This window comes from Carcharhinus amblyrhynchos, chromosome 12, assembly GCF_965287045.1.
Source record: "Carcharhinus amblyrhynchos chromosome 12, sCarAmb.v2.hapA, whole genome shotgun sequence".
NCBI classification, from domain to species: domain Eukaryota; kingdom Metazoa; phylum Chordata; class Chondrichthyes; order Carcharhiniformes; family Carcharhinidae; genus Carcharhinus; species Carcharhinus amblyrhynchos.
The window spans coordinates 79,001,519-79,145,697 of record NC_137335.1 but is presented as its reverse complement, the minus strand read 5'-3'; the positions used below and the strand labels follow the sequence as shown (position 1 = coordinate 79,145,697).

Here is a 144,179-nt window from a genome sequence, read left to right as displayed (position 1 = left end):
AGTCCTGTAAAAGTTACCAAGTCTTTATTAACATTATTTAACTATGTACATATTTACAGTAAAAGGGTGCAGATATGGAGAGGACGCCATGGCATATCCTTACATGTTGCTACCTAGCTTTACATTGCTGACCTAAGCTCGAGGTCAAGTTAATCCATCAGGCAAACCAGCCTCCCATCCACTGACTCTGTCTACACTTCTGACTGCCTCAGCAAAACAGCCAGCATAATTAAGGACCCCACGTACCCCAGACTATTCTCTCTTCCACCTTCGGTGATAGTGACCACAATTCGGTTACGTTCACCTTAGTGATGGAAAGGGATAGGCATGAACCTCGGGTCAGTAGTTTTAGCTGGGGGAAGGGTAATTATGAGGCTATTAGGAGAGAATTAGGAAGCATAGGTTGGACTAGGGGATTACAGGGACTGGGAACGTCCGAAATGTGGAATTTTTTCAAGGAGCAGCTACTGCGGGTCTGTGATAGGTATGTCCCTGTCAGGCAAGGAGGATTTGGTAGGGCTAGGGAACCGTGGTGTACTAAAAAAGTTGATTCGTTGGTTAGGAAGAAAAAGGAGGCTTATGTTCGGATGAGGCTTGAGGGCTCAGGTAGTGCATTAGAAAGCTTTAGATTGGCTAGGAGGGAGTTGAAGAGGGAGTTAAGAAGGGCTAAAAGAGGACATGAGATGACTTTGGCTGATAGGATTAAGGAGAATCCTAAGGCGTTCTATAGGTATGTCAAGAACAGAAGGTTGGTTAGGGCAAGATTAGGGCCAGTTACAGACAGTAGAGGGAAGTTGTGTGTGGAACCAGAAGAGATTGGAGAGGCATTGAACCAATATTTCTCTTCGGTGTTCACGCAGGGGGACATGAGTGTAGCTGAGGAGGACACTGGGGTGCAGGGGTGTAAAATAGAAAGTATTGCAGTTGATACCGGGGATGTGCTGGATATTCTAGAGGGCTTGAAAATAGATAAGTCCCCTGGTCCGGACGGGATTTACCCTAGGATTCTCTGGGAGGCTAGAGAGGTGATTGCAGAGCCTCTGGCTCTGATCTTCAGGTCATCGTTGGTCTCTGGTATAGTACCGGAAGATTGGAGGACAGCGAATGTTGTCCCATTGTTTAAGAAGGGGAACAGAGACTTCCCTGGGAATTATAGACCGGTGAGTCTTACTTCTGTTGTGGGCAAGGTTTTAGAAAGAATTATTAGGGATAGGATTTATAGTTATTTGGAGAGTAATGAATTGATTAGACAGTCAGCATGGTTTTGTAGCAGGTAGGTCGTGCCTTACTAACCTTATTGAGTCCTTTGAGAAAGTGACCAAAGAGGTGGATAGGGGTAAGGCAGTTGACGTGGTATATATGGATTTTAGTAAGGCATTTGATAAGGTTCACCATGGTAGGCTTCTGCAGAAAATGCAGATGTATAGGATTGGGGGTAATCTAGGTACTTGGATCAGGAATTGGCTAGCAGATAGGAGACAGAGGGTGGTGGTTGATGGTAAATATTCGTCATGGAGTTCGGTTACGAGTGGTGTGCCTCAGGGATCTGTTTTGGGGCCACTGCTGTTTGTAATTTTTATTAATGATCTGGATGAGGGTATAGTTGGGTGGATTAGTAAGTTTGCTGATGACACCAAAGTCGGAGGTGTGGTAGATTGTGAGGAAGGGTGTCATAGTTTGCAGGGTGACTTAGACAGGTTGCAGAGCTGGGCCGCGAGGTGGCGGATGGAGTTTAATGCGGAGAAGTGTGAGGTAATTCATTTTGGTAGGAGTAACAGATGTGTTGAGTATAGGGCTAACGGGAGGACTTTGAATAGTGTGGAGGAGCAGAGGGATCTAGGTGTATGTGTACATAGATCCCTGAAAGTTGGGAATCAAGTAGATAAGGTTGTTAAGAAGGCATACGGTGTCTTGGCGTTCATTGGTAGGGGGATTGAATTTAGGAGTCGCAGCGTCATGTTGCAACTGTACACAACTCTGGTGCGGCCGCACTTGGAGTACTGTGTGCAGTTCTGGTCCCCACATTACAGGAAGGACGTGGAGGCTTTGGAGAGGGTGCAGAGGAGGTTTACCAGGATGTTGCCTGGTATGGAGGGGAGGTCCTATGAGGAGAGACTGAGGGATTTGGGGTTGTTTTCGCTGGAAAGAAGGAGGCTAAGAGGGGATCTTATTGAAACATATAAGATGATTAGAGGTTTAGATAGGGTGGATAGTGATAGCCTTTTTCCTCGGATGGAGAAAGCTAGCACGAGGGGGCATGGCTTTAAATTAAGGGGGGGTAGTTATAGGACGGATGTCAGGGGTAGGTTCTTTACCCAGAGGGTGGTGAGGGATTGGAATGCCCTGCCTGCTGCGGTTGTAAATGCGCCTAGTTTGGGGGTGTTTAAGAGATCTGTGGATAGGTTTATGGACGAAAAGGGATTGGTTTAGATTAGTGGGTCAGTGTTTTTTTTTAAAAAACTGGTCGGCGCAACATCATGGGCCGAAGGGCCTGTTCTGCGCTGTAATGTTCTATGTTCTTTCTTCGAGAAAAAGATACAAAGATCTGAGGTCATGTACCAACCAACTCAAGAACAGCTTTTCCCCTGCTGCTGTCAGACTTTTGAATGGACGTACTTTGCATTAAGTTGATCTTTTTCTACACCTTAGCTACAACTGTAACATTACATTCTACATTCTCTCCTTTCCTTGTCTATGAACGGTATATTTTGTCTGTATAGCACGCAAGAAACAATACTTTTCAATGTATGTTAATACATGTGACAATATTAAATCAAATCAAAGGTTCCTTCTTATCTCACTTGTTGGTGCTGCTGAAAACAGTCCCAGGTTAACCCTTATGTACTAGATTCTTCTACTACACCTCCCCCTAAGTCTTTATGCCTTGGATATATACTGACGAGTTATTTACAGTTTGATTCAAGTCTTATGATGTCATAAGGCATGTGTACTTTAAAGTTATTAGTCTAACTATTAGCCTATTATTAGTCTAACTCTAAACTACTTTGTGATTAACATTACAACATAAACAGCATATATAACAGTTCACACTATCCCATCTTAAGTCTTAAATATTTGAGATCAGGGTTTGAGAGAGTCTAAAGTTCTTGTACCCCTGACATGACTAAGTTGCTATGTGATCAGGATTTTCATTCGGTAGGATTTAGGATTTGTGGATCATGGTGATGGACCACTGGTTGGATCAGGGTGCAGGCATGGTTTCATGTGCTTTTTCCATTGACAAATGTTGCACCATACCTGGGTCAGTTGGGTTGCTGCAGCTTTGGCTGGGTACCATGATGGTGGTTGTTTCTTTCTGGGACGATGGGAGTGTTATCTGCCCAACTGTCAGGTTGTGTCCTTTCTTCTTCCACCTTTCCTAGTACCAGGAGCCTTCTGGGGTTCAGAGGGAGCAACCTCCGAAAAGTAATTGTTGAGCAGTGTTTGCGTCAGCCTCCTATCCTGGTTCCAATGGACTCTGCAGTTTTATCACACTGATTGGTAGTTGCTGGGGTTGTGTGTAGGTTGTCACTGGCCACTGGTGAGCGCAGAGGCTCTTCTGAAATTCATTCTGGCTCTGGCATTACCTCCATTGGGAGAGCTGTGGCAATCTCCTGCATTGCAGATTGGTTTGGCCGTTGGTTCATTTCAGGGAACCTGAAAAAGAGAACTGACCTGCTCCGTGAACAGGGAAAAGAGGTCACAAAGTCAACATTTGACTATAGTTTTGAGGTGGAGCTATCAGGAAGATGTGTTCTGGCTGGACTATGACTGAGGGCTTGTTTCTGCCCCATGAATGGTTCTCTCTTGGCACAGTATAATTCCTCCATACAATCTTTCAGTGATACATTCTGTGCTTGTTTCTCTACTAATTGTTTTTGCAAGAACTCATTAATTCGTGAGAAGTTCAACTTTCACTTGTCATTCTATGCTCTTGGGGCAAGATTCTCCTGGTGATGGAAGAAAGTGTGTTGTTCACTAGTGACAGGATTCTCTGGTCCTGCCACTGTCAATGGGATTTCCCACTGATGTCACCCCACGCCGCTACAAAACCCATGGGTGGGGGTATGCTGCTGGTGGAACCAGAGAATCCCATTGGTGTGAGCGGCCAGAGAATTCCAGCCATGATCTTAAGCTGTTTGTAGACCTCTGCAGGAATATAATGTTGTTCCAATGTTCCTTGCAGTCATGCAACTCTTTCCTTCGGTACTGCAGTCTAATTCTTGAACCTCTTGGCTTCTTCCTGGAATAGTGAATGTTATTGAGTTTATCATGAAAATTTGGCTGTCAGTTCATTCAGAGTGACAGTAAATTCATTTTCTCTTGCTTCATGTTTTCAAGGGACAGACTCAGATTTGCGAGATCTATGTAGCATGTGAAGGAATTCCAATAGATTTTCCTTTTTGTTGTGGAGCCCAAATACTTTTGAGTCTTCTGATAATTTAGCAGAGTCTCATTCTGCTGTGCTACTGTTCTATTGCTCAAGTTGTTCTGTATTTTGTTGTGTTATCCAAGGGTGATGGGCTTTGTTTGAATCTGCTCTTGAAGGACAAGTAGCTGCTCTTTCAAATGTTTATTTTTTAGTTACACTCCTGCCTTCTTGAGCTATGCTTCAGTGAATACATTTGTCATTGCTGACAGATCTAACACAGCTTTCTTTGAACTAGCCTTCAAAGTTTTTGCCACCTCATGTTTTTCAAAGGATACATATCAGTTGGCCAAAGAGTTTTTCTGATGAGTGCAGTGAGGGTCTTTCTTGTCTGTAGCTGTGCCTGACTGTACGTCATGTTGAGATCTTCCAGTTTGGTTTTGAGCCAAACATTTTTGGCGTGTATCTTTTTCTTGGTCTATCTGGCGTAGGACATTTCCGTTGTTGTCCACTGCCAGCCATTAGTCTAGATCAAGAAATATGTTAGGTCATCGAGGGAGAAATTATTTGAGCCTTTTAGCCAAAGGTCCCCATAAGGATAACTTTACTGGAGTTCTGGCCAATGGTGTGTCTCTTTGACACCTTTGTGTGGTTTGTTTCAGTTTTAGCTTTTGCCTTTCTTTCATTTCAATGGTTTTTTTTTGGCTTTTTCAAGCTCTGCACTCACCGCAGCTTGAAGATCATAAAATTTAAGGATATTAACAGTTCCCTGAGAGTAACATTGGATTTATCAATTCATTGATCAACAAGGTAATCTATGTGCGGATCCACAAGAAGTGGGTGAGATCCTAAATGAATATGTCTCATCAGTATTTACCGTTGAGAAAAGCATAGGATGTTAGGGTACTTGTGGAATTAAATATTGATGTTTTGAGGACTGTACATATTACAGAGGTGGGTGGTGCTGGAAGTCTTAAAGCACATCAAAGTAGATAAATCTGCAAGACCTGATGAGGTATATCCCAGGACGTTGTGGGAGGCTAGAGAGGAAAGCGTGTCCCCTAGCCGAGATATTTGAATCATCAATAATCATGGAGAATAGCAAATGTTGTGTCTTTGTTTAAAAAGGGCTGTAGGGAACAGCCTGGGAACTACACGCCAGTTAGCCTTACATCTGTGGTGGGTAAATTGTTGGAAGGTATTTTGAGAGACAGGATCTACAGGCATTTAGAGACGCAAGGACTGATTACGGACAGTCGGCATGGCTTTGTGAGTGGAAAATCATGTCTCACAAAATTAACTGAGTTTTTTGAAGGGATAACGAAGAAAGTAGATGAGGACAGTGCAGTTGGTGTTGTCTATATCAACTTTAGCAAGACCTTTGACAAGGTACTGCATGGTAGGTTGTTACATAATGTTAAATCTCACGGGATCCAGGGTGAAATATCTAAATGGATACAAAATTGGCTTCTTCACAGAAGCCAGAGGGTGGTTATACAGAGTTGTTTTTCAAACTGGAGGCCTGTGACCAGCAGTGGCCTCAGGGATCAGTGCTGCGCCCACTGTTATTTGTCATTTATATTAATGATTTGGATGAGAATATAGGGGGCATGGTTAGTAATTTTGCAAATGACACCAAGATTGGTGGCAAGGTGGACAGTGAGGAAGGTTATCTGCAACTGCAGCTGGATCTTGATCAATTCGGTCAATGGGCTGACGAACGGCAGATGGAGTTCAATTTAGACAAATGCGAGGTAATGCATTTTGGTAGACTGAACCAGGGCAAGACTAACTCAGTTAATGGTAGGGTGTTGGGGAGAGTTAGAGAACAAAGAGATCTAAGGGCACATGTTCATAGATCCTTGAAGATGGACAGAGTGGTGAAGAAGGCATTTGGCACGCTTGGTTTCATCGGTCAGAACATTAAAGACAGGAGTTGGGACGTCTTGTTGAAGTTGTACAAGGCATTGGTAAGGCCACACTTGGAATACTGTGTGCAATTCTGGTCACCCTATTATAGAAAGGATATTATTAAACTAGAAAGACTGCAGAAAAAAATTACTAGGATGCTACTGGGACTTGATAGATTGAGTTATAAGCAGAGGCTGAATAGACTGGGACTTTTTTTCTCTGAAGTGTAGGAGGCTGAGGGGTGACCTTATAGAGGTCTATAAAATAATGAGGAGCATAGACAAGGTAGATAGTCAATATCTTTTCCCAAAGGTAGAGGAGTCTAAAACTAGAGGGCACAAGTTTAAGGTGAGGGGAGAAATACAAAAGTGTCCAGAGGGGCAATTTTTTCACACAGAGGGTGGTGTCTGAAACAAGCTGCCAGAGATAGTAGTAGAGGTGGGTACAATTTTATCTTTTAAAAAGCATTTAGATGGTTACGTGGGTATGATGGGTATAAAGGGATACGGGCTAAATGTAGGCAATTGGGATTAGTTTAGGGGTTTAAAAAAGCAAGGGCTGCATGGACAAGTTGGGCCAAAGGGCCTGTTTTCATGCTGCAAACCTCTACGACTGCATCAGGACAACGTAATTTGCATGATCATCAAACCAGCAAATAAAAGCAGTGTTGTTCTGAACTTTTGCTGAATCTGGCACAATCAAGTATTGTGAAAAATCACTTCTCAAGCGTGTCAAATAGAACATAGAACATAACAGTGCAGTACAGGCCCTTCGGCCCTCGATGTCGCACCGACCAGTGGAACCAATCTAATGACCCGCTAACCTAAACTATTCCAATGTTATCTATATGCCTATCCACTGACCATCTGAACGCCCTTAAAGTTGGTGAGTCCACAACTGCTGCAGGCAGGGCATTCCATGCCCTTACTACCCTGTTGTCCTGTTGGATTTGGTTGTGGAATTGTGATGCATGTTTAAAATAATGTGCTGTTGTCCCTTTAAGAGATTGGAGGATTTCAAAATGATTATTACTGGAGAGATGCTTTATGTGCACTTTGGACTTCTGGAGCAACTTTTAAAGTGACAGAGATAAATCGGGGGAGGAAGCTGCAAAATGCCCCAGTAGAACAGTCCATTGTCTGTACTGCTGAGACACAATTAAGCAGTCATGTAGAAATAACAACGAAGCCGTCATCTTATTGATGAATGTACACATTCACAGTGAAGGGTAAAGGTACAATGCGTATTGCTACCTAGTTCTACATGGCTGACTGAAACTCTGGGTCAGGTCCGTACTAATCTCACTTGTAGACAGTACTGTACCTAGTCACGGGTTAGCCCCTAACAGACCATCTATTACACAGATCTTGTGGCCTTTATTTTAGTAATAGAGTCCAGTCTCTCTGGTATTCCCTCTTTAAGTTCCATAGAATCTTATTGGAAGAGCAAGGAGGCAACCTATTCCCTGGTGTTCTTGAAATGCCATTTTGAAGCTTTCCATTAAAAAAAACTGTGTAATTCACTCACTATTTATCTGCTTTCATGGCAAGGGGAAGCACTCACAAATGGCTACTGCCTGGCAGCTTTACTAAGATCAACAACTTGTGACGCAGATACGATCATGTGTCAAGGGCTAACTTTCAAGTATGATCTTTTTTCAGGAAAACAAGTTCATGTAAAAACTGAACAATTGATAATATATTATTATGCACTTACTGGAGAAGGTTTTTCAGCTTTTTTATTCAGCTCTGCAGAAACTGCTTTTTCAGGGTCAACGACCCAAATCCTGAGTTCCTAAACAATAAACAATTGCCAAATGACTGCCAATAAATCAGGTTAGAACTTAAAAATCCTTGAAGAATTATAGTGGGAAAAAACACCAAAAACTTTAATCTCTTTTCTATGAAGTTACTTACATCCCTCGGGACAAATTTGTCAAACGTCTCAATCTTCTCTTCATCTTCATAGTTGTGTGATGAACTGCTAATCAAACAAATAAAGTTGCCAAGATCATATTTTGTTCATTACATCTGGTAAAATAAACATTCAAAAAAGACATGCCATAGAAGCCACAAATGCAAAATGACTATTGTCAGTGCAACTAATTATATTTTGCTTTCTCAGATGCATACACAATACAACATGCATACGTTTAAGCCGCAGATTGATTAGCATAATTGAAGTCCACTTGCGACATTATGACAATGCGCAATGATGTTGACAGAATACTCATTTTAGCCATGCAGTGTTTGCTTAGGAGAGAGCTAATAGATTTTTGTTTATAGGTGAAGATTGTCCCTGGGGATTTTGATTAGATTGATTGACAGGGTCATGTGATAATATGAATCATCATAGAAACCCTACAGTGCAGAAAGAGGCCCTTTGGCCCATCGAGTCTGCATTGACCACAATCCCACCCAGGCCCTACCCCCACATCCCTACATACTTAAATGCTAATCTCTCTAACCTACACGTCTCAAGGCACCAAGAAGCAATTTTAGCATGGCCAATTAACCTAACCCACACATCTTTGGACTGTGGGAGGAAACCGGAGCACCTGGAGGAAACCCACGCAGACACGAGGAGAACATGCAAACTCCACACAGACAGTGACCCGAGCCAGGAATCTAACCCAGGACCCTGGAGCTGTGAAGCAGCAATGCTTACCACTATGCTACCGTGCCGCCCCATATGGTTACTGAAAAGAGTTAGGTTTGTAGCACTGAAGAAACAGCTTTCAGTTCTGGCTGGGGTTGAAAGCTATTTCTTCTCTGCTACAAACCTACCTCTTCTCATTAACAAATTATCACATGATCCTGTCAATCAACCTAATCAAAATTCCCAGGGACAATCTTCATCTATAAACAAAAATCTATTAGCTCTTGCCTAAGTAAACACTGCAAGGCTAAAATGAGTATCCTGCTCTGCCAGCACCTGGGCAGTATTCCCTCCAAAGACACTGATTACCTATAAAAAAAAGCTGAATTTTAAAACATTCCCTTAATCATAAAATACATAATAGCACACTATCACCACAATAGAACAAAATATCAGCAAAACACTATGCAGTAGAAAAGAGAACTTTTTTAATTTTATGCTCAAATGTTAAAAGACCGATAATGATAAGGGGAATGAAACATGCCAATCACTTGTACACTTACAAATCAATTAAAATGAGATCCATTACGTAATATCTCCAAACTTTTATGCACTCATCCCATTTTCTGCTGTATTTTCCTTCAGTACTCCTGCACTTCTTTGAGCAAGTGCATGCTGATGATACAGTAATGATGATGTGGGTATGCCGGCGCTGGACTGGTGTAAACACAGTAAAAAGTCTGACAACACCAGGTTTTAGTCCAACCTATTTATTTGATAATATACTCGCAAGCTTTCGGGTTAGCCCCTTCGTCAGGTGAATGGAGAGTTCTGGCCTCAGACAGAGCATATAAAGCACAGACAGTTTAGAGATTACTGATTAGAATGCGAATCCTTACACCTAACCTGCTGTTCAAGACCTGAAGTGGCTGATAATGTGAGTGGAAGGAGCACTGATCACAGTTTAAAGAGATGCGTATTGTCTCCAGACAGTACAGTAAGTGAGGTTTTGCAAACCCAGGCAAGTCACGGTGGTTACAGATAGTGCGACATGAACCCAAGATCCCTGTTGAGACCGTCCTCATGTGTGCGGAACTTGGCTATCAGTCTCTGTTCAGCGACTCTGCACTGTCGTGTGTCGTGAAGGCCGCCTTGGAGAATGCTTACCCGAAGGTCAGAGGCTGAATGCCCGTGACCACTGAAGTGTTCGCCAACAGGAAGGGAACAGTCTTGCCTGGTGACTGTCGAGCGATGTTCATTCATCCGTTGTCGTAGCGTCTGCATGGTCTCCCCAATGTACCATGCTTCGGGACATCCTTTCTTGCAACGTATCAGGTAGACAATGTTGGCCGAGTTGCAAGAGTATTTACCATGTACCTGGTGGACGGTATTCTCACGTGTGATGATGGTATCCATGTCGATGATCCGGCATGTCTTGCAGAGGTTGCTGTGGCAGGGTTGTGTGGTATTGTGGCCACTGTTCTCCTGAAGGCTGGGTAGTTTGCTGCGAACAATGGTCTGTTTGAGGTTGTGTGGTTGTCTGAAAGCAAGAAGTGGGGGTGTGGGGATAGCCCTGGCGAGATGTTCGTCTTCATCAATGATATGTTGAAGACTCCGGAGAAGATGTCGTAGCTTCTCCGCTCCGGGGAAGTACTGGACGACGAAGGGTACTCTGTCCACTGTGTCCTGTGTTTGCCTTCTGAGGAGATCGGTGCGGTTTTTCGCTGTGGCGCATCGGAACTGCCGATCTATGAGTCGAGCACCATATCCTGTTCTTATGAGGGCATCTTTCAGGGTCTGGAGGTGTCTGTCACGATCCTCCTCATCTGAGCAAATCCTGTGTATACGGAGGGCTTGTCCATAGGGAATGGCTTCTTTAACATGTTTAGGGTGGAAACTGGAGAAGTGGAGCATTGTGAGATTGTCTGTGGGCTTGCGGTACAGTGAGGTGCTGAGGTGACCGTCCTTAATGGAGATGCGTGTGTCCAAGAATGCAACTGATTCTGGGGAATAGTCCATGGTGAGTCTGATGGTGGGGTGGAATTTGTTGATATCATCATATAGTTGTTTCAGTGATTGTTCACCATGAGGCCAAAGGAAGAAAATCGATGCTGTACACTAGATACATCGATGACATTTTCTTCCTTTGGCCTCATGGTGAACAATCACTGAAACAACTATATGATGATATCAACAAATTCCACCCCACCATCAGACTCACCATGGACTATTCCCCAGAATCAGTTGCATTCTTGGACACACGCATCTCCATTAAGGACGGTCACCTCAGCACCTCACTGTACCGCAAGCCCACAGACAATCTCACAATGCTCCACTTCTCCAGTTTCCACCCTAAACATGTTAAAGAAGCCATTCCCTATGGACAAGCCCTCCGTATACACAGGATTTGCTCAGATGAGGAGGATCGTGACAGACACCTCCAGACCCTGAAAGATGCCCTCATAAGAACAGGATATGGTGCTCGACTCATAGATCGGCAGTTCCGATGCGCCACAGCGAAAAACCGCACCGATCTCCTCAGAAGGCAAACACAGGACACAGTGGACAGAGTACCCTTCGTCGTCCAGTACTTCCCCGGAGCGGAGAAGCTACGACATCTTCTCCGGAGTCTTCAACATATCATTGATGAAGACGAACATCTCGCCAGGGCTATCCCCACACCCCCACTTCTTGCTTTCAGACAACCACACAACCTCAAACAGACCATTGTTCGCAGCAAACTACCCAGCCTTCAGGAGAACAGTGACCACAATACCAAACAACCCTGCCACAGCAACCTCTGCAAGACATGCCGGATCATCGACATGGATACCATCATCACACGTGAGAATACCGTCCACCAGGTACATGGTAAATACTCTTGCAACTCGGCCAACATTGTCTACCTGATACGTTGCAAGAAAGGATGTCCCGAAGCATGGTACATTGGGGAGACCATGCAGACGCTACGACAACGGATGAATGAACATCGCTCGACAGTCACCAGGCAAGACTGTTCCCTTCCTGTTGGCGAACACTTCAGTGGTCACGGGCATTCAGCCTCTGACCTTCGGGTAAGCATTCTCCAAGGCGGCCTTCACGACACACGACAGCGCAGAGTCGCTGAACAGAGACTGATAGCCAAGTTCCGCACACATGAGGACGGTCTCAACAGGGATCTTGGGTTCATGTCGCACTATCTGTAACCCCCGTGACTTGCCTGGGTTTGCAAAACCTCACTTACTGTACTGTCTGGAGACAATACGCATCTCTTTAAACTGTGATCAGTGCTCCTTCCACTCACATTATCAGCCACTTCAGGTCTTGAACAGCAGGTTAGGTGTAAGGATTCGCATTCTAATCAGTAATCTCTAAACTGTCTGTGCTTTATATGCTCTGTCTGAGGCCAGAACTCTCCATTCACCTGACGAAGGGGCTAACCCGAAAGCTTGCGAGTATATTATCAAATAAATAGGTTGGACTAAAACCTGGTGTTGTCAGACTTGATACAGTAATGACACAGGAATGTAATATCTGTATGTCCAAATTTCCATAACATCTATCATTTGTTTGGAATAACGCCAGTGTAAAACTGGTGAGTAGAGCTGCTTGGCAACATAAGGAGGTGGAAAAATTGAATCAGAAACTTCCTGACTTGGTGAACCTCCCCTTCAAAAGGCCCATGTCCACGATATATATGTGTTGGGGAGGCAAGGGTCAAATGGAGTTGGGTGCATGACCTCTTGAAGCAGACCAAAGACAGCAGCACAAGCAAGTTAAAGGCCAAGCTGGGAGGTTAGAACAGTAGGCTCCATTTACTGGAACATCTGCTGAGTTTTATGTTGACTGTCACCTGTCATTCCCCACCCACCCCCCACATGCCAGCACGTTCATCATGTCCCCTCATTTCATCATACATAATCACAGAATACTGTAGTGCAGAAAGGGCCCTTTGGCCCACTGAATCTGTACTGTCCTAACCTACTCACCTAATTGCATTTGCCAGCACTTGGCCCATAGCCATGACTGTTATGGCATGCCAAGTATGCATCCAGGTACTTTTTAAAGGATGTGAAGCATCCCGCCTCCGCCCCGGGTAGTGCATTCCAGACTGTCACTACCCTCTGGGTAAAAATGTTTTTCCTCAAATCCCCCCGTAAACCTCCTGCCCCTCAGTTTCAACTTGTGTCCCCTCATAACTGACCCTTCAATTAAAGGGAACAACTGCTCCCTATCCACCTGCCCATGCTCCTCAATCTTGAACACCTCAATCAGGTCGCCCTTCAGTTTTCTCTATTCCACAGAAAACAACCTAAGCCTATCTAACCTCTCCTTGCAACTTAAATGTCCCATCCCAGGCAACATCCTGGTGAATCTCTACTGCACCTTTTCCAATGTGATCACATCCTTCCTTTAACGTGGTGTCCAGAACTGCACACAGTTCTCCAGCTATGGCCTCACCAAAGTTCTATACAACCTCATCATGACCTCTCTGCTTTTGTAATCTATACTCTGATTGATAATGGCGAATGTGCCATATGCTTTTCATCCCCTTTTAACCTACCTTTCCACCCGCCAGAGATCTATGGACAAACACGCCAGAGTCCTTTGTTCTTCAGAACTTCCCAGAGTCAGACCTTTCATACTATACTTCCTTGACAAATGGTTCCTTCCAATGTGCATCACCTCACTTTAAGGTTGAATTCCATCTGTCACTTATCTGCCCATATGATCATCTCATCTATGTCTTCCTGTAATCCAAGACACTCAACCTCACTGTTAACGACCTGGCCAATTTGTGTGTCACCAGCAAACTTGCCAATCCTACTCCCCACAAAGTCATCAATGTCATTTATATAAATGATGATCAATAGAGGGCCCAGCACAGATCCCTGTGGTATGTCACTGCCTCCAGTCACCAAAGCAGCCGTCTGTCACCAACCTCTGTCTCCTACTGCTATGCCAATTATGAATCCATCTTATCAGATTATCATGTGTTCCATGCACATTTGCCTTCTTAATAAGTCTCCCATATGGGACTTTGTCAAAAGCTTTGCTGAAATCCACATAAACTACATCAACCACACTACCCTCAACTACACACTTCGTTACATACCTCCCTCTAACAAAACCATGCTGACTATCCTGATCAAACTTTGCCTCACCAAATGGAGATAGATGCTGTCCTTCAGAATCTTCCCTAATAGCTTCCCAAATATAGACGTGAGACACACTGGTTTGTAGTTCCCTGACTTGTCTCTACAACCTTTCTTAAATAGTGGGATTGCATTAGCTGCTCTCCAGTCCTCCCACACTTCTCCAGTGGCCAGACGTGGCCAAATTAAAAATTTGGTTCAGAGCCCCTGCAATTTCCTCCCTCACCTCCACAGCCTGGGACACAATTCATCTGGACCTGGAGATTTTAAGCCTGTCAATACCTCCAATACCTTGTCACTCCGTATGATAATTTGCTGTAAGACCTTAGTTTCTCTCCCCGAGTTCCATTACTAACTGCTCACTCTCCTGGGTGAAGACAGATGTGAAATATTCAGTTAACACCCTACCAATATCCTCTGCCTCAACCCACACATTTCCCTCTTAGTCCTTAATGGGCCCTACTTTTCCCTGGTAATCCTTTTCCATTGATATGCTTACATAATATCCTAGGATTTTCCCTTCTTCTACCTCTACCAGCTAGAGCTTTCTCATATTCCCTCTTTGCTCTCCTACTTGATTTCTTAAGCTCCATCCTGAACTTTCTGTACTCCACTAATGCCTCTGCAGATTTACTCCCCATATACTTGTTAAAAGCCTCCTAATATTTTCCATGCCCCATAATATTCTCATTCCCCATGCCCAGTCAAACTCCTGATGCCCCCACATATTCCCCATGCCCCCTCATAATTACATATCCCGTTCACACCCCTTTATATTTCCTAGGCTCTGAGATGCACCCTCCAAATCCATTCACCCAGTATCTATAATGGGCAAACCTCAGGAGACATGTTTTAGAAATGGAAATGAAAAAAAAACTGCTAACAGTTTGATAGAGTTCTCACTTAAACATATTTCCTACTAAAAAACCTCTCATTTGTAATTGCAAATCCTTTCAAGCAGTCAATATTTTGTAAAAACAAAAGGTTACATGAACTACTTCAAAGATAGATAAGCATCTTATAAAATCTTAAAACTATTAACCAAAATGTGAACAAAGCCCCTGCTGAAACAAATGATTCTGAAAAATTTGAAACTCAGCCAAGTATTCATAATAGGCCCACATATAATTACAAACCCTGGGAATTGTAAATAATGAAGTCTATTGAAACTGAAAAAAAAAATGGCCCTTTTCTCTTAGATGCCCTGACAATCAAAGCACTCCAGCATCAGGTGGGGGCTTTCTTTTCTCTAAGCCTAAGCTGCTGAAGGCTTTTTTTTAATTTAATAGAGTTCTGTGCATTTAAGTCACTTCTAATTATTATACTAGAAATCCAAAGCAGTGTTTTTTTTTTCAAATTTGAATGCATAACAACACTTATCCCCCTGGAAAAAGACTCTAATGCATCTTAACACTTACACATTACTGATGAACATAATGGTCGACTTACCTTTGCAGGACAAAATCCTAAAATCAATCACTGTAGCAAAACATGTCTAACTTACAATACAGCATCTAACTATTGAAACGGAAAGGACATTTTTTTGTATTTCAAAGCCTGTCAATGAAAGAATGCCAGGAACAGCTGTTTTTAGTGGTTCCCCAATATCTCCATCTCAGAGTAAGAGGAATATCAAGAGGTGTGAAGGGGATATGTGGCTATGAGGGGCATGGGGAATATGTGGGGGCAACAAGAGTTTGACTGGGCATGGAGAAGGAGGAGTATGCTACAGCATAGAAATCAGCAGATGAATTGAAAACGGGATTGTCTTGTGGTGGTTCATGCCTCCAATCAGAGACGGTAAACCTACATCTGAAGCCCAACTCCACTAAAATTGCAGGACACATGGGACAATGTGTGGTGGTGGTAAACTGCCCATCCACACTTTGGAACATACAATGGTGGAGTGCTGCATGTGGATAGTCTACTTGCACCATTATCCCATGCCATCAAACATCACCAGAAATGGGAACAGGAGTAAGAATTCCAGAATCGGATCACATCTGACATTTTGAAATTATCTGGACTATCGAGTTAGATCACAGGTTACCTATAAACTCATCGAATAACAGAATAGACTTGACAGCATAATTCTGGTTTCAAAGCTAACCCCAGCTGCTCATTATTTTCAGTCCCTGGACATGTTTCTGCCCAGGAATTTGGGATGCAAAGGAATGTTTTAAGTCAGTGACATCAGAATAAAGGGTAAAACAGTAAATTTAACCTCATGTTTACATCAGCAGCAAGAAAATCTGATGTTTCAATGCTCTCACTTCACTCCCTCTGTGATTGACTCTTCATCACTCAATCCTGCCCACAGGCCTAGCCATCTTTAACTGCTGAAGGAGAAGTCAAGAATTATGATCATATAATGTCAACCTCTCAAAACTAGCCCATACTTGTGTATCTCCATAGTGTATCTTCAGCAAGTAACAAACATATTTCCTTGTGGAAACTTTTAAATCTTAGCAATACAAGTTAACTGCACATAAGACTTTTAGAGAGAAACATCAATTCAACAAGTTTTGTCCTGCTAACAATTACCTTTCATCACTCGGCAGTTTTACCATATACCAGATAAAGTTGAACAAGGCAGCACCTAATTTCAAGTTGCGTGGGGCATCTTCTATTGTCTAAGAGAAAGCAGAACATTAGTTAGACAAAGGCTACTATACAGAACAGAGTATGGACAGAAACTGTCCAATTTCTGAGATTAGAACAGATGAGGTGGCCGTTAGCTTCATTATAAGAACATAAGAACATAAGAAATAGGAGCAGGAGTAGGCCATCCAGCCCTTCGAGCCTGCCCCGCCATTCAATAAGATCATGGCTGATCTGTCGCTGCTCAGTTCCACTTTCCCGCCCTCTCCCCATAACCCTTAATCCCCTCTCCTATCAAAAACTCATCAACCCGCGTCTTAAAAATATTTAGCGAGGCAGCCTCCACCACTTCAACGGGCAGAGAATTCCAGAGATTCACCACCCTTTGAGTGAAGAAGTTCCTCCTCAACTCCGTTCTAAACCGCCCCCCTTTTATCTTGAGGCTGTGCCCCCTAGTCCTACTGTCTTTTCTGAGCGGGAAGAGTCTTTCCACCTCTATCCTATCCATCCCATTCATCATCTTATACGTCTCAATGAGATCTCCCCTCATTCTTCTAAACTCTAACGAGTACAAGCCCAGTTTATTCAGCCTCTCCTCATAGCTCAACCCCCTCAACTCCGGTATCAGCCTAGTAAACCTCCTCTGCACTCCCTCCAAGGCCAAAATATCTTTGCGCAGGTGCGGCGCCCAAAAATGCACACAGTACTCCAGTTGCGGCCTCACCAATGCCCTGTACAGCTGCAGTAAGACCTCCCTACTTTTATATTCAATCCCCTTCGCTATGAAGGCCAGCATCCCATTCGCCTTCCTGACCACCTGCTGCACCTGCAAGCTGGGTTTTTGCGACTCATGCACAAGGACCCCGAGGTCCCTCTGCACCGTCGCCTGCTGCAGTTTTTCGCCCCGTAATAGTCCTTCCTACCATTCTTCCTACCAAAGTGGACCACCTCACACTTGCCAACATTAAATTCCATTTGCCATTTCCTGGCCCATTCGCCCAGCCTATCTAGATCCTTCTGCAGACTCTCCACACCCTCCGCACAATTTGCCTTTCCCCCAATCTTGGTGTCATCAGCAAATTTCGACACTCAACACTCGGTTCCCTCCTCCAGATCATCTATATAAATGGTAAAAAGCTGAGGCCCCAGCACCGACCCCTGCGGCACTCCACTAGTCACCATCCGCCAATCCGAATAGCACCTGTTGACCCCCACTCTCTGCCTCCTATTTGACAACCAATCCTCTATCCACGCTAACACCCTACCCCCAACTCCATGTCCCTCGACCTTCTGCAATAACCTCTTGTGAGGCACTTTGTCAAACGCCTTCTGAAAATCTAGAAAGACCACATCCACCGGCTCTCCTCTATCCACCGCCCTAGACACATCCTCATAGAACTCCAGTAAATTTGTCAGACACGACTTCCCTTTAATGAAACCGTGCTGCGTCTGCTCTATCAAGCAATTCCCTTCAAGATGCCTCGCAATTTCCTCCTTAATGACAGATTCTAACATTTTACCTACCACAGACGTTAAACTAACCGGCCTATAATTCCCCGCCTTTTGCCTGGCACCCTTCTTAAACAACGGCGTAACATTAGCCGTTTTCCAATCATCCGGCACTTCCCCGGAATCCAGCGACGTCTGGAAAATAACCACCAAGGCATCCACTATCACCTCCGCCATTTCTTTCAGAACCCTCGGATGCATTCCATCCGGTCCTGGGGACTTGTCCACAATCAGCCCCTCCGGTCTGTCGAGCACCGCCTTTCTAGTGACAGTAATGTCATTAAGACCCTCCAGTCCTACCACCTTTCCATCGCTAACACCCGGCAAATTATTCACGTCCTCCTCCGTGAAGACAGAAACAAAAAAGTTATTCAATATCTTAGCCATATCCCCATCCCCTACCACTAGGTCCCCTTTCTCATCCTCTAAAGGACCAACATTCACCCTAGCCAGCCTCTTCCTTTTTATATATTTATAAAAACTCTTGCTATCCTTTTTTATATTAAGCGCTAGCCCAGCTTCATAGTTTCTCCTACCCTTCCTTATCAACTTCTTTGTCAATTTTTGTTGACATTTAAACCTCTCCCAATCCTCTTCTCGCCCACTACTCTTAGCTACTCTAAATTCCTCTGCTTTTAGTTTAACACTTTCCTTCACCTCCTTCGTTATCCACGGCTTATTACCTCTTCTCCCACTATCCTTTTTGACCATCGGAATAAATTTCTGTTGAGCACCAAGAAAGATCTCCTTAAAGATCCTCCACTGCTCCTCAACAGACCCTCCCTCCAACGCGCTCTCCCAGTCCACATTCGCCAATTCTTCTCTCATCCTACCGTATTCCCCTCTATTCAAACAAAGGACGCGTGTCCGGGAACCCACTTTCTCCTCCTCCATCTGCACCAGAAACTCCACCATACAATGATCACTCTCCCCAAGAGGATCCTTCACCACAAGGTCCCTAATTCTACCCGCTTCATTACATAGTACCAGATCCAAGATAGCTCACTCCCTCGTCGGCTCCAACACACACTGTTCGAGGAAACTATCCCGGCAGCATTCCAAGAACTCTTCTTCGAGCCCCCCACATCCAACATGGGTCGACCAATCAATATGCAGATTGAAATCCCCCATAACTACGGCCGTCCCATTCCTGCACGCCGCACTTATTTGCGCGTTAACAACCCGCCCCACCTCCAGATCATTATTTGGGGGCCTATAGACGACACCCACCAGCGTCTTCCTCCCTTTGCTGTTCCTAATCTCCACCCACAACGATTCCACCCTCTGCTCCTTGGCTCCAATATCATCCCTTGCTACCACCGTGATGCTATCCTTAATCAGCAGAGCTACGCCCCCCCCCTTTTCCCTCCTGCCTATCCTTCCTAAACACTTGATAGCCCTGTACATTCAGCTCCCAGTCCCTGTCACCCCGCAGCCACGTCTCTGTAATGGCCACCAGATCGTATCCATTTGTGTCGATCTGCACCATCAGCTCATCCACTTTATTCCGAATGCTTCATGCATTCAGATAAAGTGCTTTCATCCTAGCCTTCACCTGGACCCTATTTGCCGCAACGCCACCAACTATACTCACGCCCCCTACTCCCTCTATTATTGGGACATCCTCGGCCTCTTCCCTTACATGTACACTCTCCTTAACTTTAGGCCTCGTAAGGTCACCTACCCTCGCACCCTCCCCCCCACTAATTAGTTTAAAGCCCTGTCTACAGTCCTCTTTACTCGATTCGCCAGCACTCTGGTCCCAGCACGGTTCAGACCAACCCCATCCCGCCCGAACAGGTCCCACCTACCCCAATACTGGTGCCAATGCCCCATAAATTCAAACCCATTCCTCCCACACCAATCCCTGAGCCACCCATTCACTTCCTTAATCCAGTCAACCCTACGCCCATCTGCACACGGTTCAGGCAGTAGCCCAGAGATAACCACCTTGTCGGTTCTACTTTTTAATTCCATTCCCAGCTTTTCATACTCCCTCCCCAGATCCTCAGTTCGCATTTTGCCTACGTCGTTGGCACCCACATGTACCACAACGATCGGATTCTCACCCTCCCACTCCAGGTTCCTCTGCAGCCCAGATGCGACATCCCGGACCCGAGTACCAGGCAGACAACACACCCTTCTGTGCACTTTGTCATTGTGACAAAGGACAGTGTCAATACCCTTCACCCCACTATCCCCAATCACTACTACGTTCCTTTTCCCTTTCTCTTTGCCTATGTCCTGCTGTAGCACTGTACCGTGTGCAGCTTGCTCACCAACCTCACCTGCCTCGTCCTCATCCAGCCTGGAAGCAAGAACCTCAAACCTGTTATGCAGATTAAGAGGCTGAGGCCTCCGCTCCCCACCCCCCTTCCTCCTCCCAGCAGCCCCCTCTTGTCCCTGACCCTTAGAGTTAGCCAGTCTAGGGGGGGGTGGATGTCACTTGCACCCCATTGACAATGGCACCTTCTTTCCCCCGATGAGCCTCAGTGTCTGTAGCTCAGAGGCCAGCTCATGATAATTATAATTATTATCATGATAATAATAATGATCATTATAATCATGACCAATCTTTTAAGGCTGTCTGCAATTCATCTATGTGCAGAGATTTAAATGTAAAGTAGGGATTTGGTTGGATGTCAGTCTATATCGACTCTGGACAAACTGTCAGTTTTCTAGAGATTCTAGAAATGAGGCTTGCAACAAAAGAGGTGGTTTGGGAGCCCTCGAGTGGAAAGGGCTTTGATCTGGCTGTTTAATTCAGCTGTGGCATGAACAATCTATTCAGGGTTTCCCAACCAATCACTAAATGCAAGCGTTAAGCTGACTTGCACCTATCAATTGAACAGCCTCAATTTAAAGGGATCCCACAGGGATCATAATGGCTCTATTGTAGTTTTTCAGTAAACATATAGGAATGGATGAGCAATGTGGGAAGGCTGCACGCACTCTGGTTTTCTGATACTTCCCTAGGCATCATGTTGCTAGTTATGAGGGTCCAAAGATAGACATTGTTCCCTGTGGAAGAAAGGGACCTCATAAACCACAAATGTGGCTAGAAGAATCAGGTGACGTGCAAGCAGAAAATGTCATCAACCTTCTTCCTCCTGCAGCTACAGTGCTCTCTGCAGCACACTATTGTTCAAGGCATCACAGACCATTTAACACACTTCTGCCCATGTTTAAAGAAATGTACTCTCTAGATCTGCCGAAGCATATGAATCACATTTTCAACAATCAAATCTATGAGCAGTTTTCTGCACAAGTGACTCCAGGTGGACCTTTCTTTTGCAGTGGATGGCTCTCCACAGGTGTTACTAACCATATCCTCAAAGAGTAGCTATTGTCATAGAATCATACAGTGCAGACAAAGCCCTTCAGCTCATTGAGTCCACACCGACACATTAGAAATACCTGAAATTCCACCTAATCCTATCTGCCAGCTCTGAATGTTCTGAGGTGCCAAATGCTCTTCTAGGTATTTTTAAAAGGATGTGAGGCAGCCTCTCAGGTAGCACATTCCAGACTATCACCATCCTCTGGGTAAAAAGGTTTTTCCTCACATCCCCCCTAAATCTCCAACCTCTCACTTTGAGCCTATCTCCCCTCATGATTGACTCTTCAACTAAGGGAAACAGCTGCTCCTTATCCACTCTGCCCATGTCTCTCAGTCTTGTACACCTTAATCAGGTCACCCCTCAGTCTTCTCTGCTCCAACAAAGTTAACCCAAGCCTACACAACCTCTCTTCATAACTTACATGTTCCATTCTAGGCAGCATCCTGGTGAATCTCCTCTGCACCCTCCTCCAGTGCAATCACATCCTTCCAGCATGGTAACTAGACCTGCACTGTACTCTAGCTGTGGCCTCAAAGTTCTATACAACTCCAACATGACTTCCCTGCTTTTGTAACCTATGCCTTGATGGATAAAGTGTCTCATGTGCCTTTTTCACCACCCTACTAACATGGGAAGTACAATAAATGCTGGCCAGCCAGTGATGGCCATGTTGCATGAATGAATTTTAAAAATGCCCTTCCGCTTTCAGAGATCTGTGGACAAACCACCAAGGTCCCTTTGTTCCACAGAACTTCCTCGTGTCCTACTACTCATTGAGTACTTTACTGTCAAATTACTCCTTCCAAAGTGTTTCACCTCACACTTTTCAGGGTTAAATTCCATCTGCCACTTATCTGCCCATTTGATCATTCCATCTATATCTTCTTGTCTCCAAGCAAGATCTGTTAACTCTGTATGGAGATACATATCTGTGGAAGATCTAACTGGAACGTCCTGGCAGGATGTCATGCACAAAATGAAGAAAACTTTCTGGTGGTCACACACCACTAAACCTTGACAGAGTGGAAACCCTTTCAATTGGCAAATACTACTGTTTGAGTGTTGGCCACTTGATTGCCACCTGTGTGCAACCTCGGACTTCTAGTTCCTGTGAGAGTGCAATCTGAATAGCAAATCCAAGGGCCCTCTTGTTCTGAGTTGCCCCAGTGAGTCAGAATCATTTACGATATTAATGCTGAACATAAAAGTCTAACATACGGTATTCACCACAAGTCTGACCATTGTGCCAATTGCAGACCCATAGAGGGTATAATTAATAGGGTAACTCACTGACTCTATAATTTCCCCTTCCTTTTGCAACTTTCCCAATGATATAGAGATGCCATTACTTTGGCACAAATAACCTGGAAATCTGGACCATTGTATGAGTCCATTACTCTCAACAGCTGATGATTTAGTCATCACATTACCCCACATAACCATGTGAACTCTGTGAGCACTGCTTTCAAATGGCTGCAGCACTTCAATCTCAGTTTGTTTAGTTGTAATGTGGGCATGTTTATTTCTGAAAATTATATTTGAACGGTGTTTATTCTTTTGTTCTGTAGAGCAGAAATTTCTCCAATTACACTTGTACAAATAACTGCAGTGCTGAATCCCAAAGACTAACAAGAAAATTCAGATGAGAGTTCAAGCAACAAATCTGATATGGAAAACTTAATTTTAAAAATTAATACATTGCTCTTCCTCATTTACTTTCAGAAGAAAAGTTAATACATGCCTGATTAAAAACTTTTGGAAAAATTGTGTACACTCCACGTCTAGAACAGGATAACATAGCATTAGGTGATCTGCAGAAAAACAAAGAATGCTATTAAACTTTTTAAAATCCATTATCTTGTCCATTGAATTTGGATTTTGGGAGCCAGCCTTCATGTCATTAAATCTGATTTCCATTGTCTTTCAGAAGATTATTATTCAGTGGACAAATATATTGCTGGGCTATAGAAAACAATAAAAGCGTGCTTTCTTGACTGTAATTTAACTGATTGAAATCATAATTATCCACATGTAATGGGTAACAATCAAATTAAACAAATATTATTCATGACTTTTTAAAAAAGATAAACACTTGCCAATTACCATCCATTAGAAACCAAATGGCTGATACCAATCATCAATCATCCAAGTGGTAGGAATTACCAAGAATGCCATCAGTCCTGCTCATCTTCACCTTCACCCGCTGAAAAATAACTCATACTCCAAAAGAAAAGGACCCAGCTGAACCACTCAGCTCGAGTCTTCCTCAAAGGCAGTGCTAGGAGGCAGTCCCTGGACATGATGATCTCCCTCCTAAGCAATGTGCTCACCTGGTGTATCCTTGGGGCGGGGGGAAGAGGAGGGTGGCGGCACTTTGGGAATCCCACCATCATAAATAGCATTTTGAGCCTCCATGAGATTTTCCGCTTCTGCTGCTGAAAATGGAACACAGAAAAAGTCTCACGTTGAGGAAGAGCTGGGAAGATCAGACTTGGAGCAAAGTTGGGCTCGAGAGAAGCCATGAAGATCAAAGGGGGTAGTCAAAAGTTGGGGCCTCCATGCTGCTTACATCGAGGAAAATGTACCTTTTAGGAGGCTAAAAATCTAAAATTGTGGTTGGAAGATGAAGCTCAAGTGAAGATGAAGTTCTACAGCAATCCAGAGGAAAATATTCTCAGAAGGCAAGACTGAAATCCTAGAGATGGATGCTTGTTGCAGTCTTCTGAAAGTGATGTTTGAAGAGAGTTCTAAGGAAAGCTCTTCCAACGTGGAGACTGGAAGCCATTATGACAAGTTCGTAGAATCTGCTTTGGTCACATCTGTCATTTACTTTGAGTGCGGTGTTTCTGATAGTTCACCAGTTGGTTCACATGTACTGCATACATACTCTCAATATTAGCGTTTAAGATAGTTATTGTAAATTATTTATCTGTCTGATTTTGTATGTAAAGATTTTGTTGAGATAAAGGGATAGAATGATTTGAATCATTTTCTTGTAGTTGTATTGAGATCTTTCCAACCATTTTGTTTGGTGTAATATAGTTTGTTTCCTTTTTTCTGATAAAAGTTTCTGCGAATTTGTTCAATAACTTACCTCTACAGTTTCTAAAAAAAAAGTTATGCTCTTTCAAGCCACTTTTCACTCTGGGATCTGGGATTTGTCTGGTAGTAACATCGGCTGGGATCACAGCCTTCATTACTAGTTGTTAGTAAATTGTTACAGTAAAAATTTTAAGACTTGAAATCTTCTTGTGTTACCATCTTCAGCTATTAAATGGAAGTTCAAATTTCTTTTCAAAATTATACCATTATCTACAGGGATTGGAACACTACCTTCTTTACTTCTTCCAAGTCCAGAATTTTATGCTTCCCGCATGTGGGTTCTACGGTGAGTGAGAAGCATAAGATTGCACAGACAGAATTCCCTCTGGGATCCTGGCAAGCAGGGCCTTGGATGATAAACTGAAAAATGTACAAATCTCCACCTCAGGCAAGAAACGGATGAGGTGGGGGGCACTTCAATCTGAAGGCTCCTTCAGATTTGGGGTGTCCTCCCCTCCTGGACCTGGGAGCTCCAGCATCCCTCCAAGACAGTATAACCCCAACACCTAGATCTGCCATGAACTCTTCCTCGACCTCCTCCACACCCCCCCAATTCCAACTCACGACTTCTCATGTGCAGTCTTGGAATTTTTTAAACTCATTTATGGGAAATGGATGTCGCTGGCTGAGGCAGCATTTAATGACCATCCCTAACTGTTCTCCATTTCAGAGCGCATTTGAGAGTCAACCACATTGCTATGGATCTGGAGTCACACGTAGGCTAAACCAGGTAAGGGCGGCAGGTTTCCTTCCCTAAAGGACATTAGTGAACCAGATGAGTTTTTATGACGATCGACAATGGTTTCATGGTCATTAGACTTTTAATTCCAGATTTTCAAAAATTTGAATTCAAATATCACCACCTTCCATAGCAGGATTTGAACCCAGCTTCCCAGATCTTACCCGTATCTCTACGAGCCATGATGTATCTAGATGGCCTGGCCTCTCCAAGTTGGGACTTCTGGCAGATGGAAGTCCTGCCTGATGCCAATCAACACTCATAAGAACATTAGAAATAGGAGCAGGAGTAGGCCATCTAGCCCTTCGAGCCTGCCCCACCATTCAATAAGATCATGGCTGATCTGTCATGGCTCAGTTCCACATTCCCGCCCTCTCCCCATAACCCTTAATCCCCTCGCTTATCAAAAACCCATCAACCCGCGTCTTAAAAATATTTAGCGAGGCAGCCTCCACCACCTCAACGGGCAGAGAATTCCAGAGATTCACCACCCTTTGAGTGAAGAAGTTCCTCTTCAACTCCGTTCTAAACCACCCCCCCTTTATCTTGAGGCTGTGCCCCCTAGTCCTACTGTCCTTTCTGAGCGGGAAGAGTCTCTCCACCTCTATCCTATCCATCCCATTCATCATCTTATACGTCTCAATGAGATCTCCCCTCATTCTTCTAAACTCTAACGAGTACAAGCCTAGTTTATTCAGCCTCTCCTCATAGCTCAACCCCCTCAACTCCGGTATCAGCCTAGTAAACCTCCTCTGCACTCCCTCCAAGGCCAAAATATCCTTGCGTAAGTACGGCGCCCAAAACTGCACACAGTACTCCAGCTGCGGCCTCACCAATGCCCTATACAGCCGCAGCAAGACCTCCCTAGGGGATATTCAATCCCCCTCACTATGAAGGCCAGCATCCCATTAGCCTTCCTGACCACCTGCTGCACCTGCAAGCTGGGTTTTTGCGACTCATGCACAAGGACCCCGAGGTCCCTCTGCACCGTCGCCTGCTGCAGTTCAATTGAGTGTGAAATGGCTGTGGGCCTGTCAGTCAGTGCCAACTCTCAGGATGGTGAGTGTTCAGAACTTAACTTCCTGAAAATTTAAATCCAACTGCTTCTTATCAATGGCTTTGATAGCCTTAGAAATCAGCTGCCATTGGTAGTGGGTTTTCAGATTCCAAATCACCCTCTGATCCATTGGCTGGAACTTGGCTATGGTTTTGGGAGGCAGGAACAACTGTTACATGCCCTTCACGTCAGAAATATTTGTGTACACACGGCAATTGACTGTGACAATGACAATCTTCCTTTTCTTTCTTTGATATGTTTTGTTCACTTTTCTCGTCCACGTCTCAGAATTGGTGGATGTTATCCAGTCAGTTTTGTTAGCATGAGTAGTATTCTGAAAGTCGCAAAACAACATGACTTCTTTAACTTTCCTATTACAAGAAGCAGCAGCAGCTTTCTGGAACCATACATATACACACTATAGCAACAATGCTCTCCTTGCCTTACTTTCCACCATGACATCTTTCACCTTGGAATATCAAAGAGCTGTCTGGCAAAACACATGACACAGTCTGGTTTAATCTGCATTAAAAACGTCCGTTGATGCATAATCTTTCAAGATGCGAGTGAGATCATTTTGCAACCACTCATCTGTCATTGCAACTGTAATCGTCACAACTGCAGCACTTACCACATGGAAAAAGATGAGGTGCCTTGCTTGAATTGGTCTAGCCATCTTTCCCTACAGGTGAACTCCATGCAGCTCAGCTTCTTTGCCAAAGCTACTCCCTTTCCTGCAGGATTGGACCGAAGATGGGAATGTCCTCTGCATGGGCTTAAGCCATATTGACACAACTTCTTCAACATAAGGATAAGCAGCCATTCTCATCCTCATCCCTGCTGGGGAGACTGCTTATTTGTTGAGTTATTCCAAGATGTTCGCCTTGTTTCATAGTGGTGGACAAATTTGATGAAATCTCTCACTCCTTTGCAATGTCCACCTTCTGCTTCATGCCATAGTTTTCATTTGCTGTATGAGCGTCATCTTCTTTCCAATTAACAAATCTTCTAGCTTCCTCAAAGAGTTTAGCAGTACTTGCAGGTTTTGTATGTCCTTACACAAGAACATTGCAATGTCAAATAGTGACTTGCCCTGTGCTCCATGATTTCCACACTCTTATGTGATCTAATTCTGCTCTGATTGCTCAAGACAGTCTTATAATAAGTTTAAACAGGTTTGGCTGATCCAAAGTGACCAATATGAAATTTCACTTTATAACAGGCATTGTTCTATGGAATTTGCTATTCTGCTGGCGGGAATTGTTGGGCAATGCTGTTGGAGTAGATCTCAAAGCCAAACACAGTCCCTGGTCCACTAAATCACTTCCTCTAGAAAACATATTTTGTGAATATCTAACATTTCTGTGGCTCATTCCATTCATGGATATTTATTAAATTTTACTTTCAAAAAAAAATTGCTTGTTCATTTAAGCTGCTGCTGTCATTTAAAACCTTCAAAATGCGATTTTCCACCTTTCAAAGAGAAAGTGCACTGTATTTTAATTTGACTATTTAGATTTGCACAGGGTCAGCATCTATACAGGTGAACAGGTTCAACTTGCCCAATTGAAAAATACATGAAAAAAATTATACCTTATTTTGGAAAATTATAGCATCAACTTGTTATCAAGTATTTACTACAATATATCAGACGATGTTCATTTTCCCTGTAAGGAAGTCCAAAAGAAATAGTTGTTCCTCCCATTAAGTAGTCTTTTAAATATAACCTTACTTACTTTGGAGCACTGACTGTACATTCTTCTGGAGCAACCCATTCAATAAATGAGCTTCCTTCGTACTCCAGATGGAACTGTAAATATTAAAATAATTACTGTTAACAAGTGTAGAACCAGTTCACAGCCTTGAATTTTTAAAATTATACAGTAGAAGTGAAGGTAAGAGTTTTATAAATTTTCTGAAATAATTTATTTGGTGCTAGAAATGTCAATCAGTGGGGTTAAATGCTGCACTTGAGATGTGGGCGATCCGTGACACTTCCAGCACCTCAGACGACTACACCAAAGTGCACCAAATTGCAGCTTCTTATAGACCGCATGGGATAGGTTGGAGCAGCAGTTGGATATACTCAGAAGCATGACAGTGGCAGAAATCGTCCTAGATAGTATAGCTGGGTGGCAGTCAGTCAGTAGAGGAATCCCCCTCTGTAACAAATATACTGTTTTGGACGTTGTTGGGGGATGGCCTATCGGGGGATAATGCAGCAGCAATCAGAGCAGCAGCACCACAGCTGGCTCTGTTGTGAAACAGGGAGGGACAAAGAGCATCAGAGCAATACTTACAGGGGTCTCTATAGTTAGGGGTGCAGATAGGCGCTTCTGTGGATGTGAAAGAGACTCCAGGAAAGTCGGGGGTAAGTATAGTGGCCATCACTAAGGAGAAGGCTCTGGGAAAACTAAAAGAACTAAAGGTAGATAAATCACCTGGACCAGATGGACTACACTCCAGGTTTCTAAAAGAGAGAGCTGAGGAAATTGTGGAGACATTGGTGGTGATCTTTCAGGGGGCAGGGAGGGTACCAGAGGACTGGAAAGTATAACACCACTGTTTAAGAAGGGAGGGAGGCAGCAGACGGGAAATTACAGGCCAGTTCACCTGACTTTGGTCATTGGCAAGATTTTACAGTCCATTATTAAAGATGAGCTCACAGAATACTTGGAAGTTCATGATAAAGTAGGACTGAGTCAGTACGGCTTTGTCAAGGGGAGGTCATGTCTGACAAATCTGTTAGAGTTCTTTGAGGAGGCAAGAAGGAAGTTAGATAAAGAAGAACCAGCAGACATGATTTATTTAGATTTCCAGATGGCCTCAGCCATGATCTTATTGAATGGCGGGGCAGGCTCGAAGGGCTAGATGGCCTACTCCTGCTCCTATTTCTTATGTTCTTATGTTCTTAAGATGCCACATAGGAGACTGTTAAATAAGTTAAGAGCCCATGGTTTAAGGGTAAGATCCTGGCATGGATAGAGGATTGGCTGACTGGCAGAAGATAGAGAGGGGGGATAAAGGGGTCTTTCTCAGGATGGCAGCTGGTGACAAGTGGTGTGCCTCAGAGGTCAGTACTGAGACCACAACTTTCCACAATATGCATTAATGATTTGGAGAAAGGAACTGAAGACACTGTTGTTAAGTTTGCTGGGCATACATACATATGTAAAGGGACAAGTAGTATTGAGGACGCAGGGGGGCTGCAGAAGGCCTTGGGACAGGTTAGGAGAGTGGGCAAATGGAGTACCATGTGGAAAAGTGTGAGGTTATGCACTTTGGAAGGAGGAATGGAGGCATAGACTATTTTTTAAATGGAAAAATGCTTAGGAAATATGAAACACAAAAGGGACTTCGGAGTCGTTTTTCAAGATTCTCTTAAGGTTAATGTGCAGGTTCAGTTGGCAGTTAGGAAGACAAATGCAATGTTATTCATGTCAAGAGGGCTAGAATACAAGAGTAGGGATGTACTTGTGAGGCTAGATAAGGCTCTGGTCAGACCCCATTTGGAGTATTTTGAGCAGTTTTGGACCCCATATATAAGGAAGGATGTGCTGGCCTTGGAAAGGGTCCAGAGAAGGTTCACAAGATTGATCCCTGGAATGAAGTGCTTGTCATATGATGAACGGTTGTGGACTCTGGATCTGTACTCGTTGAAGTTTAGAAGGATGAGGGGGAGGGGTATCTTACTGAAACTTACAGGATATTGTGAGGCCTGGATAGAGTGGACATGGAGAGGATGTTTCCACTGTAAGAAAAACTAGAACCAGAGGGCACAACCTCAGGCTAAAGGGACGATCCTTTAAAACAGAGATGAGGAGGAATTTCTTCAGCCAGAGAGTGGTGAATCTGTGGAACTCTTTGCCTCAGAAGGCTGCAGAGGCCAGGTCATTGAGTATCTTTAAGACATGATAGATAGATTCTTGATTAATAAGGGGATCAGGGGTTATGGAGAAAAGGCAGGAGAATGGCAATGAGAAAAATATCAGCCATGATTAAATGGGGGAGCAGACACGTTGGCTGAGTGGCCTAATGCTGCTCCTGTGTCTTGTGGTCTTATGTTGCCTCCATGATGCCAGGGTCCAGGATGTCTCTGAATGGGCAGAAAGTATTCTGAAGAGACAGGGTGAGCAGCTAGAGCTGATGGTACATATTGGTACTAAAGGTATAGAAATGAAAAGTTATGAGGTCCTGCAGCAGCAGTTTAGGGAGTTAGGTAGGAAGTTAAAAAGCAGGACTTCTAGGGTTGTAATCTCAGGATTACTCCCTGCGCCACATGCCAGTGAGGCCAGAAGTAGGAAGATAGTACAGCTCAACAGGTGGCTAAACAGCTGGTGAAGAAGAGAAGGTTTCACATATCTGGACCATTGGGATCTCTTCCTGAGATGGTGGGACCTGTACAAGAAGGACGGGTTGCATCTAAACTGTAAGGGCATAAATATTTTGGCTGGGAGGTTGGTTAGTGTCACATGGGAGGATTTAAACTAGTATGACAGGGGTTGGCAACCAAAGCAAAGGTGAATTAACTGAAGGGGAACCAGAAAGTAGGGCCAGTAAGACTCAGAGAAAGAGCAGGTTGGGTGTGGTTGCTGATCAAAGAGGGTCTGGTGGACTGAAGTCTATTTGTTTCCATGCGAGAAGTGTAACAGGTAAGGCAGATGAATCTAGAGCTTGGATTAGTACTTGGAACTATGATGTTGTTGCTGTCACAAAGACTTAGTTAAAGGAAGGACAGGATTGTCAACTTAGCATTCCAGGATACAGATGTTTCAGGCACGATAGAGTGGGATGTAACAGGGGCTGGGGAGTTGTACTACTGGTTAAGGAGAATATCACAGCTGTACTGCAGGAGTAGACCTCAGAGGGTTCATACAGCAAGGCAATATGGGTAGAGTTCAGGAATAAGAAGGGTATAATCACAATGCTGGGGGTTTACTATAGGCCGCCCAGCAGCCAGCGGGAAATAGAGGAATACTCACTTAGTGCTAGGGGTGTAGATGGGGCAGATTTGGTAAGGAGCATCCAGGAGGGCTTCTTGAAACATTATGTAGGTAGTCCAACTAGGGAAGGAGCCATACTGGACCTGGTATTGGAGAACGAGCCCACCAGGTGATTGATGTTTCAGCAGGGGAGCAGTTCGGGAACAGTGACCACAATTCATTAATCTTTAAGGTACTGAAGAATAAAGATAAGTGTAGTCCTCAAGTTAAGGCGCTAAATTGGGTGGGGGGGAAGGCTAATTATAACAATATTAGACAGGAACTGAAGAATGTGGATTGGGGGCAGATGTTTGAGGACAAATCAACATCTGGCACGTGAGAGGCTTTCAAGTGTAAGTTGATCTGATTCAGGACCAGCACATTCATGTAAGGATGAAGGATAAGTGGAACCTTGGATAACAAGAGATATTGTGAACCTAGACAAAGAGAAAAAGGAAACATTTGTCAAAGCTGGGAGGCTGGGAACACACGAAGCAAGTGTGGAATACAAGTAGAAAGAATCTTAAGCAAGGAGTAAGGAGGGCTAAAAGGGATCATGAAAAGTCATTGGCCAGCATGATTAAAGAAAATCCCAAGGCTTTTTATAGATATATAAAGAGCAAGAGGGTAGCCAGGGACAGCGTTGGCCCAGTCAAGGAACGGGGAGGAAATTTTATGCTGGAGCCAGAGATATTAAATGAGCACTTTGCGTTAGTATTCACTAAAGAGATAGATTTAGTGGATGAGGAGTCTGGGAAAGGGTGTATAGACAATTCAGTCACGTTGAGATCAAAAAGGAGGTATTGGGGTTCTTGAGAAATGTTAAGGTAGACAAGTCCCCTGGGCTTGATGGGATATATGGAATACTGAAAGAAGCAAGGGAGGAAATTGCTGGGGCTTTGAGAAAAATATTTGTATCCTCACTGGCAACAGGGGAGGTCTCAGAGGATTGGAGAATAGTCAATGTTGTTCCTTTGTTTAAGGGTAGCAAGAATAATTCAGGTAATTACAGGCCAGTGACCTTTATGTCAGTGGTAGGGAAATTATTGAAGAGGATTCTTCAAGACAGGATTTACTCCCACTTAGGAATAAATGGACGTATTAGTGAGAGGCAACATGGTTTTGTGAAGGGGAGGTCGTGCCTAACTTAATCGAGTTTTTCTAGAAAGTGACAAAGATGATTGATGAGGGTAGGGCAGTGTTGTCTGCATGGACTTCAACAAGACCTTTGACAAGGTCCCTCATGGCAGACTGGCGCAGAAGGTGAAGTCGCATGGGACCAGAGATGAGCTAGCAAGGTGGATACAGAATTGGCTGGGTCATAAAAAACAGAGGGTAGGAGTGAAAGGGTACGTTTCTGAATAGAGGGCTGTGACAAGTGGTGTTTCCTCAGGAGTCAGTGCTGGGACCTTTGCTGTTTGTTTCATATATATATACATATATATAAATGATTTGGAGAAAAATATAACTGATTTGATGAGTAAGTTTGCAAACGACACAAAGGTTGATCGGTTTGCGGATAACGATGAGGACCAGAGGACAAAGCAAGATATAGATCAGTTGGAGACTTGGGTGGAGAGATGGCAGATGGAATTTAATCTGGACAAATGTAAGGTAATGCATTTTGGAGGATCTAATACAGATAGGAAATATACAGTAAATAGCAGAACCCTTAAGAATATTAATAGGCAGAGAGATCTGGGTGTACAGGTACCCTGAAAGTGGCAACATAGGTTGAGAAGGTGGTTAAGAAGGCATATGGCAAGCTTGCTTTCATTGGCCAGGGCACTGAGTTTAAAAATTGGGAAGTCAAGTTGCAGCTTTAGAGAACCTTAGTTAGACCGCATTTGGAATATAGCATTCTGGTCGCCACACTACCAGAGGGATGTGGAGGCTTTGGAGAGGATACAGAAAAGACTTACCAGGATGTTGCCTGGTATGGAGGGCATTAGCTTTGAGGAGAGGTCGGAGAAGCTTGGTTTATTCTCACTGGAACGACAGAGGTTGAGGGCAACCTGAGAGAAGTCCACAAGATTATGAGGGGCAAGCATGAGTGGAGAGTCAGAAGCTTTTTACCAGGATGGAAGAGTCATTACCAGGGGGCACAGGTTTAAGGTGCTAGGAGCAAATTTAAAGGAGATGTACGAGGCAAGTTCTTTTTTTAAATAGAAGGTGGTGGATGTGAGAAACTTACTGCCGGGAAGACGTAGTAGAAGCAGATATGATAGTGACTTTTAACGGGCATCTTGACAAATATATGAGTAAGATGGGAATGGAGGGATATGAACCTCGGAAGGTAGGGAGCATGGTCAATACAGGCTCGGAGGGCCGAAGGGTCTGTTCCTGTGCTGTAATTTGCTTTGTTCTTTGTATAATGCAATGACTCAATGCACTATATAGATGGGACAATGGGCATTCAATGGTCAATAGAGATGAGTTAAAGGAAGTGATCAACGGCGTAGGCAAAGAGATGGAGGAGTGGAAAAAGAAGGAATGATTTAAGGAGAGCACCTCAGGTTGTGGGTCCAAGATGCCTGAAGGCTTTTTCATTGAAAGCTAGCTGAAAGTGGTAAATGTAAAGGAAGATAGAGTCGGAAAAAGGCAGTATCTGCAAAGGCACATACAGCTGAAGAGGTTCTTTTATTATTCATTTAGGGGATAGACATCACTGGCCATCCCTAATTGCTCGAGAAGGTGGTAGTAAGCTGCCTTCTTGAACCATTGCAGTCAGTGTGGTGTAGGCACATCCACAGGGGAGATATTCAGTTCACCCGCATCGACTCTTAAGACGACGCTGTGTAAAGTCTGGAAACTGAAAATTAGAAGCATGTTGATGTGGATAACATATGGTTAATAACATGGATGGTGGATTGGTTAACAGGCAGGAAACTGAACTTAAGGATACACTAGGCAATCTCAAACTGGCAGTCTGTGACTAGTAGAATGCTAGAAATTCCAACAAGTACAGACCCAGAGTCCTCAACCATTCCTCATATGACAATGATATGATACAGAGATATGGATAAGTTAAATGCCTGGGGAACAAGGTAGGGAAATGTAGTTATTCACTCTGGTGGTATGAATAGAAAGCAGATTATTTTTAAAAGGCATGACATTTTTAAGTGAAGATGTTCAGAAAAACCTTGCATGTACATGGAAAGTTAGCATGCTGGTACAACAAACAATTAGGTAGGCAAATTGCATGTCAGCCTATTTTGCAAAAGGATTAGAGACTTTTAGGGGGTGATCTTCCCAAAAAAATTCGAAGTCCTGAATTAATATGAAAACGGGAGAAATTTACACAGGTTTTTTGGACAACTTAATATCGAATCTTACCCAACTTAGTCAAATAAATCTTGCCAACCTTGAAATCCACCAGCAGGGAGAGTAAGTTGGCCTAAAGCTGACTGCACCATTATGCACGTGCAGATTTCTATGCTCTGAGAACACTGAAACCTGTCACTGCCTTCATCATCTATAGCTGGCCAGCCTTCGAGGCCCATCACCCCACTACAGAGGCCAATCACCAACTACCCCCCACCTAGCCTGGACATTTATAGGCATGAGGCTGATCTCACCAGATAACTGATGCCTGTGAGATCAAGAGAGGCAAGATATCAGGCGTAAACCTGATTTCTCAGCTTTCTCGTGATCTTACTGGCTCGCCCCACCCAACTGCCAGCAGGCAAAGTGGTAAGATCGCTTCCTTGTCTCAAAGAATCAAGGAATATGGGGAATGTGTGGGGAAGTGGTGTTGAAGCTGAAGTTTAGCCAGGCTCCTATAGAATGGCTTTGAGCAAGTTCAATGGACTATATGGTAAACTGTTCCCTTTTAATGTTAGGTTTTATTCTATTCAGTAAATTAGTTACCACGAGTAGCGGTGATTTTTTTTCCTTTTTTTAAAATTAGTTCGAAACCGGAAGTCGTCACTAGGACGCTTACCGGTATTTGTAGTTTTTTTTTCATACTTTTATAAGCACTTACCTCCGAGTATCGGCCTCATTGTTCCTGTGGAGCAGCATCGAGAGGCAGTGATTTTTGGGCGTGTGTGGAGGTCGCAAGTAAGGTACATTTTCTTGTTTATATTTTTTAACTTTTATTTCTAGTTAAAGTTGCGAGTAGCGGTGTTTTTTTTTCCTTTTTTTAAAATTAGTTCGAAACCGGAAGTCGTCACTAGGACGCTTACCAGTATTTGTAGTTTTTTTTCAGGTCTCTGACCCTATAAATTGGCACAGAGAGGAGACCCGATCCTCTACACTGGTAGAGAATCCCACCCTCCCACCTCCTCTAACCTAATTATAAGTGTGTGGGAAGTTTTTTTTTGTTGTTTTTCTTTTCTTTTCTGCTGGAAATTGTTTCAGGGATGGCAGTTCAGGCAGTAAGCTGCACGTCCTGTGGTATGTATGTGGTGAGGGACACCAGTAGTGTTTCTGCTGATCTTACCTGTAGGAAGTGTATACGATTGCAGCTTCTGGAGGAGCGTGTTAAGGAGCTGGAGTCGGAATTGGAGGAACTCCGGATAATTCAGGAGGCTGAGGCAGACATAGATAGGAGTTACAAGGAGATAGTCACTCCTAGAAATGAGTCTTGGGTAACTGCCAGGAAGAGGGGAAAGAAGCAATTGGGGGGACAATCCCCTGGGGCTGTTCCCCTCCAAAGTAGGTTTTCTGTCCTGGAGGCTACAGTTGAGGAGGAATCAACTGGAGATTGCCAAAGGGAGCAGGTCTCTGGAGGTGAGCCTGTTGTGAAGGCTCAGGTGGTTAGGGGATGTAAAAGATTGGGCCTAGTGATTGGGGACTCCACAGTTAGGGGGACGGATAGGAGAGTCAGAGGTAATGGTAGGGACTCAGGGCTGGTGTGTTGCCTCCCACGGGCTGGGGTCCGGGATGTTTCAGAGAGGGTGTTCAGGACTCTTAAGGGTGAGGAAGATCAACCCCAAGTCATAGTTCATGTGGGGACGCATGACATAGGGAGGTTAAGGGAAGGGGATATTAAGTAGAAATTTATGGAGTTGGGGTGGAAATGTAAGGCCAAGTCGGACAGGGTGGTTATCTCGGGACTCTTGCCTGTGCCACGGGATAGTTTAGAGCGGAACAGAGAGAGGGAAAGTTTGAACTCGTGGCTGAGGGGATGGTGCAGGAGGGTGGGGTTCAGGTTCTTGAGCAATTGGGGCTCATTCTGGGGAAGGTGGGACCTCTACAGGAGTGATGGTCTACACCTGAATCAGAGGGGAACCTATATCTTGGGGGGAAAATTTGCTAAGGCTATGCAGGGGGGTTTAAACTGATTCAGAGGCGGGGTGGGATCCTGAGTAGCGGGGGTGAAAGTGAGGGGGGCATAGATGGGGACTGCAATGCACGGCATTGTGGGGGTGAAGCGGAGCAGGGTTTGAAATGTGTATACTTTAATGCGAGGAGTATTCGCAATAAAGTGGATGAACTTGCAGCGTGGATCAGTACCTGGGACTTTGATGTTGTGGCCATTTCATAGACATGGATAGGGCAGGGTCAGGAATGGTTGTTGCAGGTTCTGGGGTTCAAATGCTTCAGTAGGAGTAGAGAAGGAGGTAGAAGTGGGGGAGGGGTAGCATTATTAGTCAAGGATTGTATCACAGTGTCAGAGAGGAATTTTGATGAGGACTTGTCTGTTGAGGTAGTATGGGCTGAGGTTAGAAATAGGAGAGGAGAGGTCACCCTGTTGGGAGTCTTTTATAGACCTCCTAAAAGTTCTAGAGAGGTTGAGGAAAGGATTGCGGAGATGATCCTGGATAGGAGTGAAAGTAATAGGCTAATTGTTATGGGGGACTTTAACTTTACTAATATTGATTGGAATAGCTATAGCTCTAGCTCATTAGAGGGGTCAATTTTTGTACAAAGCGTGCAGGAAGGTTTTTTGACTCAGTATGTAGATAGGCCAACTAGAGGTGAGGCTATATTGGATTTGGTGCTGGGAAATGAGCCAGACCAGGTGTTAGACTTGGAAGTTGGTGTGCATTTTGGTGATAGTGACCACAATTCGGTTACGTTCACCTTAGTGATGGAAAGGGATAGGCATGAACCTCGGGTCAGTAGTTTTAGCTGGGGGAAGGGTAATTATGAGGCTATTAGGAGAGAATTAGGAAGCATAGGTTGGACTAGGAGACTACAGGGTCTGGGAACGTCCGAAATGTGGAGTTTTTTCAAGGAGCAGCTACTGTGAGTCCTTGATATGTATGTCCCTGTCAGGCAAGGAGGAATTGGTCGAGTTAGGGAACCGTGGTGCACCAGGAAAGTTGATTCGCTGGTTAAAAAGAAAAAGGAGGCTTATGTCCGGATGAGACTTGAGGGCTCAGGTAGTGCACTAGAAAGCTTTAGATTGGCTAGAAGGGAGTTAAAGAGTGAGTTAAGGGCTAAAAGAGGACATGAGAAGACTTTGGCTGATAGGATTAAGGAGAATCCTAAGGCGTTCTACAGATATGTTGAGAACAGAAGATTGGTTAGGGCAAGATTAGGGCCAGTTAGAGACAGCAGTGGGAATTTATGTGTGGAACCAGAAGAGATTGGAGAGGCATTGAACCAATATTTATCTTCGGTGTTCACGCAGGGGGACATAAATGTAGCTGTGGAGAACACTGGGTTACAGGGTTGTAAACTGGACAGTATTGCAGTTGATAAGGAGGATGTGCTAGATATTCTTGAGGGTTTGAAAATAGATAAGTCCCCTGGGCTGGACGGGATTTACCCTAGGATTCTCTGGGAGGCAAGAGAGGCGATTGCAGAGCCTCTGGCTCTGATCTTCAGGTCGTCGTTGGTCACTGGTATAGTGCCAGAAGATTGGAGGATAGCGAATGTTGTCCCATTGTTTAAGAAGGGGAACAGAGACTTCCCCGGGAATTATAGACCGGTGAGTCTTACTTCTGTTGTGGGCAAGGTTTTAGAAAAAATTATTAGGGATAGGATTTATAGTTATTTGGAGAGTAATGAATTGATTGGAGATAGTCAGCATGGTTTTGTGGAGGGTAGGTCGTGCCTTACTAACCTTATTGAGTTTTTTGTGAAAGTGACTAAAGAGGTGGATGGGGGTAAGGCAGTTGACGTGGTATATATGGACTTTAGTAAGGCGTTTGATAAGGTTCACCATGGAAGGCTTCTGCAGAAATTGCAGATGTATGGGATTGAGGGTGATTTAGGAAATTGGATTAGGAATTGGCTGGCGGATAGGAGACAGAGGGTGGTGGTTGATGGTAAGTATTCGTCATGGAGTTCAGTTACAAGTGGTGTGCCTCAGGGATCTGTTTTGGGGCCACTGCTGTTTGTAATTTTTATAAATGATCTGGATGAGGGTATAGTTGGGTGGATTAGTAAATTTGCTGATGACACCAAAGTCGGAGATGTGGCAGATAGTGAAGAAGGGTGTCTTAGTTTACAGGGAGACTTGGACAAGTTGCAGAGATGGGCCGAGAGGTGGCGGATGGAGTTTACTGCGGAAAAGTGTGAGGTAATTCACTTTGGCAGGAATAACAGATGTGTAGAGTATAGGGCTAACGGTAGGACTCTGAATAGTGTGGATGAACAGAGGGATCTAGGTGTATGTGTACATAGATCCCTGAAAGTTGGGAATCAAGTAGATAGGGTTGTTAAGAAGGCATACGGTGTCTTGGCGTTTATTGGTAGGGGGGTTGAATTTAGGAGCCGCAGCGTCATGTTGCAACTGTACAAAACTCTGGTGCAGCCGCACTTGGAGTATTGTGTGCAGTTCTGGTCCCCACATTATAGGAAGGATGTGGAGGCTTTGGAGAGGGTGCAGAGGAGGTTTACCAGGATGTTGCCTGGTATGGAGGGGAGGTCCTATGAGGAGAGACTGAGGGATTTGAGGTTGTTTTCGTTAGAAAGAAGGCGGCTAAGAGGGGACCTTATTGAAACATATAAGATGATAGGAGGTTTAGATAGGGTGGACAGTGATAGCCTTTTTCCTCGGATGGAGAAAGCTAGCACGAGGGGGCATAGCTTTAAATTAAGGGGTGGTAGTTATAGGACGGATGTCAGGGGTAGGTTCTTTACCCAGAGGGTGGTGAGGGATTGGAATGCCCTGCCTGCTGCAGTTGTAAATGCGCCTAGTTTGGGGGCGTTTAAGAGATCCGTGGATAGGTTTATGGATGGAAAGGGTTTGGTTTAGGTTAGAGGGTCATTGCTTTTTAACTGGTCGGCGCAACATCGTGGGCCGAAGGGCCTGTTCTGCGTTGTAATGTTCTATGTTCTAAATGCAGTCATTTTGTCAAGTAGAGTTTATTCCTAAATTAATCTTGTCAGTTTAAATCAATCTCACACACTGAATTCAATTATAAATTTATAACCAATAAGCAGTTGATGCTGAATTATTGTAACACATCTGAACTAACCTCCATTATTTATTTAACAGCTTTGACAAAGGGTCATCTGGATTCGAAACGTCAGCTCTTTTCTCTCCTTACAGTTGCTGCCAGATCTGCTGAGATTTTCCAGCATTTTCTCTTTTCATTTCAGATCCCAGCATCCACAGTAATTTGCTTTTATCCATTATTTATTTAACAATTAATCCTATCTGCTGATTATTTGGAAGTTTAATATGAAAGTGTTAATTCTAAGGCTACCAAGCAATTGTTGTCGTTCAACTTATTTGATATTTGGCAAAGTTAATTAATTCACTCAAAGGTTGTGTGGATCACGATAATTGAAAACAGTTGCGTAGAAACATTTTTCTAACTCAATAATTGATCACTGCTGTTGCGCCAATATCACTTACAGTGCTTCGTGTATTCAGTGAAATTCGACCTTCCATGTTGGTGTGATATCTGAAAGGACATTTTGAAATTAGAAAAGAATTACAATGCAGTACATTCTGTTTAAAAAGGTTCTTGTTGATCAATTTATTTTTAAATTTATGAACTACAACTCTGTAAAAGAGTCATAAAATCCTACAGTGCAGGAGGAGGCCATTCAGTCCATCGAGTCTGCACCGACCACAATCCCACCCAGGCCCTATCCCCATAACTCTATGCATTTACCTTAGCTAGTTCCCCTGTCACTAAGAGACAATTTAGCATGGCCAATCCACCGAACCAGCACATCTTTGTCTGTGGCAGGAAATCGGAGCACCTGGAGGAAACCCACACAGACACGGGGAGAACATGCAGACTCCGCACATACAGTGACCCAAACTAGGAATCAAATCCGGGTCCCTAGCACTGTGAGGCAACACAGTTACTACTGTGCCACCCCTAGATTTGTAAGCTAGGAATGGAGATTGCAGATTTAGGATATATCGGAAACAATTTATACAGCGTCTTTATAATATTAAAACATCTCAAAGCAATTCACAGGAGCATCATAAAACAAAATATCAGGTCAGATGACCAAAGATTTGGTTAAAGGGGTGGATTTTAAAAAGTATTTCAAAGGAGGGTGAGGCAGAAAGATGTTGGAAGGTGTGCCATTACTTACAGCAGAAGCAATTGAAGGCTCAGCCAGATCATTGCACACATTCAGAGGATTGTGGGGATGGAGCAGATTATAGAGCTAGGGAGCGACTGGGACATTGAGGGATTTGAAAACAAAGAGCAGAATTTTACAATCAAGACATTGCTCGACTGAGAGTTAATGTAGGTCAGTGAGCACAGGGATGATATTATGGAGGTGGAAATAAACGGTTTTAATCATGGCACAAGTAAGAGATTGGAAACAGCTTATCTCACACTGGTGGTGTCAGCTTGATGGGATGAAGAATAACTCAAAGGATAGAGATGCATATACGGCCCAAGGCAGACAAATAGTGTAAAGGTGCAGCATCTTCCTTCTAACTCCTCAGGAGTCAGAAGTCCACCTCCTCGAAGGCAAATCCTGAAGATTGAGAGTCCATGGACGAAACCAGGTTGTATTATTGTTTGCCATTTTGCAGAACTGTCCTACAATAACAATACTGATATTGGCCAATACAGTACATTAAAGCACGTTGTTGAAAATACATAGGGGCAGAGTCACTCCAAAGTTACAGCTGAAAGACTAAAGAACCATACTTTGTGATAGGACCTAGCAGAAGAAACCTACTAAAAATAACATTGAAGGCAAATACGAATTTAACACAGTTTGGCTTTTATCATTTATGTCTCATCATTAACAGGATAAGGGTATGGATTCAGTAAAAGAACTGCATTCCCTGTGGGAATTTATTCAGTAATCATATGAAAACAAATAAATCCCTTGCTCTGTATATTATCCAGGGTGAGGAATCAATTGGTTTCCCTCAGATATTGTTGAGAACTCTGGAATTTTGTGCTCACTGAAAATAACGCATCCTTTTTGGAACACACTCTTTAGGATGTTGGTTGCGCAAACCCCTTTCCTAAGACGTGTTTTGAATACAGATATCAGGAATGAGGTGTTTACTGGCTGGGTTGACTCACTCACTCTCTCTCTCCGGTCGCCTACCTCCACACTCCGCCTGACTCCCCTGACAGGAGAAGCATCGCCGCCACCGCCCAGCGCCACATGTTCACCACGTGATCTAACGCCACCCGACCGTTAACTGCCGCGTGCTGGCTCGAGGCTGTGTCCTCTGTAACGGCAACCCGGCCCGCTCGAGCCCCGCCCCGCCCCCCCCTCAACGGCACCGCAGCATCCAAGCAGCCACTGTCCCGCTCCAACTACCTTCCCTCCAATCACCCTCCCTCCAACCATCTTCCCGACGGCAACACCCTCCCACCAACGACCCTTCCTCCACACCCCGACTCCAACCACCCTCCCCTCCACTCCGACCAACTACCCTCCCCCCCAACGACCCTTCCTCCAATTAGCCTCCCACTCCAACCACCTTCCCTCCAACCACTCCACTTTCCCCCACCCTGCTCCAACCACCCCCATCTCCAATACTTCTTCCCCCAGCCCCTCCAACTGCCTTCCTGTCCATCCAACTGCCCCCCAGTTGCATGTCCCTCCAATCACCTACACTTCCCCGCCAATCAACAGCCATCACCCTCGCTTCCCACTGTCCAACTACCTGCACCTTCACTTCCTGTCTCTCCAACCACTCACCCATTCACTTCCCGCGTGCTTCCCAACTCTCCAACCACCTGCCTGCTTCCCACCCTTCTGCCCAACCACTCATCAGCTTCCTGCCCCTTCAACCCTTCATCCGCTTCTTGCCTTTGCAACCACCCCAGCCCCTTCAACCACGTTCCCTGGCAGTGGTATAATCAAGACAAATGTAGCTTGGACTTGCAGAAGGGAAATTGATTCACGCCCCTCAGACCATCTGCCCATTTTGTGCCCCTTCAACTGCCCGCTTACTTCCACTCTGCCCATCAGCCCACGTCCTACCCTCCAACTGCCTGCAGCCTCACTTCCTGCATGTCCAACTGCCCCCATCCTTGTTTCCTGCCTCTCCAACCACCCACTTCCATATCTTCAACTGCCTGCTCTCTCACTTCCTGCCCCTCCAACTGCCAACCAAATCTAACCCCTCCTACCACCCACCCACTTTTCACCCTCCTATCACCCACTCTTTGGCTTTCTGCCTGTCCAACCGCCCACTCCCTCGCTTCCCCCCCCTCTAACCACCTGCTTATCATGCATGGCAGCTTGTTGACAGAATCCAACCCCCCAATTGGCCAGACAGCCAGCCTGACAACAGGCAAATTTTTAATTAGACATCACCTCGCCGCCCCACATGTGCAATCAACTAAACACGGGTAGTAAGTGGTACATAAACCTGTCCCTCCCCTCACTTTGAGTTTTATTAAGTTAGATAAGACACCTGACCAGATTTACACAATCTGGATTGGTTCCTACAAATTGGAGGATAATTAATGTAAGCCCACGATTCAAAAAAAGGTGGAGAGAAAACGGGGAACTGTAGTCCAGTGAGCCTAATAGCTGTACTGGGGAAGTTGCTAAAGTCCATCATGAAGGATTTCATAACTCAGCACTTGGGAGGCAGTGGTATAATCAGACAAATTTAGCATGGACTTACAAAAGCGAAATCATGCTTGATGAATCAATTGGAATTCTTTGAGGCTGTAATTAGTAGAGTTCACCAAGGAAAACCAGTGGATGTGGTTTATGTGCCACAAAGTGACAAGGATTAGTGGGAACCAAGAGGAGTGGGAGGCCTTTAAAAGTCAGCAGAGGAAAACTGAAAAAGTATAAGGGGAGAGAAAATGAAATATGAGTGTAAGCTAGCTAGTAATATGAAAGAAGATAGGAAGTGTTTTTTTTTCAATATATAAAAGGTATGAGAGAGGGAGAAATAGCCATTAGACCACTGGAAAATGAGGCTGGAGAAGTAATAATAGGAAATAAAGCAATGGCGGAGAAATGGAATAGTTACTTTACATCAGTTTTCACGGTGGAAGATACCAGTGGGATGCCAGAGCTCCAGAAAAGTCAAGGGGCTCAGGTGAGTGTAGTGGTTATCACTAAGGGGAAGCTGAAAGGTCTGAAGGTGGATAAATCACCTCGACAGGATGAACTGCACTTCAGCATTCTAAAAGAGATAGCTGAGGAGATTGGAGATATTGGTGGTGATCTTTCAGAACTCACTGGAGGTTGGGAGGATACCAGAGCACTGGAAAGCAGCTAATGTAACACTGCTGTTTAAGAAGGGAGGGGAGCAACAGACGGGAAATTATAGGCCAGTTCGCCTGACTTCGGTCATTGGCAAGATTATAGAGTCCATTATTAAAGATGAGCACGCAGAGTACTTGGAAGTGCGTGATAAAGTAGGACTGAGTCAGTATGGCTTTGTCAAGGGGAGGTCATGTCTGACAAAACTGTTAAGAGTTCTTTGAGGAGGTAAGAAGGAAGTTAGATAAAGGAAAACCAGTGGATGTGATTTATTTAGATTTCCAGAAGGCCTTTGACAAGATACCGCATAGGAGACTGTTAAATAAGTTAAGTGCCAAGGTGTTAAGGGTAAGATCCTGGCATGGATAGAGGATTGGCTGACTGGCAGAAGGCAGAGAGTGGGGACAAAAGGATCTTTCTCAGAATGGCAACCGGTGACAAGTGGTGTGCCTCAGGGATCAGTGCTGGGACCACAACTTTTCACAATATGCATTAATGATTTGGAAGAAGGAACTGAAGGCACTGTTGCTATGCTTGCAGATGATACAAAGATATGTGGAGGGACAGGTAATATTGACGAAGAAGGGGGGCTACAGAAGGACTGGACAGGTTAGGAGAATGGGCAAAGAAGTGGCAGATGGAATATAATGTGGAAAAGTGTGAGGCTGTGCACTTTGGAAGGAGGAATGGAGGCACAGTCTATTTCCTAAATGGAAAATGATTAGGAAATCCAAGACACAAAGGGATTTGGAAGTCATTGTTCAAGAAGCTCTTCAGGCTAACATGCAGGTTCAGTCAGCAGGTAGGAAGGCAAATGCAACGTTAGCATTCATGTCGAGAGGGCTAGAATGCAAGAGCAAGGGATGTGCTTCTGAGGCTGTATATGGCCCTCATCAGACCCCATTTGGAGTATTGTGAGCAGTTTTGGACCCCATATGTAAGGAAGATATGTTGGCCTTGGAAAGTGTCCAGAGGAGATTCACAAGAATAATCCCTGGAATGAAGAGCTTGTCGTATGAAGAACGGTTGAGGAATGTGGGTCTGTACTTGTTGGAGTTTAGAAGGATGGCGGGGGGGTGGAATCTATTAGAAACTTACAGGATACTGCAAGGCCTGGGTGGAGTGGACATGGAGAGGATGTTTCCACTAGTAGGAAAAACTAGAGCCAGAGGGTAAACTTCAGTCTAAAGCAACAATCCTTTAAAACAGAGATGAAAGGGAATTTCTTCAGCCAAAGAAGGCTGTGGAGGCCAGGTCATTGAGTGTCTTTAAAACAGAGATAGATAGGTCTCTAATTAATAAGGGGATCAGGAATTATTGGGAAAAGGCAGGAGAATGGGGATGAGAAAAATATTAACCATGATTGAATGGCGAAGCAGACTTGATGGGCCAAGTGGTCTGGTTCTGCTACTAAGTGCTATGGGTTTATTTAGACTTTCAGGCGGCTTTTGACAAGGTCTCATAACAGATGACTAAGTAAATTCAAAGCACATAGGATCACAGATAATGTCTTGAGGTGGATACAAAGCTGGTTAGCAGATAGAAAGCAAAGTGGGCATAAATGGATCTTTTTCTGATTGGCAGTCAGTGATTAATAGGGTTCCGCAGGAATCAGTGCCAGGACCCCAACTGTTCAGATTATATATTAATGATTTGGAAGCAGGAACTGAATGTATCATCTGCAAATTTGGAGATAATACAAAGTAGGGTGGGAGAGTGAGCTGTGAGGAGGATTCAGAGATGTTTCACTGTGATTTGGACAAGCTGAGTGTGTGGGCATATGAATCATAGAATCCTACAGTGCAGAAGGAGGTCAATCAGCCCTTTGAACCTGTGCCAACTTTTATCCCACCCAAGTCCTATCCCTATACCCTAGCTAATCCCCCTGACACTAAGGGACAATTTATCATGGCCAATCCACCTAAACTGCACACCTTTGGACTGTGGGAGGAAATGGGAGGAAACCCATGCAGACACAAGGAGAATGTGCAATTATATAATCCATTTAATACATAATATATTTCTGCCCCTGTTCAACTCTGAAAAAGTTTTCCAGACTTGAAACATTGACTTAGTTTCTCTTTCCACAGATGCTGCCAGCAGCCCCTATGCTTTCCTCATCACCCTGCAAATTCAGTCTCTCATCCCTGCCATCATCCTGAATAGTTCAGTTCTTTTAACATTCATCTACTTAAACAAACAGGTCCTTCCTTTTAAACTTTTCATAGAGGAACAGCATCCATCTGGTAGTGCATTATTTATTCAGTATCCCATTGCTCTGAGTTTGATATATAGTCACTCAAATTCAACATAGGATAATAAAACGGTTACAGCACAGAAGGCAGCCATTTTAGCCCACTGTGTCTGTGGTAACCTTCTGCAAGAGCAAATCACGCTGTGCCACACTCCCACCTTCTCTTCATAGTTCTGCATTTTTTTCATTTTCAGCTATTGATCCAATTCTCTTTTGAATGTCATGATTGAATTCACCTTCATCACTCTCTCAGATACTGCATTCCAGATCTTAACCAGTATCTTTCCAGCAAAAGCTTCTTTACCAGCTTCCAGACTGATACTTGCAGAGTTCCTGGAAGTTTGGATGCTCTCTTGCCCACAACATGATGTGCTTCAATAAAATTATAAAGGCACTGGACCAACTCCTATATATAGTTAGTTAGAATGCCTGCCACATAACCTGGATGAATCACAAATTATGCCACAACCTCCATGCTTTTGCCAATTATCTCTCGCTTCCAACACTCAAGATGAACCTGAGCATTCTCAAGCTTAGATTTTGATTTGACCCTAACCTGAACTGTAAACTCACATCTTACTCATCAGCAAAACTGCTTGCTACCAATCCTGCAAGAGTTCTATCTCCGTACCTCTGGCATCAAAGCCACAGTGGTACAGCGGTTAGCACTGCTGCCTCATAGCACCAGGGACCCGGGTTCAATTCCAGCCTTGGTTGACTTTCTGTCAGAGTTTGCACATTTTCCTCTTGGCTGCGTAGGTTTGCTCTGGGTTTTCCAGTTTCCTCCTACAGTCCAAAGATATGCGGGATAGGTAGATTGGCCCAGCTAAATTTCCTTTTAGTGTCCCAAGATGTGTAGGTTAAGAGAGATTGGTGGGATAAATGCATGGAGTTTTGGAAATAGGACAACGGTGGGCCAGGTTATGATATTCTATCAGAGAGTTGATGCAGAATCGATGGGTCAAATGGCCTCTTTCTGCACTGTAGGAAATTCTATGATTCAAAGCACTTTTCTCCAAACTTAACTGCTCTTAACATTTAATTGTTGGTTTTCCTTCCTTCCAAGGAGGGAAAAAAGTGAAAAAGTTTGATAAGATCGAATTGAAGGCTATTTTATACCTCAGGATCAAAAAGCTCAGGTTGAGATGGGGACATTGGAAGCAGAGGAAGTTCAGGTCAGAGGAATCCAGTGTTAGAGAGGGAGCAAAGGGCTAATGTAAAATGGTGAATTTATAAATGCAGAAATTATTTTGAATTCAATATGCTGGGGCTCTTGGTGTGTCGCACCGATTATAAATGCAAGAAATTGGTATGGTTGGAGATTATTGTGGTAACTGATGAAACGCAGGATAAAGTGGGTTAAGCTGCCACTTTCTGATGACTGGCAGATAATTTATAGGTGATAATACTTCAGGTGAATGTTAGGAATCACCATCACTAGATTAAATACAAAAAGAACCCAAAAAGGAATAAAAGGAAGAAGAGGATGAAGTTGTTCATGTATCTGGTTATTTCTTTTAATTTATGAAAACAGGAAATTAAAAATTTTGTAACTTGTATTTTATGTGCATAATTGAGCTCCTTTCATGGAAAGGATGACAGTGAACATAAAATATGAAGCTCACATTTTAAACTAAATATTCAACAACTATACAAATAACAGCAGTTCATCTATAACAATCATTTAAATCTCCTACCAAATGCTTTTAAAGTTTCATAGATCAAGACAAAAACATTACCTAATTGCTTAATATGTAAATAAACAGGGTACATTTGTATAACTAATTTTCACAGTGTTCTGTTATAATACTGCAGTTTCATATAATATAAAATGATTGTTCTTCAGCATTTTAAAACAACCCTTAGCAAAGTACACATATCCTTTGTTTCCAAATTACTACAAAAGAGGTATAAAAAAAATCAGTGTTAATCTTATGCTTTGTGACAACAAATGCATGATCATGTTACATACTTAAAGACAATATAAATAATACAGCATGGAACAGTTCAGGCATTCAATTCCTCAGTTCAAAACATACTGGCAGAGGGATAATGAGGGAGAGAAATCGCAAACAGAGAAAGAAAAAGAAAAAACTGGGCATGACAGCAGAGATTTAGCAAAAAAATTATGATCAATGGAAAAAATGTACATAATTAACCCTTCAAAAGTTATGAATTCATCAAGTACACCCCATTTGATGACACTGATTACATTATGGATACTTTTATATAAGAAATTGTATGTACAAATTGTAACCACAACACTACAGTATAAATAGTTTAACATTATCTTGAAAAAGTCATGGAGGGAAGAATTCCCTTTGGAGAAGGATAATAAGCTTGTAAGTAATAAACATTCATCTGTATTTTGTAAATTTTAGCCATAGTTTTACTTCATCTAATTTTATCGTATTATTTCTGCGGTCTCTTGGACCACGAAAGCTACGTTGTCACTAATGTACAAATCATTGGCACCTGAAAAATGATCAGTCCTGCAAATCACGTTATGTACCAATGCAGTTGGCTTAGCCTAGACAAGGATCAGCACATTACCACATTATTAATATTAGAAGTGAAAGCATTGGTTAAGTAGGCAATAGCAGACCCAAACAAGTTAATATAGCAGAGTTCAGCTGAATGAATTTGTAAAGGTTGCCTCTTGCTTAATTGAAGCTTGAAGAAAATTTCAAGATATAAAAACAGTTGAAAGGATTGAAGGTGCTAGAAAAAATTAATTTCCAAAGTTATTTGACAACGCACTACAGAAAAGACTTGAGGAAAACCATGGCACATAAAATTAAATGTGCTCACATAAATAGAGAGAGCCCCAAAAGCAGAAGTAGGAAATAAGGGTCAATGGATGTTTTTCATACATGAATAGGGATCTGCTGTAGACAGCCACTAGAGGCTGAAGCTTGTTGATAATACCAACTTGGGGAATGGCAAACAGAAGAAGAATGTAAGTGGGCACTGATAGGTTAGTGACACTATTGACGAGGCGAACATGGGTAACTCATGTATGCACAGAATGTGAACCATAACATTTTCAGAAAAAGAAGAAAATGAAAGTATATCCTAATGGTTGTATTCTTTCCAAGATATCCCATAATTAAAATATAGTAGCTGTTTAAAGGTAGAAACATAGGACCATAAAAAGACAAATTGTTTTGAGTTTTATATGACAGATACATTGAATGCAAGATTAAGGAAGTGATGTTGAGATTGTAAGACATCTGGTTGGATGATGCCTTGTACTTGCATAACATTAACATTTTTAGGACTGTCCAACTGATGGGATGACTTGAAGTGTAGCTACTGTTGTTACATAGGCAAAACATACAGTCAGTTTGCATATAGTGACATTCCATAAGCAGGACATGAATGAATGACCAAATATTGATCAATGAGTCTGCCCTAAATAAGTAGTTACAGTTTTAAAGGCTGACTCTAAAATTTGCAGCTCTTTCACTGGAAGGACAAAGATAATAAGGGAGACCGGAGAGGTTTTTCAAAATTAGGGAAGCTTGACATGGTAAATAATGAAAAATTGTTTGAACAAGTGAATAGATAACAAGAGGGAATTAATACAAGATCACTAGAAGAATGGGAGGCAGATTTCATACACTGGTGCGTCAGTAGAACAAGGAATGTTTTACTGAAAGTGACTTGGAGACAAAGCTTACATCATCATTTGAATGGCAACTGGATAAATACTTAAAAGAGAAAGTACAAAAGATATGGGGAAAAAAAGAGAAAGAAATATACTTGAAGTTCCCTTTGGAGAGCTAGGTGGGCTGAATGGGCACTATGATGTAATTTTAATCATTCTGGGGATCATAGAAAAAAAACTGCAACAACCAGAATATTTGTAAATAGGATGAAAAACAAAAAGGAATAGATTCTGTCTCTCCTAATCCCTATTGCCTATACTTACTACATCATTTCGTGAAATGGAATTCCATCCCCCCCCACCACCCCCAAATAGACTACATTTGCACAATTTGGTCCGGTATTGCGAATTTTCCATTCAGTTCATGTTTCTCAGTTGATACAAACTGAGAATACTGTTGCATATTCCCTTACTCCAGCGTAAGGCACACATCAAAGATACATTTCAGAAGCAGCACAATATTATTCCTTTGTTATCACATTCAGTGCATTTTTGGTCTCCACTTACACAGACACAGTAGAGCAATTTACAATTCTGTTTTTAATTAATACTTCCAGCAATCTCAAAACTACCTGACCCAATTGAATGCAAGCTACCTGTCATCTGTATCACTGTGCCAATAAAAAATAGGTTAGACCAAGGTTGGGTAGCACTGTGAAGCTGGAGTCTACTCTGACCATGCATATTTAAAATGATGATCTTGGCAACTCTGCACGACCTGGCTTGAAACCAGTTCTCGAGGAGGACAAATCTTGTTTCCCAGCCTCTCTTCCTTAATTCTACTCCATACCTGCTGATTTGAGGTGTACAATGGTAAATGGGGACTGGACCAATCTCTAATTTTTCTATTTATGGGAAGATCATACAATTGCTAGGATCTCCCAGTGATGGCACAGTATTGATTAAGAGTTCATTGTTAATTGGAACATGGGTAACTCTGTTGCCACTGAAGCGTACCTTTCTTTAAATGATCAAAATAATCATTCATTAATATTTGCTTGAATATTGTTCAGTTTATGCACCTTCCTCCAGTAAGAGTGGTGCCCAGAAAGTAATTCTGAGTGTGCACTCTGGATAGATGGTCATGTTGCTGTTCCTTGCAATGGTGGGTGTTAAAAATGAACTTCCAAGTTAGCTGAAGCACGACTCCTTAAATGCAGGTGCATTTCCTCCCAATTTTGTTGTGGGGAAGCTTAAGGAACATTGGATGAAGACACCAACAAAGGTAATTCATTCTAGTGATTCACTTCAGGTAGATTTATGATTAACAAAAGAGTCAAGGGTTATTGGAGAGGTGGAGGGGGGAGGTGTAGGAGGGATGACAGAAAGTGGAGTTGAGGCCACAGTCAGTTCAGCCACGATCTTATTGAACGGCAGAGGGAGCCCATGGGGCTGAATGACCTACTCCTGCTCCTAATTCTCATGCTGTTCATTGCTACTCAATTCATATTGAATGCCTCACAGGTAAGCTGAACTATCTGTTCTTTTCTCATTTGGACAAATATGGGATTGTTTTGCAGAGAAAGCTAGTATTGACAAAATCCTTGTTCTGAAATAGAAATACTTAAACATTTTCCATTTGTTTTCTATATATAAAATAAAACCCATTGCAAAATTACCACAGTAAATCCCAAAGTTACTCAGACAGTTGCTTCTAACAATGAATCTTCAGTTTGGGCTCCAAGTATTGGTGAGGTATACAGTAATCCATTAAGTTTGCAGAAATTACTGATAGGCTCATGTTTTTGGATCTTCCACACTGTGGATTCCTGTTACAGGACATCTTCACATTATGTTTCATAATGCAACTGTCTCAAATCATAATTTAACCCTTGAAAATAGATGTCCAGGGTTTGTCTAATTAGCAAATTAACCATGCTGATCGTTATTAATTATACCACAAATTCCGTCAGTTGCTCTTCTCCGAGGAGGTCCAGGGATAGACAGTTCATTGAACGTTTGCCATAAAATGTAGACTTAGTCTTGCAATCTGCTGTGGAATAAGTGTAGCAAAATTGACTATCTTTGTCTTCATAGATGCAGCCAAAAGTGTAGCTTTGGGAGCTGTCTGAAGATAAAGTCTGACCTAAAGGTGGTTGCTGCTGGTACAGACGTACATCATCCAAACTCTGACTATGACGGTCAGTTGAGTTTCGTGGCTTAGATCGCATTGCCTGTAAAAACGAAGCCACATTTCTTCATTCAGTTTTTTGAAGGTCTGAAAGATTTTTTAAAATTATACTTTCCCTAGAAGAAACTTTTAACTTCCCTTTCTAGTATCTGTGTGTATTCATAACACTGATTTCATTACCCTAGCTGCTTTTAGATTGATATCACAAATGACTTAACAGCAAGTTAAAACATAGTACAGTGTTTGGTCAGTTTACCAAGCAAAATTATGAAAGACCCAAATTATTGGTCTGCTGATCTACATTGCAAATATGAGTTCATTTTTATATTTCTATACCTTCTGCTGGCCAAATAGTTGATGACACAGCACCTTTTAAGATAGTGTTTAGGCAATTCTGGTTTAATGTGTGAACACAAAGAACTAGGCTCCAGTTTCTTCACAAGATGGCAAAGGCAAAACTTCATACCTGAGACAGCGAGTCCACACTTTGTCCTCGAAGTTTTACTGAGGGATCACACAAATTCACACTGGTATCATTGGTAATATCTATAAAGTAAAACAGATTTCATTGCTAAAAAGACTAATATATGATTTAATTTATGATATTTTCAATGTAGACTTTCTTTAGATTATTTTACTAGCAAACTAAATAATTCCTGTAAGACGATGAGATATTGATTATTTCACTTTCTAGGATTGTATTTGTTTTGTAGTTAGACCTTTGATCCATGTCGACTGAATAAGTCTGTTTATATTGGCTGGAATTCTCTGGCTGTTCATACCAGTGGGGTTCTCTGGTCCCGCCAACAGAGCGCACCCCCCCCCAACCACAGGTTTCCCAGCAGCGTGAGGTGACTTCAATGGAAATTCCCATTGACAGCGGCGGAACCAGAGGATCCTGCTGCCAGAAAATAGTGTGCCACCTCCTGCCACTGAGAATGACACTAAGGGGATGCCAGATAATCTCACTCACTGCAAGGTGGCATGGATAGCAGTATTTTTCTGTGTGTTTTGAGAATTGTATTCTGTGATTCCACAAATCAATGGCTTTGGCTAAGGCTGTCACTATGGAGCTTTGTCACATGATGTACAGGAGAGATAAATTGAAAATCTTAACAGTTCAATATGTGCCAATAACAACTTGTATTTAATCAGCACCTTTAACATATAAACCACCCCAAGTGCTTCACAGGAGTACATTCAAACAGAATTTCACATTAGGGCAAATAACTAAAATCTTGGTTGAAGAGGTACCTGTTAGGCATTTTGAAGGTAATAGAGACAGAGATGCAGAGGTTTAGGGAGAGAATTCCAGAACTTTAGAACACTGGCAGCCAAAGGCACTGCCATTGATTCTCAAAGAGGCCAGAATTGGAGGAACACAGATACTTTGGAGGTTTGTAAGACCTGAGGGATTACAGAGAAGCAGTGTGTATAGCCTTTGATAGATTTGAAAATAAGGATGAGAATACTAGAATTGAGAATGCGCTTAACTGGAAACCAACTTTGGCAATAAGCAGAGCAGTGATGGATGAACTGGACTTGGCCCAGGTTAGCAGAACTTTGGATAAATTTAGAAGCTGGGATATGAGGGCTGGCCAAGAGTCTGTTGGTATTGTCAATTCTAGAGGTAACAAAATGATACCGAAGTACTGGTCAGCACATAATCTACTCATAATACCTGTACTCAATTTTAATCTTTAAATAAAAACTATTGATTGGAAAGGGCTTTGTTTGTAAATTGTTCCTAAAATTAGTCACTATTGTTTTGCAATTTTCTTTGAAGCCATTGGTCACATGTTCCATTCCATAGCTACTGAATCCATCTCCTTCCATGACCACCCTCTCAGGCTGAACCAGACTGTTCACAACATTGACACATGTAATCTTTAGCTGAACGGCCAATACCCTCATCATAAAGACTGCCTACTTCCATTTCCATAACCTCTCCTGTCTTTGCTCGTAATGCAGCCCGTCGGTTGATGGAAACTCTCATCCATGCTTATGTTACCCTCCAGACTCAACTATTCCACAACGTGTATCCTATCTGCCAATAAGTCCCTTTCAACAATTACCTCTGTGCTCGCTGACCTTTGATTGTTTCTGATGCACAAATCTCTGTTTTAAAATTCTCATCTTCCTGTTCAAACCCCTCCATAACCTCACCCTTCCCTGTCTCTGTAACTTCCTTCTGAGAACACTTTACATTTTTGCAATTCCAACTTTTTGTGTGTACACAGTTTCCTTCACCCCCAACCTTTTGATCATCTAGGCCCCAAGCTCTGGAATTTCCTCCCAAAATCCCTCCACCTCTCTCTCTTTCAAGAGATTCCTAAAAACTTACCACCTTGACCGAGCTTTTAGTCATCCACTCCATTATCTTCTTGAGCAAAGTGTAAATGTTGTTTGATTGTCTCCAGTGAAGTGCCTTGGAACCATTTACTGCCTTAAAGGCACTACAAGTTGATGTTATAGTTTTGAATCACATCAGTGAAATTAAGGAGGCTGCATTCACATGGTTCCTTCAGAGCTGCATGCAAATAATAGGATCCCAGGCTGTCCCTATATGTTTTAACAGCTTTTGTTTGGAGCCAACCACATATGCTTCAGTTGGCTCTATGCTACTGATCACCAGGGATGCGACCACAACACAACTACTACAATCATAGCCCGTGAATCTTTACCTATGATCTTTATTTCCACTGACACTCAATCCTACTATAATCTTTAGCAATTTTCACCCACTTAACTGGAGCTTGAGACTCATCCCTAATCCCTTCTCAGTGAAAGTTACTGAATCAGTGATGATCATTACTGAGCATGTATCCTATAACCATTCTGCTCACCTTGACAATGGTCTTGCTTTAAAATGGGATAGTCAACAGATTCACCTTCGATTATAAGATTTTCTTGAGATGTCTCGAGTGGACCATCCACAGGGGCTTCCACTTCTGTAGGAGGAAAGAGTGGTAGTTAGTTATTGAAGAGTTAGGTTTAATTAGCAAACAGCCTTATAAAACAGTTTGTTAACCTCTTTAAATTTTAAGTCATGACTACTGTTTTTGTTGATTGATTTAGAAAGTAAAAATGCAATGGGGCACTCATCCAACGTTGTTCTCCATATATATTGTATGCAATGCAGTGCATACTTAAAGAACTACTTCACTGCACTTGTGTACTTGGTCAACTGAATGGTTTGTAAATACAATATTGGCAATGAGCAAAATCTATGAAAACCTGCAAAAAGCAGGTATGTTGTGTAAATTAGCTATCATCAATTTTATTTCCACTGAAGGGAGATCAATTTGGCTTTACAATTTAGCAACTGTGGAAAGCAAAGTGATTCATTCACCATTGGGTGACGTAGTATTTAGTTAAGTTACTAAAATGTGCTGCACCCCTTTATCTCTTTGACTTGACTGTCATTGACAGAGTAGTGTTGGCTTCATGGATTTAGTTTGAATCAAGTCAAATTGATCTCCACTGCTTTCTCCAAACCCTTAGGACGATCTTAAATTCACTCCATAGTAACAGCTTACGCATCTAATTTCAAAGTATTCTTTGCCTGAATCGGCTGTGATCTCAATACGTGTAACTCCTAAGAAGCTCAGCACAAATGCTAAACTGTGGTAGTTGTTCCTGGACCTTTTGCACAAACTGCTATAGTAATGTTAAGTGACTGGGAGAATGGTCATATAACTGAACTGATTTAAAATAATTTGCCACCATTCTTACCATCATCATCTCTCCGGTCTTTCTCTATTCCTGATGTGTGGGAACTTCTGCGGCTTCTCATTGAACTATGGTATTTCACCGTACTGTGCACAGGCTCCACAGAAAATGGTTCGTCTACTGCCATCTCCACTGACATTCTGTGCCTCGAGTCTGCCTCAATTCCAGAGGTATGTGAACTACTGTGGCTAACGGTTGAATGACGGGACAGCTGTTTGTTTCTTATGCTTCCTTGACTGCTCCCACTGCCATGTGAATGCTCGTCTAGTCGCTCTAGATCCATCTCAAAGGCATCGCTGATATAGGATTCTCTGTAACGCTTTTTCTCTGCATTGTACATTGTGAAGAAATGTAAACTTTAATGTAAATATGAAACATCTTTTCCCAAAAATAATGTAAAATAAATTATTCACTCTCCCAAATAATTGAGAAAGTTAAGAATTAATTGACAAACGTGGCATGTCTAGATTGAGTTTCTAAAGGAGGATTACTCATTGAGGCGCAGTTTTCTTTTTGCTCATAATCCTTTAAAGTATGGTTTCTAGAGTGGGAATACTGTGCTCATTAATTGGTAGTTCCTAAGGGGAGAAAACATCTGAGTTGGAAAGATTTCTGAAAGTGATTCTCACTAGAATAATGAGGAAAATAAATGTTTCATATTTTCTGCTGGTAGAAGGTGGATGGCCTTTCATGAACAGCCCACAAGATGGCAGCACCAGCACAATACAACATAAGTCCAGGCTGGTTTAAATTTCAATAAACTTTTTGGTTTAAAGTAATTCGTGCATTTAAGGCTTTCTGTCCTTACCTTCCATTTCTTCAATTTTTCGAATCTGCTTGAGCACGGGCTGAATATTCATGTACAGTCGATGACTGCTACTGAGGAGCTGCAGCAAATGTCTGGATCGGAATGGACAGCCTGTGTAATAGATCAGCTTCCGAGCCGAGGGTAAACCATCCGGCTGGATCTCAAACTTCTTTCCCTGCAACACAAAAGGAAGCAACAATTCAAATCGCATGACAAAACTCAATTCGCATTGGAAATAACCTTAATAATTGAAACAAAAGGAAAATCCTGCTACATTCTCCAATGAACCACTGTTGAGGACTTTAGCATTGCTGTCAATGCCAACATTTGTTGTTCATCCTCAATTGCCCTCCAGATGGTAGTGTGAACCATCTGGAGGGAATAGGAGGGAATTCCAGGATTTTGATCCAGCAACATTGAAGGAAAGGTGGTATAGTTCCAAATCAGGATGGTGTGTCTCTTGGAGGGGAATGTGTGATGGTATCACCTTGTATCTGCGGCCCTTGTCCTTCTAGGTGCAAAGTCTGGAACAAGTAAAGCCTACTTGACCTATCAAGTCCACTTCATGCAGAGTCCATATGTCATTCTATCAGAAACAAGCCATAATCACCACCACCTCTTGGTCACCTACTTTACAGAACACAAACCTACCCTGAAAAGTACTAGATATTGAAAATATCTTCATAATGCCTCAATTACAGTGGCACAGTGATTTGCACTGCTGCCTTCACAGCAGCAGGGACCCAGGTTCAATTCCGGCCTTGGGGACTACAAATTCTCCCCATTTCGAGTCCAAAGATGTGCAGATTAGGTGGAAAAACCATGCTAAATTGCCCTTAGTGTCCAGATATGTGTGGATTAGCCATGGGAAATGTATGGACATGGGAGGTGGCTGGGCCTGGGTAAGATGCTCTTTCAGAGAGTTGGTGCAGACCCGATGGACTGAATAGCCTCCTTCTGCACTGTAGGGATTCTAGGTTTTTATGGTTCAGTTTCTCAACATTGATGCAAACAAACTGGAGTAAAATAAATTAGTTGCCTCTTCATAGGCAACTACTTATAGAAATCGGAGATATTCCTGAAGAAATTACATCTCATTTTTCTGCAGCAAGTATTTGATTCACTGCTCTGACACTTATCTCTGTGGTTAGAAAATAATGCATGCGATAAAATGAAAGGGAAATAGGGTCAGAGAATAAGTCTAATTAAACGCAAGCTTAAAAAAAAGGTTTCATAAGACAGTGAATTGGACTTCAAGTTTCAAATGAAATTTCTCCTGGAAAGAAAATTCACATTGGATTGAAGCACATGCATGTTCCATACTGCATTGAACCAGCTGTGAAACCTACAGAAGATCCCTTAACAAACTACATAGCGGGTTCTGTTTGGCTAAAGCACCATTAGCGATCAGGGAGTATTGTTACACTCTAGTAAGTGGGAGTATGCGCAACAACAGCACATAGGTTTTTAAAATATAATGTTTAAAATAAGGTTATTTCTTCATCCTAACTGCTCTGAAACCCTCACCCACACCTTTGTTATCTCTAAACTTACCAACTGCAAAGCACTCCTGCTGAGTTCCCCATTCTCTGTGAGTTTGGGGTCATTCAGAACTCTGCTGCCTATATCCTAACTTGGACCAAGTTCTGATTACATAACTACCCTTGCTCACTAACTACACTGGTTCCCCGTTTAGAAACACCTCAAATTTTAAAATTCACATCCTTGTTTACAAATCCATTCATAGCCATGTCTCTGCCGCTTTCTCATCTATTCCATTCTACATTCCTCTGAGATTTTTGCACTTGTGCAATTCTGGCCTCCTGAAAATTCCCAATTGTAATCACTCAACCATTACTAGCTTTGTGTGTCTAGGGCCTGAGTTCTTAAATTCCCTCACTAAAACTCTCCTCACTCTCCTTCTTTAAGACAATCCTTAAATCCTCTCTCTATGATCAAACTTCTCATCATCTACTCATAGCGTCTCGTAGTTCAGTGTAAGTTTGCTTTGAAAATGCTGCCACAAAGCAACCTAAAAGCACATATAAATATAAGTTGTTTTGTATATAGGTGATGTAGCTGATTAGACTGTCAGGGCTGATTGCAATCACTGAAACCAGATTTAGTAATGAAACAATTTGCCCTTATATAATTCTTAAGGGAGAGAATTTTCCACAGCATTTCACAGTGGAGTAAAAAATACATTGAATACCAATAGAAAATTTAAATAACATTACGAGAGCGGGAAAAAAATCTAATGCACAGCATAATCCCATTACAGGGAAAATAAACACAATGGGTGCAATTCTCCCAAAAAAAACCCCAGCGGGAAAACTGGTGAAACCCTGCGGTTTGGGTCAGCGTGATCCAAATCACAATCCACCCATGCTTAGACATTTTTTTGGAACATGGGGTGATACAGGCTGGGTAAGAGATTGGGACCCTCAGACGCCAACAAGGCCAATTCCTCAGAGGTCGAGGTGCCATTTTTAAATGGCACCCCAATCTCCAGACAACCTACAGAGATCCCCCTGGGCATGAACCATATTACGTTGCTTGTGCAGTTAGGGGGAGTCTCAAAATGAGTTCTCCCCCAACATAAATCCTGCTATGGCCCCTCCCGCGCAAGGCTCCGGCCATAATGTGATTTGTGCCTGTGCGCACGTGAGCCCAGAGAACCACCTCCAACATGTCCAAAGCTTCCTTGAACAACATTTGTGGTTAGAAACAAATATCAACGGGACAATGAGGGGAAACATATGAAAAGCATTTTTGCAGTTTAAAGAATGAATTGTTCAAAACTAGCCTTACAAGATTCCAGCACTGAAAGGACAGCATTCCTTCACTTACCAGGAAAGTAAGCTTGCCAACATTTGACCATGGAAAGTCATACAACAACTGTCTGACACTCTGAGACTCCTATAAACAGAACCAAAACAGAAAGTGAATATGTTTGACAATTTCTCCAGAAATACAAAGTGCAGAATATAGGAATCCTAAATGCAGGTGAACACAGTCACTTAGAAAGCATGCGATGAACATTACATTTTTACAGAGTTAGATCCTTATTTGTACCTGATAAATATGCATGCCTTTCAAAGTTAGCCCAAGCACCACCGAGGGGCGCTCTTCCTTCTTGTCCTGCAACAAGATGAATTGTTAGTATGTGTAAAGTTCAAGAGGTCATCCAAATCTCTGTGACTAATGTCCTAACTTGTACAAAGTCCCATTCACCCATTATCCCCATGTTTAAGCATTTTAAAATTTTCAGCCATATTTTCAAATGACTTTTTGACCTCACCCAATGTCCATCTCACTAATCTCTCCCAGTGATATGTTAAAGTACCTTTAAGAGACTTTTTTTTTAAATCATGATCTCTGCAGCTCTCCCCATCAGTGCTTCACGGCTCACAGCCTTAGATGATGTCATTATGTTATCATCTCGACTGAAGGTGTCCTTATATTGCTATTTAAATGGTTTAAATTGGTATGTTTATATTGACTCTACTAGTTTTATCATCCTGCATTGTTAGGAGGATGGTCATGTGTTTTTGGGCAGGATTTTTTTCCCCCAGTGACCTTAAAGTTCCATTTTCAGTTCTGAGCTGCTGTTGGGTTTTAACAGGGATAGCAAGCTGCTCAGAAATCTCTCTCTCCCTGTTTTATTTGGAAATTCTGCTGGTAATCTTAAAGCAACATTTTGCCTTCCGAAAGGAAAGAATTTGCTGTTAGTAATTTGCCTAAGGTCTCTGATGTTCTGAAAAGCTGTTCTGACTTCAACCTGTTCTGAGGAACTCAAGACAGAGTTTTCAATTCTCCAACCAAAGGACTCAGTTTCTAGTATCATGTCAGCATTAGTCTGTGCTGTGTTAGACCTGTTAAAAGATTCTTTTATCTATGGGATTAATTTGATTGGAAAATTATATAAATCTTGATTGTTATCAGGATTCTTTATTTCTTGTTTGTAATTGATAAAAGTTCTTGTTAGTTTTCTTATACTTGTTAACTGTATTCTAAAATAAACTTTGTTTGATAAAAGCCTCCTTGTGGGTCACTTGAATAATACCTGAAGTGAAACATATCATGCTTTACCCTAACCAAATTCAAGATGCAAAAAATATGATCCAGGTGGGCTCCGTAGAACACTACGGAGTTTCTGACCTGAACCAGAACACCAGACTACAACTCTCCAGGATATCTGTGGACCTCTCATTCTGGTCCTTTGAATCTCCCCGATTTTAATTGCTCCTTCACTGCCAGCCGAGTCTTCAGCTGCAAAGGCCCTAAACTCAGGAATTTCTTCCCCAAACCTTCCACCCCTCAGCTTCCCTTCCTTGATTTAAGATGCTCTTTAAAACCTATCCCTTCATGACCCTCTCATCTAATGCCTCCAACTGTGCCTTGGTGTCAGATTTTGTTGGATAATGTTCCTGTGAGAAGCTTTGGGATGCTTTACTACATTAATGGCGCTGCAAACAATTGTTGTTGGAGAGATTCCTGACCACCTAGACAACGTTTGAATCGCACTCTGCACAGCTCGCTAAAGCAAATACTTCAACAACTAAATGTCAACCTGTGTACTCCAGAAGCTGAGCAACCTGAACGTATAACACATTATGACGCAAGTCTTTAAACCAAGCTTCTGCCACAGGGTAGTCCAGATTCAGGCTGGCAACAGCCAAGTACTGATGGAGTTTGACCAGTTGAAACCCTACAGGCTCACTGACACACTTTACTGGGAAACTTCTACCTTCTTACCCAACTAGTCATTAGGCTGACAGAGTTAACTGGAATCGAATGGGAAGAATCATGGGCCTTAGCTAACGGATCCCACCAATGATTGGTTTGAGTACTGCAAATCTGCTTAGCTCCAAAATTGAATTAAAATTCACATGCAAGAAATAAAATGGGTTCATGCATAAACTTCTGATCCAACTAAGTCAGATATTTCAGATAAAAATTGCCCTTGATGTCACTCTTTTTTAAATTCTGTTGCACCAGGTCAATGTTTAATAACACACAGAGAGACTACAGACACCAAAACCAAAACCAGCAGCACATATAGCATTTGTTTTACAAAATTACTAACTTCTATCATTATTACTGGAATGAATGATAAGGAAATATGTTCCTTACTTTTTGGAGCCTGTAATAATGAATGGGTACGTCCTCCAAAAGGCAAGCCTCTTTAATAAATCTCAGCAACCCCTCCTTAGGAGTCAGGCCACGGTGCTCCCGGTGCATTTCCGGAACGTGCTTCAGAATGTAATCACAACCCCTTTTGTCAATTACCTATGGGTAACAAAACAAACATTATTTCATGTTTTAGTTAAAGCACTAAGCACCACAACATCGTTATATGAGCTAGATAACACATTTGCTGTTTTTCTTTTGTTACTCGTTCACAGGATGTGGGCGTCGCCGACTAGGCCAGCATTTATTGCCCATTCTTAATGCTCTTAAGAAGTGATGATGAATTGCCTTCTTGGACTGCAGCAGTCCATGTGGTGTAGGTACACCCGCAGTGCTGTTAGGGAAGAATTCCAGGATTTTCCTAGTGACAGTGAAAGAACAGCGATATATTTTCAAGTCAGGATGGTGAGCGGCTTGTTGGGGAACTCGCAGATAATGGTGTTCCAATGTATATGCTGCCTTGTCTTTCTAGGTGGTAGAGTTTGTGGGTTCGGAAGGTGCTGTCAAAGAAGCCTTGTTAAGTTGCTGCAGTGCATTTTGTCAATGGTACACACTTTTGCCATTGTGGGTAGGTAGTGGAGTGAGTGAATGCTTGTGGAAGGTATACCAAATCCAGTGGGTTGATTTGTCCTGGATGGTGTTGAGCATCTTGTATGTTGTTGGCTCTGCACTCGTCGATGCAAATCAAAAGCATTTAATCACACTTATGACTTGTGTTATAGATGGTGGCCATGCTTTGGGGAGTCAGCAAATGAGTTATTGTCTGCAGAATTCCCAGCCCCTCACCTCTTGTAGCCGTTGCCCACAGTGCGATATGCATCTCAACAGCAGCACTCCCACAGATCCAAAACCAGTTTTGGTTGCACACAGTTAAGTATATGAAGTGAAATATTGTAGTAGTTGTTATCTAGTCTTTCTTTTAAGAACTAACTGATCTAAGTGCTTTACTTTCAAGAGTTCACAAAACAAGTGTGAATGGAACAAATAATAATTGCGCAATCCATCAAACCCATTCTAGAGCTACCATAACTACTATTACTATCCCTTTCCCTCACTGATAGCAATTCAGGCAAAGCAAAGCAGGAGTCTAAACAAAGCATTCAGTTATAGCTTTCTTCAGCAATGCAATTAAGCTGGGAAAGAACATTGAGCTAAAAAGATTGCAATGACATTTTGCTATTTATTATATGTTAAAAATAATTTTTGCTTAAATATGTTTTGTATTTCTGTCCCTGTGTTGTAACAGAACCTGGATAAGCTTAAAGATCAAGACTAACACTAGAGCAGTGTCTTCTCCAAATTCTCAAGTTCAATGGAGTGAGAACCCCTGGAGGAGACAACTCAGACCTTGAGTTTAATACCTTGTGAATGCAACTCCAGTAAGGTGTAAAACCTGCCTTTAAGAAGTCCATGGGTGGAATTCTCCAGCTAGTCATGGCTGCGGGATTTTTCTGTCCCGCTGCAGTGAACAGAGATTTGGCTGAGTGCCAAATTCTCGGAACTTTCCGGCAGTGGTGACGAGGAGTGAACAGCCAGAAAAGTGGTGGGGTAAGAGGAGGGCTATCTGCTAGATCCTCTATGTATTTCCTAAGCAGATTCTGAATTGAATCAAACCTTGTGAAAGCACAGGTGCTTTTATCAATTATCTCAAATACATATTTCCAAGTTTCATCTCAGCTGTTAACTTTGAAATTATACCCTGTTTATCCAAGTATATAGCAGTGTTGTTTATACTGACTACAAGGGGTTATCACTAGACACTCCTCTCCAATCAGGAGAAAGAACTGTTTGCCACTATTCTCTGCCTTCAGTTCGGCCTATTTTTAGATTTTTACATGATACTTTGTCAAACATCTTTTGAAAATCCACACACACATCTACCACACTATTTTCATCAATCCTCTCAATTATTTCATTAAAAAACATGTCTTTTACAAATCCATGCTGATTTTTGTTTATCCAGCTAAAGATTTTCCAAAAGCCCAACAAAGTTTTCCTGAATTATCATCTTTATAAGTTTCCCCATTGTTGATATGAGGGCTGACAGGCCCATAGTTTCTGAACTTATCTTTCTCCCCTTTTGAATAAAGATGATGTCACCTGAATCTTCAATTAGTTTTACTCCCGCTCATTCAGGATCCTTGATGTCAGACTGTGAGCAAAATCCACATGACTTAGTGCTGTCTGCACTCTCAAAAGTAATTTTTGTGTCCTGACTCATGCACAGTTAAATACAGTCTTGCTTGTAGCTGTCAGATCTGGGGAATGTCACTACAACTCAAACAGGACAGACACACCACTCATTGGCTGCACTTCAGCTACACTTGAGCAAAGCAGTTCCACCTCAAGAAGGGGAGGGAAAACAGGTTTGTGAGGATTTGTTTCTCCTTCATTGTTCAACCTGATTTCAACAGAATGGCAAAAGTGAATGCCAAATAGTCACATCTTTGATTGACTCATGAACAGGTTTGAAAGCAGCTTGTTTCCTGACCTGATATCTTGTTGATCTATCTACTTTTTAGCTTATTCTTCAAATTTTTTGAATACATCCATATCTGATAAACCTACCACTTATACTTTCAAAAAACATAAATTCTATAAGAAAGTTAAAGATTTGCCTCTCTGAAACCTTTGGTCTTCCCCCAGCAGTCAGGCTACCATTGTCATTCCTCTCAGGCCCAAACAGAATTGTTCCTTTCTCACCTCAGCCTTAGCCACCCGTCTCCCCCAGTGTTCCTTCTGCTCTTACCCATTCCTCACTGCTCCCAGGAGCCAGTGCATGTAATATCACTCAGCTTCTCTCCAATTCTTCCCCATACAGGAGCAGAACAAGCACCCACCTACAAAGAAAAACCCTTAGTTGAGGGGGTGGCGGGGTTGGGGAGTTGTCAGGAGGAGAGTCTCGCGGGTTTTAGGCTGGGCGGTGTCCCATTGTGTTCACATGAAGTTCTGTTTTGATTAGTTGCCAGGCCAGGCTGAAAACCAGGCTTGTCATCACTGATCCACTACTACATTCTGTTAACTCTTGTCAGGGCATAAGGATTTTTATAAGCCCTTAAAATACGTTGCAGTTATAGTTTAAGGCAAGACAATCATTTGGCTTGGACAAGAAATGTCCATCATCTCTCTAGTTTCAATGTGCTTTCTACATTGAAGTATTTTGTAGAACTGTTTTTGGTAAGTGTCATAATTATCCATGAATTAGTGAGGAGGGCAGAAATTCTCCATTTACAAGGCAGATATGAATCATAAGATCATAAGACATAGGAGCAGAATTAGGCCACTCGGCCCATTGAGCCTGCTCTGCCATTCAATCACGGCTGATAACCAAAATTTCCTTGTTCCGTTGACATGTGTCATTGAGGAGTAACACTTTGTACAATTTTAAAAATGTCCCATGATGCAGCAAAATTACATCTGTTAACCTAACAGAGGCTTTAGCATTATGCAAAGTTACGGTGCAGCAGATGGTGTCTAAATTGGTCAACGATTCAAGATAGTAATCCGGAAATCAAATGATGAGCTCCGAAAATACTTCTTTACCCTGAGACTATACCCTGAGAAATTTGGAACTTGCTACCACATGGATATAATTCAGACAAGTGAGAGAGGTACATTTAAGCGAAAGCTGAACAAGTATATGAGGAATATGAGGAAACAGCAGGTGATGCTGAGAGAGTTAAATGAGGGACAATGAGAGGAGGCTCGAATGGAGTACATATACTGGACAGATTGGGCCAAATAGAGTTTACAGCACAGAAATAGTCTGTGTTATTCAATGTAGTTGTAAGATGTGCATTGGCAGAAGCTAAAGCCAATTATAAACTGAACATACATTCTTTGTGTTTGACATGGGTTAGTTTTTGGACTTGATCTGAAAAACGTGTAGTTTGTGTATTTGAGCTTGGGCACCAAAAAATGAGATTGAGGAACAAAAGGAAAACCTGACTGAGAAGTTGAGGGCAAAGGTTTTGGATGGGTGGAGTATATGTTTGAAATTATGGATGGGATTCTCTGGCCTCCCTGCCTGCGTGTGTTTCCAGTGGCGGGAGGCGTCATACCATTCGCCGGCATCGGGATCTTCTGGGATTTCCCACTGATTCCACCCCATGCCACTGGGAGACCCATGGGGGTTGGGGGGGGGGGGGCTGCTGTCAGCTGGACCGGAGATTCCTGCCGGTGTAGAATTCCGGCCATGAGCTATAAACTGAGTCAGCAAGTTTATTAGTTAGTAGGCTCCGATGGACCGGATTCTCCGGCTGAGGGGGGAATATGGTTGCGGTGCATAAAATTATGAAGGGTATGGACAGGATGAGTAGGGAGCAGCTGTTCTGCTTGGTTGAGGGATCAGTCATGAGAGTTTTAGGATGAAGGACAGGAGATTCAGAGAGGGTTTGAGAAAAGCCTTTTTACTCAGAGGGTAATGAGAATCTGCAATGCGCTGCCTGAGAAGATAGTTGAGGCCAGAAACCTTACACAACATTTAAGCATATGAAACAAGTGTGGGAAGATGGGATTAGAGTGCCTTTAGTGGTAGATATTGTTGGTGGGGCGAAGGACCTTATCAGTGCTGTATGAACTCGCCTGCAGCCAGGATTCTCCCAACCCGCTGCAATGGACAAAGATTTGGCTGGACGCATGTAATGACTTCAAAGAGGCCATTGAGGTTGGCCGATTGGAGTATGAACTCCCTGCTTAAGGATCCAATTGATGGGCCAATCGGGGAGTCTTTACCTTGTACCTAATCGGGAGAGTTCCTTTGACACCCCCAGAGATAGACTGCTGACTGCTAGCACTCTGTGTACTGCCGTAGAGTTTGTAAATAAAGAGATTTTGGTGGAGGGACTTATTACAGCACCAAATTATCCATCCTTACTAGCAGCGGTGGCAGGATGCAAACAGCCTGAGAATTCCAGCCTACTTGTATTTTATACTGTCCCAGCTGTTAGATGTTTTACTCACAATAGATACGCAACATAACACTGCACATTACAAATGCCGACAGTGCAGATGTTCAATCTACCTTGAAACCTTGAGGAAAGAAACCCAAAATGCATATCTCAAACATTTAAACAAAAATCTATCAATGTGTCAAAAATCTTGCAACTGCTCAGACAAAACTTGAATGAATTGAAGCAAACAAAACCAAATAGGCTTCTTACCCACTGAGGGAAATAATGCTGAGGCTCAAAATATTTTCCAACGTGTACGTGTTTTTTGTAATTCCCCAAGTCCGCTTGCAATGCATACGCTGCAAGCAAAAAATAGACTTCCTCTTTGTTCGTGCATCTCGAACTTAAAACTTGTTCTTTTAGTTGACAATAATAAAAATGCCTTGCCTTCTTGTCACTGCAGGGGAAGGGAGAATTTTACGAGAATTAGGAAATAAACAAAACAGCTGTTGGTGGAAATAATATGCATTCAAAGGATATTGTTTTTCACGTCGTATTGCAACCTGGCTCATGAAAGCTGTGTGGAACTGAGCTTTGCAGACCAGGAAGATTCTAGAAATGACGCCCAAATAAGGCTACACTGCAAAAACCAACCCTAGTTCCTGGAACAGTGACAGAAGCCCAGCACTTGCAAGAATGTGGATCAGCGGGTGGAGAGAAAAATCATTCACAGGTTAAGTGGATTAGCCATGCTAAATTATTCCTTAGTGTCCCAAGATGTACAGGTTAGCGTGATTAATGAAGTAAATAGGTGCGGTTACAGGGATATGGTCTGGAAAAAGTACTCCATCTGAGAATCAACGCAGGCTCGATGGGCCAAGTAGTCTCCTCCTGCACAGCAGAGATTCTAGTATCGATATTCCCTCTTCTCTCCTGCCATGTGCAGCAGAACGGAAGAAACTTTGAAAGTACCTTCATTTTCCATGGCTGCAACGTCATTGGTGGGCTTTTTCCAGCCGTTCCCACCACTGGGATCTGCTGAGCATTCAAACAACGGGAAATCCCATTGACAGCGGCCGGACCTGAAGATCTGCAGGCCAGTGGCAGGCTGCCTCTGCAACAGTGGGACAGGAGGCAGGAAATCTGGCCCCCTGCCCAATTCGCAGGCACTACTTTATTTATAAGTCAAAAATTAGCAAAGGCCAACATAATTCATTTTGGAGCAGGTGTGCCTTCTGTTTTTCTCTCAGAATTATTTTGTCTCCAACTTACTTATTTTGATGGTAAGCAAATGGAAGCAGCCATTTATCAAGTACACGGTGTTGAGAACAGTCACACGGTAAATGTATATTTATTACTGCCAGACTTCCTTATTTTCATATCAGATTAAATTATTCAGCAATTTCTTTTTTGCAAAGTTTGACCCACAGAAGGTGTTCATAGAATCCCTAAAGTGTAGAAGGAGGCCATTCTGCCCTTCAAGATCCCATCCCGTAACTCAGGTATTTACCCTGCTAATCCTCCTTACACTAGGGTCAATGTAGCATGGCCAATCAGCCGAACCCGCACATCTTTGGACTCTGGGAGGAAACCAGAGCATCCGGAGAAACCCACGCAAACACAGGAAGGACGTGCAAACTCCACACGGACAGTGACCCAAGGCTGGAACTGAACCCGAGTCCCTGGTGTGTGAGACAGCAGCGATGACTGCTGTGCCACTGTGCACTCTGTGGCGATGGTCACTGAACAGATATGCTTACTTTTTTTTCATAAATTTGACGACTGAACAGGAACTCTGTACCTTATTACTTTCCCATTTTCAACATAGTACTGCACCCTTAGACAAACGACGAACGGAGCGCCAAACATTTCATTGTTCTGTTAAAAAAGGAAAAAGGGGAAGTAAATAAAGAGATGGCATCATTAGAACATAACTCTATATTTCTGCCAAGATTAAAGCCCCATTTTAACCTAACTGCATGGGAGGGGATGGTGTAAGTCACGGTCAGAGGCAGTTTTGCACAGCTACCTGACTTACCTGACTTCAATTTATATTCTCAAGTTCTACGTTCCTGGTTTGATTTGAAGTAACCTTCCATATTACACAACATAAAACTCTCATTTTATATTAGCACCTCTACCATTAACAAAACATCCCAAGTGCATCTCACAGGGGATTAAACCTCAGCAGCAGTCAGAGGATGGTGGTCAAAGCACTTTTTAAGTGGTTGGTTTTAAAACTGGACTATCCAAATTAATCACACATAATACGCTTACAATCTTACTGCAGACAGAGAAATTTTCACCCCATTTTTCAACAATTGTGTTGTGGAGGTCAGTTAGATCAGTTAAAGTTTAAAGTTTATTTATTATTTGTCAGGAGTAGGCTTACATTAACACTGCAGTGAAGTTACTGTGAAAATTCCCTGGTCACGACACTCTGGCGCCTGTTCAGGTACACTGAGGGAGAATTTAGCGTAGCCAGTGCATCTAACCAGCATGTCTTTCAGACTGTGAGAGGAAACCGGAGCACACAGAGGAAACTGTCCGTGTGGAGTCTGCATTTTCTCCCCAAGTCCTCGCAGACACAGGGAGAATGTGCAGATTCCGCACAGACAGTGACTCAAGCCGGGAATCGAACCTGGGTCCCTGGCACCGTGAAGCAGCAGTGCTAACCACTCCTGGCTGACTACAGTATGATGCAGAATGATGCCAAGACACGGGTTCATACCAGATTTGCCCCATGCTTGCCCCTCAGTTTTATATATATATATATATATATATATATATGTCTTTAATGGAAAGAGATGTCTATGGTCCTTTTGTGTACAATGGCTAATTCCTGTTCGCACACAGGTTCCATGTTTAAAAAAAATTAAGATTTCACCTACAATGACACAAATTTCTCAAATAAAAAACTCCTAGCAAAGTGTTTTAGTACATGCTACTTAAGTTGCAAAAAGAAACATAAAATCCACAGATTGTTATCCTATTAACAGCAGAACACAGGAACTCAAACTAGACTATCCAAAAGACTCAGAAACTGAAATTTCAGCATCCACAATATTTTGCTTTTATAATAAATAAAACTTACTTTGCTAATTTCTTTCTTCCATTCCTTGGGAAAATATTTCGTGAGCTTCTGCTCCAAGTCTATGAAAATGTGTTCATTGTCTGAAAATGTGAAAGTAACACTTCAGTTACCATCTGAGAGAGTGATTAAGAGAAGGACAGCCTGGCCCAAGCTGTAGTGTTAAATAAGAAACAGGGAACATTTCGTAAATAACAGGCTTTCCAAAATGCTTTATCATTAGGCTCAGCTTTAATGCCTCTTGCAACTGAATATTCTTGGTCTGGTTCACTTGTGAGGGATGAATGGGCTACTTAACTAAGGTAGAAGAGCTGTTGGCAACTGTATACTGTTAAAAGCAATAGGGGGAGAGAAAGAAAACCCTTCACTGTTACTCAAGATGTATTCTGCATTCAGTACTGGTTTACAAGCTTTTTAAAAACCTTTACTCAATCCTCCTGCCTAATAGGTCTGAAAACCTTCTTCTTAATCCTAATACAGTATGATTCTTTACATTCCTACTTAACTACATCAGTCTCCATTACTCTTGATCAACTATTGACGTAGCTCAGCAACAGTTCCTCAAATACTTAACTGTCCACATAAATTCAATTAGCATTAAAGAAAACTTCGATTTTGCAATGCTACATTTACATGTCACTCTTCTGTATACTCTCAGATCGACTGATTTTATACATTTCTGAAACCCAAACCCTCCTCTTCACTAATAATGCATCCAGGAACCACTCTGCTGTTTCTCGATTAAATCATAAATCTTCTGAAACACCCCTGCAGACATGTGCTCATCTCATTTTTCTTTTGTCATTTTCCTCGTGATGGTCTAGCTAATCGCAAATGCTGCACAATTAACATTCTGGCCTTGCAACAGGCTCCCCTGCCAGAATATTTTGCAGCATGTCCCCTGCCTTTGTTTACTAGCCTTGAGCACCATCTGTCAACAGAGATTCTTTACTCAATCTTCCCGATGACACTGAGCTTTTGAGCTGGTTATCCTATAGCCTGAGGTAGATTCATAATGTTTTATTAAAACAGTCAGCATTAGTTTGCAGGCTACCAGAGAAATGCACAATTAAGCATATTTTCAATTTGAATAGCGATGAACAAAACCCTTCCTCTTCATTTCAAATTATTCAGAATCCCAGATTCCACTAATAGACCAAAAATGAATCAATCTGATCCAAATAGCAAAATAATTTTCAATTAGCGAGTTTTATACTACTCAACACATCAATTTCAAATTGTATAACACATGCCAGTTATTCACTGAGAATTTTATGAAAAGGCAACATTTTGCACAATTAAAACTTTTAATTTTGACTAATTTATTTGGGCAAATAGTTCAGAAGGAGCAGTCTTAACCAAATTTGTGATCCAAGCAATTTGTATCTCTCAGAATTTAACTCTTCTTCACACCGAAACTCGCTGAAAGACTAACAAATGTGAGCAAGCAAGTCCCAATTCAGGCAACATAAAGCCCTCACCTTTCATTAATATTGAACAAGAAGCCATAGTCAAACATATTTTCATTCCATCTCTCAGTTGTGAAAAATCACATCACACAAACTGTGCCACCCTGTCTCCAGCTATTACTGTAAATGTTTAATCATAAAATCCCTACAATGCAGAAGGAGGCCATTCAGCCCATCAAGCCTGCACTGACTGACAGAGCATCTTACCCAGACCCACCCTCCACCCTATCCCTGTAACCCCGTGCATTTGTCATGGCTAAGCTACACATCTTGGGACACCAAGGGGCAATTTAGTATGGCCAGTGTGCCTAACCTACACATCTTTGGACTGTTAACAGATGAATTGATAGCATGACTAGCGAGCTTTGTGATTAATATGTGGAAAGTTCAAATGAATTAAAACACCTGTTCCACTGAAAGGTCCCAAATTTGATTTCTAGTTTGTACTGAGCTAGCAGATCTCACCCAGGGCAGTAGAGACTGGAATCAGCCTCATTAATTAAACTGGAGCAAGAGAACACAGGCAGGGACAAACAGAAAAATAACAGCCAGTGTGCCTGATCCCAATCAATGCCATCTACTGATCTTTACTGTAAAAGAGAGAGGCCAATTGTGTCACACAAGTTTGAGTAAGGCTTCTCTATGATGGACCTTGATCAAACGTTTGGGCTTGTATATAAAGGGCAGCCTTTCGACAGGGACACTAAAAGGATATCAATACTTATTGAGCTCTCCCCTGCAAAGGTTATCACCTTCAGTAAGCAGATAATTGAAACTAAAGGGGGGGTGTATAAATCACTATCTTAAAGCAACTTGATCTATGACTCTATTCATCTCCCCCTGATTAAAGGAATTCCATCTACATTCCAGACTTAATGAACATATCACTGGGCTTCATACTTGTGGTGAGTTGTTACATGGATGAAAATAACTTGTCTTGATAAAGGCTATTCATTCAGTTTAGCTTTTAAATGCATCCTAAGGGTGCATGCCCAGATTAATTCAGTGCTCAGATGCAGGGTAACCACAGCTTTATACAATATTTTAGAAATGTCTTGTGGCTACCAAGCACTGGCTTGTCAGAATTGATGAATTCAGATACTGTAATATGGATGCATTAGCGTGAAATGAGAAGTATTGGAGCCTGATTATTTTCTTTCCTTCTTAATAAGTAAAGCCCCACAGAAAAATAAAGGTTTGAACTAATCATAGACATTCCAAACAAATCAAGCAAGTAAGTATTAGTGTTACCACAAATGATCAAAATAATCCAAGGGCTTGTCAAGAATTATCTCTTGACCAATCCATCTTATTTCCTCACAAAGAAATTTAAAACATTGAATCCCAGCTTACTTTGTACCATACTCAGTCCAAAGAAGTGACCATCCCTGATCTTCAGCATATCACACACTTGGTCGTAGAGGTCCTGGCCAGTAGCTTTTACCTACAAATGAACAAAAACATCAGAACAAGAGTGAGGCACGGCACAAAGCATTTTAAACAAGCAACATAGTCTGTCTCCCAACATCGCGTAGCAGGAAGTGCTCACAGTGACCGAAGATTCTTAACAAAAACAGTGTCATTGTTCAAGAATTTGAGAAAGAGTGGCGGCAATGTGGAGTTAATAATGCACACTGCCAATCATCAGTGCAAATTCTGAGCAGTCACGCAGCTTCAAATTTTAGAAGATACTTGAAGTCTATTTTTAGATCAGTGGGAGCAAGAAATGGCTACTACCAGGGTTTCTGCTATCAGTATTTTACTTGTACAAAATCAACCTTTGTGAACTAACTGTAATGTATCATTTTTAAAAGGATAGCAAATTGGCCAACTGTTCCGAACGATAGAATGGAGAACGAGGTTGGTGGAGGATCAAGCTGAATCCAGATTTTTATTTGAATTGTTCTTTACTGAGCAATGTCAATAGGTAGCAACACATGAGGTGGCCTTTAACATGTTTTTAAATTCCTCCATGAGATGTGGGCATCGCTGACTACACCAGCATTTATTGCCCCTGAGGAGGCAGAGGGGAGCTGCCCTCTTGAACTGTTGAGATCAATGTGGTATAGGCACACTCATAGTGCTGTTAGGAAGGAAGTTCCAGGATTTTGATCCAGCGACAGCAAATGAATGGTGATACATTTCCAGGTCAGTTCTTTGAAGCACTCACATCTGTGGATAAAGGGCAATCAGTGGATGTACTGTACTAAGATTCCAGAAGGCTTCTGCTAAGTGGCCACATCAAAGGTTATTGTGGAAAACAAAAGCTCATGTAGGTAACATATTGGTATGGATAGAAGACTGGCTAGCAACAGCAAACAATCAATATAAATGGGTCTTTTTCTGGTTTGCAGGATGTGACAATTGGTGTGCCGCAGGGATCAGTGCTGGGGCCTCAACTTATTACAATTTATATAAATGACCCGGATGAAGGAATGGAAGGTATGGTTGTAAAAGTTGCTGACGACATAAGGATAGGATCAGTTGTGAAGAGGATGTAGGGAGGTTCAAAGGGACATGCATAGGTTAAACGAGTGGACAAAGATCTGGCAATGGAGTGTGATGTGGTACATAAGAACGTAAGAAATAGGAGCAGGAGTAGGCCATCTAGCCCCTCGAGCCTGCCCCGCCATTTAATAAGATCATGGCTGATCTGTCATGGCTCAGTTCCACATTCCCGCCCTCTCCCCATAACCCTTAATCCCCTCTCCTATCAAAAACCTATCAACCCACGTCTTAAAAATATTTAGCGAGGCAGCCTCCACCACTTCAACGGGCAAAGATTCCAGAGACTCACCACCCTTTGAGTGAAGAAGTTCCTCCTCAACTCCGTTCTAAACAGCCCCCCTTTTATCTTGAGGCTGTGCCCTCTAGTCCTACTGTCCTTTCTGAGTGGGAAGAGCCTCTCCACCTCTATCCTATCCATCCCATTCATCATCTTATATGTCTCAATGAGATCTCCCCTCATTCTTCTAAACTCTAACGAGTACAAGCCTAGTTTATTCAGCCTCTCCTCATAGCTCAACCCCCTTAACTCCGGTATCAGCCTAGTGAACCTCCTCTGCACTCCCTCCAAGGCCAAAATATCCTTGCGTATGATTGCACATTTGGTAAAATGTGCAATTCTCAATTTTGGCAGGAAGAGTAAAAAATAAGCTTATTATCTGAATGGTTGAGAGATTGCCAAGGTCTGAGATTCAAGGTGACCTGGGTCTGCTAATACATGAATCACACGAAGCCAGTATACAGGCCCAGCAAGTAATTAGGAAAGCTAATACAATGTTATTTATTGTCTTTTGTGAGGGGAATTGATCACAGAAGTAGGGAGGTTATGGCTCCAGGTCTGAGAAGCTTCAGTTATGAGCTTAGATTGGAGAGAAGAAAGCTGAGAGGAAATTTGATGGAACTGTCCAAAAATCATGAAGGGACAGGATAGACTAGATAGGGAGAAATTGTGTTTCAGAAAAATTCGATGTAATTATGATCGGCCATCATTTATGCATTGTGAGCTATATAAATGAAGTGTTTGCATTTAATGTTTCTAAATAAAAAGCAATTAAATATTTTTGCATACACTGTACAGTGTAACAGAGTTGCCTGTCAGAATTGTGCCAAAAAGGCCCAACCTGAGCCCTATATGATTTATCTTGATCAACACATCAAATCACTAAATGATTGGCAATGGATATTATTAATGTCAACATCAAGCACTCCTACATAAAGTAAACTCAATTAGTAAAACTCCCTATGGCCCCTCCACCAGAGTCCAAATAGTAAAGCCCTCCACAATGCAGCACTGCAAATTGTCCCATTATATTTTCTCTTTAAACTGAAATTAAAGTACCTGGCTTTTAATTACTTCCTGATTTATTAAGTGCAGCTTCAACTGTCAGCCAATTTGTAGCTTCAAAATTAATGTAACATTGTGTTCAAAGTACTCCCCAAAGTGTCCTCCTTCATTTTCATAAAGAAAATAATTACATGTTACCAGCACTAAAATACTTGTTTACTGCCTTCTGTCATTTCAGCTCTTCCTCCCTCCAGATTCACTTCTGAAACATCAGTTAAGGAGTTATGTACATCCCATAGCATCTCCGTTCATTTCCATAGGTGGCGAGTGGAATGGGTTAACATTTTAGATTGGACCTCAAACTTATCCAGCGTTATGCAGACCCAGATCTGCTCCTAGGTTGGGCAAGTAGACCAGCCTCACAATGAAATAAATTAGACCACTGATTTGACCCCGCTCTATCTATCACTACCTACGCAACACAAACTGAAAGGTCAATGAAATCTGAAAATGAACAGCAGATAAATAGCGAAAATCCTTCAATTTAAGGCAAATATGAGACAATGAATACTTTGAACAGAAAATACACCTCAGAGTCTTCTCACAGAATTCCTACAGTACGCAGGAGGCTATTTGACCCATCGTGTCTGCACCAACACCTTACCAGGCCTTAACCCCGTAACCCCATGCGTTTACCCCACAAATCCCCCTAACATGAATATCTTGGAACAAGAAAAATTTAGCATGGCTGATCAAGAAACTTCTCTTTAACACAGCATATTATTTAATAATCATTTATTTGTGTGATTAAGTTCTTCCTGATTTCACTCCTCACTCCACTCAGACCTAAAAATTAAAGCTATTTTAAGTTTATTTATCAGTGTCACAAGTCAGCTTACATTAACACTGAATTTACATTGGCAATGAAGTTACTGTGAAAATCCCCTAGTCGCCACACTCCAGCGCCTGTTCAGGTACACTGAGGGAGAATTTAGCATGACCAGTGCACCTAACCAGCACATCTTTCAGACAGTGGGAGGAAACTGGAGCACCCACACAGACACAGGGAGAACGTGCAAACTCTGCACAGATAGTGACCCAAGGTGGGGATTGAACCTGAGTCCCTGGTGCTGTGACGCAGCAGTGCTAACCACTGTGCCATCACTGCCATATCTGTTCCAGTAGATGAAGCGTTAATGTGAGAGTACTGCTGCGTGGCTGGAGTTAATCAGAACCAGATTTACGGATTGATTGTTTATGTTTGGGTCATGACTATGGCTTAAGGCTCATTAAGAAGTCTCACAACACAGGTTAAAGTCCAATAGGTTAATATGGTAGCACAAGCCACTAGCTTTCAGAGTGCTTCCCCTTCATCAGGTGAGTGGGAGTTCTGTTCACAAACAGGGCATATAAAGACACAAACTCAATTTGCAAAATAATGGTTGGAATGCGAGTCTTTACAGGTAATCAAGTCTTAAAGGTACAATGATGTGAGTGGAGAGAGGATTAAGCACAGGTTAAAGAGATGTGTATTGTCTCCAGACAGGACATTAGTGAGATTTTGCAAGCCCAGTCAAGTCGTGGGGATTACAGATAGTGTGACATGAACCCAAGATCCCGGTTGAGGCTGTCCTCATGAGTGCGGAACTTGGCTATTAGTCTCTGCCCAGCAACTGATGATCCTGCAGGAGAACAGTGACCACGACACCACACAACCCTGCCATAGCAACCTCTGCAAGACATGCCGGATCATCAACACAGATGCCATTATCTCATGTGAGAACACCATCCACCAGATACACAGTACATACACTTGCAATTCGGCCAACGTTGTCTGCCTGATAAGCTGCAGGAAAGGATATCCCGAGGCATGGTACATTGGGGAGACCATGCAGACATTATGACAATGGATGAATGAACATCCGCTCAACAAACACCAGGCAAGACTGTTCCCTTCCTGTTGAGGAACACTTCAGCGGTCAGAGGCATTCGGCCTCTGATCTTCGGGTAAGCGTTCTCCAAGGCGGCCTCCACAACACACGACAACACAGAGTCACTGGGCAGAGACTGATAGCCAAGTTCCACACACATGAGGATGGCCTCAACCAAGATCTTGGGTTCATGTCACACTATCTGTAGCCCCCACAACTTGCCTGGACTTGCAAAATCTCACTAACTGTCCTGGCTGGAGACAATACACGTCTCTTTAACCTATGCTTAATCCTCTCTCCACTCACAATATCTGTGCCTTTAAGACTTGATTACCTGTAAAGACTCGCATTCCAACCATTATTTTGTAAATTGAGTTTGTGTCTTTATATGCCCTGTTTGTGAACAGAACTTCCACTCACCCGATGAAGGGGCAGCACTCTGAAAGCTAGTGGCTTGTGCTACCAAGTAAACCTGTTGGACTTTAACCTGGTGTTGTGAGACTTCTTACTGTGTTTACCCCAATCCAATGCTGGCATCTCCACATCAAGGATCATGACCAGGGCCCTGATCACAGCAGACAGTTAACATTGCCAGGCAGATAACAGACCAGAATGCAACACAGGGAAGACCCTTGGTGACAGGGCTAAAAGGAAAGGATTCAGAAAGGTTCATTGTCCAGATCTTGAAGATGATACAGGGAGAAAAAAAAAAGCAATGAAAGTCACAGTCAGCCATGTGCAGCATCTAGAGTTTAGTGGGAGGCAAGAACCATCTGAACCAGCAAGTCTACTGCCTTCTTTTGTTAAGTATAATTTTTGTTACTTAATAAATTGTTCTGACACCACTGCATCAAGGGTCTCCTTGTCCAAGTTTGGTTGTTCAGGCTTTAAACCTTTTGCACTGCAGACTTCTGAATGTTGCGCATGTGGAAAATGTTCCCTGACATTGGAGGTTACCAGTAGATCATAATCAAAAAATATTTTTGAGCACCTCACAATGTGCAAGGTATTAATTTCAGATTTCTAAAGAACCAAAGCAATGTAAAAATAAGAAGGTATAACATTAAAATTGGAGAGACTTAGAATGGGGAGGTCCTAGATTAAGTGCCTGCTTGACTTGTACCAGGTTATGTTTAGTGATTAAGCGTAAGTGATTCAATCCAGACATTTAAGCATTTTCTTTGCTGCAACATGAGTGACTATTGTCGTATACAAGTTGAAAAATAAGGGTGTGGCCTGTCTGGGAAGACTGGAACACCACCACATGTTATAATCTACTGTTATATAAAAGATGCAGCACACTTGGTACAGTGGCACAGTGGTTAGCACTTTTGCCTCACAACGCCAGGGACCCAAGCTCAATTCCAACTTGAATGACTATATGGAGTTAGTATGTTCTCCCCATGTCTACACGGGTTTCCTCAGGGTGCTTCAGTTTCCTCCCACGGTCCAAAGATGTGTAAATTAAGTGGATTAGCCATGGTAAATATGCAGGGTTACAGAGCTAGCACAGGAGGATGGGGCTGGGTAAGATGCTCTGTTGAGAGTTGAGTGCATATTTGACAACCTGAATAGCCTCCTTCTGCACAGTAGGGATTCTGTGATTCTATATTTTTAATACCAAGAAATGACATAATGATGTAACTAACTTGCCACATCCACCTTTTCATTAGCGTCAAAAATCAATTCTGAAACCCACTCAGAATTACAATAGGTAATATCAATTGATACTCCAGCTGCAATAAGTACTAAGCTCTAGCCAGTGCCACAAAAAAAATTCTACTTACTCCAACGAGAACTTCAAGCTGTTCCTTGTTTGGCAGAAGTACAGAAACAATGCGTTGGCCCGGCATCATTTTATTTTGGAATAACTGGTTACTCATGTCGAGACTGTGGGAAGATTTCAGTTTAATTAATCTCTGTCCAGTCCAGTTCTGTCTTCTACAGGTTATGACGCTCTCTTCACTGAACACAGGACCACATCCAGTCTGCCCTCATCCTCCCTGCCAAATAACATGTTCCAACGTTAATTAATGAAAACAAAGCAAGCAACGCACTAGGAATTGTGGATTTAAACACGTAGAGGCATAAACAATTTAGAAATCCATGCCACAGATGAGGTGCATCATTTAAGTGTTACACGCAAACGTAAGCATTTTTGACATCCAAAGAATGACGGAAGTAGGCTTAAGAGAATTCAGACTTCTAGTCGAACCTAGTCATCAGCATTGACACAAACTTTTATGAAATCAAATCAGATTCATAGACAAAGACAAGTCATTCCAGAAAACTTTTCTCTCCAAAAGGGCAAACATAACACTGAAGGTAGCATTGGAAACAATAAAAAGTTTTCTTTTAAAAAACATCTACCCACTTTGAGATACTGAGCAAATAGATACAAATGCTTCAAATGATGACCTGATCGAGCAGATCCCTTATGTCCCACTTTATCTGTGGTGCAATCCAAAATATGTGACAAATATCAACTGTGCCATGACATGCATTCAAGTACATTTGTTTATAACAGGTCTTTGAGCACATTGTACATACAGCCAAATCCCCAATTTAATCAAACATGCCTTACGAGGGAGGAGGTGGAATTGACATATGAGCCCTACAGCCTGCTCTGTCATTCAATTTAATCAAAGGTGATCTTCTATCTCAAATTCCACTTTCTTGCCTGTTCCCCATATTGCTTAACTCCCTGAGAGATGAAAAACCAATCTGAATGTACTTAACGACGGAGCATCAAAACCTAGTGGAGAATTTGAAAGATTCACAAGCCTAAAGAAATGTCTTCTCATCTCCATCTTAATTGATCAACCCGTTTATCTGTGCCCTCATCATGTTCGAGATTTCCAGTCCCGGGAGACTGTGTAGCCTGTCAAAACCCTTCGCGATCTTATACGTTTCAAAGAGCTCTCCCTCATTCTTCCAAACTCCAGAGAGTATAGGCACAATTTAGTCAGCCTCTCATCATAAGACATGCTACTGTGCAATACACACTTTCAAGGATTTTGGTGATAAACCCTTTGTCAGAATTTCTTTCCTCCAACTGTAGATTTTCTTTTAAGAATTTTACTTTTTCTCTTCTCAATATTGGTGTGCTCCCATGCTGTGGGCTTTGGCCCCTCACATTGATTGCGTTTGATGAATAACATCAAAAATGTGCTTTTGGCAATAAAGGCAGGAGGGACTCAAAGTCAAAAATAGAAAAAGAAAATATGCAAAGACTGTAAATAAAATTTAAGATGATCAAACCCCTTGAAATTTATGTCATCAGAATCAGCTAACTAAATTCTAGAGTTGTAATTCATTCCCACCTATCCAATAACTATGCATACAAACTACACATATACATCAGTTACATTGTTCCAGTCCTAATTAAGTATTAAATACAAGGTTGAGCAACACGTCGATTTCAAAATTCTCATCCTTGGGTTTAAACCTCAGCAGAATCTGGTCCATCCTTATCTTTTTCAGCTCCTTTAACATTATAACCTTCCACTTTGTGTGTTGCACAATAACATATTGCAAATAATTGGGGATTTAGTGGTAATTGCCATATCTGGAGGATTTGTCACATACATATATAGATTTCTGGTGGCACTGTAGATATTTGTCATATATCCTGGACTCTACCAGGTAAAACTGAACACCAGAGGTCCACTAAGTCAGGTGGTCTTTGGAAATATTTACATTTCCATGCTCAGTATCTCATTGTGGGTGAACTTTTTTTAAAAACAGCATTCTTTCCCCAAAGCTGTCAGTGATCTGAGTATTATGTTCTACAATGATTGGCAATAGCCATTATCAGGGGCTCCTCAAATTCTGACCTCCTGTGCATTCAAGACTTCCATCACTCCACTATTGATAGCCGTTGGGGGAGTCGGTTTAGCTCAGTTGACTGGATGGCTGGTTTAAGATACAGAACAACGCCAACAGCAAGAGTTCAATTCCAGTACTGGCTGAGGTTGTTCATGAAAGGTCCTACCTTCTCAGCCTCGCCTAAGGTGTGGTGATCCTCCAATTAAACCACCACCAGTCAGCTCTCCCCCTCAAAGGGGAGACCAGCCTATGGTCAGATTCTCTTAAAGTTAACTCGCAGGTTGACTTGATAGTTAGGAAGGCAAATGCAACATTAGCATTAATTTCGAGAGTACTAGAATACAAAAGCAGGGATGTATTGCTGAGGCTGTTAAAGGCTCTGGTCAGACCACAGTTGGAGTCTGGTGAGCAATTTTGGCCCCCGTATCTCAGGAAAGATGTGTTGTCCCTGGAGAGGGTCCAGAGGAGGCTCACAAGAATGATCTCAGGAATGAAAAGCTTTATGCATGAGGAGCGTTTGAGGACCCTGGATCTGTACTTGGAGTTTAGAAGGATGAGGGAGGGATCTCATTGAAACTTACAGAATACTGAATGGCCTGAAGAGAGTAGATTTGGGAAAGATGGTTCCATTAGTAGACGACACTAGGATCCGAGGGCACAGCCTCAACATAAAGGGATGACTCTTTAGAACTGAGATGAAGAGGAATTTCTTCAGCCAGAGGGTGGTGAACCTATGGAATTCATTGTCACTGAAGGCTGTGGAGGCCGGGTCATTGAGCATATTTAAGACAAAGATAGAGAGGTTCTTGATTGGTAAGGTTACAGGGAAAAGTCAGGAGAATGGGGTTGAGAAACGTATGAGCCATGATTGAATGGTGAAGCAGACTCGATAGGCCGAATGGCCTAATTCTGCTCCCATATCTTATGGACTTTATTGATAAATCTGACTTCAGCTGCCTAGGCTCCAATTGTGGGATTCCCCTTCCTTTAGAAAACTCCTGACATCCACATCTTTGAATAAACTGTCCTATGTGCCTTGGTACCAAGTTGTGCTCCTGTGAAGTTAGGATGTTTCGAAATTTTAAAGGAACCACATAAACGTAAGCTGTTGCAAATCAGGTATTGTTGCCTCCCAGGAAGTGAGTGTTCTCTCTAGGAATTCAAACTATGCATTTATCCTCCCACTGAATGCAAAGACTCCAAGCAGGCTATAAATTAACTGTAATTAATAGCGTTGACAGGGGTTAATTATCTTCCCATGCAGTATGAATTATTGTTTCCTTTATTGTTGATATGCTTGCGATATGTCCTGGTGAGTCATTATGAAAAGCTTAGACAGCATGTCTCTTTTTTTCAGCAATACTACAGATTCTATTAAAACTATAAGAGTCTTAAAGAAGTGTGTTTGCATTGAGTGCTGACTTTAAGGGATACTGTCGGAGAAGTTGGCATCTAATAATGCAACCCCTTCATGCTAGACTCAATTCATTAATCCAGAGAGGTGCACTAACTATGAGAGTCTAAGCTGTATGGGTAGACACGTGAGCAAGCCAGATAATTGGTGCTCCCAGATGTTTAATTTGGGGTGATGTTGGGATGGAGTGGGAGGGGATAGAAAGAATTCTTTCTACTAGTTTATAATTTGAAGAGGCGTGACAATGGCTGAGAATCTCTTCATAAAGGTCACATTCCGATGCCAATTGGCAGCTCTTTCAAAAGATCTTAAAAGTCTACCTGAAAATAAAATGTCAACAATCACAAAGAAATGCAAAGGAGAAGAAAAAGCCAAGCTGAATTTTCCACTTCCACCCATTGCGTGAACTGAGCTGGCAAGACAGAAAATGCAGCGGACTACGTAAAGGTCCATTGACCTCAGGCAGGAATTTCCAGTCTTTGGGTGTGGGTGGCCAGAAGATCCCAGAGTTAACAAAATTAACACTCTCCCAAGTGAGAACTTTTTCCTTATTCTTTAATGGGATGTGGACTCTACAGGCAAGTCAAATTTCTGCTGCCCATCCCCAGTCGCCTTTGAGTGGCTTGCTGGGCCACTCCAGAGCACAATTAAGAGTCAACCACATCACTCGGGGTTTGGAGCCATATGTAGGCCAGACCAGCTAAGGATGGCAGATTTCCTTCCCTAAAGGATATCAGTGAACCAGATGAGTTTTTACTTCAATTAATGATAGCTTCATGACTACCATTAGTTTTCAACTCTGGATTTATTAAATTCAACCTGCTGCCATGGCAGGATTTGACCCCGTGATCCCTTAACATTAGCCTGGGCTTCTGGAATTATGAGTCCAGTGACATTGCCACTAAACCACCATCTCCCCCTATATATGAGGAGACACTAAGTCAGTTAGAATTCTATACGTTGGAGTTTAGAAGACAGGGGATCTCAAAGAAACTTATAAAATTCTAACAGGATTATGCAGGTTAGATTCAGAAAGAATGTTCCCAGCGGTGGGGGAATCCAAAACTAGGGGTCAGCGTTTAAAGGGTAAGGGTTAGAACTTTTAGAAATGAGGTGAGGAGAAAAGTTCTTCACCCAGAGGTGTGGTGAATGTGTGGAATTTGCTGCCACATAAAGTAGTTGAGGCCAAAACATTGTGTGATTTCAAAGTAAATTAGAAATAGCTCTCAGGGTTAAAGGAACCAAGGCATATGGGGAAAGGCAGGATCAGGGTATTGAATTTGATTATCAGCCATGATCAAAATGAATGGCGAAGCAGGCTCGAAGGGTCAAACGGCCTACTTCTGCTTCTATTTCCTATGTTTCTGCGTATACGAATGAATAATCGCTTCCATCAGACCAGAAATCAGTTGACCAGTTCAGAACCAAGTCGAAGATTTGAAAACGGTCTGACCAAACACACATAAAGTGAGGGCTAATAATATGGCAGGCAGACACACCAGCACGTAGGCGGACACACCCACACATGCCTGGGATTTTCCAGTCTCACCGACGGCATGAATGGGTGCATGCCAGACCAGAAAATTTGGCGCGCATCCAAAAGTCTATTGGCTTTATACGGGAATTCCTGGTCAACAGTTGATGGTACAGGAAATTCTGCCAATATACACCAGATACTTGCTAATGCATGAGCTAGTGAGCCAGTTTCGCGCTCACGCAGGTACCATCAACCTCAATTCCACGTGTGTGCATGATATTTTTCACAACAGCTAACATTTCAAACATTAATCCTGTGACACCCCTTCCACAACCTCACCTCCTCACCCACAACCCCAGCCCCATTGCCACGACCACCAGTCTATTCTGGTCGAAAAATCCTTCCACTTCCTACTTTCGGCTGGAACAAAACCTGGATTTACTTCTCAGTAAGCCGCTTCCTCGGGAGGTTGGTTTTGTTCTTCCAGCAATTAAAGTTAACGAGGATTTTCAATGAGGAGCCAGGGAAAACCAGCAAGCTCAAAACGTGTCCATTCTTGACCCACACCTGCTCAGGTACACACCATGCCGTTCCATGGTAAGTAAAATAGACGTAGTTCAGGAGGGATAGTAGCAAAGCCCTGACACAACAATAATATGGACAATGGACAGAAGGGATCTTACTTAATCACCAACTCCCAATGACAAGATGTTTGGTGTAAAGGCGATCAGCACAAGTTCATCAAAACCAAAAAGGATTAGCAGCTAAAGATTAACTACAATCTGTATGCTCTCTCTCTAAATTCTTTGATCGTAATTCATAGTCCCACACCTTTGGGTAAGCCTGTAACAACGCACACACAAAATTCACTGTCACAACATTTATTTATGAATCTTACGTACTGTCAAAATTTCCTCTCCACTCCCATAATAAATGGAAATCTCCAACCAGGCCAGAAAGCAGCTCTTGGCCACTGAGAGCATCTGTGATATCGATATTTAGTTCTGAACAGCCAATTAGATCCATCAACAGAAATTAAAGCCCCAGGTTTTCAATTTCCCCCCCCAGAATGGGCACTGGGTGCGAGGGGGGTGGGGGGGGTGCTAAATGGCCTACTCCTGCTCCTGTGTTCCTAATATCCATTTGCTACTCTAACCTTGAAATCACACAGATTTCTCAAGTATTGACTCCCATTTGGATGACGGTAGGAAGTCAACACCTTTCTGCAGTCTCATTCCAAATGCAAAACACCAGGGGTTGGATTTGCTATGTGGAGATCAGGACCCTGTCATCAGGCTTGTGTCAAGACACTCGAGTATTTTCCTCGAATTGGCCCAATTACTGGCCAGAGCTGTCTTACAGGGCTTCTAAAGCTGGGAGGACAGTGGGCGAGACTCCAACTCAGAGGCAGCTTCAGGATGCCAAAATGGAGGTGCCCTCTCTCCAACTCTTATTTTTAAATGAAAAAATTAGTAGTCAGGACAAATTGAGAGCAAGGGGAGACAGGGGAAAGTCTTGCACAGGAAGGTCTATTGCTGTAGATAAAACCAGGCAGGAATGGAGCCTGGAGTACTGGCTCCTCAATTGGCCTCCAACAATAGGCCTTTAATTGGCTACTCACCACTGGTGGGCAAGTAGCCACTGCGCCCCCAACCCCCAAGATCCCTCTCAAAAAGTCCCCAGGAGTGGGACGAAATTGGGGAATGAGCCACTGGTGCAAAGTTCCACACCTGCCTGTCTCAGTCTCCCCCACACCACCAGGGCCTAAAAATGCAGCCCAGCCATTGATCATTGGAGAGCTATTCAACAGTGGAAGGAAGTGTGACTGCCGATTCCAAACCTGCCCTGAATGGGCAGTTTCCCATTGTGAATTACCAGGGTTTGGATACCAAGTTTCTCCGCTCCTCAGCCCAGAGCACTGAGGTCAATTGGAGAACCCCAATTGGCAGGCTATGTGCAGATTAGCCTCAAAGCTTTCACTAAGAATTCCAGGAATGTCCATTCCACCCACTGAGTATCGGAATCCAAAGTGCAGTTATTAAAGCATTTTGTGATAAACTGGCGCCTGGCTCAATATACGCATTATTTGTCTCTATCACAAAACAAACAACTCAGTTGACTGATGTTGGGGAAAGTATTAATCTGTAAAGATCATTCCTCACGAGTTACAGGACATTAACCTCTGTATCATAACAAACCAACTGATTCATGCTGCAGGGATTTGCTGCATTTCAGATATGTTAGGTGTCTAACAAACCTTTGTACTTTACCATTTGTATCCATATTGATACAGAATTATTTGTCTCCACTTTTCCCCCATCTCCAAAATGTTTGGCATTGTAACTAAAAGCAGTTGCATTATTGTGACTGAAACGTTTGATCAGCAGCAAGTCACACATAAAATAATTTTAGCTTTGATTTATACATTAGAGGAAGAAAAAAGAATAAGGTTTTTTCGATGGGGTGAATTGAAGTTGGGTGAGAGGAGGCTCAAAAACTGTTTGGGCCAAATGGCCTATTTCCATGACTTCATTCTATGGCAGTCTAGATTAATAACAAATAGATTTTCAAAGTGGAACCCCGAGCTTCTGGGACTCTAAAGAGTGCAATAATTCAGGAAGCCAACCGGAAAGGAACAACATTTTATTTGTCAAAGTAAATTTCAACCACAATTCTGTGGTATATGTACATGAATCCCATCTGGGACGATAGAATAAATCCAACTCAGGGGTCCGCCCTATCAAGTACCTATCACCACTGGAATTTGTATTCCACGAGTCCTACTGGACAGTCAATCAGCGATTCCCTATCTAAGTCCTGGGGTGGTTATCACAGAGATGATGGTCAGATTTCCCTCAAGGCTCCACCCAAGATACAGCAGGGGCTGTTCGAGTGTCCACTCTTATTTGCACAAGCCTAAACAATGGGTGTTGTTGGCCAGTTATTTGCCTGAAATCTAATCAGCATTCACACTCATCTTCACCAGGGGGCACTGATAGCAATCTGGAGTAGGCATTACAGTGGCAGGGTGGGCACTGTAACGACTTCAATCAGGCCATTGATGTTGGCCGATTGGAATATGAACTCCCTCATTAAGGATCCAATTGATGGGCCAATCACAGAGTCTTTACCTTGTACTTAACCATGAGTGCCAGTTCCTCTGACACTCATGGTTAACTATTAATACTCTGTGTGCTGCTGTTAGACTTAGTAAATAAACGGATCCGAAGACTTGTTACAGGTACAAACGGAGTATTGTTCTGAGATGAACAGGTCAGTTTACATCACCTACAATCTCTGAAATGTGTATGCACTGATCATGTTGTTTAAAGGAATATGAAAAGCCAACATCCAGTTATTACAGTTAAAGTTTGTGATACGTACTTTCAATTTGGGTTCCTGAAGGAGCACAAATCACCTCTGTGGCAATATTACATTCAATGCAGACAAGCATGACAGATCGTACAGTTTAAAGGGCACATAGGTTATTAAAGAATGTATGTAATGTCGGAGGACACATTCAAACTGTATGCACTGTTGGGAAAACACCCTAACACTGCAAAGGAATTCAACCACTTGGGCCTAGGCACAGTTGAAAGGGTAATGGCACCGTGATACACCATGCACCATTCCCTTTACATATGACAAACCTCAAACAAAAACGCTGGCACCAGGTCAGGTAATCACTTACACTGCTGTCAGCTCACCCCGATGCTGTACTCCCAGTTTGAAATATTTCAGTACTTACATTTAGGTATTTGGTAACATCCATCTCCATGAACCATGGTGGCAGAGTGGGTAGGGTGATTCTGGGCTGGGAGCAGGTGTGCCCCCGAGCGACCGAATTTCTTTGGCGTTGAAGCCTCAAAGCGGAATGAAATGCACTCAGATAGGGTGTTCTCCCTGCAGCGCACACAGCTCGAGCCTGTCCTCCTACATTACGTACATTTTTTAATAACATACTTGCCATTCATTCCGTCCAATCCATCACGCTTACGTGCATTGAATGTGATATTTCAACAGAGTTGATTTGCACTCCTTCAGGAAGTCCAAACGTTCGGTTTTATGTACAACGTCATTAAAGCCAAATCAAACAGTTAAGAGAACGGTTTACAAAAGAAAAGGGAAGCAGCAATTTTCCTCTGTTTATCCCAGGCTAGAAGCTAGGGTTTACTGCTCATCCCTGGCTGCCCTGGGAAGGAGGAGAGACCTTCTTCTCAAACTGCCAGACTGCATGATGACAATGTTCCCACATTGATAGTAGGAAGGGAATCCCAGAGCACTGACTCAGCAACAATGAAGGAACAGCAATGTACATCCAATTTAGCTATCAATACCTCAGAAACCCACCTCCATAACCTTCAACTCCCTTGTCAATCAGAAATCTAACTCAGCCTTGAGTATATTCAATGAAACTGCTTCCGCTGCTCAGTGGAGAGGAAAATTCCAAAGTCTAGTAACCCTCAGAAGAAACTCCTTCTCATCTATGTCTTAAAGGAGAGACCACTTATTCTTAAACTGTTCCAGACTCTCCCACAAGGGGAACTATCTGCCAAGCATTCGTCCTTGTGCTGCTTACAATGGCTCAAGATGTTCTTTTTAAGCACAGAAGATTGAAATGAGCAAATCTCAGGGGGCTTTCATCACTCAGGTGGCTACACTACAATCTTCCTTGCTCACCTTTACGCTCTACAGAAATCTGAGTGAAAGAAACACTTCTGCCATTTTCCAACCCTTCCAACCTTTATTAAAGCTACTGGTGCAATGGGAAATGGCATAAAGTACTTCTGCATGAATCCATGCACATGTCTTCCCATGACATGTATCTCATGGGGAGGTGGGGGGATGGCGCTCCTTCTGCTCCCACCATTTCCCATTGACTCCACCCCGCACCACCGGGAAACCCACAGCAGGAGTGTGTCGTCGGCGTACCCGGAAGATCCTGCTGGCACCAACAGCCAGAATGTTCTGGCCCATGTTTTCGGGGAGCAGAGGGCTAGCCAACAGAAATGGTGAAAGGAAATAAAAAAGATTCAACAGCCTATGCAAAGAAACTTGATTGGCCTATATGACTTTGAGTGCACATAGGGGGGAATTCTGTGTTACTGTTTTCAGGAGTGGGGGCATCAGTGATGGGAGCAGGAAACCGCATGAGAATCCCAAAACATGGTTTATGCTGGCGGTATTTCCCATCCCAAATGTCCCCATCTACACCTCCCCTCCAACCCAATGACATTGAACTTCAGGATCTCCACAATGTAATTATTTAGCCTTTATGCCTGATAATGCACCTCCACCCCTCAATCCTCCTCGCTACCACCCCCTCACCCCTCCCACCAATCCCCCACATTAGATTGTCCATTCATATGAGGGCCCTTTGCTAACATCTAAAATTTTAGAAGCTCCAAAGCCAATAGGAGAGCTCATACTTCGCTAACATTGCACCAAGATTTGAGCTTCACACAAATGCTTTGCTCCATTTAACCTAAGTTATATGGTTGATTAGGTAAAACAGGGCAGTCTGACTCCATTCCAGAGACCCATGTAAATAATCTCGTTGACTGGCAGTCCCACTGCATATTGAGGGTGACTGCTTCCAAAATGGGCTTCCTATTAGCCCTCAAGCTCTGAAAACCTGCTCACCTTCCTTAATTGGAGGACAACGTCACTCTGTGGCTATTAATTGGCAAAATATCAGGTGGGGGACTGTTCCTCACACAGTGTGGGCTTCTGACCCCAGTTCGAGGCTGGCAGCCGGGTGCTGAAGACCGCAGGAAAATTCTACCCCACAGAATTTTCACTTAAAGTGGTAAAATTCACAGAATACCTAGAACCAGGTGTCACTGTTTAAAGAAAAGGGGTGCCAATTTAAGACAAGAGATGGGATGATCTTTTTTCTCTCAGAGGATTGAAAGTCTTTGGGAATCTTTTCATCTAAAGGCAGTGGAAGCAGAATCTTTAAATATTTTTAAGTCAGAGCGAGATAGATTTATGATAATAAGCAAGGTGGTGAAAGGTTAACTGGGGTAGTTCAGAATGTGGAGTCGAGATGCCAATCAGATCAGCGCCAATGATCTTATTGAATGGCAGAACAGGCTCGAGGGGCCAAGTGGCCTACTCCTGCCCCTAATTTGTATGTTCGTATGTAACATGTTTAATGTGAGAGCAAACAAGCTTGGGCATATTTCTGGAATAAGACTCTTTCAATTTAGCAAAACAGGTTTTAAAAGAGAACCTTTTCACTGAACAAGTTAAATTATATAGGGCACAGCTTGTTCTGAAAATGCACAAATCTAAAAATAAAGAGAAGACATTTATTGAAGCCTACAATTTACAGTCTATCATAACAATTCAAGATTTGTAATGAATATAAGGCAGTCATCCAGTTACTGGTTGAGTAAACTTTTAAGAGGTTCCATATTCTTAGCAAAGACATACAGGTAGAGAACCACAAATCTGACTACTCAAAACTGCAGTGTCCCAAAACCAAACATTTTTATAATGCTCCATGCAAGAATTTCAATTAAGTAATTAAAGACAAAAATACCCGAACAATTCAGCTAGGAGCTGCATTGGCACCGTGTGGCTCCAGACCAGTTACTGGCTTCGGGTGCCACTCTGACCAATGCTCCAAGCAACCTTTGACCCCACCCAACCTGGCATGACCCAAGCTGCCCATGGCTGGAACCACCAACTCAAAATCCAGCAATATCCAAAATCCGGCACAGCCTCAGTTCTAAGGGTGCCAGATTTAAGATACTGTACTTGTATCTCTTAAAATTCTTTAAAACATTGCTTTGCCAGACTGAAAAGCACATGATTCATCTCATAAATTAGAAGCAGTCTTAGTGCTTTTCCCTCTATCACCATTTACACTTAACTATCTGCTGTGTTTCTTAACAACTAGGAATGGACCTCGTGCTCAAGGTACACTAGGGCAAAGCACTAAACAGTTCATTTAGGTTTTCCTCTGACTTATAATCTGCTCTTTTAGTTATATTGTTTAGCATTCGTCTGATCTTGACTGCTGCTCTCCACTGGTTGCGAATAATGAGTCTACTATAATACTTATACCTGTTGAACAATCTAACAACCAATTTAAGATTATAAATCAAGTTCATAATATGGCTTATTTACACTTAATGGCTGGAATTGACATACGTTCATACACAGTGACCGGTTCTCTGCAAACAAAAGGAATATGTTCAAGACCTTTGCTGAAGTGCCAAAGAGTTAGGGGAGGTTGTAGTTTTCTACAGCTTTCTCCATGGTGATGCCTCAGCCAATCAAGAATCAACTTGCTAACTAATCAGCACCCTTTTACCCTTATTATAAATTGTGATGGTTTGAAATTTGATATTGTTGTCCTTGTCGAGATGAGTCAAAGAGGAAAAGCTTCAGGAGCATGTCTCTTTCCAGCAATATTCAAGTTCTGTCCTCCCAAGTGACTGTTTACTTAGATGTTCTTTCAACATCCTCCCCAACATCGGTCAGGAAATAAGTACATTGCCCTTGTTTTCCTTCTTATACACAACAGCTTAAATTTAAATTTCATGTGTCACTATTTAATCCACCCACCTATTTTTCTTAACCTATAATTTCTTGGCTGCCTTCTTGGATTTCACTGCCCCTCCAAGGTTTATAACAGAAAAGATTTTCTGGTTCCAACTGTGATCGGACCAGCCGTGGGCAGGAATGGAAAATTTGGGAAGCCAGCCAGAAAGTTCATTGACTTCTCGTGCCCTGGAAAATCCCAGTGCTTGTGAGCAGGACAGGAAGATCCCAGCTTTAATCATTCTAAACAAGAATTAACATCCATAAACTATCTTACCCACAAGGTTATGTCTGCTGACAAAGCAAATACATTCTCTCTCTCAGTTGGCTTCAAAGAACTGAAGTACATTGCTTGGGATATACCTGTCATACCCTTTGACCCTTGAGGAAGTTAAAGTTGGCTACCATATTTAAACAAGGCTGCTCAAATTTCCTGGACCCTCCTCAGCTGGTAGATTTCAGCATGTTATCCTTTTCCTTCCAAGTGATTGATTTCACAATAAAGCGAGCCTTGTCTTTTAAGTTGTTTCTACTTATTTTGCTATTTCCATTGGAGCTGCCTTTGAAGTGATATATTGGATAGCAGTCACTCAGACATATCCTCTCCAACAGGAAGTTAGTGGAGGGATAGAAGCAACTGGGGGGCATTTTTTCACAGTAATCAAATTTAAAGTAACCAGCTGTTATAAATATGTTATGTCTTGCAGGTAATCAATGTGTTCTGTGGGTATTGTACTTGCATTAAGTAATACATTTTCTGCCATACTTCGTTGATAACCTCCAGGATTATATGAAGTAGCTCACTGAGCAATTCCACAGCAGATTTACTTTGGATATGAAAATTATAGATGGCTCTTTGCACAGAAATACAGCATGGAAGCAGGTGTTCAGTACGACTAGTCCAAATCCCATGTGCTCACTCAGTTACTGCAAGCCTTTAGTTTCCTTTACTTGAACCAGCAGGTTGTTAAATGTTGATATTGCCTCTGTTTCAATCACTGCCTCTCGACATGCTTTCCACAGCCAAGTTATTCTCTTAGCCTCCTTTCTTTCAGTCAGCTAACCTATTCTTAAGTGTTGACATGGTTTCCACTTCAGTCACTAACTCCAGCAGCGCATTCCACACTTTCACAAAATGTTTCTTCTCTGTTCTCTTTTAAATCCCTGACATTCAATCTTGAATCTTTGTCCTTCATCCTAGACCACCCCAGCCACGGCAAAACTTTCCGCACTGTGTCCCATCCCTTACAGTGTAAAATTACCTCTAAATAATGTTAAAATGTCTCAATTTTTCAAGTTTGTGCCCACATTTCCTTGAATGAGGCAGAGTCCAAGAGATATTGCACAATGGAATTTCGATCCATCACCGAGCTTAATCAGGTCATGTTCACTTCATGGCATAAATTGGACTTATAAACTGAGCCTTAAACAGGGCAGAAACAATCTGCACATAATTTGAACAAGTGACTTTTTTCAATTCAAGAAAGTCAACACAAGTTTAAGGGCAAATCTCGTTAACTTGCTTGAGTTTCTTGAGGTAACAGAGAAGGTTGATGAGGATAATGCTGTTGATGCACTGTACATGAACTTCCAAAAGGCATTTGATAAAGTGTTGCACAACAAACTTGTCAGCAAAGTTAGAGGTTACGAATAAAAGCAACATGACCCATTCACAAGAATGGGTTCCAGGGATGAGGAGCTTCAGTTAGGTGGAAAGATCGGAAAGTTGGGACGACTCTCTTTGGTGAAGAGATGGTTGAGATGAGATTTGATAGAGGTGTTCAAATCAAGAGGCTCTCACAATCCCAGTCACACGTTTCCAAAGACTTTACACAAAGGTTAAAGTGTGCACCGACGCACAGGTCAACTTTTACACGTGTATAAAGGCACCTGAAGCTCGGCTAACCACCCAGCGGTGTGAAGCATATTTACTGGATACGCATTAAGATTATTCCAGTTAAGCCAGCCTTCTTGTAAAAAAGAAACACAAGCACCCCTGATTTCACCCCCCCTCCCAATTAGTTCTCAGTATTTTGTTTCACTCACCAGAGGTACTGACAGGGGCTGCCGCCTTTGCAACATGTCTTCTCAGGCTGACTGATGATGAGGAGCCTCCCGGCCCCCCCCCAGAGCATTCAAGATCTTCAGCATCTGTAAAGTCACATTTCAGTTGCCAGCCTCTCAAAGCAGCAGCAAAACAGGTGGCCCACTTCAGGAGGCCCAGTGTCGTCTGATGGCTTCTTTTATACAGGCAGAGGTTAAATGGTTCAGCTGGAGTTAGTCTGCTGACCCACATAACTCCCGGGATGTGTCACGTTAGGTAATCTCAGCAAAGGCAGGAACAGGGACATTATAATCGCCCAGTGCTGCCCCTGATGAGCGAGGTGGCAGGGGTCGTGTAGGGAGGGGAACTGCAAGGTTTTCACTCCGGAACACGACTCAGTGACCCTGTAAATGTGCGGCTTTGGCTGTCAGATGTGAAGATGGATAGGCTCAGCTGTCCTGTAGCCTCCAAATCTCTCCTGGTTAAATCTCCTGCTGTTATCAAACTACTCGCACCACCACCGTCATTAACAACAAGTGAGGACCATTGTTTGGACAGATATGAGGAAGGGTAACTTTGGTAGGGTGCCACTGAAATTCCAGTACTTTGACAAGGTGAGATTTTCCGGCCCTTCGCCCCTGGACTTCCACACAGTCAGTCAGGAAGATCCACCGGCAGCCATTAGTGAGCTGCCTCCACAGGTGGAGGGAGGGGGCTGCAAAGTCCCAACCGATGTCTTCAAGAGACAGGAGAACCTTGGACTGATAACAATCCAATTCCTCCCTTTCCAGCTTGCGACACGGAGGAATAATAGAGAGTTGGGAGTGAATTACAAAGCTATAATTAAGGAGTTCAGATGGTATCAAAGCTAAGAGATTAGGTTACAGCCTGGCAACTCCATTGCTGATACTTGTGTGTGTTATAGAATTACACACATCACACAGCCTGCACGCACGTAAAAACAACACTCCTGGAAAAGGAAAAGAACAGCCTAACCAATCATAAAACTTGCCTGGGAATTGTTGAAACAATAAACACCGAAAAGTTTAATTGCTAAAAGTTAGCTAGAAGCTACAAAGCAGTTCAGCAAACATAGCAAGTGATGTGAAATGTTCGGATCATGTCTCCATGATAAAACGCTTGATGTTTAGACATCCTTTATTCGTATTAAAAAGAAAGCTTTGAAAGATTGATATTGTCAGCCCTCAGGACATTCCAAAGTAATTTACAGCCACCGCCAGGATCTTCCGGTGCTGGTGCGGTGGACAAGCTCCCGCTACGAAGGGTGTGGCGAGCCATTCACTCCAGTGGGACTGGATGTGTCCTGTTGGTGAGAACGGGCCGGAAAATTCTGGCCACTGTTACAATGTCGGAAACACAGGAACCAACATGCGTCTGGCAGGGTCCCATAATTCTCTACTTCTGGTGGCACTGATTGAGGGATAAATATTGGCCAAGACGCCTCTGAACATAGAGTCATAGAGGCTTACAGCATGGAAACAGGCCCTTCGGCCCAACTTGTCCATTCCGTCCTTTTTTTTTAAACCCCTAAACTAATCCCAATTGCCTGCATTTGGCCCATATCCCTCTATACCCATCTTACCCACGTAACTATCTAAATAATTTTTAAAAGATAAAATTGTACCCGCCTCTACTACTACCTCTGGCAGCTTGTTCCAGACACTCACCACCCTCCATGCGAAAAAGTTGCCCCTCTGGATACTTTTGTATCTCTCCCCTCTTACCTTAAACCTGTGCCCTCTAGTTTTAGACTCCCCTACCTTTAGTAAGGGTATTGACTATCTACCTTGTCATTATTTTATAGACCTCTATCAGATCACCCCTCAGCCTTCTACGCTCCAGAGAATAATATCCCAATCTATTCAGCTTCTCCTTACAACTCAAGTCCCGATAGCATCCTAGTAAATCTTTTCAGCACTCTTTCTAGTTTAGTAACGTCCTTTCTATAATAGGATGACCAGATTTGAACACAGTATTCCAAGTGTGGCTTTACCAATGTCTTGTACAATTTTAACATGACATCACAACTCCTGTATTCAATGTTTTGACTGATGAAACCAAGCATGCCAAATGCCTTCTTCACTACTCTGTCCACCTGTGACTCCACTATCAAGGAGCTATGAACATGTACCCCTAAATCTCTTCATTCTGTAACTCTCCCCAACATTCTACCATTAACTGAATAAGTCCTGCCTTGGCTCAAACTACCAAAATGCATCACCTCGCATTTGTCTCAATTAAACTCCACCTGTCATTTGTCAGCCCACTGGCCCAACTGATCAAGATCCCACTGCAATTGGAGATAACCTTCCTCACTGTCCACTATGCCACCAATCTTAGTGTCATCTGCAAACTTACTAACCATGCCTCCTATATTCTCATCCAAATCATTAATATAAATGACAAATAACAGTGGACCCAGCACTGATCCCTGAGGCACACCGCTGGTCACAGGCCTCCAGTTTGAAAAACAACTCTCTACAACCACCCTCTGGCTTCTGTCAAGAAGCCAATTTTGCATCCATTTAGATATTTCACCCTGGATCCGTGAGATTTAACTTTATGCAACAACCTACCATGTGGTACCTTGTCAAAGGCCTTGCTAAAGTCCATGTAGATAACATCAACTGCATTGCCCTCATCTACCTTCTTGGTTACCCCTTCAAAAAACTCAATTAAATTTGTGAGACATGATTTTCCACTCAGAGCCATGCTGTCTTTCCCTAATCAGTCCTTGTGTCTCTCAATGCCTGTAGATCCTGTCTTCTTTGGAATTTGTTCAGAAAGATCTTTAACATCCACTCGGAGGGTGGGGATGAGGTCTTTTGTTTAATGTTTCATTCAAAACACAGCACCTCGACAAGTGCAGCACTCCCTCAGCACTGCACTAGATTGCCAGCCTGCATCTGGTGCTCGAGTCTCTGGGAGTGAGACCTGAACCCACAGCCTTTTGACTTGGAGACGAGGGACTCTAGCTAGATCACTTACATCCACTTGAGGGGGACAGAGTCTCGGTTCCCATCGAAAAATGGCATCTCCAACAATCCAGCACCCCTTCAGTATTGTACTGAGACTTTCAGCCGGGATTGTGGGCTCAAATCTCTGGATTGAGAGCAATACCCACACAAGCCACAGCCAACACTGTGGTGATAGTGGGAGCAGTTGAAGAGAACCATATTAAAGATTTTTCCTGTTACGTGCTGATGCCATTGCACTAAGTCAACCCAGTGACTGTGATATATGTATTTTGTGGATGACTCCCTGCCCCCACACCAGAGCTGTCAGACGATGGCCTTAGCCAGCAGTACATGTCAGCTGCAGTACTATGAGAGTAACCCGAGTATTTAAGGCCACTAACCTGCTCATCTAATCTCCTCACAGGAGCACAGCTGTTTGCTCTACTTCAGCCTATAACACAAGGGAACCCATTCCTGCCCTGACCCCCCCCACTTATTCCTTTCACACTGCTGCCTAACACTTTGTAGGGATCTGACGAAAGCCAAAAAAAAATTCAAACCAAGACATTAATTTTTTTAAAAAAGTAAACCAGATCAAAATGCTCATCAGTAGAATGGCAGCTTTTGACAAGACACAAACACATTGCTGAATATTCCAAAATGTCAGAGATGAAAAAGATGGTAAACGAGTGCTTTGATCGCGTCTCTTTTCCATGATTCAGTCTTTCCTTTCCCAGCAGTGGGCAAAAGGGGTTTCCTGCAGCACGGACAGGAGAGGTTTCCTTTCACCCACATGTTAAAGGGCTTCTGGGCTGCCCTATTTCTGCTGAGCATAAAGGTGTACGTAGGTGCGAGGTCAGGCTTCATAGCAACATCGCTGCTGAGGCTGGACAGCACTGCAGTGGTGAATAATCCTGCACGCCTACCTCCGTGACATCTCAGCCGATGGTACAGCAGTTAAGCAACACCAGGAGAGTTTTGATATTTCCAGCTTGCTTCTGTCAATTTTATTTGAAATATACTCTACAAGTAGTTTCCAATCTGGAATCAAGCTGCATTGTCCCTACGTGTCATGTCACAGTAGCTGAACTGGCTCTTAGGTCCAAGGGCAGTGACAAAATTTGGTGAATTGAGAAGGTGAGGCACGGGAGTGAGTGGGGCATGGGTGGGGGTGAACGAGGGAGTAATTTCCATTATTGTTTTCAGACAACTTGTGCTGGAGGTTATTGATGTGGCAACGTCCAGCATCCTGGTGCCACTAACATTTGCATACTGACAAAATTATAAATCTTTTAGTTCCCTGTGTGTGCCCCACTTACCCACTTTTACAATTGGCAGCACCAGCTGGGCTCCACAATGTGTAAACTGAGAGGACAACAGCCCAAAGTTGGCTTTCCTGGAGCGAGCACTCTTCACCCAAATAACTTTGGTTCTCTGAACCCCAATTATTTCACACAGAACAACTGACTACAATCACCCACCACAGAAACATTTCTAGAGTTGTGTTCCCAATCTCAGTCAAGCCAATCTGAGGGAGCGGGCAATGGTGTCAAGCAGAAACAAGTTGAGGAACAATGTAAGGAAATCTGCACACAGTTCAATCCAAACCATGGGCCACGTGTCTGGGATCAGATTTTGTACAGTCGGCAGTATGATTCGGAAGGCTGGGGTGACATCTTGGTGGAGGAGGGGTGTAAGTGTGCCAGTGTGTGCGTAGGGCGACTCCCTAAATGAGGTGTCCCTCTCTTCCTTCCCATCCTTTTTCACGTAGGCCGTAGAAACTGGCCTGCCCATTTCAGCTGTATTCAGGAATAGACCCTGTATTATCCAGGTCAATGAGGCTTGCTAACTAAGGTGACTATGGTGGGCGGGCTTCCGACCAATGCCCGCCTAGCTTGAGCATTATGGGCATCAGCTCAAGGATGGGCAGGGAGATGGTAGGCTAGGCATCCAAACTATTTTATGTGCTCCACCTAACTCTCACCAAAAACACAACTATCAGGGGTCACATAAAATCCATCCCATTGTTTACTGACAGGAGGTTACAGAAGATTGGCCTCAGCTACAGTCCTGCATACAGTTTTGGTCTCCTCACCTAAAAAAATGGCAGTAACAAAGGAGATTCGCCAGGTTAATTCCTGGGATGAGAGGATGGTCCTATCAAGAGAGACTAAACAGTCTGGGTCTTGGTGTTTAGAAGAGTGAGGAGTGACCTTATTCAACTATGTAAGATCTCGAGGGGGCTTAACAGGGTAAAGGTGAGATGTTTTCACCAGTGGAAAAGCCTCAAACAAGGGGGCACAGCTACAAGATAAAGGGCCAGTCATTTAGAATACTACAGCACAAACAGGCCCTTCCACCCTATTTTAAAACTGAGGTGGGTAGAAATTTCTTCTCGCAGAGGGAGATGGATCTCTGGAATCCTCTGCCCTATAGTGGAGGCTGGATCATTAAAAGCGTTTAAATGGCAGCGGATAAATATTTGATAGATTGAGGAATAAAGGGAAATGGAAAGTGGCACAGTAAAGGCGTTGAGGTCAGCATAGGTCAGCCAAGCTCGTATTAAATGGCAGGGCAGACTTGAAAGGCTTCCTGGCCTACTCCAGTTTCTATTTCTTGTGATTGTCAGAAAGTTAGCTCCCTGGCCTCTCAACAGGAACAAGACTAATAATTCCCAATTTTAAAGAACTTAAGCGTTTTTAAAAATATCCTTAGCCTGACTGAGGAAAAGATAAAAGGAAGATGGATACTAATGGCTGTTTACTTTATGAAAAGTATCAAGGATGAACTTTACCTGTAAACAAATATTTTGATGCAGTCATTCCCTGCTGAATGAAATAAGATAGCCTGTCATACCGGTTCCTTTGGAATAGAGGTTTACTCTCTTGTAACATTTGAACAGCATCACAATGCCGGTTTTTGTCACGTTTATTTTGAGGTCATCAAGATCACACTTCACTGATACAAATTTCCAAAAGGATCTCTTGCTCCATTCAAAACTTGGTCCTCTACCTACACAGAGGATTTTCTGAAACTCCAGAAACTTTTCGTGCTGCTCATTTGTTCAAAATGGGACAAAACCAAACACCTATTTCTATTCAATGGGGAGGGAGGGATTGCACTATGGTATTGTCACTGGGCAAGGTAATCCAAACACTCAAGGTAATGGTCTGGGGACCTTGGTTCGAATCCCACTGCAGCAGATGGTGACATTTGAACTCCAATAAGAATTTGGAATTAAACGTTGATTGTCGTAAAAACCCATCTGCTTCACTGATATCCTTCAGGGAAGGAAATCCTCCATCTTTAGCTGGAGTTTCCATATGTGGCTCCTGTTACACAGCAATGTATTTGATCCTTTAATGCCCTCTGACATGGGATGGGAATAAATGCTTACATTCCAGGAATAAATGTGCTATTTAACAAGATGGTACAGCTTTATTTGACAGGCTTTATTTATTTGAAACAGCAACAGATAATGATCCACCTATTTAAAGTATCAGTGACTGGACACAAACTACAGGACATTTTCAGTTGGAACTAAGAATAGACCTGGAATTCTCTGGCCGTCCGTGTCCCGCCGCCGCTGCCGGAGAGAACGGAGAATCTAGCGCTCAGCCATATCTCTGTTCACTGCAGCGAGATCGGAAAATCCCAGCTGTGGGCGAGGTCGGAGAATCCAGCACTGTACGTTCTGCCTCTGCTCATTACTTGTGGTCTCACCTTTCTGTGGGACAGGCCACTTGAGTCAGGAGTTTGAACTATACAAACACCATGACTAACACAAATAGAGTTAAGTAAGGTTTGGTTGGTATAAATAACACCTAGTGGATTGGAGAGAAAAAAACAGCTGCACTGACATCTGCACACAAGGTCTTTTTGTTAATGACCCACGGCGATTGGAGATCTAAGGTCTGGAACAGGAGACCGGAAATCTGTCAGATGACTTAATGCAGTCGGCAGAAGGTGTGGTGACATGATGAAGAGTTTAAAATGCCCATCCTCCTTATTTTTCTCATTAACTCTAAATTTGGAATGGGATTTCACACAGAGCTAGTTGTTATGATATGCCACTCATCCAATCAAATACAGGTAAAGATTTTCTGATGAAAAATAGGGGGGAAATCCTTCACTTTCTAAACTAAAATACCTGAACTAATCAGTGGAAATTTCTACAAATAATAAATTGGGGTGATTACTAATTGAAGGTATCAGTGGATCAGTTTAATATATGGGGTTGACTGTGACACACAACTAATGTCAAGCATGTCTCAGACATATTTCCAATCATCAGGGAGTTATGTAGGTAGATTGAATACATCAGATTGATTTTGAAAGACTGAATGCTCCCAAACTTGCTCAAAAGCACAGACACATAGATGGAATAGTACATCCAAATGCCCAATAACTAATGAATGGCATGGAAATTCTCATCAAAGAGTAAAAAATCCAGAAATTGGCCACCTTACCCTACTGAAAAATAAGTCTCCTTTTAGCTGATCGCAGAATTTCATTGGCATCAAATGGGAGGAAGGGGCACCAAGTCTGGAACCACAGGCTCAGAATAAGAGGTAGGCCATTTAGGAATGAAACGAGGAGGAATTTCTTCACTCATGAGGGTTGTGAATCTTCTAACTTCTCTACCCCGGAGGGCTGTGAAGGTTCAGTCATTGAATATGTTCAAAACAGAGATAATTAGAATTCTAGATATTAAAACTATCAAAGACTATGAGGATATTGCAGGAAATTGGCGTTGAAGTAGAGGATCAGCTGTAGTCTAGTCGAATGGTGGATTAGGCCTGAATGGCCGAATGGCCTGCTCCCACTCCTACTTCACACATTCTTAACTCTGTAATGTCTGACTGCTCTTCCCAAACAGATTATGGAGAAGACAAGAAAACATACCACCTACAAAGTTAAGAACATTAAGATATAGGAGCTGAAGTGGTCCATTCTGCCCCTCGAGCCTGCTTCGCCATTCCTGAATATATTCAATGACCCTGCCTCCACTCTCTCTCTGGGGGAGAGAATTCTTTACACTAACCACCCTCAGAAGAGATATTCCTCCTCATCTCTGTCTTAAAAGCCTTCTTTTGAAATAACCTTTACCTTGATATAACCCCAGTTCTAGATTCCCAGACGAGGGAAAACATCCTTAACATCATGCAAGATCGACAACGCTGAAGAGATAAGTACAAATATTTGTTGGTCTAATTTTATTCAGTTTCAACAATATAAAATATCTTGGCTTTAAAATTCTCCATGGCCTCACTCCTTCCGACCTCAAATGTCCTCAAGTCCTACCATCCTCCAAGATCTCTGTTCACCCCATTCAAACCTCTTGCACATCCACTATTTAAATGGTAGCCATGCCTTCTATTGTCTAGACACCAAATACCGACATTCCCTCCCTTAACACCTCCACATCTCTCGCTCCTTTCCATTAAAACACTCCTTAAGATTTATCTGTTTTAGCAAATTTTTGGTTACTTGTATAAATAAGTAGCTTGATATCAAATTTTGCCCAATTTGCTCATGAGTAGTATCTTTGGGTGTGTCAGTTAAAGGTGCTATATAAATGCAGCATTTTGCCATTGAAGAACAACAGAGCTCCAGGACAAAGAATGGATAGTTGAGCACTGGATCAGGTTGTTTGCTGTTGATGTGGTGGACTATCCAGTCTAGACAAAGCAGGTGGAAGTCCGTCCATTAACACTTGTGCAAAGTGAGTTTGAAAATTTTAACCCCAATTTGTACTTGGAATGAACCAACAGCACAAAAGTGTCACAATGGAATGTGGCATTCAGAGAAGCCACTGTGTGTGGAAATGGAAAATGCTACCTATGTCCACTGTGGACTGTGCTTCCGAGTTTCAGGCTCAAGGACCATTACTGGAGGTAGGGTAGAGAAAACCTTACTCTGTATGAACTGAGTACTTGATCATCAAACCCTACATAGGCCATTCGGCCCACTGAGTCTACACCAACTCTCTGACAGAGCATCCCACCCAGTCTCTATGCCTGCAACCCTGTGTAATTAGCCTGCTAATCCCCCTAACCCATACATCTTGAGACACTATAGGACAATTTAACATCGCCTATTCACCTAACCTGCACATCTTTCGACTACAGGAGGAAACCAGAGCAACTAGAACATAGAACATTACAGCACAGAACAGGCCCTTCAGCCCACGATGTTGCGCCGACCAATTAAGAAAAAAGCAATGACCCTCTAACCTAAACCAATCCCTTTCCATCCATAAACCTATCCACGGACCTCTTAAACACCCCCAAGCTAGGCACATCTACAACTGCAGCAGGCAGGGCATTCTATTCCCCCACCACCCTCTGGGTAAAGAACCTACCTCTGACATCCGTCCTATAACTACCCCCCCTTAATTTAAAGCTACGCCCCCTCGTGCTAGCTTTCTCCATCCGAGGAAAAAGGCTATCACCGTCCACCCTATCTAAACCTCTAATCATCTTATATGTTTCAATAAGGTCTCCTCTTAGCCGCCTTCTTTCTAACGAAAACAACCCCAAATCCCTCAGCCTCTCCTCATAGGACCTCCCCTCCATACCAGGCAACATCCTGGTAAACCTCCTCTGCACCCTCTCCAATGCCTCCACATCCTTCCTGTAATGTGGGGACCAGAACTGCACACAGTACTCCAAGTGCGGACGCACCAGAGTAACTGGAGGAAACCCGTGCAGTCAGAGGAGAACTTGCAGACTCCACACAGTCATCCAAGTGCAGAATCCCCCGCCGGCACTTGGAACTGAATCTGTGCACGATTTAGCTTCAGGCAAGGAAGATTGGGGAATGTGAACAGCCGTTGAGTCAAATTAGGGTTACATCCTGAACTGCCATTCTTTCCCTTCCTCAGAAAATAGCAAACAAAAAGACAGCTCGTGTGTGTCTGGAATCAGTAACGAGAAGTGTTCAGGTGAGTCTAAAATATTCCACCACTTAAAGCAAGGTCAAAATAGTTGTGCTCTTCAAAGGAATATAAGCTCCTTACTTTGGTTTAGCGAAACACCTTGACACTGCTGAATCTGCTTTCACCATCCTTTCAGGCAGTACATTCCACATCTTAACAACATTCTGCTTTAAGACATGCTCCACAACTGCTGCTCCTCCCAATTCTTTAGCCAATCACCTTAAATCTGCATCACCTGGTAGTTACTGATCCTTCTGCCAATGGACAGTTCTCCTTATTTGTTCTATTGAAACCTTTTGTAATTTTGTGCATCGCTATGAATCATAGAATCTCCACAGTGAAGAAGGAGGCCAGTCAGCCCATTCAGTCTGTACCAACTCTCCACAGTGCCCCCCATTACCTTACCCAATTGCCCCATGTATTTAGAAACATAGAAAAACTGCAGCACAATACAGGCCCTTCGGCCCACAAAGTTGTGCCGAACATGTCCCTACCTTAGCGATTACTCGGCTTACCTATAACCCTCTATCTTACTGAGTTCCATGTACTTACCTAAAAATCTCTTAAAAGACCCTATCAAATCCGCCTCCACCACCGTCGCTGGCAGCCCATTCCACGCACCCACCACTCTCTGAGTGAAAAACTTACCCCTGACATCTCCTCTGTATCTATTCCCCAGCACCTTAAACCTGTGTCCTCTTGTGGCAACCATTTCAGCCCTGGGAAAAAGCCTCTGACTATCCACTTGATCAATACCTCTCAACATCGTATACACCTCTATCAGGTCACCCCTCTTCCTTCGTCTCTCCAAGGAGAAAAGGCTGAGCTCCCTCAACCTATCCTCATAAGGAATGCTCCCCAATCCAGGTAACATCCTTGTAGATCTCCTTTCTATGGCTTCCACACCCTTCCTGTAATGAGGCGACCAAAACTGAGCATGGTACTCCAAGTAGGGTCTGACCGCAGTCCTATATAGCTGCAACATTATCTCTCGACTCCTAACTCAATTCCTTGATTGATGAAGGCCACTACACCATATGCCTTCTTAACCACAGCTTCAACCTGCGCAGCTGCTTTGAGCGTCCTAGGAACTTGGACCCCAAGATCCTTCTGATCTTCCACACTGCCAAGAGTCCAACCATTAATATTATATTCTGCCATCCTACTTGACCTGCCAAAATGAACCACTTCACACTTATAACTATACACTTACAATACTTATAACTATTTACCACTCTATATCTTTGTACACTGAGGGACAATTTAGTATCTAACTAACCTGCACACCTTTGGACTGTGGGAGGAAACCACAGCACCAGACAGACAGTGCCCCTAGACTGGAATCAAGGCAGATCCCTGGTGCTGTGGGGCAATGAAATTTTCCCATGACTTTCTCTGTTCTAAGGATAACAATCCCAGTTTCTCTAATCCCTCCACATAAGTAACATCCCTAATCCTGGATTCTCGATACAACCTCTGCACACTTCAAGAAGCACAATCCCAAAATTCGATACAATTGAGGAGTAGCCTCAAAGTGACTTGCAGATTTAACAGTGCCATCTTGCTAAATCGTACAAGTGTTCCACATTTCAGATCACCCATCTGCAATACAGCTAATATATCTGGGTATTTCTTCATTGTTCAATATTGGAGTACATTATTAAGAATTTTAACAAGCACACGTTTCTCCCATGTTTTAAAACAAAGAGCTCCTCTTGAATTCTTAAGTCCTCTCATTACGCACTACAATGTCAAACATTAATTAAATTGTTTAAAAACTCCAAAGCAAATCAATAAAGTTACACAAACTAAATGTAACACGAACACTGCTGCTTCACAGCTGCTAGCACTGTTGCCTCACAGCACCAAGGACCTGCGTTCAATTCCTGGCATGGGTGACTGTCTGTGCGGAGTCTACACATTCCCCCTTATGTCTGCACAGGTTTCCTTTATGTCTGCACAGGTTTCCTCTGGTTGCTCTGGTTTCCTCCCACAGTCCAGAAGATGTGTTGGTTAGGTAAAGTAAAGTTAATTTATTAGTCACAAGTCGGGCTTACATAAACACTGTGATTAAGTTACTGTGAAATTCTCCTAGTCGCCACACTCCAGCGCCTGTTCGGGTCAATGCACCTAACCAGCATATCTTTCACACGTGCTCCCTCTGGGAGGAAACCAGAGCACCCAGAGGAAACCCACGCACACAATGGGGAGATGGTGCAAACTCCAGCCAGACAGTGACCCAAGGTGGGAGTCAAAGCCAGGTCCCTGGCGCTGCGAGGCAGCAGTGCTAACTCCTGTGCCATAGTGCTGCCCTTTCATTGGCCATGATGAATTCACCCTCAGTGTAGCCAAACAGGCGCCGGAGTGTGGCAACTAGGCGATTTTCACAGTAACTTCATTGCCGTGTTAATGTAAGCCTACTTGTGACGAATAAATAAAATAAATATACTGCAAAATGAAGTCGAGTAGAGGTTTGTGGAAAAACCAGCCACATGACAAACAGACCTACATTACATTTCTGTTACAATGAATGGCTTTGTTTCTGAATTCTTAAATCAGACTAACAAGATTCCAATGTTCCTTTGATCATCAACTGTGGAAAATTATGATTCTGATGCCATTGCTCATCACCAAGTTGAGCTAATTAAAAATTCCAAATGCAACAAAATACAACAGCAGGAAGTGAACTGCTTGCAACAGTCAGTGCAAACATGAAGGTAATAAATCAGCAATTTCTTCTGGGAGAGAATTGATATCTGCAGAACACAAGGATTAGGAGGAGTTGGCCATTCTGACCCTTGGGCTTGCTGTGACATTCAGTAAGATCACGCATTAATCTAACAATGACCTCAATTCCAATTCCCTGTCTGCCCTGCCCCCATCTACATGATCTATGACTCCTCTGTTGACCAAATATCTATCTAACTGAGTCTTGAATATATTCAATGACCCGTAGCCTCCAATACTCTTTGGGAAAAGAGAATTCCACAGACTAACAGCTCTCCAAGAAGAAAAAAGGTTGCCTCATCTCAATTTAATTGGGAGACTATTCCCTGGTTTTAGACTCCCCAAAAGGGGGAACATCCTCTCGGCATCACCTTGTCAAGTCCTCTAAAGATCTTCCTTCCCACCCGTGGTGGGTTTGATAATGGGCAGCAGCGGAGAATCTACTGGGAGCCAAAGAATCAGAAGCCCACCATCTCAAAATCACGCTATAATTCTCCTAAAGGCAAGTTAATGGCAGGGCGCCTGATGAAGACCAGGGAAGCATTGTGGAAGGAGGCCTGTGCAAGGAGTGCAGTGGGAAGGTAAGGCTCAGGATGTCAAGCCAAGGAGATGGATGAAGAAGATGAATATTAGAAGGCAGAGGGAAGACTGGGGATGTGAAGCAGCAATTCAACCAGGCTACGTGAATCAAGAGGATCAAAGGAATACCACATAGTTTACTGGAAGGGGATGGATGAAAGACTCTAGATGCAGTGGGTAGACGTCTAAGTGATGTGCTCAGGGGTATTTGTTGAATCAAGTTACAGACTTCCTCTTGAGGCGGTTAGCCTTTTCCCTCTGGATTGCTGTCATCCTGCACTGTCTGGTGGAGACAGGTGAGCAGGAGTGATACGAGTGTGCTGGCCTGGTATTTAAATATGGTGCCAGGGTCTTCAATCACGTTGGTTCAGGCGGGATGGGTGAATAAGCTGCCAGCCCGCCAACTGACTCAGAGGGAAACTCGCCTGTGCATAATTAATGAGGTTCTAAGCACGGGATCCTGTCATTCTTACAGTGGGAAAGATGCTGCCAGAGCCGTCCACCACAACAATTAGTCTAAAAATGGGAGAATTCTGCCCCGTATGTTTCAATCAGATCACCTCTCATTCTGCTAAGTTCCAATGGGTATAAGCCCAACCTTTCCTCACAAGATAACTTCTTCATCCTCAGAATCAGTCAATTGTACATTCCCTGAACTGCCTCTATTGCAATTATTTATTTTCCTAAGTAAGAGGCCATAACTGTACACAGTACACAAGATATGGCTTAACTAAGGCCCTGTACAGCTGTAGTACCATTTCCCTACTTGTATATTCCATTCACCTTGCAATGAATAACAATACTCCATTTGCCTTCCTAATCGCTTGCTGCACCTGCACACCAAACATTTGTGATTCATGTACCTGGGCACCCAGATCCCTCTGTATTGTAGAGGTCTGCAATCTCTCCCCATTTAATTAATAGACTGCTTTTCCATTCTTCCTGCCTTAGTGAACAAGTTCACATTTTCCCACATTATACTCTATCTGGCAATTCTTTGCCCATTCACTGAACCCATCTATTTGCGAATTCTTCTGTCTTCACAACTTACTATCCTACTTACCTTTGTGTCATCAGCAAATTTAGCTACCATACATTTGGGCCCTTCATCTAAATCATTGATATTACTTATAAATTTCTGAGACCCAGCAATGATCCCTATAGCACTCCACTAGCTACAGATTGCTAACCCAAAAAATGATCCATATATCTCCATTCCCTGTTTCCAATTTAACCAATCTGCTGTTCGTGCTAATATGTTACCCCTTATACTTTGACCTCTTAATTTCTGCAAAAATCTTTCATGTGACACCTTGTCAAATGTCTTTTAGAAATCCAAGTACACTGAATTGAAAGGTGCCCATGTATTGACCTTGTTTGTTACTTCCTCAAAGAACTCTAATAAATTCATGAACACAGAATTTCCCTTCCACAAATCCATGTTGACTCTGCCCGATTGTATTATGATTTTCTCAGTGTCCTATTATTAACTCGTGAACAACAGATTATAGTATTTTCTTAATGACATATGTTGAGCTAACTGGTCTATAGGTTCTTTCTTTCAGTTTCCCTTCCTTGAACAGAGTTGTGCAGTAACAAATATCCGACCCTTTAGGACCTTTCCAAAATGTCTGAATTTTTGGAAGCTCACAACCACCATCCTTGCAACTACCAGGCTTGGGAGTCAGGGACTTCTCAGACTTTAGATCTGGTAGTTTTCCCTTTGTCTTTATCGCAACTCTCCTACCAACATCCAGTCCATATTGTAAGGGGTTATGAATGACGAAGCTGGCTGGAGTTGTGGACATGCTGGGACAGAAACACTTGAAAAGAATTTGAGTACTGGGAACCTGGGCGATGGGAAAATCCTACAAGCAGGCAACAGTTTTGCAGATTGGGTTGTGGGGAGAGGAGGAGGCTGAATGGGGACTCAAAATGTCGATCAGGTCTTGGAATCTGTTGGGTAGAGGAAAGGGAGCTGAGGATTACAGAATGTAGCCTGAAAGGGAGACAATGGTGCGGTGGTATTGTCACTAGACTAGTAATCCGGAGACCCAGGACAAGATCTCAGGACCCAGGTTCAAATCCCGCAGAGGTAGACAACAAAATATGAATCCAATAAAAACCTGGAATTAAAAGTCTAATGATCACCACATTGTTGACTGTCGAAAAAATCCATCTGGTTCACTAATGTCATTTAGAGAAGGAAATCTGCCGTCCTTACCCGGTCTGGCCAACATGTGATTCCAAAGCCACAGCAATGTGGTTGACTCTCAAAAGTCTTCTGAAATGGATGGGCAATAAATGCTGGCCCAGCTAGTTATGCTCCCGTCCCATAATGTGCATTTTTAAAAAACTAAGAATCTGGGGAGAAAGGGGTGCTGAATATTTTAAAGGAGAGGAGATGCACTCAGAGCTGGAATGAACGTTTAAGAATCAGTAGCTGAGAAATAGCACCAGGAAGGCCAGAAAGCCGAGACTTCCGCCAGGAATATGAGAAGGGGGGACCAGGAAAGCAGTCAGAAATTGAAAGGAACAGAACTAACTCATCAAGAAGATAGGCAGGCAGCCAACAGAGTATCAGTGACGGGATAGAGAGCCTGTACAGTGCTGTAGTGGTGGGCAATGGAGCCAACAATGCAATAACAGACAAGTGTTTACAATGGGGAATGGTCTTTGTTAATGCTGGTATTAATTTAAAAATACACAAAAAGTTGTTCAGGAAGTGCACATAGATACAGTACATTTCACCGAGATGAATTAAAATACTGAAGCCACACACGCACACACAGTGACGAGCTTATTTGTAGCTAATAAGAAAATTAAAAATGAAATAAAAACATAAAACTGCTGAAAAACAATCAGCATCTGGAAAAAAAACTGTTGAGGCATAAGGTCTGTCCCAAAATCTTAACACATCTTAAAAGCAGAGAACCATACAAAAGTTACAGCACAGAAAGAGGCCATTTGGCCCATCTTGTCCATGCAAACCCAAGGACACCCAGTTGCCCACCTTTCTGAGCCTGGTCTATAGCCCTGTAGCTTACAGCACTTAAGGTGCAGATCCAGGTACTTTTCAAAAGAGTTTAGGGTCTCTGCCTTCACTACCAACTCGGACAGCAAATTCCAGACACCCACCAGCCTCTGCATAAAAATGTTCTTCCTCGTATCCCCTCTACACCTACTGTCATTTATCTTGAATCTATGTCCCCTGGTTCTAGAATTCTCCATGAATAGAAACAATTTTCTCCTGTCCACTCTATCTCTTCCCCTCATAATTTTGTACAGATACTGATGGACCTGTAGCTCATTTCCTGTGTCCTCTCCTGTTATTCCTGCTGGAGCCTGTCATATTCAATTGCTTCAATAACAGCTTTAAGGACACATTCCTGCCCAGCTCCTCAAATGTCCCATTAACCAAAGTGAATCAAGATCCAACGTGTGAAAAATGAAAGTGTCAACGGGATGTCAGGTGCACAGGTCATGTGTCCCAGCGATTAGCACAGCACCTCAAACAGCATGTTCTTTTGGTTGTTTGTAATAGATGCTTAACCAGCCCACGCTTGCAAAACCCAAAACAAGATGTCAATGGTTAGATGTGATTCCACGATTGGGCAGTGCTTAGTGAACAATCCTCAGTGCGCTAATAGTGCTAATAGTAATACACTAACAACCATTTAAGATAATCAGTCAAACTCATAACGTGTCTCATTTACTTTTGCCAGAAGCTACACATATATTTATACGAAGGGACTGGTTCTCTGCATACAAAAGGAACATGTTCAAGCCTTTTGCTTTTTTTGAACTACCCAGGAGTCTATATTTAAGAGATTTATAACTTCGCTATCGATACCATATACAAGGTAGCGTGCAGTGTATTTCCTCATACCGTTAACCTCTGACCTTTGTCTCATGTTCTGACTGACAGCAATCTGAGTCAACAAGACCTGTTGATGTCAAGTGCTCACAAATCTTACGCTACAGCTCGCAACAACTATCATACAAACAATAAAGGTTTTAAAATTCAAATGCATGGGTAACTTGTTCCACTGCCACCTAGCATCTACAAAGAGCATTAGAATTCCTCTACTTCACTGCTCCCCATTTCTGTATCCTCCTCCAGACCCACAACCCTCCGAGAGTCTTCCTCCAATTTTAGCCTCTGGTCGATTCCACACTTGCTTTGCCCTGTCATGGGCGATGGTAACTTTAGATGTCTGGGCCCTAAGTTTTCAATCTCCACATCTCTTCCTCTAAGACATTATGGAAAACCTACCTCTTTTATTGGGTATTTTGGCTCCGTATCAATTTTTTTGTGATTATGCTCTTGCAAAGCACCTTTGGATGATTTACTGTGCCAAAGATGCTATATAAATGCATATTATTGTTGTTTGCATATTTCTTATCCCTCTACCTCCAAATTAGCAGCAGAACGGGGAGCGTGCCAGACTTCCCACAATTTTATTTTTTCCTGATGCAACATTTGATACTGGTTGCCTCATTTTTTTTTTAGAAACGGTATAATTTAGGTGGTTGTCTGGGAAGGTCTGGAGATATAAATGAAACATTCCAACAAATTCATTTAATTAACAAGGAAAGACAATTTTAGATTCGGGCAGTGTGAACTTTTCATTTGACAGCTCTTTACCCTGTTGAAAAATCGACATACCAATAATTAAACCTGCACTTAAACAGAGGCGGCACAGTGGCTAGCACTGCTGCCTCACAGCTCCAGGGACCCAAGTTCAATTCTGGCCTTGGGTGACTGTGTGGAGTTTGCACATTCCTCCTGTGTTTGTGTGGGTTTCCTCCGGCTGCTCCGGTTTCCTCCCCCAATCCAAAGAGGTGCAACTGGGGTGGATTGGCTATGCTAAATTGCGCCTTGCTGTCCCAAGATGGGGGGACCTGTTGATGTCTCATTAACCATGCTAAATGGGCAGGGTGGGGACAGGGAGGTAAACCCGAGGGTAGTTTTTCCAGCCTTTGTCCAGGGATGACGAATGCGATTGCAGTTGTTTGTAAACAGAAGGATATCTGCACACGCCCACTGAAACCTCTCAAAGCACAATAGTGTTGATGAGTGTTTGAGCATCGTCAGTCACTGCTACCACCAACTCGTTCATCTGTCCCCGGGGCAAACGAGGGGCGGGGGGGGGGGGGGTGGTGTGGGAGAGACAAGCACAGACTTTAATCACAGCAGCCACAGCTTTTAAACATAAAGTCGTCTCCCTTCTTTCCATTCTAAGAACTTCAAATGAAGTGTGATCTACGTGAACTCGGTTGAAACGCCTGCTGCTAAGTGTTTATTCTCTCCTTGTTACAGAGACATTTTTAAATAGTCGAAAATTCTTCCTGCTGCTATTTTTGTCAAATGATAACAATCTCCAAAATAGTCAATCAATCATTTAATCACTTGCTCACTCGAATTATTTTACTTATTATCAAATGTATGGTTTTATAGGGTGAAGAAATGTTAATCGCGATTAAGATTTTCGAAAAAGGGATTTATTTTAACTTTATTCCCCTTAGAATGTGATTTGCTGGGGGTTGCATTCTTTAATCCACGGATAAAATGCACCATTTACCAAACATAACAAAGGCGCAAGGCGACACTAAACTATTCAACGATACAGACTGAGTATGGACAACATACCGAGTGACTTCAAGACCGTAAGGCGACATGGACCTTATTGTAACCAGCTTCCCTGCAAGCCAAGGGGAGAGGTGGATAGGATGGCAAATGGAATTTACAGTTCCCTTCGCCACCCAGACAGATTCTTCTCCCCACACTCCACTGCTGTTTCTTTTTTTTAAAATATTCATTCAGATAAACGCCTAACAAACACCCCCAACAATATTGATCGCGACTTGTACCCCCCACCCACCCCACTCCACTTTCCCAAGAGGGCAGCAGGCTGTTAGACCGAGAGGACACGACGCCAAGTTCATAGCAGTGAGGACTTGTGCCAAAACCGTCTGCTTCCTAAAAGCTTCAATCTGTCTACATGCCTGGACAAAAAATGAATCTTCCACAACACCCTTGTACGTGGATAATAAATATCAAATCCCGGGGAAAAAAAATCTATTAAAAAAAACAAAAACGCCGAGACCGTAATAATAATCCAGACTCTGCCCATTGCTAGCAGGATACTTAACCCTGGATTGCAGGCTAATGTTTAAATCTGAAGCCTGTTGATCTAAACCGAGCAACAGGTTCGGCATGTAATCCACCATTCCGCAAACAAGGGAGACACTTGCCACTCACTGCCAAGGAGATGAAGCCAAAACTGTTCCTTGCCCCGTGTCGCCGTCTCAATCCTAATTCCAAGAGCCGCCTCGTCAAGCACTGGTTAGTGATCCTCTCTCCCTTCCCTCTCTCCAATATCTGGTAGGCAGTGACAACTGGCCTCCCTTATTTTGAGGGGGCAGCGTGAGTCACGGAGTAAACACTGGGCGCTTGTGAATGAACTGCAGCAATGTCACTGTCTGTGCATTTCAGCCTTTACAAGGGTGATATTTACAAACAAACACAAAACACACACAATATATACAAACTTGCTACCAAACACAAACGGCTACAAACCACAGATCTCGTCCTCCTTCCCCCAGCTATGGTGTGAATGAGTTTGCTGACACAGGGGGTGCCAGCGCTGGGATTCCCAGCCGCAAGTGTTGCAACATGATCTGTGAATAGGGACGCAAAAGGTGAGCCTCCTGTGGGCGTGCACGCGCGGCGGCTGGAGACCGAGTGCGCGCGCGAGGGGTGGGGTGGCGCGCTTTGCAAACGTGCGCGTCCGCGGGGGGGCGCGTGCTCGCAGCGCGGAAGCGTGGGTCTCAACACAGCAAGGTGGGACAGGAGCAGATTGCTTCATCTGCTGTCAACAGTCTGCAAGGCTAATGCAGCAATGAAATAACCCTGCTGTATATCCCCTGAGCTGATCAGATTCAGGGTTAAGCTGCCCAGTGGGTTTGTAGAGCTTGTATGAACCTGACCCTCCTCCAACTACTTTGTTTATGTGTGTGTGTGGGGGGGGGGGGTGGTTTACATTCTGGGGATGCCTCCCAGATATAGAAACCCTACAGTGCAGAAAGAGGCCATCGAGTCTGCACCAAACACAATCCCAACCCAGCCCTACCCCCATATCATACCCACTAATCCCTCTAACCTATGCATCCCAGGATACTAAGGGCCAATCAACCTAACCCGCACATCTTTGGACTGTGGGAGGAAACCGGAGTACCCAGAGGAAACCCACGCAGACACGGGGAGAATGTGCAAACTCCACACAGACAGTGACCTGAGCTGGGAATGGAACCCAGGACTCTGGAGCTGTGAAGCAGCAGTACTAACCACTGAGCCACCGTGCCACCCATATGGATTGGGAATAAAAGAGTCAGTGGATCTGTAAGCTTGTTAAGTGGCATAACATGTGGGTGCCTAGAACATCACCATCACTGGCATACTTACCATCAAAGTTAGTCCTGTTACTCCCATGGGGGAGGCAAAAAGCAACCTTAATTTGCTGATCACAGCTGCTGGAATTTGGGTTTGAGAAGCATTTCTAAAGTTTTGATGAAACTGGAGAGAGACACAGACGCTCACCCTCCAGCTGCTTATGGCAAATGGTTTGTGTCAGGAAAGTACCAGTAAGTTCACAGGCTTCTAGAGGAGCTGATGACAAGGAAGAGTTTGCAGTGGATTCACACTGTTGACAGAGTCAAACCAATGCTTTTCAGTGGCCAGCTGAGAACTGATAACCACCGGCAGGAGATGCACTGCCTTATTTTGTCAAAGAATAGAATCAGTCATATTTCATTCACTCTCAAATCCAAAGCCTGGACCCAGGCAAACCTGCAGCCCTCCATAAATCACTGTCAGTTTCAGCTCGTACGTTTTCCTTTTAAATCAATGCCCAAAGTGCTCTTATCTAGTCAAGCAGTGGGAACCAGTGCTTAATCTGTGTTGTTTTACTCAATTAAATCTCCACAGTACTTTTGTTTTTTATTCATTGGAGTTGGGTATCGCTGCTGGACCAGCATTTATTGTCCATCCTTCACTGAACTGAGTAGTTTGCTAGGTTTAAGAATCAACCACCATATAGAAAATCTTGCCTCCTCCTGGAGTGTAAGAGGCTTAGGTGTGATCTTATAGAGGTCCATAAAATAATGAGGGGCATAGATAAGGTAGGTAATCAACATCTTTTCCCAAAGGTAGGGGAGTCTAAAAGTAGAGGGCATAGATTAAGGTGAGAAGGGACAGATACAAAAGGATCCAGAAGGGCAATTGTTTCACTTAGAGGGTGATGAGTGTCTGAAACGAGCTGCCAGAGGCAGTAGTAGGGGTGGGTACAATTTTGTCTTTTAAAAAGCATTTAGACAGTTGCATAGGTAAGATAAATATAAAAAGATATGGGCAAATTTGGTGGTTGGATCTAGCTTAGTGGTAAAAATTGGACGGTATGGACAAGTTGGGCCGAAGGGCCTGTTTCCATGCTGTAAATCTCTGTGACAGTGAGTCACAGACCGATGGCAGATTTCCTTCTGTAAAGGGCATTGCTTTTACAACAATGGTTTCATGGTCAACATTAGACTTTTTAATTCCAGATTTTTGTTAAATTCAGATTTCACCATCTGCCAAGGTGGGGTTTGAACCTGGGTCCCAGGTCATTATCCTGCAATGAGTGAGAATACCACTGTGCCATCACCTCCCTGTTTCCTAATTTTTGCACCTAACTTCCTTTGATCTTGACAAAGTGGTGTGTTCCCTCGTGTCAGTGAGAGTATGTGTACTCCACATCGGGAAGCAGGAAAGTGGAGTTGAATCATAGAATCCCTACAGTGCAGAAGGAGGCTATTCGTCCCATCAAGTCTGCACCGACCTCAGTCCCACCCAGGCCCTATTCCCCTCACCCAACATACTTACCCTGTTAATCCCTTGATCATGGGGTCAATTTGACATGGCGAAACAACTAACCCGCACATCTTTGGAGGCTGAGATGAGATCAGCCATGATCCTATTGAATAGCAGAGCAAGTTCAAAAGGCTAAATTGCCTGCTGATGCTCCTAGATCTTATGATTCTTATGATATCAGATAGTCCAACTGCTTATGCAGGAAGGCTTGGTTTGCAGTGCCTTACACACACCTGAAGTAGATTTTTCTGTGTCTTTGCAGCCAGTGGCATTTATAATTCATAAAAACTTGCCAAAAAAATCAACCAAACCCAAGTTTAGGTGTTACTGTATTCATGTATTTTTAAAAAATCTTTCCTGGATTGTGGGCATCAATGGCGTGACCTGCATTTGCAGCTCTAATTACCCCTCAAACTGAGTAGCTTCCTGGGCCATTTCAGAAGACAGTTAAGAGTCAACCACAAGACTGTGGATCTGGAATCACATGTAGGCCAGACCCAGTAAAAATGGCAGATTTCCTTCCCTAAAGGACATTGGTGAACCAGATGGGTTTTTATAAACATCAGTGATAATTGTCATCATGGTCACTATTACCAAGGTTTGCTTTATCTCCAAGTTTTATTAATTGAATTCAAATTCCACTAGCTGCCGTTGTCCCCAGTGCATTAACCTTGGCCTCTGGATTACTAGTCCAGTGACATTGCTCACTGCACCTCCATCCCCCGCCACTGCACCTGCATTTCCTCATCATTTTATGTCAATCAATTCCTGCTCTCTTTTACACTTATTATATTGGCATCATCTCCTGGGTAAGAGAGTTACAAAATCAAAATAAATTACTGCGGATGCTGGAATCTGAAATAAGAGCAAAAAATGCTGGAAGATCTCAGCAGTTCTGACAGCATCTGTGGAGAGGGAATGGAGTCAATGTTTTGTGTCTGGATGACCCTTTGTCAGAGCTCTGTAGGTGCATTCAGTGATTCAGTGGGTCATTTTGGAGAGTATTATTTTCTCCCTGAGTTTTTACACAAAATCACTTGCATCTCACCAAACATTAAATTTGTCATCAGGCAAAATAAATCTGCTATTCCTTAATATATTTAGGAGTGGCAACTCTTCAAAATTTGATGAATGCAACTGAGAATAGGTTTGTCACAAAACATGAAGGTTTTGTACCATAGGATCAATCCAACATCTATGAGGAATCCAACTTAAAATGACTGACAATGAGTTTTGGAGAATGTGCAAAAGTATCATTTAGTGAGATTGCATAAAGTAGCCAGTTCCTTGATAGCTTTAAAAATAATCATTCTGGACCTGACAAAGAAAAACATTACCAAAAAAGAAAGTGCTGGAAAATTTCAGCAGGTCTGGCAGCATCTGTAAGGAGAGAAAAGAGCTGATGTTTTGAGTCCGGTTGACCCTTTGTCAAAGCTAAAAGGCAGAGAAAGTGGGAGATATTTACACTGCAGGGTGAGGGAATAAAAGATGTCTGTGCACATTCGGGACCCTGACCTTCCGGTTACTTGCCATTTTAACACACGATTCAGTTCCCATGCTCACATGTAGATTTACAAGGATGTCGCCTGGATTGGGTGGCATGCCTTAAGAGGATAGGTTGAGGGAGCTCGGTCTTTTCTCCTTGGAGAGACGAAGGATGAGAGGTGACCTGATAGAGGTGTATAAGATGTTGAGAGGTGTTGATCAGGTAGATTCTCAGAGGCTTTTTCCCAGGGCTGAAATGGTTGTTACAAGAGGACACAGGTTTAAGGTGTTGGGGAGTAGATACAGAGGAGATGTCAGGGATAAGTTTTTCACTCAGGGGGTGGTGGGTGAGTGGAATCGGCTGGCGACGGTGGTGGTGGAGGCAAATTTGATAGGGTCTTTTAAGAGACTTCTGGATGAGTACATGGGACTTAATAGGATTGAGGGTTATAGGTAAGCCTAGTAGGTAGGGATATCATCAGTGCAACGTGTGGGCCGAAGGGCCTGTTTGTGCTGTAGTTTATCTATGTTCTATGTTCTATGTCTGTCCTTGGTTTGTTGCAATGTTCCAGTGAAGCTCCACAAAAACTAGAGGAACAGCATCTCATCTTCCTGCTGGGCACTTTACAGCCTTCCAATCTCAACATCAAATTCAATAACTTCAGATGATTTGCCCTCCCCCACCTCGGCCCCTTTGTTTTCATTCTATTTTGTTTAATTTTCTACTGTTCTCTACCTTTTATTTCTTTATTGTCTTTCTTCATTTCCCCCTCCCCACTCTTTCCTCCCACTTTATTCCCTGTCCCTTATCTTTTGTCCCACTTTTCCAAATTTTATCTCAGTCCCATCCATCATCCCCCCCCCCCCCCCGCGACCTGAACATCTTCATCTGTCATAGTTTACAGCTTCTTTGACATTTGGCCATTCGCACGCTTTATTCGCTCTGTGGATAGCCATAGTCTTTTCCCCCGGTTTCTGTGGCTATAAGTCATTTTTCATTCCCTCACCCTGCAGTATAAATATCTCCCACTTTCTATGCCCTTTAGCTTTAACAAAGGGTCAAAATGTCAGCTCTTTTCTCCCTTTACAGACGCTGCTGAGAATTTCCAGCATTTTCTCTTTCGGTTTCAGATTACAGCGTTCGCAGTGATTTGCTTTTATTGAAGAGTACCTATTGGTGCACCCCAAAAATCCAGCTTAATCTTTGGAACCCCCTCAAAATTGTTTGCTTGCACAATTAGCGGCAACTAGTCCCCCAGGCAAATCAGCTCTCATCCACTGACTCCATTTACACTTCCCTCTACCTCAGAAAAACAGCCAGCGTAATCAAGTACACCACGCACCCCAGACATACTCTCTTCTACCTTCTCCTGTCGGGAAAACCATACAGAAGTCTGAGATCTGACTCAAGAACAGCTCCTTGCCTGCTGCCTTCAGCCTTTTAAATGACCTACTGTATATTAAACTGATCTTTCTGTACAGGATAGCAATGACTGTAACACTCTATTCTGCACCTTCTCCATTCTTTCTCCCTCCGTACTCTATGAATGGTATGTTTTGGCTGTATATTGCACAAGAAACAGTACTTTTCATTGTACCCCAATACATCTGACAATAAATCAAAGCAAATCAAATTATTTGTTAATGAGATTAGTGGTGATTTATGCACAAGACAACATTGGCAAATGAGTGCACAAATAGGCATATGATGGCTCCTCAAGAAAGTCCATGCCACGACTGAATTTTCTATCTGTGTCAGTAATAAAGTCTCGGCTTTCTTCCTTGATTACAAATTAGTGTGGGCTTCCTCCTCCCTCAGGTGAAGACCATCGGTGACCGTGGACATCCATTGGATTGATCCATGATCATGCTTGCCAAGGTACTGCACTGGTTCTTCTGCAATATGACTGACCAGGAAACTCTCCCACTTTTATCACCAGCCACCAGGCATATTTGAAGGATTTACAGGCTGATAGTTAACCTGTTTGGCCACATTATGAACACTCCTATCCATGGCTGTCATTCTCCTGTAGTGGGACTGGAACCTGGAGTATCTGGCTCAGAGGTAGGAATACCACCATTGAACCACAACACTTCCTAACATGGGCTTACGTTTGAATTTATGTTATTTAATGCATGTTATTTAACCTTGGAGGAAAAATGAAATGGGATGTTGGATTGGGTACTTTATAGTTATCTTAACATTCCATCAAATTATTCATGACTGTCATGTCCAAATGGACTGACAACATTGTATGACTCAGATTTCCAGAGTAATTTAATGAGTGTCGGAATAATGTTATCAAATGGTTATCAAGAAAGTGTAGGTGACCTGAATATAGTGTTAGAATGTGAAGGTGATACTAAGATATCCAATATTTACAGGGCTGGGTGAAACTGAAGGGCATCTAAAAGGAGCCTTAAATCTAATTCTGACTCTATTAAAAGAATCAATAATGATGCAACTTTGACCTCATTCATTCTAAGCAGTCGACTGAAATTATTGCTATGGAGTCCTGGTGTCCTAGCACAGAATAATATTGCCGGTAAATATTGACCATTAGAATAGGAATAGTTCATTAAGTCTGTTCCCCCACCGTTCAATCAGATCGTGGCTGAAATGTTGTTCACTATTGTTTGGGAAACTTTGTACTTTTATTCCCAAGAGGATAATAAAAAAAAGGCCATGCCCAAAGACCTGCGCAGGAAATTAGAGGGAAACCCCAGCAGACAATAAAACATTGAGTGTTTTTTATCTGTAAGTTAGCTTTTCACGCTGTTTTATTAAATGATGTTTTTATCTGATGACATTGTTAAACACGCATTGCACAACAGCATTGGAATGTTGGCATGTGCCATGACTAATTGTGGTGTCACACTTCATTTTGAAATCCAGAGTCGGACTTGCATTTTTATTTGCCAGCTGTTAACTTTTAAAGGGCCCAAAATGTGTAAATGGGTTTGACCGAAATGCATTCTAAACAGGGGCGTATTAACCTAGAAAAGGGAAGGGAAGAGTGCAAGACTTGGCCAGAGAAAATCAAAGTTCCAACCGCACTCATTGCTCCCATTCCCAGACATATTGACTAATAGTCTAATCAACAGTGAGATTTGAGCACTTTATTGGGCCACATGCCCATCAGTTATTGTGCTTGCCTGGGCCTTCCTCTGGAGCATTCCAGGTTTGAGTAGTGATGGGAGTTTCTGTGAGAGGGCACCTTTAATTCTTACAGTGGGAAGTGTCAACGGTCCCAGCTGAGAAAGGAAATTGCTGTACGGGCAGCTGGCTGGCACAGTGGTTAGCACAGCTGCTTCACAGCGCCAGGGGCCTGGGTTCATTTTGGCCTTGGGTGTCTGTCTTTGTGGAGTTTGCACATTTTCCCCATGTCTGTAGGTTTCCTCCCACAGGCCAAAGATGTGCAGCTTTGGAACTCGGAAACTTGCAGGCACAAATCGCGCTTTCTGGATTTTGAGTGTGCCCCATTTCGGCAGACAGAGAGCGCAGGCTCAAAATCACCCCCCAGTATAATTACCTCCCTTGACATTCAGCAGCATTCCCATTGCTGAATCTCACACTGCAAAGATCATCATTGACTGGAAACTTATGAGACCAGTGACATAAATATTATGGCTACAGGCTATATAACCTGTAGCCAGGTTATATACAGGCTATATATCCTGGCTTGTATACAGGAATATACAATGCCTACAGAGGCTGCAATATTCTGCAGTGAGTAGTTTGCTTCCTTTCCACCATCTACAAGCCACAAGTCAAGAGTGTGATACACGTCACTTGCTTAAATGAATGCAGCTCCAACAAAACTCAAGAGGCCTGTCACTATTCAGGACAAAACATGGGCAAAATTTTCCCTAAATTCAGCAAAGGCTGATAACGGGCAGGAAAAATGACATTGAACCCGTCAGCACCAACTTTCTCCATTGTATTATTCGGGACTTCAGCTCAGAAACTTTGAGGGGTGGGTCCTAGTAGGTCACACTGGTGAGGTGTGCTCTATCAGAAACTTTGGTTTTCGAAGCGGGGCGGGGGGTGGGGCACCGTTTTAAAGGCAGCCCCGCTGCACAGTAGTTCACCAGGAATACTCTCTCCATGCAACACCCCCCCTCCCGGCACTGACTCCTGGCACAGCCTAGGCACAACCCCTTCTCCCCTGTGCGATGCAGTTTCCTGAGCTCCTCTGGAAGGTCTACTCACCAGGTGCCTGCCTTTGAAGACCAATTGTGATTGACATTCCTACGGGGAAATGATTCAAGCATTGAGGCCTGATAATGATACGCTGATGTACGGAAATTATGTTGTCCTATGTCGCTGGCGGGGTAAGAGACAATCACGTCAGCTTTTCCATCAGTGTGAAACACAGTTTGGACATCCCCTGAGATTTTCCCCTCCCATTACTGAATCTGTGAATGAAAATGGGAGCAGAAAATTCCAGTCCATATCTCAAATGCTGTGTGCGGTTTTAGTCTACTGATATAAGGAAGGATGTAAATGCATTGGAAGCAGTTCAAAGGATTTTTACTAGGCTGGTACCTGGAATGAGTGGGTTATTGTATGAGGAAAGGTTAGACTGATTAGGCTTGTTTCCACTGCAGTTTAGAAGGGTGAGGGATGACTCGATTGACGCATCTAAGATCCTAAACAGTATTGACAAAGTGCATGTGGAAGAGATGTTTCCTCTTGTGGATGAATCCAGAACTCGGGGCATTGTTTTAAAATTAGGGGTCACCTTTCTTTCAGAGAGTTTGCGACTTTGGAACTCTGCCTCAGAAGGTGGTGTAAGTGGGGGCCATTGAATATTCTCACAGCGAAGGTAGATAGATTCTATTTCGGCAAGGAAACCAAAGGTTATGGGGCATAGATTGTGGAATACAAAACACAAACAGATCAACCATGATCTTATTGAACGGTGGAGCAGGCTCAAGGAGCCAAGTGGCCTACTCTTGCTCCTATTTTATAAGTTTCTCATTTAGAACAACAAATAAAAATTGAGAGTGCAACAGCTCCCAGGCTTTACAAGGTGGGATATGCTAGTGTCAAGCACCTGCAAGTGTTTTCCCTTTAATGGCTTAGCAATCAGAAATTAAATGTTGTGATCTGTCAGTCTGCGTGTATTAATATTTCACAGAGACAATATCCTCTCCACGTGGTGGAAGTGTAATCAATATAGGAACTTTCTGTCATCTTTCAAAAACATTATAATCTCGTTGCCTTGGTCATTTCTTCTCATCACTGGTACAAGTTCAGGGGTTGTGTTTGATTCAGCTTTTCATCCTTAAAAATTGTAGATGTATAATGTGCGTATTTCTGCCAGTACCAGAACAAATATCAAGTGGCAAATGGATTGATTTTATTTGATGTAATTTTGTTTAACAAATAATGAAGATTCCTTTGTGTCCTACTGTGTGCGAAGGACATGTAGAACCAGCTGTAACCCAGCAGGGATTCTAGAACAGAAATTACAATGATGGGTTACTAATTAAGGGAAAAGGAAGCAGTGTGCAGCCTAATGTCACAACAACTCAATATTGCGCTGGCTGCATTGAATTAAGCAGGCCTGAGCGGCATTTCAGGGTGACCCATATGGATTTATTAGCCTAACAAGAGGGCAAAAAAAATCAGCATGTATTGAGAGCAGTACACAATCAGTACCTAAACAGATCAATTTCGCGCTGAGGGGATTTACTAGAATGGGACCAGGGTTGAGGGACCTGAGTTACATGGAGATGAGAGAGAAACTGGGACTGTTCTCATTAGACCAGATGAGATTTAACAGAGGTGTCCAAATTCATGAATAGTTTTGATCGAGTAGAAAAGAAGAAGCTATTTCCCCTGGCAGAAAGGTCGGTGGCCGATAATAGATTCACGCTAAACGACCAAAAGAGTCAGAGGGAAGAAAGGGGTTTTTTTTAACACAATGAGCTGTTGTGGTCTGGAATGCACTGCCTTTACGGGAGGTGGAAGCAGGTTCAACAGTAACTTTCAAAAGGTAATTTATAATAAAAGGTAACATTGTTGAAAAGGAATAAACGATTGCAATGCTATACGAAAGAGTAAGGGAGTGGAACTAAGCGGACAGCCTTTTTGACGATCATGCACAGAGATAATGGGACAAATGGCCTCCGTCTTTGCTGTATGATTCTAATGTCAGAGCGCCTGATCCAAAATATCACTGAGATTCCTTTTGCTGTATTCTTTGCAGTTTCAGAATGCAGCGTATCCCTGCTGTAAAGTAATAAATGTCAGTTATTGCGGTGTTGCAATGCGTCACTGGTTTTACAGTATGAAACTAGGGCTGTAAAACAGATCACAAGCACTGAATCAGAAGCTAATTCTCGCAAATGGAAAGAGATTGTTGGTGCATCTCTCCCTTGGTAATAATTAAGATAATACGTATCAGTCGCAACAGGAAAGAATGTTGGAATTCTTTTAAATTTACGAATGGGAATATTATTCCTCCACACCCTAAATATGTGGAAATCAAGTCTCTTCTCATAGTTTCCATCTCTTCATTCTCTCTGTTGTTAAAAAATGCATTACCGCTCTGTCTTTCTTCATTTACACAACCTTCAACCAGTTAAAGGCCAAACCTGGTAGCATTTAACCTCAGTTTCCTGAGATACCCATGACCTTTAGTTAACTCAGTACAGAGCGAGAATCAATGCTGGGATCTTCTGATCCATATTCCTCCCAAGGTCCTAAAGTTACATGTGCTTCGCAAAAAAATACTCTTGCATTTATGTATTGCCTCAGCGTATCAATGGGAATGGTTTCAATATGTTCCACACAAATTACATTTGAAATGTTATTGTGGTTAAAATGGGATCTTTGAATCAAGAAGAATTTCAGCAAAGCCCAATGGTGCACTGATAGCCAATAGCCGGATCTGGTGACTGACAGTTATATTGGTTGTGTGCCATAGATGTTCAAATCCATGTGCCTTGGACTTCAGGTGGCAAATATGGCAACCGAACCAAGTGGAAGGACTGGGGTGGATGAGGGTAAGGGTTTTTACAAGGGCCAAGGGTTGATGAAGCTGAAGGTATGATTGAGAAAATCAGTAACTGCAAATGCATTATGGCAAATGGAGTAGTAGAGGCTACACATCTGGGAATTTCAAAATACCATTGGAAGTGACTTGCGTTGGAAGCACACACCACCTGACCAAGGAACACCATTTCCGAAAGCTTGTGGGATTACTATCAAATAAACCTGTTGGACTTAAAACTGGTGTTGTCAGACTTCTTACTGTGATCACCCCAGTCCAACGCCGGCATCTCTACATCGTGCAGAAGGAGACCATTTGACCCATCGAGCCTGCGCCAACATCAATCCCACCCAGGCCCTATCCCCATAACCCACATACTTACCCTGCTAATCCCCCTAACACTAAGGGGCAATTTACCATGGCCAATCAGCACATCTTTGGAAGGAAACCGGAGCGCCCAGAGGAAAGGCACGGGGAGAACGTGCAAACACTACGCAGACAGTCACCCAAGGCCAGAATTGAACCCGGGTCCCTGGTGCTTTGAGGCAGCAAGTGCTAACCACCGTTGAGTTTTGTTACATGTCTCCAGCCACTATGAATTGGTCACTATCCAAGCGATGTGGATTTTATGCCTGACACGGCAAACGTTTCTTCCCGCTGAGATAAAACCCAACCGTTTGTTGGTTGGTTGGTTCAGCTATTGTCTTCTTGCCTGTGAAATATTCTGGGAGGTACACCTGTTGTTGGAAGCCTGCCTGCATGGCAAGTATTGTATAGTGTCCTAAAGGCCTTATTATTTTGGCTGAGCCTTGAGAGTCACTGAAGATTTTCTAAATAGAATTACGGCGTTTGCTCATTTTGCATACATCGCATTACATCATCCAACAAAGCAGCTTTCAGGCTGTCTTGCTACAATATAAAGAGGTTGGCTCCTTTCAATTGAGGTTATTTGTTGTCCTGGCAACAGTGCATTCCAGGATCAGCTGCTAACGCGCAGTGCGTAGCACTGGAACCTGGACAGACATAGACCATGGGAAAATTCCAGCATACTTCAACATCAATAGAAATAGACCTGAAATAACCCCTAAAATAGCCTGCATCTGTCATTCCCAGCTCCTCACTGTATGAACATTGGCATAATGCTGCTGAACATATCCTGATGTACATGAACTGCATAATCCAGGGATCATTTGCTAATTATTAGGTGACAGCAGTTTGCAGAGGTTGTGTTAGAATCATCAGTCAACTCTGAAATGCGAATTAACTATCAATGTTCTCGGAGCCCTATTCCAGTAAAATGAGTACAGCATTTCACACACATCTTCTAAATAGCAATTCTAGACTAAACCAAAAAGCATCCACAGGCAACACTGGAATAGAAACTCTCAAGCTATTTCTGTTAATGTAAAGATACCAAGGTTGATGGGGCTGAGGAGGGGAGGGGGGGCTTGCTGTGTACACTTCCACTGTCTGCAAAAAATAATTTTTATAAAACAATAAAATTCCACTCATCTTTGAGAGAATTTCATCTCTTCCTGTTCGTTCACCTTAGCGAATAAGTGGTTCAGTGAAATGAAAATAGAATCTGCAATTCCAATGTTTTTAGCCATTCAGACTGAACAGTTACAAAGACTGTACCCTGTGTCATTTGGAAACATCTTATTAGGATAAATCTTTGTTCTGTGCAGAGAGCACCAACTTTGAAATCCTTTAGAAGGCAATAAAGTACAAATAAAGCTAAAATTTAGTTTTGCAAATAGATAATGCTTTATCTGATTTCTAGCAAATGCTTTGTCTTCTAAATACAACTGTTACCGCTCCCATTGCTTTATGTCCCACTGACATTTTTCATTACATTCCTCTGCCCTCTACCCTTTTCCAGACATTCCCTTTGTTCTTTCTCCGCCTCCCACCTCTTTTGAAGACATGTAACTCACCACATTTCTACCCCCCTTCGGTCCTGAAGGAAAGTCATACTCAGCTCAAAACAATGGTCAGAATTCTCCAGCTGTTAGCTGGCAGCGGGATCTTCCAGTCCCGCTGATGGCCCACTCCCCGCCACGGGTATCCCGGCAACGTGGCTCGGATTCAACAGGAAATCTTATTGACAGCGGCGGGTCCAGAAGATGCGCCACTGGCGAATGGTTTGGCGCCTCCCACGGCCGAGAAATAGGTGTCCCGGAGGCCAAAGAACTCTGCCCACTAACTCTGTTTCTCTCTCCGTTGATGCCGCCAGACCTATTGAGCTTTTCCAGCATTTTATGTCAGATTTCTGGCATCCACAAGATTTTGCTTTTGTTGGATTTACGTGTCAGCTATGGCACAGTTGGTAGCACTCTCTCCTTCGATTCACAAAGTTCTGGGTTCAAGTCCCATTCCTGCTTACATGGGCACATAAGTCAAGGCAGATACTCCAATGCAGGTGAGAGATTAATCCGAGGTCCAATCCTCTCTCTGAGATGGATGTTAAAGATTCCATGGCACCAATTGAAGAACAGCAGGGGTTTATCTCCTGTGTCCTGGCCAATGTCTATCCCTCAATCAACATCACAAAACAAAATAACTGGGCTTCGTTCTTGCTGATTCAGAAAGGTTCCGTGGACCAGGACCCGAACCCAGGATTCCCGGCATTTTAAGGATGCGGGATTGGTTTGGGATGTGAGCCCGCAACCTGCATTCCCGACCTATCTTGCTTCATTGTGGGTGTATCTTGGCCCTCTGCAATGTCACGGAGTCAGGTCAGCTCTGCAAACAGTCATGCTTCACCATAACTCTGCAGTGTCGTGAACAATGTGTGTGAAGGAACCTTTTAAAAAGTAAGTTTGAATGGTACCCATTATGCCCTCCTCATGCCAAGGGACACTGCTCACACATCCCATATTGCCTGTAATGTCACCCATGCCATAGAATGCCCTTACTCATCCTTTATGATTTCACCATGCTAGGCTATGGTGCTTCCATGTCCATTCACCTACTATACACTACAAATGACCCTATTGTGAAAACAGAATGAGTAAAAAGGCTTCTTTTCAAAAAAAACAGTGATTCATTGATAACTTTCTGCTTTCTTTAAAATAAATTCCTTTTTACTACAGCCCAATAAAATTTTCAGTCATCCAGACCCTTTAAAATATCAATAGCTGAAACTGAAAGCACTTGAGACATTTTTATCTTCTATAATCAAATATTGTGCAATTGACAGCATGGATCAGAGAGCCAGAGCTGTCAATCGTGCAATGTTTTCCCAAGGGTTCAGGTGTTTCAAAAGGCAAATGGATTTCTAATCCAATCCCCTCCAACAACATCCCCAATCCCATCCTCAATGTTATACAATATTTTGTACCTGGTAAAGGGAAATGTTCAAAGAAAAAATTTGTAAAGTAATTTTTTTAATGTCCTGACGGTTTTTCTCCAGGGTTCCACACAGCAAGGACCTGGAGTTTGAGCTTCAATTCCTGGAGACTCCAGACTACTCCTGGAGAGTTGGCAAACCTACTTCCAGGCATGGGCAGGCAGAGTTGGGAAGGGGGATGAAAAAACAAACAGGATCCTTCACTTTTTAAGTAAACACTGAGAGCCAAAAGCATGGAAGCCACGATAAACTGCCTAGTTTGCAGCACTGCGCATGCGCTGATCTGTCAATGCCAAGATCAGTGCATGTGCAGTAATCATGCTGCCAGCCTCCCAGTTGCTGGCCAGCCCCATGACCCCCGCAATGCCAGCTCTCCAGCTCCACGGCCTGATCTTACTGGCCCACATGCATGCCTAGCCCAGCTTCAACCCAACCCCTCGATTCCGCCACCCCCACCGCAGTTCAGAACACACACCTTCCCCAATCCCAACCCTCCCCCAGCAGGCTGGTGCCCTCTCCCACCCCCGCCCGATTCCCCTGCCCCCATTGCAGTTCAGAACACACACCCTCCCCAGTCCCAACCCTCCCCCAGCAGGCTGGCGCCCTCTGTTCCCCCCCCCCACCACCTGATTGCTATCCCCGATCGCTGGCCTGCCCCTCCTCACTGATCCCAACTGCAGAAGGGCAGTGGGACCCCCCCCACCCCCACCGACTGCCCCACCAGGCCCTACCCATCAGGCCCTGCCCTCCCCATTAGGCCCCCTGGGCATTGGCACTTTTCCCCTTGGGCAACACCAGGGGGCACAGGCAGCCAAGGTGTCAGTGCCAAGGGGGCACACTGCCTCTGCAGGTCCCCAATTGCCCCCCTTCACTCCAGCATGATCAGGCTACTAGCTTCCCATAAGTGGGGAGCTATAGTGTTCCCTGCAGGAGCGAACCACTCTGGTGGCAGGGATGAGATGCTAGTGGGTGCAGAGACCCCAATCCTGGGGTTTAACAGACATGGCAATGTTTATGCGTCTCCCCGCCAATTTCCAGTGTGGAGATGAAGTGCCAGAAATCCATTGCTGGGAGACACTAGCGACTCAGGACGCCCAGCGCGATTCCACACATTGGGGGCTGTTGCAATCTCCTGTCCCACTGCGCTAAAAAATTAGCACCGCGGGATGGGAGGATCACCCTCATGGTTTTTTAATCACTGTTCCATTCTGGGATCTTCCCATCTAGTTATAACATCAATTGGATTGTAGCAGACAGAAACAATATGAGGAAATTTATTTCACATCAGCAAGTCATTATGATCTGGTATTCAGGATGGTGGGGACAGATTCAATCAAATCTTCAAATGGGAATTGGTGACTAGTGGAGTGCCCCAGGGGTCGGTGCTGGGGCCTCAGCTATTTACCATTTATATAGATGATCTGGAGGAGGGAACCGAGTGTATGTTGTCAAAATTTGCTGATGACACCAAGATTGGGGGAACGGCAAATTGTGCGGAGGGTGTGGAGAGTCTGCAGAAGGATCTAGATAGGCTGGGCGAATGGGCCAGGAACTGGCAAATGGAATTTAATGTTGGCAAGTGCGAGGTGGTCCACTTTGGTAGGAATAATGCTAGGAAGGACTATTACTTACGTGGAGAAAAACTGCAGCATGCGACGGTGCAGAGGGACCTCGGGGTCCTTGTGCATGAGTCGCAAAAACCCAGCTTGCAGGTGCAGCAGGTGGTCAGGAAGGCGAATGGGATGCTGGCCTTCATAGCGAGGGGGATTGAATATAAAAGTAGGGAGGTCTTGCTGCAGCTGTATAGGGCATTGGTGAGGCCGCAGCTGGAGTACTGTGTGCAGTTTTGGTCTCCGCACTTACGCAAGGATATTTTGGCCTTGGAGGGAGTGCAGAGGAGGTTTACTAGGCTGATACTGGAGTTGAGGGGGTTGAACTATGAGGAGAGGCTGAATAAACTAGGCTTGTACTCGTTAGAGTTTAGAAGAATGAGGGGAGATCTCATTGAGACGTATAAGATGATGAATGGGATGGATAGGATAGAGGTGGAGAGACTCTTCCCGCTCAGGAAGGACAGTAGGACTAGAGGGCACAGCCTCAAGATAAAGGGGAGGCGGTTTAGAACGGAGTTGAGGAGGAACTTCTTCACTCAAAGGGTGGTGAATCTCTGGAATTCTCTGCCCGTTGAAGTGGTGGAGGCTGCCTCGCTAAATATTTTTAAGACGCGGGTTGATAGGTTTTTGGTAGGCAAGGGGATTAAGGGTTATGGGGAGAGGGCGGGAAATTGGAACTGAGACACAACAGATCAGCCATGATCTTATTGAATGGCGGGGCAGGCTCGAGGGGCTGGATGGCCCACTCCTGCTCCTATTTCTTATGTTCTTATGAATTGGGTGAACATATCAAGGAGAAATTTTTCTGGGCCCTGGGATTTATCACCGAGAGAGTTGGCCAGCAGCATTGATGGGCTGAAAGGCCTCCTTCCGTGCCACATGAATAACTCGATGGATCTGCCTGCACCAGGTCAGCCATGCCGTTTCCCAACTTCCAGGCCATCCCGACCTTCCTCGCTATTCAACAGGCATCCAGCGTGCAGAAGTGAATCGTGTGACTCTGGGACAAGTGCACAGTTCCAATCTTTATCTGCCAGTGTTTGTGGAGCCTGTTCCGTAATATCAGTCGCGTGAATTATACAAGGCTATTACAGAACCCTGTTATCTGAAGCAGTTCAGTACCATAAACCCAACTTAAAGTACCACTATAATGGAAAATTATATTGAATGCCTTGTGGGAAGATCTGGTGTGTCCACTGTTTCCCACAGAATTGTAAATCAGATCTTTGAGAACGTGTTTTACAATTTCACTGATAATTGCGAGCAGAATGAAGCCTCCTGCCGTGTTTACGATATCAATAACACTCAGTGACCACAGGAAAAATATCCCCCTGTGTTTACAACATCACTAGTACACACTGATGGCCAGGAAACCTCCCTGCAATGTCCTTGCTCTTCAGCTGAAGTTACAGAAATGAGATTGGTTATCCTGAGTCATTTCAACCTCCTCAGACTAGGCCCAGAGATCACCCGAATTGGTACTTAATGTTCCAAATGTTTCCATCACGCAAACCAGCCTCCCATCCATTGACTCTGTCTCCAATTCCCACTACCTCAGAGAAGCAGCCAGCATAATTAAGGACTCCACGCACCTCTGACATACCCTCTTCCACCTTCTTCCGTTGGGAGAAGATACAAAAGTCAGAGGTCACATACCAATTGAGTCAACAACGGTTTTTTCCATGTTGCCATCAGACTTTTGAATGGACCTACATCACACTAAGTTGATCTTTCTCTGTACCCTGGCTATGACTGTAATACTGCATTCTGCACCCTCTCCTTTCCTTCTCTATGAACGGTATGCTTTGTCTGTGTAGCTCACAAGGAACAATACTTTTCACTGTATGTTAATACACATGACAGTAATAAATCAAATTAAATCAAAAGTGCATAACTGCATCTCCTAATGATAATTAAGAGGGGTAACAATGACATAGTAACATGTGGCTGGCTGCTTCATGTGCAGTTGATGTCAATAAGGAGGCTCAGGGCACAAATACTTAAGTTTAAGTGTATTTATTAGTGTCACAAGTAGGCTTACATTAACACTACAATGAAATTACTGTGAAAATCCCTTAGTCACCACCTTTTCGGGTAAACTGATGGAGAATTTAGCATGGCCAATGCACCTAACCATCATGTCTTTTGGATGGTGGGAGGAAATCGGAGCATCTGGAGGAAACCCACGCAGATATGGGGAGAACATGCAGCCTCCCCACAGACAGTGATCTAGTTCCCTGGCGCTGTGAGGCAGCAGCGTTAACCACTGTGCCACCAATATTGTTTTAGCTCATCTCATTTTGAATTTGATTTGATTTATTATTGTCACATGTATTAGCATACAGTGAAAAGTATTGTTTCTTGTGTGCTATTTGGACAAAGCATACCATTCATTGAAAAGGAAAGGGGAGAGTGCAGAGTTACAATCATAACTAGGGTGCAGAGAAAGGTCAACTTAATGTGATTCAAAAGTCAGATGGCAGCAGGGAAGAAGCTGTTCTTGAGTCGGTTGATAAGTGATTTCAGGCTTTAGTATCTTTTCCCAATGGGAGAAGGTGGAAGAGAGTATGTTCGGGGTATGTGGGGTCCTTAATTATGCTGACTGCTTTTCTGAGGCAATGAGAAGTGTAGACAGTGTCAATGGATGGGAGGCTGGTTTGCGTGATGGATTGGGCTACATTCATGACCTTTTGTAGTTTCTTGCAGTCTTGGGCAGAGCAGGAGCCATACCAAGCTGTGATACAGCCAGAAAGAAAGCTTTCTATGGTGCATGTGTAAAAATTGGTGTGAGTCATGCTAAGTTTCCTTAGCCTTCTGAGAAAGTAGAGGTGGTGGTGGGCTTTCTTAACTATAGTGTCAACATGGGGGAACCAGGATAGATTGCTGGTGATCTGGACACCTAAAAACTTGAAGCTCTTGGACCCTTTCTATTTCATCCCCGTAAGTGTAGATGGGAGTATGTTCTCCTGTACGCTTCCTGAAATTGATGACAATCTTCGTTTTGTTGATATTGAGGAAGAGATTATTGTTGTTACACCAGTTCAACAGATTCTCTATCTCATTCCTGTACACTGTCTCATCATCGTTTGACATCGGACCCACTACAGTGGTGTCGTCAGCAAACTTGAAAATCAAATTGAGGGGAATTTGGCCGCACAGTTATAGGTGTATAAGGAGTATGGTAGGGGGCTGAGAACACAGCCTTGTGGGGCACCAGTGTTGAGGATTATCATGGAGGAGATGTTGTTGCCTATCCTCACTGACTGGTCTGTGAGTTAAGAGGTTCAGGTTCCAGTAGCAGATGGAAGAGCCGAAGCCCAGGCCACGTAGAATAATGGTGTTGAAGGCTGAGTTGTAGTCAATAAATAGGTGTCTTTGTTACCCAGGTGCTTCAGGGTTGAGTGTAGGGCCAGGGAGATGGTGCCTACTGTGGACCAGTTGCAGCGGTAAGCAAACTGTGGTGGATCCAGGCAATCCAGGAGGCCAGAATTGATTCGTGCTATAACTAACCTTTCAAACTACTTCAGAATGATGGATGTCAGAGCCATAGGATGATAGACATTAAGGCACGCTACTTGGCTTCACCTTGGTACCGGGATGATAGTCATCTTCTTGAAGCAGATAGGGACTTCAGATTGTTGTAACAGGATGTCCGTGAATACCCTTGCCAGCAGATCTCATTTGGAGAGGGGAGGATTGGGAATCATGCTGCAAATTCAAGTTGCAAATCTCTTACTTATGTAGAAAGATGTGATTTCTGAGCCATCCACCAGTCAAAAGATGTGAAGAAACCACCAATTCTGGCTCAGAAAATTCAAAGAGGAAAGGGTTAAGCTGGAAAAGGAGATCATAGGACCATAGAATCCCAGTGCGAAAGGAAGCCATTGGGCCCATTGCTTCTGCATCGACTGTCTCTGTCGGAGCATCTTACCTGGCCGTCTTCCCCGCCCTATGCTCATAACCCTACACATTCATTGTGGCTAATCTCCCTAATTTATGCATCTTGGGGTTCTTTTGCATGGCCAGTCCATGGCCAGTCCACCTAACCTGCACATCTTTGGACTGTGGAAGGAAACCAGAGCACCCGGAGGAAACCCACAGTAAATTAGACATTCTCAAACTATGGGTCACAACACACCTGATGAGGTCACAGAGGTCACAGTTGAGGTCATGACCTTGCCCTCCTCGAGACTGCAATGGTTACCATGGGGCAGAGGCTCTGGATGGATGCTCTCCAGGTCACTGTCACAAACAGCAAGGGGCAGGCAATGAGTCCACAATGCATTTCAATCTTAGGAATGAGTACAATATGAGCCAGGGGGCCCTGGGCATCTCCAGCCCATCTGACATTCCCCTCCCTATGAACGACACACTTCCAGCCACTGTCACAGTGGAGAGAAGCAGGCGCATGTTCTCCCCATGTTTATGTGAGTTTCTTCCCACAATCCGAAAGACGTGCTGGTTAGGTGCATTGATGATGCTAAATTCTCCCTCAGTGTACCCGAACAGGCACCAGCGTATGGCAATTAAGAGGTTTTCACAGTAACTTCATTGTAGTGTTAATGTAAGCCTACTGGTGACACTAATAAATAAACTTTAAAAAAAAACTTTAAATTTAAAACATCTGTGCTGCCCGAAAGCAGGTCCGGACCCTCAAGGTCCTGATCCTCGAGAGGACACCCCCCCCCCCAGGGTCACCTCAGGCAAAAGGGCGTGGAAGTCAGCAGGTCATCTCAACCTCAGCTACAGACATAGTGGGAAGGTCAGGAAGATTAAGAAACTGTAGGCACTTACTGAGCATGGGTGAACGTAGGCACTAGTAGAGGCAGACACACTGGAATCATTTAAGACTTATCTGGATAGCCACATGAACAGACTGGGAATGGAGGGATACAAACAAATAGTCTAGTTGGAAGATGAGCAGCGCAGGCTTGGAGGGCTGAAGGGCCTGTTTCCTGTGCTGTATTGTTCTCTGTTCTAGTGTAGACAGGTTAACATTTTGTTTTGAATGTTTGGCAATAAATTTGTTCACCCACAGAGCCTCTACCCCGTCTGTTCATCCCTGAGAATGATGTGGAGATGCCGGCGTTGGACGGGGGTAAACACAGTAAGAAGTCTCACAACACCAGGTTAAAGTCCAGTAAGTTTATTTGATAGAAAACCCACAAGCTTTTGGAAGGCCGTTGAATGTTCAGTGCTGTTGAACGCTGTGGAAAGTTCTTTCCACTCACCTGACGAAGGAACAGCGTTTCTGAAAGCTTGCGGGTTTACTGTCAAATAAACTTGTTGGACTTTAACTCGGTGTTGTGAGACTTCTTACTGTGGTCATCCCTGAGAATGGCAGTGCTCTGTCCTTCCCACCCTCTTGCCAGCCCCCATTAAGGAAGGGAACTCCCTCGACTGCAAAATGGACAGGAACCCAGGAAGGAGGACACAGGAAGTGCTGCCGACATACCAGCCTTCACAGTCTCTTTAAAACACGGGGCGTCCCCACATGAAGGGGAGGTAAGGTCTGCAAATGACCCACCTGTCAACACCCCCCCCTCCCTCCCCAAAATGATGATTCTGGGCCCCCCAGCCCTGGCCCTGAGTAGAATTATCTGTGTCTCCTGTGTCCTCTCCGGTGCCCCCCCACCCACCCAAGCAGCACGTGCCTCAGAGGGTGCTGGCTGCCTGAGCGTGCACCTCCAAAATCCCCCTCGGAGGTGAAGGCGCCAGGTTCACGTTTAGGTAGAGCCATTGTAATGTCACCTCCTACCCCACAGTCTTGGAATTCTTTATGACATTTGATATCGCAGCCTATAATTGTACCATATAACCTTCAATTCCATTCCTAATCATATATTAAACCAGCCTACGTTTGAAGAAACTGCTTAACACAGCATTGCATACTTTCAGTGGGAGTTTGCACCAACTAGCTACACTGTGTAGGAGCTATTTATTTTCAATCGCTATCTTGTTCAAAGCTTGTTAATTTGGAACCCTTGAACTTTTAATTCAGAATGCACAGTTAATAGTTGACTTGCATCTCTACTTTCTATGCCTCTGCATATTTTAAAATCATAAATCTTGACACCGCCTCAAGCAATTTTTATTCCTTTGAGATAAAGCTGTTGTGTTGATCTCTCTTCCTAACTTGCGAACACCGAAGGATTGTCTAAACTTCAATTAACCTACATTACACCTGGCAACACTTATAACAGAAACTAATAAATTATGAATGAAAGTCTTGTATTTGTTTATACCTTACGTACACACACCCAAACAAACAGAATGGAGCAGAAGAAGGCCATTTGGCCCCTCAAGCCTGCTCCACCATTTGTGCATAGCGAGGGGGATTGAATATAAAAGTAGGGAGGTCTTGCTGCAGCTGTATAGGGCATTGGTGAGGCTGCAGCTGGAGTACTGTGTGCAGTTTTGGTCGCCGCACTTACGCAAGGATATTTTGGCCTTGAAGGGGGTGCAGAGGAGGTTTACTAGGCTGATACCGGAGTTGAGGGGGTTGAGCTATGAGGAGAGGCTGAATGAACTAGGCTTGTACTCGTTAGCGTTTAGAAGAATGAGGGGAGATCTCATTGAGACGTATAAGATGATGAATGGGATGGATAGGATAGAGGTGGAGAGACTCTTCCCGCTCAGAAAGGACAGTAGGACTAGGGGGCACAGCCTCAAAATAAAGGGGGGGCGGTTTAGAACGGAGTTGAGGAGGAACTTCTTTACTCAAAGGGTGGTGAATCTCTGGAATTCTCTGCCCGTTGAAGTGGTGGAGGCTGCCTCGCTAAATATTTTTAAGAAGCGGGTTGATGGGTTCTTGATAAGAGAGGGGATTAAGGGTTATGGGGAGAGGGCGGGAAAGTGGAACTGAGCCACGACAGATCAGCCATGATCTTATTGAATGGTGGGGCAGGCTCGAAGGGCTAGATGGCCTACTCCTGCTCCTATTTCTTATGTTCTTATGTTCTTATGTTCTTATGTTCAATAACCTTCTCAAGCCTCTCAGAATTTTTCCAAAGTGCCAAATATTCCAAATATTCCAGAGAGGTTGTTCACATTTGAGTAAACACAGCAGCTTTCTCCAGGAGTGAGGTTAATGGCCTTTTTATCTATGTTCGGTCAGGCCATCAGAGGGTTTGAAGCTCTTCTGCGTATAGTGATGTTGGAGATGATTTTGAGCCCACACGCTCTGTCCGCAGGAATGGTGATGAACGCTCAAACTCCGGAGAGCGCTATCCTTATCGGTGAGTTTCCAAGTTCCAATCCTCTCGGCTCCTCACTGATGGAGTGGTGTGAAATTCACCATGACACTGCAGGGACTCGTTTTAATCTAGTAGCGTGTCATGAGTGAGCTCTATCTCCACAAGTCCGTTTGAGGCTGGATCTTCCTGGGGTTTTCCAACCCTCAGGTACAGCAGGTACCTGGTGAGAATCACACATTCAGACTAACAACAGCAGATTTATTCTTGGAGCTCTTGTCTGCACAGAGGATAAATTGAAAGTAAATCAGTGGCCTGACTTCCATTGCCATCAGATCATGTGATCAACTCTTAAAGCAATTTCCAACCACTTAAGTATATAATAGGCACCCAGTCAGCAATTCTTGTCCAGTGTCTCCCCCTTCCTGCACCCCCTCCCCAGTCGAATGATAGGAGTAAGGAGGCTTTGGTGTACAGATGGACAGGGCAGTGGAAGTAAACAAAATAATTTAAGTGTGGAATGTTCTTTTAAAGGCCAGAACAGAATGCTGATCAAGAAACAAAATACAAGCAAAGTTCACATTTTGAGAGAGGGGCAAACAGAGGGAGAATAAGTAATGCAGAAAGAATTACATTTATATAGCGCCCGTCATGGCCTCAGCTTATCCCATTGGTGCTTTACAGTCGATGTAGTGCTTTGGAAGTGCAGTTGCCGTTGTAGGAGCCAACCTGTGCACAGCAAGCTCCCACAAACAGCAATGCGGTAAAGGACAGATAATCTGTTTAATGTTGAGGGAAATAAAATGGGGCAAGTGCAAAGTGAAAGATTGTACTTATTTTAGTAAGGCAGGCAAACATTAGAGCAACACAGCCGTTCTTGGCATTTGATGCCTTTATTACTGTAACAGAAGCATTATTTCCAGCACAGACTAAAAAAAAAGCAAAGCTCTGCACCTCCACACCATCTGTGCCACATATTGTGTGATGAGCAGCAGCATGTGTCCATCATGGTGAGATGTGACAGCAGAAAGGGGGAGTTATTGGCACACTGCACGGCTTAATTCTGCAACTCTTTTGCACGGATTTTTTCAGCAGCGTTAACAGCCGGACTCTCTTGGCTATGTCGTTATCCGTTTTGTTTTTGGTTTAGCAAACTTTGATCCTCAAAGTATAACCACAGAACTACTTCAGCAACTTATGAATCTTGTAACTGATAATTGATGAATAAATGATCAAAGGATGCTGCAAGTGAGTGGTGTCGGCAGCTTAGGGTTGTCCTCCATTTGTTGGTGTTATATGCTGGGTGAGCTGCCAATGATTTCATAACTTAAAATTGGAAAATAAACAGCTTTTTAACATCCCTGATTTTTCTTCCTGATTGCTGGATCAGCTGTGCCTCATTTGGTAGCTCTCTTACCTCAGACCTAAGGTCCCCTGGGTTCAAGTCCCCCTCCAGGGCTTTAGTGCGTAAGTTAATGGTGATACCTCAGTGCTGTACTGAGGGAGTGCAGCGCAGCCCCAGGTGCCCTCATTTGGATGAGGCCCTGTTTGAGTGGATGTCAAAGATCCCACGGCACCATTTAGAAGAACAGCAGGGGGCTTATCCCGGTGTCCTGGCCAATATTTACCCCTCAATCAACATCTCACCAACAGGTTATCTGCTCATTGTCACATTGCCGGGAGTGGGAGCTTACTGTCCACAAATTGGCATCCGCAGTCCCTATGTTACAACAGTAACCACACCTCAAAAAGTATTTCATTTATTGTAAAGTGCTTTGAGATGCCAAGTGATATAAGATGAGTGGCATGGCGGCACAGTGGTTAGCACTGCTGCCTCACAGCACCAGGAATCCGGGTTCGATTCCCGTCTTGGGTCACTGTCTGTGTGGAGTTTGCACATTCTCCCCGTGTCTGGTGGGTTTCCTCCAGCTGTTCAGATTTCCTCCCACAATCCAAAGATGTGCAGGTTAGGTGGATTGGTCATGCTAAAATTGGTTTAGTGTCGGGGTGGGGGGTAGCTAAGGTAAATGCATGGGGTTATGGGAAAAGGGCCTGGGTGGGATTGTGGTCAGTGCAGACATGATGGCCCTCTGTGATTCTATAGAACATAGAACACTACAGCACAAACAGGCCCTTCGGCCCACAAGTTGCACCAATCATATCCATACCTACCAGGCCATAGAACCATCTATAACTCCCAATCCCGTTAAATCCCATGTACTCATCCAGAAGTCTTTTAAAAGACCCCAGCGAGTTCGCCTCTACCACCACCGACTGTATTCTATGATTCAATGAAGATGATAAGAGGGATTGACAAAGTAGACATGGAGAGGATGTTTCCTCTTGAAGGACAATCTGGAACAAAAGGTTTTGGGATAAGGGATAGCAGATTTAAAACAGTCAGGAAGAGAAATTACTTCTCCCAAAGGGTCGTGTGTCTGTGGAGTTCATTCCCCAGAGCATGGTGGATGCTGGGGCTGAGTAAATTTAAGGAAAAGGTGGACAGATTTCCAATCAGTAATGGGTTGAAGGGTTATGGTGTACGGGCAGGAAAGCGGAGTTGAGGCCAAGATGAGATCAGCCATGATCGTATTAAATGCAGAGCAGGGTCGAGAGACTGAATGGCCCACTCCTGCTCCTAGTCGTATGATTCTTATGAAAAATGTACATAAATGTCAGTCTTTCTTTTTATCTGATTGTTCACAGCAGTGTTCAGGGGATTCATTTAAATTCCTGGAAACCACAGGACAAGCCTGGAGGATTGGCAGCCCTGATTACTATACAATTAAGCATCTATCCTGTCCTGTGCCAAGGGGAAATGACCACAGACAGAGAGCTGCTGAAGTTACCTACCTAGGCCTCTCTTAAGCTACTAGCTTTTTCCAGAGCTCTGCAGCAGCCTCATACACACTTGAAACATTAACTTTGTTTCTCTCTCCACAGAAGGTGTCGGATCTGCTGAGTTTTTCCAGCGTTTTCTGTTTTCATTTCAGATCTCTAGCATCCGCAGTATTTTGCTTTTGCTTCAGTCTGCGGAGGGGCAGATGGAATGTTGCTTAGACTGCTTTTGCAATCCTGGCTAGAAAATCATTCGCAGGGGACGCGATATGAAGTACAGAACACAGACGCGCAAATTGTGGCTTCTGATGCTACCTAAATCAAAATAGAAACTTGCCATAATTCATTGGAAGTTGTTCAGATGAAAATCTCATTTCAAAAGTGGTTCGCTTGTGGGTCCTGACCTCTTCAATGGTGCTGATGCCTTGAGAACCATTACTCTCCCAATCTTCATGGAGCTAAACTCAATAGGTGTGATCTTACCATCCATTCACACCACGCTCCCGCTACAACGATGGCAGAGAACTTGGCACCCAGCCAAATCTCCAATCACTGCAGCGGGATGGGAAAATCCCACTTGCATGAATAGTCGGAAAATCCCGGCCAACAAAATAAACTTCCCCAGCAGCTGCCACGTCCCCAATCCCACAGGTTCATGTTTATCCTTCACCTTCACCCAGCCATGCATGAAATGAGAGTTGGCCATGATTCCCAAGCAGCAATGCTTCCTGGTCAGGTGCTGAGAAAGGATTTTATCTCCATCGGGATTTGGGCAACTGAGAACTAAATAAATAGAAGGTTGGATTTAGTGATATTTGAAAAGATGGGAGTTGAGGAATGGGAAATGCCTAAACACTTCCTTCAAGTAAAAAGAAAGAGGAACCGTGAACGCTGAAAAATCGAAAATAAAGACTGAAAATTCTGGAAATATATCAGATCTCTCGTATTTCAGAGGGAAAGGGAGGAGTGATTTTTCAAGTCGATTTGATTTATTATTGTCACATGTATTGGGATACAATGAAAAGTCTTGTACGCTCTACAGACAAAGCATAGAGTACATAGGGAGAAGGAAAGGAGAGAGTGCAGAATGTAGTGTTACAGTCACAGCTAGGGTGTAGAGAAAGATCAGCTTAATATAAGATAGGTCCATTCAAAAGTCTGATGACAGCAGGGAAGAAGCTGTTCTTGAGTCAGTTGGTACGTGATCTCAGACTTTTGTATCTTTTTCCCACGGAAGAAGAGAGAATGTCCAGGATGTGTGGGGTCCTTGATTATGCTGGCTGCTTTGCCGAGGCAGTGGGAAATGTAGACGGAGTCAATGGATGGGAGGCTGGTTTGCATGATGGACTTTGTGTTGAAGGCGGGGGCCAGAGAACTATGTCCTCATCTAGCTAGAAATCACCGGCGGAGCTCTGGGTCTTCCACCTCTTAAAGTCAGGAGCTGGGAAATTCAAGCAAATTGTGCCCAGCATTTCCCTAACAGGAAAAGCAGGTGGGTGAAGGTTCCTGCTGTAAACTGACCTTCGGGTAGCTTAGGGTTTCAGAAGAAAATCTGTTTTTCAGACCCCGTGTTTCCATGCTCCTTCTCCCCTCCAATGGTAATGGGTCTGCTGTGCATTTCTGGCATTTTCTCTTCTCTTTAGATGCAAGTCATTGGAAAAGTACCCACAGTCGAGAACTATTCCCTTTATTATTAGCCAAGTCTTTTTGTCTGAGAGAACAACTGAACAACCTGATTTAATATTTCAAGTGCCTCAAGACTAGGAAGATGCCATCAGCCGTTGAATTTAGACACTGTGGCTCTTCAGTCCAGTGCAGTATTAGATTACGCTCAATTCACTTGCTAAATAATTGTCAAGAGCAAGCATACATGTAAGCAAGTGTGAGAAAGCTCCCGAATGACGCCACTTGAGCTCGTTAGGTCTGAAGAAGAATGTTAGCAACATTGGTGACCTAGCTTGGTTACTGACAGAGTCAGTTATCTCAGAGTTCCTTTGCATTTACCTACAGTAGTAGATGACCCCTCCAGTAAAAGAGGTCCTTGCTGTCTGACACTGAAGGCTAAAAGGTACATTGAGAATAATAAATAATTTCAGTGCTGTATCATTTCACAATCTAATTACAAAATGGACCTAGAAGTGGAGGACTCACTTTTGTAAGCTGGATTCAATAGTCTGAATCATGCTAACTATTTAAACAATAGTAGGGAAAGTACCCATATAATGTCGCTTTTAAAATGCCCTGGCCTCCAGAGTCTTGTTCTCAGAGGAACAGAGGAGGGTCGGGAGTGATTTGATAGAGTTTTAAAATTATGGCGAGATGGGACAATGCTAATGGAGACTTATTACTGTCCGTAGCTCCAGACTACAACTTGCATGTACTCGTGTCTGCTGCTGTAGGAATTGGCCTCCCTGTTTGAAGTGGACGCCCAATACCTCATATAGTAAAAATACAATGCAATTTTTTACAGAGCACCTTTTAAGTATCACATCATGCAGCAATGCTGGATGTGAGTCATATTGACAATTACATAGATCACACTGGAACTCAACCTCTTGACCAGCTGTAAGCCCAGACAGTGGTTGTGTTATCTAAGTGGAAACAGGATCACAGTGCCTACAGTCAACTTGATTGTGATTCCCTGGTAGTCAGTGCCGCAATATAAATGCACCTTAAAGACCGTAGTCACATCATTTCTTGTCCTAATTACAGGGACTGAAATTGACTCTATCAGATTCTGTGGCCACCAGAAACAAGCTTCTTGCCTTACAACACCACTGGACTAGACCCAATACATTCCAAATCAAAACTAATATTTGCAAGTGGCTGAAAAAAGTATTTGTGACAAATTTAATTCATATCAAGCACAAAATATCAACATTGGGTACAGATGTAAAATATTTGTCTGTTTGCAACAACTCCATCAATGCAAACATAAGGGTGTAATTTAATATATAGTTTTTATATATACTATTGCTTCTATGATACTCCCCTCAATTATGAACTCCTGACAGATGGACGAGAAAGCATGGAAGATAACACATTTAACAAGATAACACATCATTGCAGAAAAAGAAGGCATAACACAGCTTCCATCTGTGTTTTTAGTCTCTGGGTTAGTAGAACCCTGTGATATCTATTACTTATTCAGTCTTAGGGATCCAGTGGTAGACCCATCTGTTGGTGAGAAGAGATTTCAGATGTCACTCATGTCTGAAAGGGTCTCATTAATGCAGCCTGACAACGCAACAATGAGAGACATGCGTGGCTATTTCTGCGCTGGAAGCCTTTCTTTTGCACTGTCTCCCCTGAAGACCTTTGCCAATGCTTCTTTGGTGACATCACAGCTGCATTAAAACAGGAATAATAACACCCAATGTCTGTTTCCCAGGATCAGAGGCAGAATTTGAAATTGGTCAGAAGTCATATATGCATTGCGTAGTTTAAGGGTTTGGCACATGCGGGGCTCCTGTGGGACTGAGAACAGTATCAGCCACACAGTCATGTAAGAAGGCACATGACGTAGATCCAGTGTTAGTGTGGTGTTGGCTAGAGTCATATTAAGACTCTGTCATGGAGCCAGCTCCTCACCTGTGTACTGTATGTATATACATAGAATCATAGAACCCTACAGTGCAGAAAGAGGCCCTTCGGCCCATCAAGTCTGCACCGAACACAATCCCACCCAGGCCCTACCCCCATACCCCTACATATTTTACCCATTAATCTCCCTAACCTACACATCTCTGGACACTAAGAGGTAATTTCATGGCATGGCCAATCAACCTAACTCCCACATCTTTGGACAGTGAGAGGAAACCGGAGTACCTGGAGGAAACCCACGCAGACACGAGGAGAATGTGCAAACTCCACACAGACAGTGACCCGAGCCGGGAATCGAACCCAGGTCCCTGGAGCCGTGAAGCAGGGGTCTTGTAGGACTGAGAACAGTACCAGCCACACAGTGATGTAAGAAGGCACGTGACTAGATCTAGTGTTACTGTGGTGTTGGCTAGAGTCATATTAAGACTCTGTCATGGAGCCAGCTCCTTACCTGTATACTGTATATATATATAATAGAATCATAAAACCTTACAGTTTTTTAATATATATACACAATATATATAAAAAAAGTTGGGTGGCATAGTGGTACAATGGTTAGCACTGCTGCCTTACTGCATCGAGGACCTGGGTTTGATTCCCGGCTTGGGTCACTGTTTTGAGTTTGCACGTTCTCCCCGTGTCTGCGTGGGTTTTCTCCTTGTGCTCTGGTTTCCTCCCATAGTCCAAAGATGTGCAGGTTAGGTTGATTGGCCATGCTAAATTGCCCCTTAGTGGAAACCCTGGCACTGTGAGGCAGCAGTGCTAACCATTGAGCCACTGTGTTGCCTAATCAGTGCACACTCAATAAGCTGAAAAGCCACGTTAGGGATTCTATGTTACAATCAGTTAATAAAAAAAAAACAAAATACTGAAGATATTGGAAATCCAAAATGAAGCCAGAAAATGCTGGAAAAATATCTCAGCAGGTCTGACAGCTTCTGTTGGAAGTGATTACACTGTTAGATAATGTTAACATTATAGTTAATGAAGACTTGCTGTTATCATACTGAAGACTATTTAGACTGATTTAACAACACCTTCTGCAACCAACACTAATCCCGACAGATTGGTTCATTTTTAAACAAGGACAACTTGCTTGTCCTGTAGCAAGGCATCCCATGCTGCTTTGGAGGAGCGCGAGCAAAAAGAAATTGTCACTGTTAAGTATCGACCAAAGGAGTTTCAACAAAACGAAAAGTTTCAAGAGTTAAAGTCAGACACGATGCAAGCTTATTAAGGACATGTTGCTCGGCCAAGGTTCAAGGTGGCAGTACTCCAAAAGTCCACAAACCTCTACTTACGTCACTGCAGGTCATATAACATTCTATCAGCAGAGATACCAGCCACCCAGCCACATAAGGAAATATTAGGACAGCAGGTCAAAGCGGTCAGACTTCAAGGAGCATTTTAACTGACAGATAAATATGGCAGAGATTCAGGGTGGGATTTTCCAACTGTGCTCGCCCCAAAACCAGAAAACCCCGCCCGACATCAACGGACCTTTGCATAGTCCCTCTCCCGCCAGTCGGATTCTCGTGGTGAGTGGGACAGGAAATTCCCCCCCTCGATCAGCAGCTGAAGGCAAGGTGACCAATTGTGGAGCAGGGAAAATTAGGGCCTTGCCAGGGGCCAGAATTGGAGGAGCGCAGGGATCTTGGAGCTTTGTGGAGCTGGAGGCAGTTATAGAGGTGGGGAGGGGCAAGTACTTGAAGGGATTTGAAAGGGGGATGAGAATTT

General features: G+C 43.2%; 1 protein-coding gene across 3 annotated transcripts; it reads right to left on the bottom strand.

Moving 5' to 3' along the window:
* Positions 1 to 47,711: 47,711 nt before the first annotated feature.
* On the bottom strand, positions 47,712 to 113,126 carry LOC145351139 (FERM domain-containing protein 6). Of its 3 annotated transcripts, none has more exons than XM_080200803.1 (14): positions 113,027 to 113,126; positions 78,690 to 78,905; positions 72,535 to 72,625; positions 69,716 to 69,795; positions 68,423 to 68,499; positions 66,892 to 67,078; positions 61,673 to 61,828; positions 59,612 to 59,677; positions 59,387 to 59,455; positions 56,537 to 56,711; positions 55,732 to 56,055; positions 54,843 to 54,947; positions 52,463 to 52,542; positions 47,712 to 52,039 (listed from the first exon to the last, which is right to left on the bottom strand). In XM_080200803.1, the coding sequence occupies exons 2-14, from the start codon at positions 78,783 to 78,785 to the stop codon at positions 51,758 to 51,760; spliced, it is 1,788 nt and encodes a 595-aa protein (XP_080056929.1). In that variant the 5' UTR covers positions 78,786 to 78,905; positions 113,027 to 113,126; the 3' UTR covers positions 47,712 to 51,757. The 3 variants fall into 3 exon arrangements, with proteins under 3 accessions (XP_080056929.1, XP_080056930.1, XP_080056931.1); XM_080200804.1 differs by lacking the exon at positions 113,027 to 113,126 and adding an exon at positions 112,709 to 112,805; XM_080200805.1 differs by lacking the exon at positions 113,027 to 113,126 and adding an exon at positions 87,370 to 87,469.
* Positions 113,127 to 144,179: the final 31,053 nt, after the last annotated feature.

Bases quoted from the DNA above. Each gene is read 5' to 3' on its own strand.
- LOC145351139 (XM_080200803.1), bottom strand. From the start codon at position 78,785: ATGAGTAACCAGTTATTCCAAAATAAAATGATGCCGGGCCAACGCATT. The intron at 59,456-59,611 runs GTACAAATAAGG...TTCTGTTTATAG, and splicing joins AAGGCATGCATATTTATCAG to GAGTCTCAGAGTGTCAGACA. The intron at 52,543-54,842 runs GTGAGCAGAATG...TTTACTTTATAG, and splicing joins AAAGCAAGACCATTGTCAAG to ATATTACCAATGATACCAGT.